Genomic DNA, 144,179 nt, shown 5'->3' on the forward strand with positions numbered 1-144,179 from the left:
AGGCAACACAGACTAGAGATGCATGGAGCAGAGGTGGACAAAAGTGTGATGGGCAGCAAAGTTGTGATGGCAAATCCACACTATTTGAGAGCCAGGGATCCAGAATTGCTGACAATCTCAAATCAGGTCTTCCAGAATTCATACAACACAGGGTAGCAATGGATGTCTGTAATTATGTTAATAACTTTGATGACAATGGCCTTTAGGTTTTGCTATGTTAAAATATCAGTGAAGATAGCTATTCATATTCATGTGTAACAATGATAAATAGCCAATGACTTTCACAAATTAAGTTTAATGTCCTAAAAGACATTTAAGGAGAACAATTTTCATATACCTGAACAAATACTAATAACAAAAGACTAATAGGTATTTTGAGAACAGAAGAATTAAAATAACAGGCATTTCATTTCAAATATCTTTTATTAGCTCATTCTATGTCCTGCCACACAACCTAATTGCATTGTTGTGTATTTTCCAGTCAATACGAGCAATATTTTTAAAATTATTTATGAGTATTAAAAAAACCCTCAGCAGCCTAATATTTTCATGAGTTTGACTCCCCCCCCCCCAAAAAAAAGAAGAGTAAATGCATTCACAAAGGGGTAGGATCTAATGAGATTAGCTATTTAAAAATAAAGGACCATGATTTTCTGCTCTTTTAATTAAGTCATTTTATTTCTCTCTACCTGAGTCCCCCAAAATAGTTTGTTACAGTTACCTAATCTTTTACAGATGTACAGATTTTAAAGTGCATCATAATTTTGAAGAGTAAAGGAAATATAAAGGATAATATGTTTCCAATTTCTTTAGATTCTTTTAGGAGCTTAGTAATTTTAAAAAAATATATTTTCCTCATCTATCTATCTAGTTAATTCTATTAAATTTTTGTTTACACATATCTTCTTACAAATGTTCACATTATTTTTGTGGCCCTAAAATAATATTTGTTTTTTCATCTTTACACATATACGTACAAACATAAGGCATAAGGTTGGATAAACAAAGATTTGTAGTTACGTTATTTACTATGCTTTATTAGTCTTTCCATCCTCTGTCCCAACCAGTGCCTAACTGTCTTTCCCATAGGAAATTTCCAACAAATGTATGCAATGAATGACAAATGACACATAATAATTTATATAACAATTTAAATATGACAGCTATAAACTGATTACGATATTCATTTCAATAATTTTTAGAGTAGTTTTAGGTGAAATGTCTAAGCCTATTAAACTAATGTGATGATTCATCCAGTGGTAGGGTTTTCCAATGCTAATAGGAATTTTGCCTGTTAACTTCTACAAACTACTCTGGGGAAAAAATGTTTTTGGACAAATGCATCTATTTTCTTGTTGTTAGATATGGCATTCTTTTGGAATTAATAACTTTATTAGCCTGGAAGTTATTGTCCTGCATTAAAACATCTACTTTAAGGCTCCTGAAGCAATTAGCATCTTAGGGCTCCTTTTGTGTACAAGTAATGACTGAGACTTGATATCCAATTGGAATACCCACTTATCATATTTCTTTTTTTTTTTTTTTTAAATTTTTGACAGGCAGAGTGGACAGTAGAGGGAGACAGAAAGAAAGGTCTTCCTTTTTGCCGTTGGTTCACCCTCCAATGGCCGCCGCGGTAGGCGCACTGCGGCTGGGGCACCGCGCTGTTCCGATGGCAGGAGCCAGGTGCTTATCCTGGTCTCCCATGGGGTGCAGGGCCCAAGGACTTGGGCCATCCTCCACTGCACTCCCTGGCCACAGCAGAGAGCTGGCCTGAAAGAGGGGCAACCGGGACAGGATCGGTGCCCCGACCGGGACTAGAACCTGGTGTGCCGGCACCGCAAGGCGGAGGATTAGCCTACTGAGCCACGGTGCTGGCCCACTTATCATATTTCTATGAATTTTTGAAGGATCACATTCTTGTTATAAGCAATATAAGGCCAAAGCCTTATCCATTAGGCAACTGGGGCTTCTTTACTTGCTTTTAACAATTAACTCGCTAATATATATCCTTCTTACTCATAAGTACATTTATATCTTAATAAAATTAGACTTCCTAGGGGCCCATTGTGTTTGGTCTAAATAGTCCAGCTGTTTTTTTTTTTTTAAACAGGTTGAATGTATATTTATAAATGCAGTCTCAAAATGCTCATAATACTGTGCCTTTAAGAAACATCCATGGGCAGGCATTGTGACATAAAGGGTAAAGACACTACCTGTGACGCCAGCATCCCATAATGGTGCCCTCTTGTGTCCTAGCTGCTCCACTTTGATCCGGCTCTAGGCTAGTGGCCTGGGAAAAGGAGTGGAGGATGGCACAAGTGTTTGGACCCCTGCAACCCTAGATGAATCTCCTGGTTCTTGGCTTCGGCCTGACCCAGCACTGGCAATTGTGGCCATCGAGAGAATGAACCAGCAGATGGAAACATCCAGCATTAATATTTTTAAAGATTCTATTTACTTATTTGAAAGGCAGAGTAGGGGTGTGTGTGTGGTGGGGAGAGTAGTGCTTCTATCCACTGATTCACTGCCTAAATGCCTGCAACAGCCAGGCTAGGCCAGGCTGAAGGTAGAACCCAGGAACTCCATGTGGGTCTTCCATGTGGATGGCAGGAACCCAAGTACTTGGGCCATCATCTTGGTGTCTCCAAGTGCATTTGCAGAGATCTGGATTGGAAGCACATGCACCGAGTTGTAGAGCCTTCCAGGCCCTGCTAGGGGACGCAGACCTCTCAAAGCAGCAGCTTAACCTGCTGTGCCACAATGCCCATGCCCAGAACTAATTTTGAAGGCTGTGGAAGCATACCAGTAAATGAGGTACCACACAGAGTACAAAAATTAAATGCGTCAAATAATTGCATGTCAAAAATGAAGGCCAGATTTGCGAGAAAATTGAAAGTGAGATAGGGAGACTAGCAGAAACAGAAGAAAAAAAATTAAATGTGTTGAACCAGACAGTATACTAAATTCTTTTGAAGAAAACAAACCATAGATCACAGATTCCTCTGTCTGGAAGCTGAGCTTTGTATTATCTTGGCACTCACTTTCACTTCTCCGCCTGTGGCTGTTGCTGCAATGTTTCGGCATCTAGACTTTACGTTTTACTATCCTGTCTAAATCAGCTCATTCCTCAGGCCTAACTCAAATCCCAGCAGCTTAGCATTTCCCCCAAGTGTTTTATTCAGGGCTAAGTAGCCATAAAAGTCATTTTTAAGGGTCAATTCCACTTCATGGTAATTTAAATATCATGCTTGAAGCTTTAAATATTCCATTATCCTAAATTTCATTCTTCTTGTACGAGGCTGCATTTTTAACATTTGCTGAAAATGACCCTATCTTGAAGACTAGTGATTGTACAAGTTACTAAGATGTATGAAAAAAAAGAAAAAAAATATTTTAATTACTGTACTTTCTGATAAAACCAAAATTATGTCTACTTCCGTAGTATTGTTCCACATTCCCGCCTAGACTGAACTACTTTTCCCACTTACATCCCTATTTTAAACAGGGTCTTTTCCTCCCAAGTAGACAACTGGTAGCCAATCTTTGGTGATATTTGAAATTCTTCTTTTATGTAAAAATGGTTACTACACAAGCATGTTTTTCTTCCATTTTTTTCCACACTCCCGTGTTTTCTAAGCCTGAGAACACTCAGGCTGTTGGGCTGGGGTTTGCACTGTGACCTGCTTGGTTGAAATGACCTACCCTGGGCTGAATCCGCCCCTCTCCCGAGGGTGGTCCGAGCTTTGTTCTCCGCTGGAGCCCGGGGAGGACGGCGCCCTGGACCACCACCCCGCTCCGTCTCAGTCCCTCAGCCTCCCAGGTGAGCGTCGCCGTCCTGCTCCTGCGTGTCTCTGCACACCCCAACCAGGGTGCCGGGACTCGAAATTGCCCCGCAGCCCTGTGGTCGGGCAGGAGAGGTTTTTTTTTGTTGGTGGTGTTTTTTGTGTTTGTTTTTCAAATATACTTCGCTGGGAGAGGCTTAGGGCTTTTGAGTTGAGACAGGTTCCTAGGCGCTTTCCGGCTGCGCGGGCTCCGGAGTGACAAGACTTGAGACTTGCTGCAACTCGTCCCCACGCCCGCCCGCCCGCCCTCTCCCAGGCCCGCACCTAGTCGCCAGGAGGCGCGGTCCGGACAGGAGTCAGCTTCCCGCCGCGGCCCTGACGCGCCGCAGGTAACTCCCTCCGCGGCGGCCTCGCCCCGCCGCTTCCTGGGAGGCGAACCGTGGGCGCGGCGCGGCGCGGGACTCCGGCGGGCGCTGCTGGCTGTAAGTGGGCTGCGGGCCGGGGCCGAGGGGCTGGGGAGCTGGCGCCGGGTGGGCGCGGGCGTACGGTTCTTCTCCGTGGTTTGTACTTTTTTTGCTTCGCGTAGGCGCGAGTTGGAAGTTTCAGTTGGGAAGTTTGAAGGAAAGTCTTGGGCGGGGTGCGTTCGGATTCCCGAGGACTGGCGCCGCCCACCGAGGACGTGGGATTTGTTTCCGAGAGGGGCGGGAGGAAGCGGGAAGAGAGGGTCTGGGAAGAACCCGTCGAGGAGGAAGTAGGGCGTTGGAAGTGGGTATGTGCGTGGAGGGGAGGCGAAGAGCAAGGGTGACAGTACGTGGAAGAGACAGGGAAAAAGTGGAGGAGTTTCGGCTGCAGAGGGACGTGGTTCTTGGGGTCTGCAGTGGGGGGCAGAAACTGAAAAACAAAGTTTTTCCACCTCAAACCACTTGTTGAAACAGAATCCTGTTTCTGAGCGGCTCTGTTTCCCCCTGGCTCTTCAGGAAGTTCTGGCACGGACAACATTTTGAGAATTGGTGTCTCCCCAGGAGGCTGCTCCTGGAAAGGAACCTGGAGACTTTAAAGCCTATTGTGTGGGGTGTTTGGCGGATTTATTAGCTGCAGCAGGTGGGTGAGGAGGCAGAAGCTGTGCATGTGTTAGTGGCTGGAATCCTGGGAATGAAATGAGACAACAGTGCTTTGTAAAGGAGACTGGGAGGTTGTGGGAACACAGCATGTTGGTTATGCTTGAAGAGATGGGGTGATAGGGGATAGGGGCTCAGATCTAAAAGTGGAAATAAGAAGTAAGGCAGCCAGAACACTAGGAAGCAGACATGCTGGTGGACAGCAGTTAAGGATAGATTATAGTGTCCGACAGCTCATTTGCTCATTTCCAAATTCTCCTTGCTAAACTCCTTGCCAGGTTACTGGCAGGCACCTCCCTTCTTTCCCTTTCTCATACCAACAAGTGCAAGAGCCCCACGGAAACCTGTGAGTGAGGCTGAATCAGTGCTGACTGGCAGTAGGACAGGGATGGTGTTGAAAGGGACTTGGAAGAGAAAGCTTGTCTTTTGTTTTTTTCCAAATCACAAAAGAATGGGAATGGTGTGAGAAACAGGATGAAGGAAAAGGTGTAGGTCTTTATTTTGTTTGTCTTTACCTATCTTCTTTTACTTCCCAGAGTGGTAGACATCCCCACACCTTCTAATTGCTTTTGGGGCAAGGGCACACATGGTGTATACACCTATTAAAGGCACTGGCTGCACCCTGCAGAGCCTGCCTGAGGGGCTGGGTGGATCCCGCCTGTAAACCTGGCAGGCTGTAGCCCACAGATGGGCAGAATTTATTGTGGGAAGCCTCCCCAGTTGAACAGTTGCTGAAAGGGATTGCGTAGATGAACCACCACACCTCTGGTGCTGACTCAGTGATGTCTTTGTGATTAGGCTCTTGAGGTTATTATTTTATAACTGATTAAACTACTGAGATGAATTAATTAATTGTATTATTCTTTCCATTATATCCCCTCCTGTTACCACGTCACCTCCACAGATTATAGTGGAAATTCATTCACTGAGTATTTTTTTGACCTTGACTTTTCCAGTACATAGTTTACCTACTTGTTTCTCATTCAGTTACATCATATGGTATGGGGCTTCCAAGATATCATATTGTCATACTTCTAAATCTGCAGACTATTGTGGTAAAACTGATTTCAGTAAAGAAGGCCTCTTCTAAAACCCAAATCTACTTGGAGGAGATCTTTGGAAAAGGCCCCACTTAGTTTAACTGATTATTTATAAAATTACAAGTTGTCCTTGTTTAGCTAGTTGGGTAAGTTTGCATGTCTGTCGCTTTGCAGCTTGCAAACTCGTGTCCCACGGATGTTTCACAATTCAGTCTGTTAAACACAGTGTATCTGTTACTTCTGAAATGTGCTTTCATTTATTTAATATCTAATCTGGAAGTGAGGTATATTTTAGAACTTTGTTGGTGAATTTTTCCTTTGAAAATCAGAAAATCCCCCCTCAATGGAAACAGTTTTAAATGATTATTTGTAGCCCATAGATGAAATTTTGTATAAGTAGTTAAATTGTATTTAAATTTATATACATAAATATAAATTTATATAAGCTGTTAAATTCCATCAAGTATCAAAATCACCAACATTTCTCTGCAAAAATATGTTGGAACCTTCAGAAGGAGTTGCTTCCTATTGAGATGGGCAGAGAGGCATGGCCACCATCTTGAGGGCTCCCAGCCCACAAAGGATAAAGCAGGAATCCTAGGGCAGGTGGACACTGCCAGTCCTTGGCAGGTGCTATGGGCTGCTGAGATAGGAGCTGGGGGAAGGAGTTGGCTCCGGTGTACAGGATCTGTTTGACATGTCCAGATCTGTTTGGGATGGTGGCAGTGGCAGAAGTCACATTAGGGAGTCAGGATGCTAACATGTACAGGGCTCAGGAAGCAAATGATGTCCTCGGTAACTGTGTGCTGCTATGAGGAAGATGAACCTGGGTGGGGAGATGACACAAGGGATATTCCTGGGGCACATCTGTGTTGGGAAGTGCTTGCATCATGTGATCATGAGCGATAGAGGGAACTTTCCTTCTGAGGACATCTAATTACTCAGTTTACGTTTTGTGGGGCCAGATGTCTCCTAAAGGCACATGACATCTTTTGAGCTGTGTGTTGAATAATTTGTAGATTACCCATCCTCAGGGAAGGTAAAATGGTAATGGTCAGATCAGCCTCTCTTGAATAGGGTCATGGGCTCAGCTGTCATCACCATATCACTGTCAGGGGCCTGTATTAAAGAGTTTATGCAAAATTTCCATGGTAATGATGATATCAGTGACTACAGCTTTCACACCATCCACTCATTAAACATATGTCTATTGAACATTATCCACAAAGCAATGTGTTCTTCTCTGAGGAGAGGAAAAACTGCAAGTTACTCCTCCTAGATCTAAAGAGGCTCAGAGTTTACAAACCTAATAAAAAGCATAAATACCAACAGAATTGGAGGAATCAGACCCATTGATTTAGTATTCCCTTCGTATTCTCTGTAAGTACCTGCAGGTACTGTACAAGTTCATTTATTGTTTGTAAATTTGAACGTTAGCTGATCTGGGTTAGTCGTGATTCGGGGCAAGTACTTAAATTCTGTTGGCTTCTCAGATTTTTCACTAACTTTGTGAAAGATAAGGTCTCCCCAAAGTATCACTGAGAAGCTCGTTATTTCCACTTCTTTTGTCAAATTTTCATTTTGTAGGGTTTTAGTTCTCCATTTAAAATCAAGTTGCTTCTCTAATTGTATAAACATTATTCACTTGGGGATGAAAAGGCTGTTTTTAAAGCAACGTAGAGGCCTCTTCCACCTCCATAACAGGATCATTCAACATGGCATGTTTGGGCTATCATTTGTATACATGCACAAGCAATGATAGCTTTAATTCTTCACAGCATGTTGCTCCAAATACTTAATCTCATCTGACTCATTCAGCAGCTATTTCCTCATTTGAAAAATATTTTTCTGCCTTCAAATAAATACAACTTCTATGTTATTTGTTGGAGAAAGGTGCAACACAGCAGTTATTTTTAGAGTAACTGTTGACTGTGTTCCCCTCATGTTCTTTTTTTCCAGTCTCAGACCTTTATTTCGCTTTTCATCTTTTTTGTCCCACATTACTCTTCTTTGTCTCTTCTCTTCCATCTCTCCCTCTGCTTTTTCATGCTTCTCTTTCTTTCCTTTCCTCTATTTGTTTTCCTTTCTCTTCACTTCCTTCTTTTATCATCTCTTCTTTTCTTTTCAACCCTATTTCATCTTGTTCCTTCTCTTCCATTCCCTACCCCAGGGCAGTTTCGCCATCTGTTCACATATTTGTTTTTTATTTATAAATTTTCTATCTGTCATTTCTGATAGTGCAGTTTTCTACTTTGGTACATTATATTTCTAAAAACCTACAAAAGTGAAATTATTTGATAGTAAAATAATAAGCAGGGGCCAGCATTGCCCTGGCCACTGTGACACTGGCATTCAGTATTGAGTGCTGATTTAAGTCTTGGCTTGTTCACTGTGTGTCCAGCTGCCTGCTCATGCATCTGGGAAAGCAGTAGAGGACAATCCAAGTACCTGGGCCCCTGCCACTGATGTGGGAGGCAGAGATGGAGTTCCTGACTCTTGGCTTCAGCCTGGCCCAGCCCTGTCTGTTGTGGCCATTTCGGGGAATGAATCAGCATATGGAATCCATCTCTCTCACGCTCACTCTCTCTGTTTTGGTGTCACCCTCTCTCTCTCATTCTGACTTTTAAATAATTAAATAAATCCTTAAAAATCATAAATAGTACACTGGGGATATACATTATAAATAAAATTAGCAATTAGTTTCAATGTTGGGTAAGGTGTTTAACACTACATTTCTAGCAGTTTATACATTCAAAAAGTTGTTTCTTCACAGTGGAACAAGTGTATACAATGATCATCTGATTACAACTAAATATTTGCTTTTTCTGGTATGTCCAGTGATTTCCATCTGTGCTTCAATTATACCCAACATGAGATAAACCTCTTATCACTAAAATCAAGAATTTTATTTTTCCATTTTCAAAGTTCATTGCTTTAAAATATTCAAATACATGTGCAAATAAGACAATGAAATAATGAAAAAAGTGAAAGAAGAGTATTATCAGAATTACATGATATTCTGACAAGCCCTACTGTTCAGTAATTTGAAATATTTGATAATTGATGGGTGAAGAATATTATCAAAGGAAAGTTATTTTCAGTGTCAGTGTTGGATGCAGAGGAGTTCAAGCTGTTCAAAGGTCAAAAGAAGTAAATGGGAAACCAGTGGTGAATAGAGTTGAACTTCAAAAAAAAAAAAAACTCAATAGGAAAATGACCCTGAAGAAAGTTAAAATTATAGTGTAAGTCTACAATTTCCATATTAATGTCAGGCAGAAAATAACAGTTCCCATGCATTGAAATAATACAAAAATACTTTATTGATAAAGCACTTATTTGTGTGATATTAGTCCAATTCATGTACACTCAGATTAAATATATTCTTTGGGAAATCAGCCACTTTTGATTCCTGCTGAAAGCCATAACTCAGAGTTCTAGTAATAGAGGAACATCAAAAAATTTGAAATTCATATTTTGTTTAGAGGGTAGATTCACCCCTTTTCAACATAAGTCTTGTATATAAAAGAGTTAGATTAAGACATTTTCAAGGAAAAGAGAATAAAACCTCTCTAGAGACATTGGAAAGAAGATAATATTGCCCAGAATGTTGAGACAGGAATTCTTAAACATCTCAGGTAGGTGTGTGGGGGTATCGCACATGGATAAATGACTTGATAAAATCACTAATTATTTGAGTTAAGGAAACTAATCGTTATCTTTGATTTTAATATAGCAACATAGTGATGCTAGTCTCCCCAAAATAATTTAGTTTATTTTGTATACATTTTGTCTGAATAATATCTTGATTTATATGGAGGATAGTTAAAACTGTAGCAAAGACACGAGAGTATTGGATAATGTAATCTGTGATGATGCCATGGTCAGCTACGAGGGTCTTAATACCTGATGATTTAGGAATTGGTGAAGATAAGCTGCATCTCTTCAGGAAAATGTAAATTGAGATACTAAGAGAGGAGTTCTGCTTTAAAAATCAGAGCTTCGAGCTTCAGAGGATTGGAAAAAGCAAGATTTACAGACCTGCATGTATGTGAGTACACACACACACACACACACAAAGTCTCATGGAGGGAAGCTAGCCAGTGATAGTCACAGCACTCTGTGACCATGCTCCTTACTGTTACACCGGAGTGGGCCTTAAGGACAAATGAAAGTAAAACCATGGAGCTACCAGGTGTATTTCCGGGTTCAGGTGTGGTGTAAGCAACTGTGACACTGTTCTGTAAACATAGTTTTATGTCACCACTACCATAGCTCAGGTTAGCCTCTCTGTCAAAGGAGTTGAACACAGTTATGAAGAGAGACAACACAGAACCAAGGTTGCTGTTCAACCTCATTTTCACAAGAACTAGAGAGCCATTTATAGAAATCCAGGAGCTTTTTATATATTTCAAAGATGGGTCTCTTATTTGTCACTTACTTATTAAACTCAATATGTTCGAGTGTTGTCTAAACAAGTGAGAGGAGCCAGTCAAGAAGGTTATTTAGAAAAGGATAAAAGCATGGGCTCATTTTCTGATCAGATTTTTATTGCGAGTTCCAGGGGGAAAAATGAAAAACATGTTATTCCATTGTTAGGTAGATGTCTAGTCAGGCTTGATTAAAAATTAATCCTCTGATATGGGACATAGGTATCTTAACTGTTAGAGCAAATACTTGGCCAATGCTTTAACTTTTTATAGCTGTGCCCAACTTTTTTTTTTAAAGATTCATTTTATTTATTTGATAGAGTTACAGAGAGAGGTAGAGACAGAAAGGGGGGACTGTCTTCATCTGCCAGTCCACTCCTCAAATGTCTGCAATGGCCGGAACTGAGCCAATCCAAAGCCAGGTCTCCCATGCGAGTTCAGGAGACCAAGGAATTGGGCTATCCTCCGCTGCTTTCCCAGGTGCATCAACAGGGAGCTGGGTTGGAAGTGGAGCAGCCTGGACTTAAACCAGCACTCATATGGGATGCTGGTGCTGCAGGCTGGGGCTTTAACCTGCTGTGCCACAGCACCGGCTCCCCAACATTTTTTAGAATCTATTTTATGTGTAGTGTTTTACCTTTTGATAGATGAGATACTGCTTTTGTTAACTGTATTTGAGAAGCCATTTTAATAGTTAATAGTTCATATTGGAGCACATATTTTGTTTTAAAATAATTATTTATTTGAAAGGCAGAGAAGCAGAGACAGACACAGACAGATAGTGATAGAGATTTTCCATTCACTGGTAAACTCCACCAAATGCCCATAACAGCCTGGATGGGCCAGGCCAGAACCAGAAGCCATTAAGTCAGTCAGGGTCTCCCACATGGGTGGCAGGGACCCAAGCAGTTGAGCCATCATCTGCTGCTTCCCAGGGTCAACATTAGCAGGTAGCTGGGATAGGAAGCAGAGTTAGGACATGAAACCAGATACTCTGGTATGAGATACTTGCTGAGCCAAGCAGTGTCTTAACTATTGTGCCAAATGCCTGTGCTGGAGCATATTTATTATATTTACCTGAGTCATTCACTCTGTAAATGTCAGTGTACCAAGAATGGCTTTTATTGTCTTAAGTAGAATCAAAAGGTGCAACTAGAGTTTACATGACAAGTTCAGCGTTTTAGTCCATAGGGCTCTTGTTGCTGCCAGGGTTTTTCCTAGATATATCTTTGTTATAAATGACAGTAGATATTGATTCTGAGTTTGAAAGGCCTTGATTCCCACCTGCTATAGAATTAAGGGAATTGTGGATGGATATTGAGTGGTGAGAGGAGGAAAAGCAAGTCAAACATGTGAGGAGTAGGTTGTAGATCCCTATGTATTTTTCTTTTATAATTACATAGTGAGGGAGGAACTGAACACACTTGTACTGTGAGAGAATAGGCTTTTTCTAAGATAGCAATGCTACTAAAAATGTGGAGTCATCAATGCAATAGGGTACAAATAAACTAGAATATACCCCTACAGTGGACTGTTCTAGGGAGAAGGATGCAGACAATGGCAAGTAAAGAAATAAATGCCTTAATTATTTCATATTGTAATTTCTTGGCAGAGAGTGCTTGTTCTATTTAAAATGAGTGCTCTGGAAAAGATCTTTAAGGAGATGACATATAAGTAAGGAGTGAAAAAAGGAACATTCCAGGCGAATGGGATAATGAGTATAAGAACACTAGGGTGTAGATAAACTCAGGTTGTTAAGTGGAAAGGAAGAAACTCAGAGCTGTTACATACCAGTTGGACATGGTGTCTAGAGCTTAGGGGAACAGTCAAGTGCAGAGAGGTGTGAGTCATCCTGGTTCTAAGATTGGGCCTTATCCTGGGTGGAGCAATGAGATGGAAGATTCAAACAGAGATAAGCAGAGCACCCAAATCTAAACTCTGACAACAGGAAAACAAGTAACTGATGACATTCAGGGGCAGTTCTTAGCTTTTTCTAGAATCCAACATTCAGCATATCTCAGCAATGATTTTCATATACCATTAGTGCTAACGATGGACATTATTTAAGAATAATTTCTTCTACTATCTAGTATTTTCAAGGAGAAGAGATTTTCTTTTTTCAAAAGATTTATTTATTTATTTGAAAGGAAGAGTTAAAGAAAGGCAGAGACTGGAAGAGAGAGAGAGAGAGAGAGGGAGAGAGAGAGAAAGTCTTCCATCTGCCCTATTCACTCCCCAAATGACCACAATAGCTGGAGCTGCACCCATCTGAAATCAGGAGCTAGGAGCTTCATCCAGGTCTTCCATGCAGATACAGGAGCTCAAGCACTTGGGCCATCTTCCACTGCTTTCCCAGCCCATAGCAGAGAGCTGGATTGGAAGTGGAGCAGTCAAATCTTGAACCAGTGACTGTATGGGATGCTGGCATTGCAGATGATGGCTTTACCAACTATGGCACAGCGCAGACCCCGAGAAGAGATTTTCATGTTGCGTGTTTTGTCTTCCTTTTGAGACATATGTCTTTTTGATAACAAAATCTGTGTTCATATGTGTATGATTTATTTGACAAACAGAAGTCTCATGCTGCTCTGTTGTATCAAGTAATAAAATATAGGTTTTTCAACTTCCCAGGGGCTTCTCTGGAATAGTGTTTCCTCCATTTCTACTTTAATGATATACCAAGCATTCATAATCATGATTTGTTTAAACACCCAATTAATCATTTCTTCCCACTGAAATAAATTTCTATAAAAATGAAACTGATATCAGAAACACCAGAAAAATGAGTCATGCTTTACAGCTAATTTGTATCACTATCTGTGTTGAAAAACCCAAGAATTTAAAGTTTCATTATGATTAATTTAAATGCACAGCCAACAACAGTTTGCAAAATGACTTTAACATAATTAAATGATGAAAAATGCAAACTTTAGGAACAATCCCCAAGACGCTTGATATCATCTCTATTCTGAAAAAGTACTCATTTGAAATTAATACTTAGGTTTTTTTATATATATCTATCAGTTTATGTAATTACTTTGAGAATAATCAATGGAGTTCTAATTATTATTGGGGTCACCATTGTGACGTAGTGCATAAAGCTGCTGTCCTTAATGCCAACATCCCCTTATGGGCACAGGTTCCAGTCCCAGCTGCCACACTCCCAATCCAGCTTCTTGTTAATATGCCTTGGAAAGCAGTGGAGGATGATTCAAGTACTTAGGCCCCTGCCCCCCATATAGGAGGCCCAGATGATGCTCCTGCCTGCAGCCTGACCCTGTCCCATTCATTGTTGCCATCTGAGGAATGAATCAGCAGATGGAAAATCTGTCTCTTTCTTTCTCTCTCTTTCTCTCTATAATTCAGACTTTCAAATAAATCTTAAAAAAATATAGTTACATACTGAGCATTAAAATGGTGCTAATTAGATGCATTATTTCCTCACAGTGCTAGTAATCCAGTGGAAAGGGTAGAGAAAAATTCACTTAAATAATGTTGGAGAAGTGATAACATGTACATAGGATTGCTGTGGGAGCTCCTCGCAGTGGCTGTAGCAGTAGCTCTTCGAAATTTGGAATGATGCTGTGTCAGTGAGCTGCTTGCTGAGCCCTGATTACGTGTATTTGGTTATTTTATGATCCTGTTCTCAAACACCTTTAGTTTTTGAATATTCTGTACTTGTTCATATGTTGCTCTGTAAGAATTATTAAACTGCTTTATATGTAGGGCTTTGTGGCACCAGTTGCAATCTCTTAAGTATATGAATGAGAAGACATGAGGGAATTCTAAAGTCAAAAATAATTGTTGAATTGCTTTTTTTAACATTTCATTTTCCACATTATGAAATTATACTTATTCATTGGTAGACATCTATTACATAAAGAAAAATGAAAAGAAGTTTTAAAAAAACCATACATAGAGCTACCAAAGAAAACTAACCTTGTTGTGTGTGTTTCCTTTTGTTTTTGTGTTTTCTCATTATAATTTTACCAATTTAGTTTTATAACCTGCTTGTTATTCACATAACACCATGATAAGAATTTCCACATGCTATGAAAACCACCAGAAGAAGCTTTCTACATTCTCATTTTTTGCATTGGAACACACAGGTATATAATGTTGTCTGGTTAACTTTAAAAAAAAAAATGAAATGAGAACTACTGAGTTGGTGAACACGTTGACTTTTTGCAAGGCTGATATTCCATAGAGAGAGCTTGGAAACTCGCTATTTTCCCTATTCTGTATTCTGTGTCTTATGTGTCTTTTCTATTTGGCTGTTCCTGTGTTATATCCTGATAAAAAACCAGTAAACACATTGTGAAGCTGAGTCTAAAATGTTTTTGGAAATGAGAAGGGTCTAGAATATCTTAAGCAATGTTGAAAGAGAAGAGCAAAGTAGAGATCATGTACTACTTCAAGACCAACTATTAAGCTAACGTAATAAAAACTGTGTAGTATTTGGCATATGGGATAGATGTAGAGATCCCTGGAACAGAAGAAAGAACCAAGAATTAGACCCTCAATTATGTAGGGATGTAATGTCGAACAAAGGTATGAAGACAGTTTACGAGGGAATAGACATTTCATGTGTATGAAAAAACACTCAAATATTACCTCATCCCATACACAGAAATTAATTTGACATGAATCATATACCTTCAGTGTAAAAGCTTCAATCATAAAGGTACTTGAAGAATGTTCTATGAAAACAGAACTGTTCTGAACATGTTTGCTGCATGTCCACTGCAGAACCTCCTGAGCCTCAACTTCTTCCTCTTGTTCTTGACATTCTCTAGGAGTGTGTGAGAATATCATGGTGATTTACATTATTGGGGAATTTTTTTGTAAGGTGAAAATTTAATGTTAAATTCACTAAGTTGCTGCAAAATGTCCCAATGTGGAAAAGACCTTATCAAAATGTCTATTACTCATAGAATGAAGGACTAGTCTACAATGTGATCCCTTGGGTTCTTTATGGATCTAAATATTTTGTGAATTTATAAAACGATGGAGGAAGTTATGAATCCCATGTAAAATATTCAAGATTCAGAAGCAAATCTCTCAGAATCTTGTGTGAGGCCATAGTTTTGAGAGGGTATGGGCCTATCCAGATTGCATGGCCACTTGGGCTACCGAAAATGGGACACAGGAGAAGGGGAACAATGGGAGGAGGTGTAGCCGAGCAGCTTTGGAATTTTATTGGGGTGAACTAGTACATACTCTGACAACGGTGAGGGAACTGCACCTGCCTTAGAAACTAGGATTGTAGGAAGAATCCTAAGTGACAGTAAACAAACCTGAGTTCTTACTCAGAATGTGTCACTGTGCAATTTGAGTCCATATTCTCCCTGGGCATCCAGCTTCCTCATCTATAAATTGAGGGATCTAAATTGATCAATAATTTTTTTTTTTTTTTGCTTTTGTTAAGCTTCACATCTTACTTGCTTGATTAAATAGATTTTAATGAATGAAGGCAAATGTTGAAGGCTACCTCAGAGGAAGGGACAGTGAGTAGTTTCTGTCACACCAGTGCAGGAAACACTTGACTAAACCTAACCTCCCAGCAATGTTCCCACACATCATAGATCCTTTCAGAGGGCAAAGTTAAGTATCACTGTAGAATTTCAAAGCTAAGAGTATTCAGCTTGTTACCCTATAGGACACCATCCAAAAATTCTGTCTACTTAATACGTACATAAAGAGGAAGCTTGGTGAAACTAGTTTAAACATTTTTATTTTTAAATAAAATCTCATCCCATGTTGCTAACAATAATTTTCAGCAGTTTTTGTAACAAATACAGACTTGGCAGCTTTCATGTTATTTAGACGTCAGAGAAATCTTTTGAGGTTGCTGCTGTTATTTTATTTGTTTTCCTGGTGACAAACAATGATTTTAGAGCCCTTACCTAATGTGACTGAGGTCTTATAACCTGTAACTGGTAGAGCCAAAGTGAAAACCTGAGCCACCGTACCCTCTAAGCAGTGAGCCAAGCTGAGAGTTGACACTTAGTCCTTAGAATTATTTGACTTCCCTGCTTCCTGTAATTGAAGACTACTGTGCATCTTCTTTAGTGTTCTTCCTGGATTGAATATTTTTGATTTTTCAGCTATTCTTCATGACATGGTAGTCATCAAATCCTGCCCAATTCTGTACTTCAAAATAAACTCACACCTCTGAATTTATTGAAGTTGAACTTAATATTACTCATCGTGATTTATTACTTCACTACTCTTACATAATTTTGAATGTTCTGGCACATAATGTATATACATATGCTCAGTTCTGCAGATTGTGTCAATGTTTCTATTCATTTATCTAAATGATTGTTGCACATCCTTATCAGAGCCAAACCAAGAATAGCACATCTTCATCAGGACAGCCAAGCTCCATGCATTGGAGCTTCTGGGTTGCTAATATAGTGGTAGGAAGCATTTCAGCAATGTCTAGGTGTTGGCAAGAGAGTAACTTACCTTGATTTCACTTAGAATTTAAACCATTCTTGGAGTAATTCTCTAGAATCTGACCATTCAGTAGTTGTTCTCTCAGTAAATGCTTTGTTTTTCTCATGAATTTCTCTATAGGAATTACTCAATACATGCTTGCAAATGACAGTGCATCTAAATGTTCTCATATCATTAACATATATTGGAAACCTTTCTCTTTTTTTCCTGATATCTGAAATTACTGTTCTTCAGATTGGTGCTGAAAAATATATTGAACAGCAGTTCCAACAAACCCTGGAATTATATTGGTGTGAAAATTATATCATTTCCCCCACCTTCCAGTGTAAATAGATTAAGGAAATTAAAAAATTATTAAGTACAGAGCAAATGGATTTTCCATTTAAGATTTACAAAAATGAATGGCAGTTATTTAGGCTTGTCCCTTTCATGAGTTTGATAACATGAGTGATTCTACTGGCAGTCCACATATGGAGCTGTTTGTACCCAGCACCCTGTGACTAAGCCATTTGTTCATGTGTTACTTGGCCTGCTGGAAGTCATACTGTGTGAATGACTGTAATCTGTGCTAGTGAGCCATTCTGTCAAAAGTGTTATTAAGAAGCACATTAGAATGTTTTAATGAGTCAACTATCAAATTGCACTTGACAGCTTGAGTATTATAGTTAGTTTTTAATTTAATAGTGGCTTCTTTAATTGTCACCTTAAATTTCTGGTAATCAAATTAGAAGAGAAACAATACTGGCAGCCAAAAATTTGGAGGAGGGGGATATCCATGATTTTTCTACTGCTTTGGTCATAGATTATGATTTTATTAGACAAATATTTTCAAATTGTTTTTATGAAACATTCCCTAAGATTCTGAGTAGACATTTCAGTATATATTTTGCAATAATTCAAATATTGAGACAAAATTCTCAAATCAGTGTTTCTTTTAAATTAATTGTATGCATATCAAAATGTGTATCCAAAGAATGTGAGGAAATGTCTCATAAAGGATAGTTTGAAAATATCTGTCTGATAAAATGACAGTGTATGAACAAAGCAGTTGAAAAATCATAGATATCCCCCTCCTCCAAATTCTTAGCTGCCAATATTGTTTCCCTTCTAATTTGACTACCAGAAACTTAAGATGACAATTTGATATGCATATAGTTAACTTAAGAAAAAGATTATATTGATAATTTTGTACCAGTATTGAAAATATACATTTAAGTCATATCAGAAAACTAGTTTTATGATATTATATAAAGTAGAAAAAACATTTGAATATTTTCCAGATGATTGATTACTTATTTATTTATTAAGTTCCTTTATTTACAATATTTAAGGTTTAAAAATACTAATAATTTTTGCATGCAATTATATTAGCTTTGCACTGCTGCTGTAACAAAATACTGCAAAATTTGCCTTAAAACAAAAAGAAAATGTTCACAGTCTGAAGGCCAGAAGTCTGCACTCAGATTATCAGCAGATCCATATCTTTGAAGTGCTCTGGTGAGGGGACTGGGGAGGGGAGAATCTCTCCCATGCCTTTCTGTTATCTCTGGTGTTGCTGGCAGGACAGCATTCCAGTCTCCCTAGTTCCTTGGAGCTCTCCTGTATGTGTCTGTGTCTCTTCTCTTGTTATAAAGACAGTCATGTTGGATAAGACCTACCTCCAACCATTTTAACTTGATTACATCTAAAAAGATCCTATTTCCAAATAAGCTCATCTTTGTGTTAGTGAAGGTTAGAACTTCAACATATCTGGTGGAGGACAAAGCGGAATCTGTAGCAGTATTTAGTAGTTGAAAAGAACCAGCCTTAGATAAGGGTTAGGAAGGGAACCATAGGGATATTAACACCTTTGATCTTTTTGCATTTCTTTCAAAGTCTTAATTTTGGGTCATCTACTCACATTCTAGGTAATTATAGCCTCAGATTATCTGTGATTTTAAAAAATTGTAATTTCTCTTTGAAATATTTTCATGATTTCAGAAATCTTTTCAGTGAGTTTGTTCAGATCAGAAACAGTAAACAAATTGCAACTAGGTTTAGTTGTTAGTTTTATATTGTACGTGATGAAATAGTTACAAATTGTGTGACATTGCTAATGGTAAGACTAAAGGCATTCCTGTTTTGTGAATATTAAATAAATTGTTATGACCAAATTTATTTTTATAGTAATCATACTAACAGATTGTGAAAATGTCGTTATAATATAATAAACATAATGGTAAAAACTAAGTATTCGAAGTGCAGTTCCCTACTTTCCTTAGAATATCACAATTAGGTAAAGACTGTTGCTACCCTTCTTTCTACACATGCGCAAACTTAGGCTTGTAGGCACTGGTGGCTTGTGCAGGAGGCTCATGGTCACTGATGAAGCAGGATTTTTCTTTGCAGTTTGATTCTACAGATGAGTTCTAGCATTCTGCGTTTTATATATGTGTATGTGTGTGTGTATATATATATACATTTGTTGTGATATACATATATGAGTATATGTATATATTTGTTATTTGTTTTTCTATCTAAGGCTCATGAAGCTGCTCATCAATGTGATTTTTAGTTAAATTTTTATTTTGAGATAATTGTAGAATCACATACAGATGAGAGAAGTAATACAGAAAAATTCTGTTTAGTCCTTACCCAGATTTTCCCAGTGTTACCATTTTGCAAAACTATAGTACTATATCACAATCAGCATATTGATGTCAATGCTAACAAGATACAGAAAATTTCAATCACCATAAGAATCCTTCTTATTGTCCTTTTATAGCCATGTCTACCTTTACCTCCACCTGAGCTCCCCATATAACTTTCTTCTCCCTGGTAACCACTAATCTGAACCCCATATCTATAATTTTATTATTTAATGAATGAAGCATACACCACCTAACATTAAGGGTTCCTGTGTCTTCACTTAGAATAATTCCCTCAGATTCAGTCAGGTTGTTCCATATGTCATTTATCCATTCATTCTAGCACTGAATAATGTGCCCAGTCTTGGTGCACAGAGTTGAATATTCTCTTGCTGAGGGGCATTTGCTCTGTTTCCAGTTTGGGATTGTTAGGAATAAAGATGCTATGAGCATTCAAGTGCTTTTTTTTTTTTTTTTTTTCACTTTTTGGAAAAATCCTGTCTTCAGTTGCTGTATCATGTTAGTTTGTGTTTACTTTTTTTTTGAACCCTTTTTATTTTAAGATTTATTTATTTATTTGAAAGAATTACAGAAAGGCAGAGGCAGAGAGAGAGAGAGAGAGGTCTTCCATCCACTGGTTCACTCCCCAGATGGCAGCAACGGCCAGGGCTGCACCAATCCAAAGCCAGGAGCCAGGAGCTTCTTCCGGGGCTCCTATGCTGGTATAGGGGCCCAAGGATTGGGCCATCTTCTACTGCTTCCCCAGACCAAAGCAGAGAGCTGGATCGGAAGTGAAGCAGACGGGACTTTAGTAGGTGCCCATATGGGAGGCCGGCACTACAGGCAGCAGTTTTACCCATTATGCCACAGCAGCGGTCCCGGGTGTTTAATTTCATAAATTAAACTGCCAGACTGTTTTCCAGAGTAGGGCATGAATTGAAATACATTTTTCTATGCTTTATTTTATATACTTTGCCTTTATAAAGATTACATTTGGAATTATCACCAGCCAGTAATGACCCTAAATATTCAATACCAAAAGCAAATTGTGATATCTGGAATGAGTCACTTAACTGATAGGTAAGCATAGTGGTCTGCTCAACTTTTAAGTCATGATGAGAATCTTTTTTTCTCTCTACTTATTAACTCTACTGTGTGTATTAAAAGAATATATGCTTGCCAGAAGTGTTCTGCAGTTTTTAATAAAAATGATACCTGTTTTTTATATGTTGAAAGGCATACCTAAATATTTTATCTCTAATAAAACCTTCCAAATTTTCAGTGAGGATCTTGGGGGTGCAATACTAAGTCTGGAACTAAATGCAGATGCTGTTGTATTGTAGTAAGCATCTATGCAACTGACTTTACTTTGCGGATCTCTGTTAAAAGTTGTAGATGTTTGCTTCACAAGCATCCCTTTGTACATTGGTTGTGTGATAAATGAATTGTCAGTAGTTGGTAGCTAGAAGAAAATTTCTCCCACAAGGCAATATCAAATGTTATTTCTTATCCTAACTCTTTCCATAATATCTTAACTCATTGCTTATGGCTGTTCTATTATTCCTATAACATGTTTTTTCTGCATGGCAGCTAACATTGACTATTTGAATAGTCCTATGTCATTTCACTTTTTTCTCATTTGCAGCTGTTTTTCCATAATTAATTTTTGTCAGTATCATTTTGGTTTTATTTTGCTTTCAGGGATGGGCATTAGGTATAGTGATAAAGATGTTACTTGGGATACCTGCATAGCATATTGAAGTACCAGGATTTCAGTCCTGGCTCTACTCCTGATCCAAGCTTCCTGCTAATGTGCACTCTGGGAATGTAGCAGGTGATTGCTCAAATACTTGGGTGCCTGCTCCACATGTAGGAGACCTGGATTGAATCCTTGGCTCCTGGCTTCAGACTGGCTCAGCCCCAGATATTGCAGGCATTAGGGGATTGAATCAGCGGATGGGAATTCTATTTCTTTCTATCTGTCTCTTACTCTGTGTCTTTGCCTTTCAAATAAATAAATACAGAGTCTTTAAAAATGAATTATTTTACATTGGCTGAATGTTTTATTTGCAAAGATAAATATCCAATGTAACATTTAAAGGACTTTAACTTCAAAATGGGTCACAGACATTCACTATTGCATGTCCTAGGAATTAAAAAGTTAAATTTAAAAAATTAAAGAAATTAGTCTTTTTAATTAACAACCAGTTTAACAATTATGAATAATAGATGTGATTTCTTGTGTAACCACGGATCTTCTCCATTTGTGGACTAGAAATAGCAAATCAAAACCACACATCTCTTAAACCTAGGAAATTATGTTTAAGTAAATTGATTGATTCAAGTGAATACAAACCGTTTCTTTGTTAAAAATGAGCATTGTCACAAAAGATACCTTTGATGAATGTTGAAAAACGATCAATTAATAGTATGATACCTTACCATCCTAGTCCATTTTCTGTTGTTATCACAAAGTACTTGAAGCCGTGTAATTTAAAGATTTTTATTTAGCTAAGAATTCTGAAGGCTCAAGGGCATGGCGCTGGCATCTACTCAGCATTTGATGGTGGCTTTATATTGTATGAGCTCACAGCAGAATAGCAGAAACTGGAAATGGTTGTGTGCAGAAGGAGCACATGTGAGAAAGAGAAAAGAGAGGTTGAGCATCTTTATGAAAATGCACTCTTGGTAATCAGTCCAGTTGAGCTACACCTGACTCACTCCCAGGAGACCTTATCCAGTCTTGAGAGAACTAACCCAGTCTCCTGATAAAGGCATTAACCCTTTCATGACAGTGGCTCTTCTGTAACCTCATCTTCCACTGATTCCAACTTATAAAGGTCTTGTCCTCTCTCAATGTTATTACATTTCATACCAAGCATTTATCAAAGGAACCTTTGAGGTGAAACCATATATAAACCATAGCACATGTATATGCAATGAATGACTTGAAGATTTCTCAATTGTAACATTATTGACATTTTGGGCCAAATAATTCCTGAATGTGTGTGTTATAATACATTTAGCAGCATCCCTGGTCTTTCTACCCATGAGATGACAATAATAGTACCCATTCCAGAAAGTGGTTACATTTTAAAAATCATAAGATCTGGTCACCTGGATGACAGATCTCTCCTGTTGTTAACCACTGATCTTGAATAGAATGTTATTGGGAAAAAATGGCACCTTCTATAATGAAAGAGAAATTTATGGAAGCTTCAGCTTGTTTCTCTGGTACAGGTCAATAGATGAAGTTGATTTTAGTTAGATAATAAAGGCATTTTTCCCCCTCACTATAGGCTTCACTGTGGCAGACAAGAGTTCCTTCTTTTGTCCTTTGAGGAGAGCATTTTTGTGCAAAGTCCCACTGTTTAGGTCAGGAAGATTGCTTCATCCAGATCCCAGATGCTGCACTGCAGGGCTCAGGATCCAGGGATGGTTCTAGTTGCCTAGGGTTTTTATCAAGCTGTGACTCAAGCTGTGGGCCCTACAGGTGACAGAAAAGAACACATTTTGCTCTTGTTCTTGTATCAGATTTAATCTTTAGACTTTCTATACTGTTAGAATGTTTCTGTAAAAATTCTGAGTCCAGAGGTGGAGACTGATTGTCTCTGCTAAAATGATACAGTGAACCACCCTTTGGTTTCCATTCTCTATAGTTCTGTCTCATCAGATCCTGATTTTCTGATTCTTACTCCTCAGTAAAACTTACGACTCTGTTATGCATTCCTTCATGACCATGATATATTAATAACTACTGACTCTTTTTACATATTTTGAGCTCAGGAGTTAACAAATGGGAGTGGCTTTCTGGGTTACACTCCCAAATTAGATGTGATTGTTGAAAGGTCTGAGGCTGAAAAATCTGAATTAAGTGGAAAATTGTTTTAAAAATATTTCTCTTATTTATTTGAGGTAGAATGACAGATAGACAGAGGGAGAGACAGAGAGACAGGTCTTCTATCCACTGGTTTACTCCCCAAAAAGCTGCTAGCGGCCAGAGTTGGGCCAGTCCGAAGCCAAGAGCCAGGAGCTTCCTCTGGGTCTCCCATGTGGCTGCAGGGGCCCAAGCACTTGGGCCATCTTCCACTACTTTCCAGGCCATAGGCAAAGAGCTGGACAAAGAGCCAGGACACAAACCAGCACCCATTCTGGATATTGGCACTGCAGGCAGAAGCTTAGCCTTACCATGCCACAGGCTGTTTCCCTCGAGTGGAAATTTTAAATCAGGCCAGGACCATGGATAAAGATGTTTTTTGGTCAAATTAGCTTTTTAGTGCTTTAGATGCCTCAGAGAGTTGCATTTTGTGTGAATCTACACAAAGGTGATGAGGACTTCAAAAGACCAGGAATTCTGTTATCTGATTAGATAAATTCCAGCCTAGTGTCTCCCATAGGGAAGGAGAAAGTCAATGCTTGAATGAGTAACATTTGGTGGTCATTGTGAACTTGGATTGATAGATTTCCATCTGATGTCTTAAATGTCTTTGTCATCTACAGTCAAGTCCCCAAATCTCAGATGTTCTTTCTTTGAACTACCCCTTGATGGTTCTTATCACCTTCCCCGCTGGGTTTTTAAACACTGAAAGACTTTCCTTTAAGCTACTTGTGTGTCCTCTAGTTCCCTGCTGCTGCCAAACTAATTGTCTTAGACACAAATTTTCCTGAATCACAAAAATCTCCTGGTCCCTTTACCTGGCTCCATTTGTTCAACTTTATCTCCCACTCAGCAAAAGGACCCTGTTTCCCAGCATACCAAGATCTACTTTTGCTAATTCTGTGCTTTGGTTTATATTATTCCCTTGCTTGGAGTGTGCACACTTCTTTTTGTCATCTTCTTAGGTTCGTACTTATAGCAACAGGTTCACCTGGAGCCAACTCCAGCACAGGAGTTTCCATAACTCATTTATTCCTCAATGACCCCTACTTGCTTCTGTCCTTAAAGCACTGCATACAGACATTAACTAATGAGTATGGATATATAATACTCATTTTGTCCGTTAACAGTAAATGTCTTGGTTCAAAGAGGCAACTAATAGCTTTGTGTATATTTTTTCTTTCAATTAATAAATTTCTAGAATAGTGTGGTTTTGTGCCACTTACATTTCATCCAGCACATTAATATATGCATAATAATTACTCAGTAGCGACTTGTATTAATGGCTGAGCAGGCATTGATTGTAGTCTAATTCTAATTTAAAACCAAACCAAAAAGACTTCCAGAAACTGAAACCAGTATGTATAGTCCCAGATTAAACTTAAGAAACTCTGGATGTCCTAGAGAAAGGTATGTTGTTTTGAGTGGGAAAATGGAAGTAGAGATATTTTGGCAAAGGAAATTCAGACAGCGGTCTGTGAATGAAATCTGTTTAGCTTATTTGTGATAGATATGTGGTCTATGGCTCTATCACTGTCATTTTGTATATGAAATACATGCCATTTTGAGCTTTTACTAATAGAAATGAGTACATATAAAATTAATAGTTGACATTTGTGATAAAGCATTTGATTACAGAGTTATAACTGTTGTTGATTTCTTTCTTTTTAAACACCCAGCTACCTCTCACCACTGCATGAATGGACATTTGAAAGTGCCGTCGTAAAATGCTTGCAAGCATGGAGACCTCATCGATGCTGTCCTCCTTGAATGATGACTGCAAATCTGACAACTACATTGAACCTCATTACAAGGAATGGTATCGAGTAGCCATCGATACACTGATTGAACATGGGTTAGAAGCGTACCAAGAATTTCTTGCCAAAGAACGAGTTTCAGACTTTCTAGCTGAAGAAGAAGTTAATTATATTTTGAAAAATGTCCAGAAGGTTGCACAGAATACAGCGCATGGTACTGATAACTCCTGCGATGATACCTCATCATCAGGGACTTACTGGCCTATTGAGTCTGATGTGGAAGCTCCGAATCTTGACCTGGGTTGGCCATATGTGATGCCTGGAATCTTAGGGGGTACCCATATAGAACTCCTCTTTCATCCACCAAGAGCACACCTACTTACAATAAAGGAAACTATTCGGAAGATGATAAAGGAAGCAAGAAAGGTAATAACATTTCTATTTTGAAAATTAAAAATTTGCAATAAGTGGAAAAGTACAGCGAGTAGTATAACAGATATACATGTTAGTAAAAAAGATCTCTGTATGTGTCAGCATGCCTATTTTCATGAAATATACTTATGGATATATGGGAAGGCTGTTAATTCCCATTGTTTGCATTTATCTGAGTGGGTGGCAGTAGGTCCCCGGGAAAAGTGGAGATTTCCTTCTCTTTATTACATACCCAAGAAACCCATCTTGAAAGGCTAAGAAGTATGGACTGGGAATAAGATGACTAGACACTTTCCTAAGTTTAAAGCAATTATTTTTTCTTCTTAATCTCTGAAAGGAAATATGAGTATCTTCAGGGATCTGGTAAAATTTTGTCTTTTCTCAACAGGCCAAAGTAATAATTCTTGCTGTGGATATAATTTACACTATTAAATAAATGTTCATTTTACTTGTTTCCTAAGTTGTATGGAAGCAGTATAAAATTAACATGATAAAGTAAAAATCTGAAGTAAGGTCTTAAAGTACTTAGGCGTTAGTTATAGGGCGTTAGTGCTCTGTATCTGAAATTGATAGTGGTGTATAAACCTCACAGATCTATTTTAGAGCTTAGGTGAAATTATAGAAATGTTATCAATCATTTAGTAAAAGTTATTGGGGATTTTTAAATTTATATGCTCAGGTCCATGGTAGGCATTCTGGAAAATACAACAGAATTTCCCAAGTTCAACTTAGAGTTTTAAAATATGTGATTTTTAACTATTAATTGTCTGTTTTTTAGTTACAGGAGTTATCTGATATAGAAGTTCAGGAAATCTATATGGTATATAAAGTGGACTTCATGATGCACACATATATGACATTGCTTTCTTCCACATCAGTAAGACAAACAAATGCTTTAAAAAGCATGTTTTTATGAAGTACAGATATATCAGACCCTTGAACTTTGTAGTAACATGGTCATTTACAAGACAAAAATCCTAACTAAAATCCTAACAATCATCTACTGGAGAAACAGTGTTCTGAGGCTAGTGTTGAATGCAGCCATTGTGAAAGTAAGGTGATTTTCCCCAAACCTTTTAGACTGCAATGATCTGATATTTTAGCTCTAATTTCATTAGCAGGATATTGTTGAAGGAAGTACTGCTCTATTCCAGTTTTTTAAAAAAATTATGGTGCAGCAGGTAGAGCCACTGCTTGGAACTCCCACATTTCTTATTGGAGTGCCTGGTTCAAGTCCTGTATACTCTGCTTCTGATTCAGCTTTACACTGGTGGGTATAGTGGGAAGAAAAAGATGATGGCTCAATTACTTGAATTCCTGCCACCCATATGAGAGAACTGGATGAAGTTCCAGGGCTCCTAACTTCGATCTGGTCCAGCATTTGGGGAAGGAACCAATAGATGGAAGACCTTTCCCTCCCTCTCTCTCTTGCTCTTGCCCTGGCTATTTCTGCCTTTCAAATAAAAACAAATAAATAAACATTTAGAAAGGTGCAAAGTTAGATACAGAATCAGGAACACAGTAGGCAACTAAACTTACTGAATGAGCTGAACTGTCAGTTCAGGATTTGAACTGAATATTCAAATTTTCTGAATATGAGTATTCAAAAAAATTGAGTATTCAACTTTTCTAAATTTCAGTCCTCCAAAAGCTCAATAGAATTTTCTGAAATGAGCATTTGAAATTATACTATCCTGTTCTCTGAGCAATTTTAATGCTGTATAAAACAACAAAACAAAATTCAAGAATATGTATGAGTCCTTGTAAAGGCAACAAATATATTAACATTTTGCTAATTTCTGGTTGGGGACTTAGTATGCTGTTGGATACGGTGTTAAAGGAAAATTTAAAAATGCATTTGTGAAGATTAGGGTTGCTATTGTGGTGACTCAATAGTTACATAATCATCAGCCTACACCATAGCTAGATTGCATTTCTATGATACAAAATAGATATAATTCAGGAGATATCATAAATTTGGGGCCTGACACTCGCTGGCAACTGAACATTAATTTTATCCCTTGGTGTATTTTTCTTCCTAATATGACAGCTAGGTATCTAATGAGACAAAGTAATATACTCTTCCTGGTCATTGTTGGCTGGAAACTCCCACCTAAATTAACATTCTGAGGAAATTAAAGTCCAAACTATAAAACAATATTATGTCCTGTTTCCCCTCCATAAAATCAAAGTGGTATACAGTAAGAAATACAGTTTTTCCCTTATGCAAGTTGAACTCAAACAGAGTGTTATTTGATCTTATAAAACTGAGTGAATTACAGTTGAGTATAAATCATAGCAGATAACTTTGTTGCCGTTATTTCGAAACCATTGGGAGTGTTCTAAGTTTTACCCAGGTGCAATAAGTATTGACATCAAATTGGCTATATGTGCATGAAATGTGTATTTAATAAATATTTTGTAAGTTTCTTCATATGTCAGTGTATCTAAAGATTTTTGCAAGATTCAGGAAAAAGCTTATTGACTTCATTTTAAAAAATAGAATTATTTATCCTGTAATTGGCCAAGGTCCTGTGAAAAGTTTTAAAAGAATAAGAGCAAATGTTATGAAATAAAAGCCTGTCAGAACACATTGCATTTTAAAGATTAAGTGTAGTTTTCACAACTATCATTTTCTCAAAAGCTAAGTCACTTTCTTATTCTGCACAGTCAGTAGAAGCCTATTCGTCATCAGGATAAACTTTCTGTTTTATAAAGTGTTTTAGAGGCTAAACCCTCTTAATTGGTAACTCAGTGAATTGTCATGGTATTTAAAGGGAGTGATCTCTTTTACCATAAAATGTTTGGTAATGGATCTTTTAGTGGATAACATAAAGTTTCTTGTCTCCAAATTTCTCAGGGACATGCTTTTGGTAATCAACATTGTAAAACTTTGTGCAGATATGAAGCCAAACAGGCAGGGCTAGGAACCAGAAAAGCAGGACCCAGAAGGTTTCTCATAAGTGAATTTAAATCTAGTTCACTGTTCTGTTTGCAAATTAGATACAGTACTTAGGAAAATAAATGCCATATTATTGAAAAAAATCATAAATTAATGAAAAGAATCTAAACACAATCTGCTTGGAGTTCCACGTATTTAGTCTGATCATAATACCAAGCTAACCTTGGAGTCCCTTGAGAAAAGAATTTAAAATGATACTATATCACATCTGTCTTTCCTATAAAATTTTGAAATATTTTTAACTTTACTATTACATGCTTTTGTTTATAGTTTAAGTTATAAAATCTCTGAGTCATTTTGCTTTGTTAGGCAGAATAAGATTTTTATAGTATTTTAAAAATCTAGATTTTTCTTTGCATTTTTGTTTGAGAATTTTTCTTTGGTAAAATCCAATTTTAGATTATACTTTTCGTAAGCCCTAAAGGGACATATTTTAATTTACTGGCTCTTTTTCTAACCTCTTCTGTTTTTCACTATGTAGTTGACATAATTACATCTGGGTCAAGTTTGTAAAGTGTGATAGTATCTGACAAGACTTTTCCCAGGTAATTATTTGTCTCTCAACAAGTGTTCCCAAGATGATATATGTGTATTTTCCTAATTACTGTGGACTCCTCTTATGAAAATATCTCCTTTAATTACTTAAAAAAAACCTTACATTTCATTAAAATAACTTTGTTTTAACCACGCAGAGGTACACAAAGTTATAAATTCTGAAGATCTTCAATATGTACATGTTTAACCAGAACATTGTTTGCATCTCTGTTTCCTAATTCTAGGCTAGCTTCTTTTGTGAGATGTGAATCTCACTCTTGCAAAATATGGAATCAAGAAGACACATAAGCAAAAATCTATTGAGAATTAGGGCAGAGTAATTCCTATACCACATCACCACGTTCAGGTCTTGGTTCCTCCCTGAGTCATTATTTCTGGGTGTGTCTGTTATGCCTCAGGAGTTGTTAGTAATGCAGAAAAATATTAACTACTAGTTTGCCCCATGTATGTAAAAGGAGAAGGTGAACAAATGATGGGAATGCTAATATTATAAAAGTGATATTGAATTAGGGACTTGGACACCAGGACTCCACATTAACTAGTTGTGGTATTGAACAAATCATTGCTCTTCCCTGGGTGTCTTCATTTACTAGTGAAAGACATGAAGGAAAGATTATAAATATAGATCTTAATGCAGACATCCGATACTGTGTAAGAACTCAAGATTCTTTAATATGTTATGCTCCTTGATGAATTAATTCATGGCATGAATGATTTTATATTGTTTTATTATATTGACACATTGAATTGTGTAAGTTTCATCTGCATCATGGTGCAGCCATGTTCTGCTCAGATAAGTGACATTCACCAGTGGTCTCCTGAAAGTACATGGGAAATGTGTACTGTGTAAAAGTTATGAATGGATTCCAAAAATGCTTGCACCAAAATGTTGTAAGTCCATTTTCCACACACTTTGTGAGGTACTCTGTGGTGTGTTAACCAGTGCCTTTATTAGACAAGGATCATCTCTTTCCTAATCATCCAATTTTTATTAAGAATTTCATGTCTATACTGTCTCTTCCAAATTCCATCATGAGTGGTTTCACTCTTTCAATTTGAATCAAAATTAGTTTCTTGCTGAAGCAAAAAAATAAAAAAGCAAAAATATTAAAAAATACAAGTAATGTATGAGGCCTTCAAACATATTGTACACAGAATCATCAGTAACTTAAATGTTTTGCATGTTGTGCCAGGCAGTATATTATCAAGTAATATTTAAAGATCATTTATGACTTTTAATGTTAACAAATTTTCAAATTTGTTTAAAATTCAAAATTAAATTTAATATGTTAAAAATTGGCAAATTAGAATTTAGGTTTATAAAAGTTACTTACACATGACAGTAAACTTATCAGACATTCCCTTGGCAATACTGTCCTGTGTATCTATTAAGAGTGGGAAAGAGTCCGACGCCTCGGCTCAGTAGGCTAATCCTCTGCCTGTGGCGCCAGCACACAGAGTTCTAGTCCCAGTCGGGGCGCCGGATTCTATCTTGGTTGCCCCTCTTTCAGTCCAGCTCTCTGCTATGGCCCAGGAGTGCAGAGGAGGATGGCCCAGGTACTTGGGCCCTGCATGGGAGACCAGGAGGAAGTCTCTGGCTCTTGGCTTCAGATCAGCGTGGTGCGCCGACCGCAGTGTGCCAGCCGCGGCGGCCATTGGAGGGTGAACCAACGGTAAAGGAAGACCTTTCTCTCTGTCTCTCTCTCTCACTGTCCACTCTGCCTGTCCAAAAAAAAAAAAAAAAAAAAAAAATTGTGGGAAAGAAGCAATTTAAAAAATGAGTTATTTTGGGGTGCATATGATTTATCTGGTTAAGGAACATGTCTTACAACCATTTACCCTACTTCATTGCTACTATTTATTGCTCCTAAATTCTCTTCCTGCCAAAGTAGGCTGAGAAACAATTCTTGTAGAGGCTGTATATGATGTGTATAATCCTTCTATTGAACTTTGGGAGCATATTGCTTATTATAGAGCAAATATAGTATTTTGAGATCCCTGAAGGTTTATCCATATAAATTATGGATATATATTCATATATAATGTATAAATAATCATTTATATTTAACTCATTTTCTTTCCTGTTCACAGGATTAAGTAAAAGCTAAACACTTATTTAATTACTTATTGATATGTGTAATATTTTTCTAAGACACAGCTTTAGTAGTTTGTTGGAATGGCAAAGCTAATTTTCATCATAAAACATTATAAAATACTGAGTTTTCTAATGGCCAAATAAAATCAATATTTCACGTGGATAGAATTTAGCACTTTTACAAACACAGATATTGCTATGGCTAAGCCAGAAAAATAACTCAACATTGAAGGGGCAGGTAGTATCCTAACAGGGAATGAAAGGCACATGGGCTAAGAGAGAACTTGACCCTACTGTAAGCATACTTATTTAACGTAATATATAAATAGCTAACTTGGCATCTTAAGATGTATTACTTCTCTTTACCTGTCTGGCCTCTCAATGGGATGTGAAAAGTAACAGATGTTTTCTATGGGAGCAATCTTCTTTGAGATCATGAGACTGTGTATCAGACTGGCATTTTGTATTTAAAGGACTCTGCCTGTTCTTTCATATTGATAGATTTATTACATGATATATGTGTTTATATCAATATCAGTGTCTTTTAACTGGTTATTCACAAACTAACTTGAATAAATATTTGGCTTCAGGGCTTGAACTGGCATCCAGTTTTGAATATGCATCTACATGATGTCATCTAGTAACTTTAGCAGGTAATATTTATTAAGCATTTATGTATCAGGCACTGTGTTAAGCACTTTATGAGCATTACTTTAAATTAACTTTCACAGCATCTCTTTGGAATGTGCACTTTCATCCACCACATTTTACTGGAGAATCTGCTTCTTTGTGATAAGTCTAATTCATTCAGCAGAGTATACTAAAATGATCCTTGCTGGAAACTATTCATCAATGGAGCTGTTAGAAGACCTGGTTGAAAGGATCTAGAGTGGATAATATTTGTTGGAGATGTGGGAGCAGTGGTTTCTAAGCAGACCAGATAGAAGAGCATCATGGGGTTGTTATTAAAAGTAAGAAGTAACTCATCTAGAATGGACAGAAGTTAGAAGTTGATGAGGTGTGACACATCAATGAAGACCTAGTTAGGAGGTAATGAAAGGAAACTGGTTCTCTTGATTCAACTATAGGAGAAATTTAAAGAGGGAATAAGAGGATAGTCACATGATGAAGTTAACCTTTGGGCTCCACTGGATCCAGCTATAAAAGAGATCGGTCAGTCTTTGGCCAGCACAACAAGTTAGGAATATGCCAGCCCTTTCACTCATGTAGCAAATATTTATCTAGTGCTTTCTATATAGTGGGTACTATTCTAAGTTCTGGGAATATTAAGAGAGTGAAATGCCAAAGAATCTCTGCCTGCCTTTAAATAAAGCTCACATACAAATGAGGAGAGGTAAATAATAAGCATAAAAATGAAGAGTGCTATGGAAAAATAATGAAACACAAACATACTTGAATAAGGAGAATTGGGAGTGATGGTGGTGTAGTTTGCAGTTTTAAATATGGTGTTCACAGTAGGCCTTAAGGAACTGACTGCGAAAAAAAATCAAGAAAAGAGAGAATGAAGTATTTATTTATTTTTGCACTGAACAGACCAGACATAGGGGAAGCTTTTGGGTAGGCACAAGGCTCTTTTTTTGTTAGAGGAATGACAAAGTGGCCAATTGCTAGAGCCAACAGAACAAAGGAGGTAGGGGCACAGGAGTAGATGAACTCAGTAGGGTAACATGGAGGCCAGACCTTGTGGTTTCTAATGAAAAATTATAAGGAACTTGGGTTGTGTTCCTTGTAAATTGGGAATCCACTGGAGAATTTTGAGCAAAAGAGAAGCATGGTCAATTTCAGTGGTTCTGTATGTTTAAAGAATACCTATGGCTGCAGTATTAACAGTAGGGGGATAATTTAGCAAATATAAGATGCTATTAAATTATTAGATTTTGATGTGTTTTGAATATAATATAATATAGGCTATGAAATAAGCTGAAAAATACAAGACTACTGAGAATTTTTAGCCTGAGCAATTAGAATGATGACATTGTCATTTGAAGTTGGCATCAGACAGTTGGATCAGGAAGGAGGGACAGAGACCCAGTTACAGAGGCATTTAGGTTGTCACTTTCACTACAGCCTTGAGGCCATTGATTCACAGACCTAGCCATGGAGACCAAGGCTGCAGAGTAGAGTACAGAGTTAGGGTTCACATTGGAACAATGGTCCTGATCCCATGGGACAGAGTTGGAAGATACTTGGAGAAGATTTACATGCAAAGCAATGGGCAGGTGAAGAGTGGGAAATTGGAACTGGACTGATTGGACCCTGACCTAGAACCTAGTAAAACTGTAAACTATGTACCCTGCTGAGAAGCTGAACACAACATCACTTTTGCAAGCAAACTTTACAGGCAATTATTAAATAATTCTTCTAATGTTGGGTCACGTGAGTGAAAGACATACAGTAAAAAACTGAACAGGTATCACATAGGTGGTTACATTTTTAACAGGACAGTTGATGAATACTTTTCAAGAAGCAGAAGTTATGTCATAGAGATCTTGGCATTTTCTGACCACAGGGAATGTGGAAGAAGTCTACTGAGGTGGGGAGTAAGGCAAAGGCTGTTCAAAGAGGTAGATTGAGGACAGACTGTGGAGGTCTTTTTATCCAGCTTCGTGGAACTGGCCAGTGAGAAGTCATGAAATGGTTTTGATTAAGACAATGAGCTTTGATAGTCATATTTTGTTTTGATTAGTTAAATTGCAGAGAAAATGTGAAAACAATGTAAAAGGCACTGGAATAATAATTAACAAAAGCTGGAGTCAACTAAAGTTCACTTGAAGACTTAATGCCTTCTTGAAGGGAGATAGCTTCAAGTTACTGCAAGACCAAGGGAAAACATAACTACTTAATCCTATATCATAAGAAGGTCCTTGTTTTGGGGGCATTATACCTATTTTAATGTGTTTCAATTATCTGATTTTAAATTGATAAAGTTTAGTTCTATATCTGTAGGCTCAAGTGTGTGTGTGTGTGCACGTATTGTAGTTTCATTTGATACATGTTTATTGAGTGCTTGCTACATGGTAAGCACTCTGTTAAATCATCAAAATGGAAAAAAGAAACATTTCTAATGCTTACAGTCTAATACTTGAAAGACATGTAAAAGATGCATGGGTACTATATAATTAAAATTCTGTAGAAATGTAGGTATTATCTGCATACCCTATGTTTTATAAAAGGTCTGGATTTTCTTTTTAGTCTTTAAGTATCAGAAGCTGAAAGATACACATTCTCAAATTTCAAAGTAGAAAAATTATGGTACAGTTAAATACCTACAAAATTATTATTAGCAAACTTTCTAGTTAATCCAATTTACCAGCCCACAAATTGTATATATTAAAGGTCTATTATGAGAAATATAGGAAAAGGTAAAGGAAATAAAATTTAATCGTAATCTCTGAGTAGGAATAATCACTGTTGCTAATACTGGAAATGTTCTTCCCTGCCATAAATAAATGGATAAATAATATATGCTCACAAGTTTGTGTATATCTATGCATTTCAATACCTCAAATAGATTTCTGAATTACAGTGCTAATATGTGATATATTTGAGACTATATTACATATGTCATAAAATCCTACTGCCTTTTTTCATTTATAGTTTGTTTCATAACAAAGTAATTGATTTCCTCTACTGAAATGTGATGACCAAAAAGTGCGGGGGAAGTGGTGGGAGGTATCTTGTCTGTAAAAATTTAAAACAATAATGAGAATGACTAGGAGGAAGTCTGCTTTTTATTACAGCATATGCTGGAAATTGTAAACAGAATCCGTGATAATATACTCCTCCTTATCACTGCAACCTCCACCCATTGGTTACTCATCCCCACTCCTTCCTACACAAGTGCTGGAATGATGACAGCCTCATGGTAATATTCCTTTAGAAATGAAGAAAATTTTGAAACTGTTGTCACATAATTACTAGGCATTAAATAATTAGTTGCCTCTCAAAGCTTTAAAGTAGAAAAATACAGCAACTCTCCATTTTCTTTCATAAACCAAAATTTTCCTTTGGGATGTATTAATTTCTTATTAATAATCACATCTTAATCCCCCCAGGAATTAGAATACAGAGGATATATTTTTAAACAAGTAAAGGAATGTGAAAGGCAAATCATTGCTATTTGGCTGAATATCAATATAATATGTGCTATTAAAAAATCCATATTCATGAAAAAAATCAATCTTTATCATAGTGGTCATATTTAAGTCTGCTGAAATTTTGGAGCAATTACTGAAAAAGAAATAAAGAAAAAAGAATGTGAGATTTATGACCTCATAGTCTTTTTACAAATAGGCAGAGAGAAATTGTCAAAGTCCAAAAGTCCACAGTTACCCAACTGCTTGGTAACCATAGGAACTGATGGTATACATGTGTCTCAACTTGTATTCTAAGGCTCTATTATCTCTATTATACCATGTGGCTTCACTAGTGTGAACAAGAAATAAATTCTTGATTATATTAACAATATCTAGTGTTTAGTGAGTGCTACATACCTGGCAATATAGTAGACACGTTTTATGAATTAACACATTTACCTTCACAACAGTACTCTAAGGTAGGTACCTTTATTGCCCTCTTTCAATGGTGAAGAACGAAAATATTAAATAACTTATTTAGGTTTTAGAAGACGGAGACAGGAGGTCTGGTATTTGAGCTCTGGTAGTGGGCTCAGACAGAGCCTGGGTTTTAAACCATTATGATGCTTTTCTCTGATAGACCACTCCAGGCTGGCACCATGCAGTCCAACTGAATTCTCACAACAGTGCTACAATTCAGGTTCTACTACAGTTGGTTCCTGATTGTCTACCAGATAGACTCATGAGCATGACCTATACAAGGCTTTTCATTCTGAGAGTCCTTATCTTTGGGATTTCTTTTCTTCCACCTTCTACTCATTTGCACTCTAGTACTACCAAATTGCCATTCTTTGGGCTGTTCATGGCTGAAGGTATTCCTTCATGCTCCTTGGAGCATCCTTTGTCATCTTTTTACCTCTCATTTGTCTTTTGAAATCCATGGCTAAGCTTCATTCAATTCCCTTTTGAGAATTCCATCATTCGTCCTCCATAGTATTGTCACCTTTACACTTTATTTTGTTTTTAGATGATAATATATTCTCCATTCTATTTTAAGACCAGATATTCTTTAGTTTCCTTTTTTGATGGGTTATTTGTCTTTTTAAGTTGATTTGCAAGGTGGGTATTTGGCACAGTGGTTAAAATGCCTTTTGTAATGCCTGTATCCCATATTAGTTAACTTGGTTCCAGTTCTGCTTCTCTTTCTGCATCCAGCTTCCTACTAATGAGCACTGTTGGAGGCAGTAGTTATGGCTCAGGTATTTGGGTTCATTTAAAAGGCATCTTCCCCTTTTTATTTAGTTATGTTTCACTTCTTTCTGTAATATAGTATCATTTTGCATAGAGGCTTATGTATCATTTGTTTTATTTGTTTCTAATTATTTTATATTTTGGATATTATTGGAAATGCTATTTTATTTTGGTTTTTCTTTCTGTTTTGTTAATTTATATAAATATCATGTATTTTTGTAGATTGCCTTGATTCTATTGACTAGATAAATTAATTTATTCCAATAATTTTATGTGGATTATTTTGGAATTTTCTAGATATATCATAATCTATAGATAGATAGATAGATAGATAGATAATCATAATCTATATATTGTCTTTTCCAACCCATGTAACTTTTATCTTTTCATTACCATCATACATTGACTAGATGTTCCATTATAATGTTGAATGTAATATTAAATGTAAACAATTCCTTGCTATAGAGTTTTTAAAATAAATTGTCATATAAAGGAAATTCTGTTCCTATTTTAATACTTTTTAATTATTCTATCTATATAAATATAGATGAGGACCAGTGTTGTAGTGTATTGGATTAAGCCATCGGTTGCAACATTGACGTCCTATATTGTAATGCAGGTTCAAGTCTCAGCTTTTCCACTTCTGATCCAGCCAGCTGCTAATGAACCTGAGAAAGGAGTGGATGATGGTTCAAGTACTTGAGCCCCTGCCACCCTTGTGGGAGTCATACATAGAGATCTATGCTCCTGGATTTGGCCTGGCTCAGCCTTGTCCATTGTGGGCATTTGAGGGGGGAAGATGGAAAATCTCTCTTTCCCTCTCAAGTAAATATGTTAAAATAGTCTACATTTATTAATATTTTATACCTTTTATATTTATATTGAAGCAAAAATACTGGCTTATAATTTTTATTTCTTGTACTTGTCAGTTTTATTACGGTTATTTTGCCTTCATCGAGTAAAAATTTTTAAAACATTATTCTCTCTGGAAGAATTTGCCTATGTTTAATGTTATATCTACCAAGTTCCTGGAAAGATTTGCCAATAAAGTCAGTTGGGCTTGAAATATTCTCTTGCTCTCTCTCTCTCTCTTTTAAAGATTCTGTATTTATTTGAAGGCAGAGTGACAGAGAGGGAGATCTTGTCTCTTGGTTCCTTCCAGGTGGCAAGTTTACCCTCTATTCCATGGCACCAGCCCCAAATTTATTATTAAACTCACCTATTCAGTTCTTAATGGTTGTGTTTTTCAGTTTTAAGATTCCCATTAGTTTATATATTGAATTCTATGTTGAAATTTTCCTTCTTGGCATCTATTTTTTTGAATGCCTCAATAAAAAGAATGCTTATTTCAAAGCTTGTTTCTGACACCATCCAATGTTTGGATCACACAAAGGCATGTTTCTAGTGTTCTACTGTTTTCTGGTGGTTTTTGGTTATTTGGTTCTGTCCGCTCATGTGCCTAGAAAGTTTCTATTGAAAGCACTGTGGCTCAATAGGCTAATCCTCCGCCTTACGGCGCCAGCACACCGGGTTCTAGTCCAGGTTGGGGCGCTGGATTCTGTCCCGGTTGCCCCTCTTCCAGGCCAGCTCTCTGCTGTGGCCAGGGAGTGCAGTGGAGGATGGCCCAAGTGCTTGGGCCCTGCACCCCATGGGAGACCAGGAGAAGCACCTGGCTCCTGCCTTCGGATCAGTGCGGTGTGCCGGCTGCAGCGCGCCGGCTGTGGCGGCCGTTGGAGGGTGAACCAAAGGCAAAAGGAAGACCTTTCTCTCTGTCTGTCTGTCTGTCTCTCTCTTTCACTGTCCACTCTGCCTGTCAAAAAAAAAAAAAAAAAAAAAAAAAAAAAAAAAGCTGTTACGGGATTTAGTTTCCTTGGATTGGCAGTTATTCCAGGCACGATCTGAGATTTTACGTGGCTGAGATTTAGTCCTTGAATAGTAATCTGTACTTAGTTTTTGCTTACTCTTAGTGTCATCCAAGTGAGGTCTCATTTAAAAACCTAATGTCTTCATATGGCCCCTCTTTCTCAGAAGAATGTGAACTTTAGTTGTTTTTTTTTTTTTTAATCTTCCTGGTGTAATTATCATAAGCTTTCATAAGCTTTTCCTGCTCTTAAAAACTTCCTTCTTTTTGGTTTCTCATCATTTTTGCAGTTTATGATTTGGAAAATGTCTTCAGGGCCCTGGTGTGGACCTTGTGCCAGTCTGTTGTGATCCCGTTTGCTCCATGATCCAAGGTCTTCAAGTCCTTTCTGCTTTGCCAGTACTAAATGCTGGATTGTTGTTCTCTTCCTTCTACAGAGATCGATGGAAACTTTTTAATACAGCTTCAGATTTGCCCTCCAGTGAAAAAGGATCAGAAAAAAAAGTTGAGCTTACCTAAATGATGCTCCTTATCTGTCATTTTGGCCCCACAGTTTAATACGAGCTAGCGTAGTCTGAAGCAGGAGTTACTTTCATTTTAGCTTGAATGAATTAGTATAATAAAATATTATGAAAGTGCATGTGGATTTAAGAAAGAATATGTATACCTTAGAAATGTATGAAAAAAGTTTAAAATACAAAAAATGATAAGCTGTCACTATCTTAATCTTTGGAAAAATGCTTACATTTATTTTAAGTACTAAAATATAGATATTCCTCATTCAGCAGATCAGTTAAGAACTGTTTATATCTCACTCTTATTCTGAGAATTTCTAAAATTCTTAGGGCAAAAAAAAAAATCCTGCATTTTATTTTTCTTCTCCCTACATGTCTCCATGTAGGGCACATTATGAAGCTTATCATTTTAACTACTGTCTCAGTGGAATTTTGTTCGTCTAAGCTATTTCTCATTTTAAAACGGTATTAAAACAGTATGGGTGAAAACATGTGTATGTATGGCTAGCCCTCTGCATGTAAGGATAGATGCACATGTCTATGTAGAGAACATAAAGCCATCCGTGGTGTCTGTGGAGCATGTGTTCCAGAGCCTCTATAGACACCAGCACCTATGGATGCTCCATCCCTTTGACACAATGGTGTAGTGTCTGCATGTGGCCCACACTTCCTCCGGTGTGCCTCACATCACTCTCAGACTACTTACAAGTGGTCTTCAGAAAGTTCATGGAAAGTATGCACCTTGAAAAAACTGTACATTCCCTGTAAATAAACTTATCTATCTTTAATTCCATTTTCCATGGTTTTTAAATAGTCCCTAATATCATGCCTAATACACCATAAATGCTGTGTCAATAAGTATTATACAGTATTGTTTATGGAATCTTGACAAGGAAAAGCACCTATAACGTGTTTAGTGGAGGCACAACTATTTCCCCCAAACATTTTTTATTTGTTGGTTGAACTCACCGGTACAGAACTCATGGATAGGGAGGGAGGACTGTTTTATATACAAGTATTAACTTTTTGATTCCTCACCTTTCAAATTTTAGAGGAAAATACTCCCAAGTTCTTGATTTATACATATAAATGCTTAACTCTATGGAAAGCTTAATGGGGTTGAACTTATCTTGGTTTTAAAGTGTTAAATAATTAATTCTATGTGTGTGTATTATTAAAATGGTATTATAAGTACCACACAGACATATATAATTCAGTCCTAAGGTCTTTAGTTATATATGTATCTTTTATATTTTAACTATGTATGTTAAACTTAATTGTTTAAACAAAAGTACATAATGTGTAATCCATTCAAACCATGAAGATGAAAATGAACAACCATAACGGAAACCAACTACATGAATTTTATAGCATCATGATCTTTACAGCTATTCAAGAAAAAAATTTTATCCTAGAAAACAGTTTGAGAAAGTACATTAAAAATTCTTCAAGCTTGTGTTCATTGAGCCTTTTTATCATATCACTTGCCACACTGAAAGCAAAGTGTATTCACTGAGCCAAATATGCCAACCTGTTTCTCTTTCTCAGTTACACATTCAACTCTTTTTTCAGTTGTTAACTTGATTGTGGGGCTTGTTCCTAAAATAAAAGATAGCTTAATCACCTGACTATATTTGATATAAAAGTAGACCAGTCTGATTCAATCAACTGAATTTTGAAGATTTATTTACAGAATTTCCAGTAGGAAAATCCCTGGAGCCAGAGTCATAGATTTTCCAGAGCTTAGTTTTACTTTAATGTGTATGACCACAGTTTAAGAGTCAGATCAAAGAAACTGGGAACCCAATTTGTAAAATATATTACTACAGGAAATATAACCAAAAGAATTCAGTCACCAGTCACATTTGTGAAAACCCTCCCAATTTCAGAGGTAGAAAATATCCAGTATTTTTATCCTAATCACTACTGAAGAGAATATTACATCACCATAACCAGTGTATCAATGCATCCATTTTATATAATCAGTAAGAAGAAGCAAGTGATAAGAGCAGTTTAATAAATGGCAAAAGTATCCTATATTTTAACATGTGAGACTGCACTGAACGTCTTTATTCTCCTTTGCTCCAAAAAACTATGATGCTTCGTTCCTGACTGGGAATTTCCATTCAGATTCCTTTATGCTTCCCAATTTTCTTCTTTTTTTTATTTTATTTTTATTTTTTATTTTATTTTTTTGACAGACAGAGTGGACAGTGAGAGAGAGAGAAAGGTCTTCCTTTTGCCATTGGTTCACCCTCCAATGGCCGCTGCGGCCTGCGCGTTACGGCCAGCGCACGGCGCTGATCCGAAGGCGGGAGCCAGGTGCTTCTCCTGGTCTCCCATGGGGTGCAGGGCCCAAGCACTTGGGCCATCCTCCACTGCACTCCCGGGCCATAGCAGAGAGCTGGCCTGGAAGAGGGGCAACCGGGACAGAATCCAGTGCCCCGACCGGGACTAGAACCCGGTGTGCTGGCGCCGTAAGGTGGAGGAGGGCGCCGGCCCTCAATTTTTTTCTAATGCCTGAATTCAGTACCTTCTTTCTTCCAGGCTACTTTTTCAGAGAGGAGATCAAACGAAAAACAAAAATAAACTGTGTTCTTGAGCCCTTTGCCAATTCGTGACTTTACTTTTCATTCTCTTCAGGTGGCTACTTTTCCTCTGCTTTTCCACATGACCCCCTTTAGAGAGGGTGGCTTGCCTCCCTCCTGCTGTTAGCTTATGAATCCAGTCTTCATTTCTTACTGTTTACCCGTTGTATGTCTCTAAGAAGTAGTTTCTGACAAGTCTCTCCACTTCCCTGTGTGTCTTTCCTCCCAACCCTGCAGTCTGAATTTCTCCTGGATTCCTCTCCTGGCCCCTGTTGTAGGTGTGGTTAAGGCTCACCAACAGCATTTTAATATCTCTTAGTTGCATCCACTTCCTTCTATGTAGGGTCTGTCTTTAATTCTCTCACTATTGCTTTCTATGATATTTCTCTCTTCATCCTTTTCCTGTCTGTGCTACTGATGTTGCTTACTCTTTGCTAGCTCATCTCCTCAAAGTGAATGCTTCAAAGCTCTGTATCCTTAGGTCTGTTTTGTTAATGCCACTTTTACTTCCCTGTATCAGACAGGAGTGCTGTTTGCTACCATCGTGTAGCCTGTCTTCTGAATGCCAGCCTGAAATTCTAGCTGACGGTCCAACTACATTAGCTGCATTGCCAACAGCTTAGCTACTTTCCCCCTTGGGCTCTCAGGGACAGCATGTTCAAAATAGTAGAGAAGTTTAGAAAGTTCACTAAACCTTTTCACCTGCCTGCTCTTTGTGTTGAAGGCATCCTCACATTCATAGCCACCAGGGCCGGCAGACTTTGCAATCACGTGATTCATCCCTCTTTCACAACCAGTTTTGTCATCACCTCTAGGGTTTTGGACTGTTGCTATGTGCACGTACTCCTGATGCTCTCCATTGCTGTCACCCACCTTCTGCCCTCCATTCATGTTTAATTTTAAGAGTTCTCTTAACTCATCTTGCTACATAGCAGTTTTACTTTCTCCGATTCCTACAGTCACTGGCTTGAATGATCACCGACCATGCCTTCTGAAAGCCACAGAAGCACTGTCCTCATCCCACGTCTGCCTTTTTTAATCTGATATACTTTTCTGAACCTCTGAATATTTGCCTTTGGCCTTGTTCCAGGAATACTAGTCTCCACTTACTAATAGTAACTGTATATTCAATGTGACATATAATAATGTTAAGATATACCCACAATTCTTCCCTTTAACAGGTGGATCTTGTCCCCTCCTCTTTAAGTGTGGACTGGGCTAAGTGACTCCCTCCTAATGGGAAGAAAGTGGCAGAAGTGATGGCATGATTGTGTTAGAGAAAGCATCATGCTTCTTACTGGTTCTCTTTTGGATTACCAGTTGTGGGGCGACAGCAGCTCTGCCAGAGGTCACTTAGCAGCTTGCATAGAGGCCCTTGGGGTGAGGAGCTGAGATCTCCCAACAGTAACCATGAGACTACACTATCCTGGACAGATACCTCTTCCTAGCCTGCTTCAGATGATGGCAACTTTGATTCTGAGGAGACTCAGAGATGGTACCACCCAGCCAAGCTTCTCTCATATTCCTCATTCACATAAACATATAAGATATTTATTGTGTTAAACCACTCGATTTTCTGGGTAATTTTTATGCAACAATAGATAGCTAATACAGCACATTTTCTAAGTCTTATCTCCACTTGTGAGATGATATTACTCATGAGAATTATGATATATAAAACATATTCCTTATCACAGTCTGTTTGTCTTGTGGTTATTTGTTAATACATTATATAATTTGGTGTATTAGAGCAAATTTTTACATATAAACTGTTTAGTAAACAATGTAAATACACCCAAGCTTAAAATACGAGCCATTTTAATAGTTTAATTCTTTATTTTTTGAACAAACAATTTTTAAAAATTTATTTTGAAAGAGAAAGAAAGAGGGAGAGGTGAAGGGAGAAGTTCAGGGAGAGGGAGAGGGAGAAGGAGAGGATGAGGGAGAAGGAAAGGGAGAGGGGAAGGGGAAAGGTCTCCCAACCACTGGTTCACTCCAACAGCAGGGGTGAAGCCAGGAGCTAGGAACTCAGTCTGGGTCTCTTGCATGGATTGCAGGGACAAAACTACTTAGGCCATTATCTGCTGCCTCTAAGGGTGTGTGTTAGCAGAGAGCTTGAATTGTGAAAAATGCAGCTGGGTTTCCAACACAGTCACTGTGATGTGGGATGCAGGCATCTTAAGTGGTTTATTAACAACTATGGCAAACACCCACCCCTGAGCCAAATTTCTACTATAAGTTTAATATCCTAGTATTTTATGTTTTGGGATATTTCTACACACACAAATACACACACACAGATATTTACAATCTGTTTCTTTTTCAGCATCTTAAATTTCATGTATCTCATGATATATGTCCAGTAAACATGAAAAAGTTAAGGCATTAAGAATCTTCTAAATCTGGAACCAGCATTTGGCATAGTGGGTAAAGCCACCACATGAGACTCTGGCATCCTATGTGGATACTGCTTCATGTCCAGGCCATTCCACTTCCTATCCAGTGTCCTGCTAATGAACAGGAAAAAGGAGCAGAAGATGGACCAAATGTTTGAGCCCCTGCCATCCATATGGGAGACCCATGAAGTTCCTGGTTTCTACATTTGGCTTGGCCCACTGCTGACCGTTGTGGCTGTTCGGGGGGCAGGGGTGAACCAACAGATGGAAGATTTTTCTTTCTCTCTCTCTTGCCATCTCTCTGTCTCTCTCTGTGCCTCTCCTTCTCTTTCCGTAATGCTGACTTAAAAAAAAAAAAAAAGTCTTGAAATCAAGTTGCATACAGAGCCAGATTCTAAATTAAATCTAAGGTTGAATATGGATCAGCAAAGTAATATAGAGGGAAAGGGATTCTTTTTTATAGGAAACTTCTAATATTTGGCTTCAAGGAATGTCCTTTGATGGTATTTATGTGCAGAGAAATACAAAAGGGGCCTCACAGCACAGATGTGTACATGTATAAGCTTCAATATTTATCACTTATCTGTCCTCCTCCTTTCCATTTTGGAAGTGCTTTGACATTATAAATGCTTTAAGTATTGTAAGTCTTATAAAATCTTTACGTTTTATAAGTGCTAAAAGATAATTGATTTCTTCTCACTTTAATGTAAATAGTTATGTTTGATGGGGGTCAAAGAATAGTACTCTAATTGTTACAAAACTCTTTTTTTCTTTCTTTTCTTTTTTTAACTTTTATTTAATGAATATAAATTTCCAAAGTACAGCTTATAGATTACAATGGCTTCCCCTCCCAAACTTCCCTCCCACCCGCAACCCTCCCCTTTCCCGCTCCCTCTCCCCTTCCATTCACATCAAGATTCATTTTCAATTCTCTTTATATACAGAAGATCAGTTTAGTATATATGAAGTTAAGATTTCAACAGTTTGCTCCCACATAGTAACACAAAGTGAAAAATACTTTGAGTTTGAGTACTAGTTATAGCATTAAATCACAATGTACAGCACATTAAGGACAGAGATCCTACATGATTTTTTTTTTAAAAAAATTGATTAATTTTCTATGCAATTTCCAATTTAAAACCAAATTTTTTTTTTCATTTTTAATTATCTTTATAATACGGAAGATTGATTCAGTATATACTAAGTAAGGATTTCATCAGTTTCCACCCACCAGGAAACACAAAGTATAAAAATACTGTTTTAGTACTAGTTATAGCATTACTTCACATTGGACAACACATTAAGGACAGACCCCACATGAGATGAAAGTACACAGTGACTCCTGTTGTTGATTTAACAATTTGACACTCTTGTTTATGGCGTCAGTAATCTCCCTAGGCTCTAGTCATGAGTTGCCAGGGCTATGGAAGCCTTTAGAGTTCGCTGACTTTGATCTTATTCTGACAGGGTCATAGTCAAAGTGGAAGTTCTCTCCTCCCTTCAGAGAAAGGTATCTCCTTCTTTGATGGCCCCGTTCTTTCCACTGGGATCTCACTCACAGAGATCTTTCATTTAGGTCTTTTTTTTTTTTTTTTTTTTTTTTTTTTGCCAGAGTGTCTTTGGCTTTCCATGCCTACAATACTCTCATGGGCTCTTGGGCCAGATCCGAATGCCTTAAGGGCTGATTCTGAGGCCAGAGTACTATTTAGGACATCTGCTATTCTATGGGTCTGCTGTGTCTCCTGCTTCCCATGTTGTATTGTTCTCTCCCTTTTTGATTCTATCAGTTAGTATTAACAGACACTAGTCTTGTTTGTGTGATCCCTTTGACTCTTAGACCTATCAGTGTGATCAATTGTGAACTGAAGATGATCACTTGGACTAGTGAGATGCCACGTTTCTAACTCCACCATTTGGGGCAGGTCAGATTGAGCATGTCCCAAATTGTACATCTCCTCCCTCTCTTTTTCCAACTCTTATATTTAACAGGGATCACTTTTCAGTTAAAATTTAAACACCTAAGAATAATTGTGTGTTAATTACAGAGTTCAACCACCAGTACTAGAACAAAAAAATACTAAAATGGATAAAGTATTACATTGTACATCAACAGTTAGGACAAGAGCTGATCAAGTCACTGTTTCTCACAAAACTCTTTTTTTCCATTTGGTCTTTTACATTTGTCTCTAGAAAGAAAAGAGTTCTTTCCGGGCATATATCCATATTTAACAGTGTATCTTTTATGCTTTGATCACATAAATGTGTTATATATATTTTTTTTGACAGGCAGAGTGGACAGTGAGAGAGAGAGAGACAGAAAAGTCTTCCTTTGCTGTTGGTTCACCCTCCAATGGCCGCCACGGTGGGCGCACTGCGGCGGGCGCACCGCGATGATCCGAAGCCAGGAGCCAGGTGCTTCTCCTGGTCTCCCATTGGGTGCAGGGCCCAAGCGCTTGGGCCATCCTCCACTGCACTCCCTGGCCATAGCCGAGAGCTGGCATGGAAGAGAGGCAACTGGGACAGAATCCAGTGCCCCGACCAGGACTAGAACCTGGTGTACCGGCGCCACTAGGCGGAGGATTAGCCTGTTGAGCCACGGCACTGGCCTATAAATGTGTTATATTTGTGGCAATCTTTTCAGTGGCTATAATGTCTATTAATTTACATTTTCCATTTCTGAACCCAGAAATGGACTTCCTGACAGTTTGCAAACTTAAATTATTATAGGACTTTTTCTTTTTTTCATGATAGAATATACTCACATAGTGCAGGTAATCTATTTAAATTTTGATGAATCTGTTGATTTTGTTTAGAATGAGAGTCTCATATATAAGTTGGGAAGATATGATCTACTTTCTGTAATTTAACATGTATATTTTGTCTGCCAAGAAAATGCACAAGTATGTACAATGTACAAGTATAAACTAGCTTTTGCAGGTTTCTTAAATTGGAGTCAATATACTTGAATAGAGTTTAATTAAAAATATGTGTCGTCTTAAGGAACCCAAGGATCAGAACTCTACAGGGGTTTGTCACTGACCATCTGGTGTTTACATTAATATTTTCCCCCTATTTGAACTATTTGAATAGAATAAAAAGCCTTCTCCTAAAGCTTGTCATTTTGTAGATGATATGTTGAAAAGGGTATCAGGGTCTTTGAATTTAAGATTCAAATTCAGAATGCCTGTATTTGGAAAAATAAAGTATTATGAATAGTAAATCTGCTATTGTGCCTTTTCTAGAAGGAAACTTCAGAACACGCAGATGTGTGAGGGAGGGTGGGGCAGTGTTTCTGAATGTGGACTGTGGACTGTGGACTGTGGATGCAGATACCTGCCTTTGAATCTCAGCTCTCCTGCTTAGCTTTCCCTATTTAATATGCTGCTGCCTGCTGAACAGTGTATTTCACTTGATCCTTAAAACCAGCGTGGGGTAGGTGTTATTTCCCTTTTTTTTTTTTTTGACAAAGAAACCGAGGTTCCAAAAAAATTAAGTAATGTGACCAGGATCAGCAGCTGGTACATGATAGATCCGAGATTGCAACCTTAGTCTCCTTAGTCTCTGACTTCAAATCCTAGGTCTTAATTCATATATTGCCAGGGCCTTTAAAAATGCTTTATTGCATAGACTCTGTAACTCTCAGTAGATTAAGAAAGCAACAAGAATAATGTCCAAAACCTGGCGCAGTGAAGAAGAACATTATGAAGAAATATTGAGGAATTTATGAACTGTTGAGTCCAGAGAGAACAAGTGTGTGCCTTAGCTGCAGTGGCCATGTTTCGGGGACTGTGGGAGCAAAGATTCAATACCATTTCAAGGTCTCTTCAGTCCTTATCATTTCAGCCTGTAAACAATTCTATTCTCCTGCCCTGGACTCCTTGAGAATTATTCTTTTCTTTGTATAATATCTGTATCTTTTTTATATCTTCACTTAAATATGGCAATTTGGTTCTGACTTATACTACAGTTAAAAATGTTTATTTACTAAAATAAGCAATGTGTATCCCAATACAGTTGTTGTATTGGAGAGTTTTAGCACATACATATCAATGCATAATATAAATTGAAAATAAACATGGGGAGTCATGTTCATAGTTTTTTTTCTTTGTATACAAGGGATATGCTGTTTATGACTGTTTTTGAGCTTCAGCTGAAGTAGAGAAAAATGAGTTTTGAAACAAATAATCATTAGCATGGCACAGGTTAAAACGCATTGTTTCAATTAGTTCCTCAATTATTTACGTGAAAATTCTGATCCTAATATGCTGTAATTCTGTATATGGCTGCCTGGTTGTAGTATCCCTCTAGAATGTTGCAGACAACCATAAATAAATCAACCCTAGAGGAGCCGAAATGGAGAGCAAAAACTAGTGCTTATTTAGCTAGCAATTTCCTTGACCTATCCTAGAGCCCACCTACCCTTGTTTTAGACCCAATTCAAATAAGATCCCTAAGTCTTCTTTGCAAATACATAACAGATAGCAAGTATTAAATTAGAACACAAGAAGCTATGTAGACCAGAGAAGAAAGTCTATTATCCAAGAGAAAACTCTATGAAGCACACACAAAAAAATACCTTAATCGTAGAGGAATGTGGCCTAAGAAAATGGCAACTGCCACAGTCAACAACCTTCATAATTATCATTAGAGTATAGTTAAATAAAACAAAATTTAAATAATATTCTGTGTACTATTTTTGTAAAGCCAGGAAAGAATATTCTGTAGTTAACAGTGTTTCCAGTTGAAATTTACAGAAGGAAAATAACGAAGATATTTTGGTGCTTTACCATTACATTTCTAAAACTGTCAGGAAAATTGACTTTGACTTTGTACATTTTAGCCAAAATCCTTAGAAGGAACATTTTTTATAAACATCAATTATACTTGTTGAAAATTAAATTTGACTGAGTACTATAGTCAAGTCTAGATTCTTAGAGGTCATACTGAAATAGCACAGATGCAAAATGAGTGAAAATACATTTGATTCTATCCTGTTAATATTTATCCAGAAGTGATATCTGTATTTCCTTCCCTGGCCTCTTGTTTTTTTTTTTTAATTGCTGTTACCTTTGTTGTTATCACTACCACGCTCCTTTCCTTTCCCTCTCTCTGATATCCTTTAGGCTACTCAGTACTCTGATGAGTCAGGTCTAGTTTTGCCAGCCAATGCTGCTCCTTTGGTGGTATAACCCATGATGTTACTACATAAGATAAAGAATATACCATCTGGCTATTAAGGAAACCACAGATGGGAAACAGTTATGGGTACAATGATTAATTTAAAGTAATATTTATGATCATCTAACAGAATGAAAATCTTGATAGCATTGTTATTATGTATTCTTAGTAGTTTAAGTGCTACACAGAGGAAGGCTCTAAACTGAGGCTAAAATTTTCAACATTTGCTTATATATTGCTTATATATTATTTTATCCCCTACAAGTAAAATAATGAGAGAAAGGGCTCAGAAATTTTCTTGGAACTTTTGACAAACTCCTAACAATTTCTATCTGAAAGGTTCTGAGTATGTCTGGGAAAAGGGAAAACAACACAAAATCATGACTGTTAAGTTAACTGTCAAAGGTCAAAGCATTTCATCTTTTATTTGGTAGATTTAAATTATGGAATTTCCTGGTCACGTTCTGTTTGCCTGGACTAGTAGGCTAATGAGTCAATAGAAATGAAAGATAAGCGACACTAAGTTGTCTAGCACAAAGAAGAGTGAAACTAGATGTATTGGTGAGACTTTTCTTACTGTAGCTAAATATCTGAGGAAATTAATAAGGAGAAAAATTATTCAGTTGGCAGTTTAGGAGGTTGAAGTCCAAGAGTGGGCAATCTCATTGGTTTGGCCTTTTGTGGGAGTGGTGGAGCATGTGTAGAAGAGTGACCACATGGTGACCCAGGAAGCAGAAAGAGAGACAGGCTGTGTGCCACGCAGGCTTTATAGGCAACCCTCTCAGGAGAATTACCTCTGGAGGGCATGTTTCCCTTGACCTAAGGATCTCCTATAAGACCCACCTCCTACACACTGTATTTGGATTGTTTCCACCCTGTAAATACCATTAACTTATGACTTGAGAGTTTAATTATGTGCCCATGTTCAGGAGCCACATCATGTTCAAACTATAGCACTGGTTACTCACCGGTTTATAACCAGTGATGCTTTTGGCAAACAGGTAGGACTAGACAAGTATAAAATAGAGTAAGTCCCTGAACTGTTTTCTTATCAACAACCCTAAGACTTAAGGAACTTTATTGTTGTAATTATAGCATAACCAGGTGAACCAATGACTTTGTTCAAAGAGGCAACCTGGATAAATAAGGAAACTATCTAAATTATTGTTCTATTTAGTAGAATTATCAGAATTTTCAAAGGTTATGATATGATTTTTACTCTTCGGTTGTATGGAACTAACACATTTCTTCTTTCCCCAAGGCTGACCATCCTTGGAGTGGCTACCGATATACTTTTCCTCTTTTTTGTGTGTTTATCTAAAATTTTTGGTTTACATTGAGTTTCCTAAGATCCAATATAGCTTTTTGTATTTCTCTTAAAATTAATACCTGAGAGGAATAAGGACTTTCTGGCACACTTGGATCTGCCAGTCGCTGCTTTCTTTTGCTCTTTTTCCAAGTTGTCTCTAACTCAGAAAGGAATCCTCTTCTGATCCTTGTAGCTCTAAGGGAATAATCAGATTCCTGGGGAGACTCATTACTAGCTCTGTTCAGGTGTGACTGGCATAAGCAGTCTCACTTTTCTGGAACTCAGAAATGAAAGTGGCTGGTTTTAACAAGCCACTTGTCACTTGCTGAGAATTGGAACAAAGACCAGAAAGAATGGAATGCTGCCCTTTATCATGGGTTCATGACTTCTGGTTATCACTAGCTGGGTGTCTCATAGACCCAAACTTGGTGCTTACTACCTTGCCTGATCTCTGTATCTACTCAGCTTCCAAAGTGGATGCTGCATTTATATTTTCTAACAGAGATAATGCTATCACTATGTAACCATTTTTTAGAAAATAGCAAACATGAAGTAGTTTTTTTTTTTTTTTTTTTTTTTTTTTTTTTTTTTTTTTTGGACAGGCAGAGTGGACAGTGAGAGAGAGAGAGAGAAAGAGAAAGGTCTTCCTTTTTCCATTGGTTCACCTCCCAATGGCCGCTGCAGCCGGCTCGCCGCGGCAGGTGTACTGCACTGATCCAAAGCCAGGAGCCAGGTGCTTCTCCTGATCTCCCATGCGGGTGCAGGGCCCAAACAATTGGGCCATCCTCCACCACACTCCTGGGCCACAGCAGAGAGCTGGACTGGAAGAGGAGCAACCGGGACAGAACCCGGCGCCCCGACCGGGGCTAGAACCCCAGGTGCCAGCACCGCAGGCGGAGGATTAGCCTATTGAGCCATGGCTCTGGTCAGCAAACATGAAGTAGTTTTTTAAAATTCTCTTTTCTTCCCATACCTTCCTCTGATCCCATCCACATTTTTTTTTTCAAAACTTGTTGAGTCTAAAGTAACATGTATTTGCTTGCTTCTATCTTCTCTGTCCCCAGCATCATATGCTCTGCATCAAGCTTGCATGACCTCAGCTCTGCTCTGATTGAGGAAACTGTTAACTTACCTGTTGTTCTCTTGCAATGTCCTGTTGTTTACTTCTTAAATTTTAAGTGAAATTTCTTTTCCTTTAAGCATTGCCAGTCTTCTCATGTAGTTCTGTGTTACCTACCATGATGCTATTCATATTATCTGTAGCACTTAATCATGCAGTGATTCTAATCTCTGACTTTGAGGAACTTTTTGTGTCTTAAAATCCCTAGCACATAGTAAATATATAGGATAGTTCTTAAATAAAATAAGGAATAGGAAAGTGGCTTCTGATTTGTTGTAAAATCCAAAATCAGTGGTATTAATTCAATAAAATGGAATTGAGAAACCTTTATTATTCTTTTCAAAAGAGATGTTTCTGTAACACCTTGTGAATAGGAAAATAGATTCAAGACTTTCCCAAACTTTTAGTTGTTTGAAAAATCTCAAGCAAGGGTTAATTTTAGGATTCTTGAGTTGTTGTAAATGTGGCAGCAACTCTATGCCTTACACAAAATGCACAGTTTATCTTTTATCTAGGCTTTTCCTCATGACCTAGTCACCACCCAAATTCCCTATGTCCTGCTACCATCACTTTAAAGGCTAGGAATTCAACATGTATATCAGGAGTAATGTGACCATAGCGGTCAAAGGATTTTGTGTTTTGTTTTTTTCCAATAGCTAGTGAGAGTGGACCATACTGAATGATGTTCAGTTGTTTATCCTTGGATTTTAGTGACTGAAGGTTAAGGTGAGTTCTGGATTCAAATCATTCAGAACATAGTGGTTTTTTTAAAAGATTTATTTTATTTATTTGAAAGAGTTACAGAGAGAGGTAGAGTCAGAGAGAGGGAAAGAGGTCTTCCATTCCATTGGTTCATTCCTCAAGTGACTCCCCAAGTGAGCTGATCTGAATCCGGGAATCCAGGAGCCAGGAGCTTCCTCTGGGTCTCTCACGCAGGTGCAGGGGCCCAAGGACTTGCATCATCTTGCGCTGCTTTCTCAGGCCATAGCAAAGACCTGGTTTGTAAGTGGAACAGCTGGGACTCGAACTGCACCCATGTGGGATGCTGGCACTGCAGGCTGGAGCTTTAACCCACTGCATTACAGCCCTGGCCCCAGAAAGGGATCTTAATGATCATAAAATTTAGATATTCAGGTTAAAATATGAAACCTAATATATATATATATATATATATATATATATAAGTTTATATATATATTATATATATATAAGTTTAAATAACTTGATATATAGTTTGTATGTGATTAGAAAACAAAGTATTGCATTCAGAATGTCAAAATGGATATTTGGCATTCAAAATATAGTTTTGTGTGTGGAGTGATTGTTATAATCATTATTATAGCACATTTAAATTTGATAGTAGAACTTCACAGTATCTTCTTATAAGTACAAGGCACATGGTGAAAGCAAGAACAAAGAGCCAATCTATTCTTAGATCATTGCCTTTAAGTGGAATGGAGTGATGAGAAAAGAATGAAGCAGTCCCAGCCTCATCCTACCCCCTGCTAGCATGCCAGAATCCCTGGGGGGGGGGGGTCTTTGGTCTTTTCATACTATGCATTCTCCTTGGCCCCAGTAGGAAATACCAGGTGTAATGAGAGGTCTTACTTGATGGCACTGTGCTATTCCTGAAGAATACTGAGGCAGAAAAGATGAGAGCATTGTGGAAGACAGAAACCAATAGTTAACCTGATTTCTATTTCATATCTGAAAAATAGAAAAAAAATAAAATGATGTATTTTAAAAAACTCAAAATGTTGCCAACAATTATGCTGTTGCTATCAATCAAACAAGTTTTGATGACTCAGTGTAAAAAAGGAAGACCAGAGGTAGTTGTAAGTATGTGAAAGTGACAACATAGATTTATGTGAGTATATACCAAGTGTACATAGAAAACCCAGTTCTTCACTTAGGAAGGCTGAACTGATACCGCATCTGTCAGCTATGAGATAGTGTATCTCAAATAAGTTCCTCTAACAAGAAAGTGAAGAATATCACAACCTATGGGTGTAATAGACTACCTCATTCTGGTAATAAAGGTTAGGACATACAGAGATAGAACTACAAGAGCAATAGCTGTATGTGAAACCAGTAAGTAGTAGGTGGCATTGGTGTGCTCGAAATTCAAAGCAACTCTCAGACATTCAAGAGTGACCATAGGTCAAAATTAATTTTTTTTTTCAGTAGAACATGACTGCTGTTGAGACTGTAAACCTTTGCAGAGATGCTAGCCAAAAGAAAAGCTGTTGTTGACACAACACATATGTTGAAATAGCTAGAAATCTGTCCTTTATTTAGCCAGACCAGAATTCTTGAGTAGTCTGAAAGATGCTCTTGGAGCCATCTCAGTCTACAGTTTATATTGTTACTAATCTTCAGGCTGTCATCCCTGAGGACTGCTGCCCACTCCTTTTTAAGATTTATTTATTTGAAAGGCACAATCACAGAGAGAAAGAGAGAGAGAGATCTTCCATCCACTAATTCACTCTCCAAATGGCTGCAATGGCCAGGGCTGAGCCAGTCTGAAGCCAGGAGCCAGGAGCCAGGAGCTTTTTCCAGGTCTCCCACGTGTGTGCAGGGACCCAAAGACTTGGAACATCTTCCACTGCTTTCTCAGGCACATTAGCAGAGACCTGGATCAGAAATGGAGCAGCCAGGACTCAAACTGATGCCCAAATAGGATGCTGGCGCTGCAGGAGGGAGCTTAACCCAGTATGCCACAACTCCGGCCCCTGTTGCCCTATCCAACATGCATTCTTACACTGTATGCACTAATGGGAAATTTGATAAATGTCTAAGTATAGATTATCAGTAAGTAAAATTGTATCAAGTATATACTGCTTTTTATGTTTATAAAAATTTTTATATTGTTATCTTCTTGTATAAGTGTAGTAACAACCTGTTACAATAAGGCAAATAGAGGTGTTACTGTCATCCACTGAAACCACTCTTAAATATTTCATTCCCTGTCACATGAAAGATGATGTAACATATCACATATTTACTGAGACTTTTTAAAAATTCTGGTTTAACAACATTGCTATGACATCCAAATTTAACAAAAGCAATTTAAGTGGCGCCGCGGCTCAATAGGCTAATCCTCCGCCTGCGGCACCAGCACACCGGGTTCTAGTCCCGGTCGGGGCGCCAGATTCTGTCCCGGTTGCTCCTCTTCCAGTGCAGCTCTCTGCTGTGGCCCGGGAGTTCAGTGGAGGATGGCCCAAGTCCTTGGGCCCTGCACCTCATGGGAGACCAGGAGAAACACCTGGCTCCTGCCTTTGGATCAGTGCGGTGTGCCAGCTGCAGCGCGCCGGCCGCGGCAGCTGTTGGAGGGTGAACCAACGGCAAAAAGGAAGACCTTTCTCTCTCTCTCTCTCTCTCACTGACCACTCTGCCTGTCAAAAAAATAAATAAATAAATAAAATCAATTTATGTAAGTTCTTATTAAAAAGAGCATTGCTTCATTTATTCATCCCTTTATTATATAAATGTAAGGAAAACAAGCAGTAATTACTGGCTGAAGTTACTCTGTCAGCCAAGATACAAAGTTCTTACTTGGGATGACCTTGTTGAGTATTTAGTATTTTACATTCAGATCATTTTATTAACTGGATTTATAAAGAAGTAATTTCAGGTAATTAGCACTTTAACTTTGACAAGTTGATGCTACTTAGTGACAGGTGTATCATTTGTGTGACAAGTTACTAATTTTAAGACTATATTCCCATCCAGTACTGACCTTCCTTGTTCTCCCTTTGAAGCCTTTAGATTTAGCCGGCTATCTTCCCAACCCTGGGTCGTTTTCATGTAGGGATCATGTAAGACTGACTTTATTTTCATTCATAATTAGCACAGTTATATGTTATTTCATCTAACGTGTAGCAGAGCTATTGAATTATTGAATCAAACATTATTTCCTACATCTCTGTGTTTTGTTTCTGACACTGACATCAAGCTGCCTGTTTTGGGATTCCAGATTGATTGTGTTCTATGATGTGAATTCCAAAAAGTAAGGTCTTGCCCCTAAATGCCCCCAAATTCCATTTCTGAGCCATTTGCAAATCTATAAATTGTCAATCCATTTTTAATCATTCTGGGTCATATTTCTATTTTTTGACTTCACCAACTCCACAGGTAGAAACTTCAGAGATTCAATATCACCTATGTGAAAATTCTTCCTGAGGATACGTTATTGCTAATTGTTCAGGACTCATAATTTCCATTTTCAATCGTACTGTGATCATGGACTTTGTAAGAGTTGTAATCAGTTCGTCTTGTTTTGGGGGGAGGCTATACATGCCTTCCTTGATTATTATATTATTTTTGTTTCATCTAATTGTCTTATTTTTATATCTAATCACATCTTTGTGTTTTCCATAAGATAAAAGACCCATAGAATTCTAGGAAAAATCTTCTTCTATATTGTATGTAGAAGAACATATTGTATATTGTCAGATTCTTCTCCTTATTTTATTTTGAGCACTCCTTTAATAATGCCCAACATTTTATGTACATGTAACCTGTAACTCACTCAGACATAAGAAAGTCTTATTAAGATAGAATTTTTAAAGAAATACAGATTATTGTGTTTGTGGTCAATTTGGACAAAAATATTGAGGGGTTCTTTAAAGAAATTCATGAATAAGAAAAAATGAAATTTTCAGAATGACAGCCCCTGATGTGTAACATGAGAGTTACAGTTTGTTACATCCTATCAGCAAATTCACAAGAGAATTTTGTATAACTCTTTCCTTTCCTTCTCTCTTCTTATTAGTGGCCATACTTATTTTGTCCTTGATCAGTTCAATAAGAAAAGCTGAATTAGATTTTTTATTAAACTGCTTCACATGTAAATTATTGGATAAATTTCCCTTTCCTATGACTACCTGGATGTTTCATTGCCCATCTGATATAATTTTCTTTGGCAATTTGTGTGTTTTCAAAAGTAAAGTCTCAAGAAACCTAATTAATACATCTTTAAATTGTCTTGAAAAGATTTCTGTTACCCATACTGAAATTCCAACTTGAATTTTGCTTGCTATAATGGAAGTACCTTTTAAATTCTGTTTCCTTTGTATGAAAAATGAGATTATTCAGTTTTAGAAATACCTGAAACTTGGGCCAGTGCTGTGGCATAGCAGGTTAAGCCACCACCTGCAATACCAGCATCCCACGTAGGCGCTGGTTTGATTCTCTACTGCTCCACTTCTGCTAATGTGCCTGGGAAAGCAATGGGAAATGGCCCAAGCACTTGGGTCCCTGTACCCATATGGGAGACCCAAAAGAAGCCTTTGGCTTCTGGTTTTGGCCTGGCCCAACTCTGACTATTGCGGTCATTTGGAGAGTGAACCAGATAATGGAAGATTCTCTTTCTCTCTCTCTTTCTGTAACTCTGCCTTTCAAATAAAATACATGAATATTTTTTAAAAAGTCTTTAAATCTAGGTACGTTTTACATTTTGATACAATCAACTAAATCAATGTACTACTCTAAGACAATGTTTTAAAGATTTATATATTTATTATTTAAAATGCAGACTTAAAGAAAGGAAGGGGAGGAGGAAAGGAGGGAGGGAGGGAGGGAGGGAGGAAGGGAGAGGTGGAGAGAAGAGCTTCCATTAGTTGGTTCATTCTCCAAAAGGGTGCAGCTGGTGGGTTTGGGTCAGGCTGAAACCAGGAGCCCAGAATGTCATCTGTGTCTCCCATTTGGGTGGCAGAGGTCCAAGCACTTGGGCCGCCTTCTGTTGCTTTCCCAGGTGGATTAGCAGGGAGCTGGATTGGTACTCTAAAACAGTAGGGACTCTAACCAGTTCTCATATAGGATGTCAGCATTGCAGTAGGTGGCTTAGCCCACCGCTCCACAGTGCTAGCCCCTCCTAAAGAATGTTTAAGGGCACAAATAAACTTTTAAAAATGTTTATTTATTTATTTCAAAACGTTTATATATTCATTTGAAAAGCAGAATGACAGAGAGGAAGAGACACAGAGAGAAAGAATTCTTCCATCTGGCTGATTCTTTTCCCAAATGCTATGCTGGCCTATATTTATTTATTATATTCAATATTTATTAGAGAGAGATGGGGGTAAGAGAGAGAGGATCTTCTGTTTCTGTGGTTTACTCTCCAAATGCTTGCAGTAGGTGGGACTAGGCCAGGCTGAAGCCACAAAACCAGAACTCAGTCCTGTCTCTCATGTGAATGGCAAGGATCCAACTATTTGAGCCATCATCCACTCTCCCTGGGTGTGCTTTAGCAGGAAGCTGGAAGAGGAAGCAGAGCTGAGTGAGACACTAACCCAGGTGCAACAGTATGGGAGGCAGGTGTCCCGATTGGTATCTTTGCTACTGGGCCAAATGCCTGCCCCTTCATGAGAGTTGTCTGTGGCTTTTCTCCTCCATTGTCTCCTCCTCTTAATGTCTTCCTCTTCTTTAATCATAAACTTTCCATTTTGCTGTATTTATAGCTTAACTTTCTGCTTGAAGGTGTATTTTTATGGAACTTATTTTTTCAAATGACATATCTACTCAGAACATCAATCATGGGTGATACATAAGGACATGAAAGTTACTTAATTTTACACATAAAATGATTTAGTTTAATATAATGAGAATGTCTGGAATACATATGGCTATTTGAGCTTTTCAAATAGGTAATTAAAATTTAGATAAAGTATCAATTTTTTGACATAAAATGTGTCATAAATAGAAACAGCCTTTCAATCCAGAACATTTCCATTTCTTTTTATGAACTTGCTTTAGGAAAGTAAATAAATTCTATTTTATATTTTCCCAGCAGAAAAAAAATGATTTTAACAATGATATTTTAAACAGATTTTGAAGACTAAGCTGCTAATAAGATATAAAATCTGTATCTTTTAGCCTAACTGAAAAACGTGTGTTATGTTTTATGTCTGTGCTATGTTTATATGCACAGCATGACTGTACTAGGGGTTAAAAACACCTGAGAAACCTGAAGTGTGTGTTTCGAGGGAGGGGATTGTTCAGTTAGTATTCTAAGTAACATGTTTAAATTTGTTCAACTTTGCTAGAGGGTCCCTGAAAATTATTGCCCATATTTCTTAGCTTTCAGGACAGTTGTTTCTTACTGCCCTCTTTCAACTTAAATTCTTCAATGTAAAAAGTAGGGACAAGCACTGTGGTATAGCAGATAAAACTGCCGCCTGCGGTGTGAGCATCCCATATGGGTGCCAGTGCAATTCCCAGCTGCTCCACTTCCAATCCAGCTCCCTGCTAATGCACCTGAGAAAGCAGCAGAAGATGACCCAAGTGCTTGGGCCTCTGCACTGACGTGGAAGACCTGGAAGAAGCTCCTGTCTCCTGGCTTTAGATCAACCTTGCTCCGGCAATTGCAGCCTTTTGGGGAGTGAACCAGCAGATGGAAGATATCTCTCCCTCCCTGTCTTTCTCTCTCTCTCTCTCTTTAACTCTGCCTTTAAAAAATTAAAACAACAACAACAAAGTAAAAAATCGTACACAATTTATCGAAGCTAATGGTGTGAAAATAATCCAAGAAGAGAAACAGGCGTAGCCTAATGAAATAAAGGATTAAGTACATATGAACTGACTCTTGGGTATAGACACCAGAACATATTATATTAAGTATAAAACTTCCACTTTAATATTTACAAGTTTAATGTAAGCCCTTTATTTTTAAGTTCCTTGTTAAAATAGAAATTACTACAGAATGAATAGAACTCTTATTTTTTCCATGTGGCATATCAATTTCTTTTATGCTGGGTTAAATTATTTATAGTTGTCAAAGTAAAGCAACTATCATCCAAGTGAGGATGCACACTCTTAATATCAAAATAGGAAGTTCTCTTTTGTTATATTTCTTGTTTGGTTAAGACCACCATCTTTTTTTTTTTTTTTTCTTTTAACAATAGTGACTTGAGGAATGTGAACACTTTACTCATGTCTTTGCTTCTGAGGATATGAAGTTCTGGTCAAATGTAACAAAAGTACTCTTCAAGATATGTTATTATCAATAATTTCATTAATAATATAAAATATTTAATGCTCCCTTACCACGTGCCAAACAAGATCTAACAACTTGATCTTGATCATCTCCATCTTCCCAAAAATCCCATGTGCTGGGATTTGGTACTGATTTTATAGAAAAGGAAACTGAAGATTTAAGATACTTGTCAGTTCACCCATCCATGTAGTGGCAGTCCAGGATTCATGATGCAGAAAAAGGCAAGTGTAAAAGAACAAGAAACACTGAAATGTGACAGAAAGAATGAGGATAAAAATAGAGAGGGAAAATGTAGAAACGTTATGTGAATTAAAAAGAGATGACGATAGAAAAAAAATGAAAAGGAATAAGGTGGATGGAGTGAAAGTATAAAAAGGTATTTTGATGATTATTACCTTGTTATAGAAGTTTTCAAGCATGTTAAAGGAAGAGAGACTAACATAGTGTACTCTCTTCTATGACTTATCCAGTTTCAGTAATTAGAAATGTGTCAATTTTGTTTCCTCTTTATCCTTCAAACTTGCTCAAATATGTTAAAGCCAATTTTATGTATCAAATAATTACATGTCAACAAAATTGTTTCAATACAATTGTCTTTAAGATGTAAGGACTTTTTTGAAAAAAAATCACTGACAACAAAAATTAATATTATCAAATAACCAGTCAGTGTTGAAATTTTCCTGATTGTTACAGAACTTGTTATTATGGTTGTTTCATTGATATCTGAACATCAGGTCCTGATATTGCAGTTGGTTGGTGTGTTTCTTATTTTTCTTTTAGTCTGTTTCTCCCATTTTTTGGTAGTATAGTATACTTATTTATTGAACATTATGTATGTTGAAACAAGAGAAACCAATTGATGTGTTCCTATTAATTTTAACAAAGTAATGTTATAATTAGTATTTATTGATGTAGTGTGAGTTTTCTATTACTGCTGTTGGAAGGGACAAAACCTTAAGTTTATTTTACGTATCAGAAAGACCAAGTCACATAACATACTAACAATAACTAGTTTATTTATATATTCAACCCAGCATTTACTTTCTGTATCATTTGTAAAGATCACATTTCATTAAACCACCTGGAGTTGATTTTTGCCTTTTTGCTGATTCTTGCCTTCTCTGTGTTCTTCTGATCAACCCATCAGTCTCTTTGGGTGACGCAACCCAACTCCCTAGCAGCCTAAAGAACCCCTTCTGCTGCATCAACCCCACCATCTGCTTCCTTTTCTATGACTCCAAGCTTGTTGAGCATTTCTGGAAAATGTCTCAAAAACTGGTTAACATGTCAACTTCGAGTTACATTTTTTAACCTCAATTAAGCTGTAAGTGTTAACTGCCGAATTCTTAATTTGTTATGAAGTTGTTAGTGTATTCCTCAGAGCAACTATTCTGAATCATTTCATTCCCATGCAGCTTCACTCTCTGAACCCCCACTGACTATGCACCCGGAAGGATACTTCATCTGCAACCATAAAGTAGAAGTTGAGAGCATCAAAGAATAACACCTTAATCTGTTTCCTTTTCCTTATTTCGCTGTATCTTAAACACCACCAAAAGGTTTCTTCCCATTATCACCCTTTCTACTCTTACCTGTAGTTTTAGCATATTTGTATGTAAGTCTGAAGCAAACTCTACCTCCTGTGCTTATTCGTATCTCATTTGACATCACTGAATTCTTTTTTTTTTTTTTAAGAAAGCTTTTATTTAATGAATCAAATTTCATAGGTACAGCTTTAGGAATATAGTGGTTCTTTTCCCCATTAACTGGATCACCTCTTTTTCCATTTTTTTCTTTTTACACACCTTTTCCTGCATGCCTAAAAATCCTTAAATTTCAATAGTTAAAAAGGGACATAGATAGATGACTGGCTGGGAGGGTGCGTGGAAAGACAGGTAAACAGGAAGAAGAAACAAAGAACACTTTTTATCAATGTTTGGAATTAGTCTGATGACTTTCCTTAAAAACAAAGTATTCCTTCTGAATTTTAAGATTTCTTGTGCTGGAACAGTAATATTCCATGTAATTGTCTCTAAACGCTGCAGATCCCTGTCTGTCCTTTGTCTGTGTTCCCCCACAGTTAGCCAGTGAAGCTTGTCAAATTGTTCATTACGCTTTACCTCCTTCTCTTATATTCCTGCTACCACCATCCATATCGGGATTTTTTGATAAAGACTGAAACATCCTCCATCCTCCATCTGCTGGCATAGATTTACGTTTTAGGGCTCCTCTCTACAGTCTGAACCAAATTTACCATTGTCATCGTTTGCAGTGCTGCTGTGCCTCTGTGTCTTTCCATTCCTTCAGGTCCTATTGCCTCTCCTCTTGTCCTGTTCATGCATTATTCCCCTAACATCTGGATTCTCACTTTGATCCTCTTTCTTCCTCCTTCGGACTTCAGTGTCCTTTCTTCATAACAGACGCTGCTTTGAACTACAGTTCAAACAAGATAATAGCTATCCATGCGTACATAGGATTATGTTATCAAGAAATGACCAACTTCCAACCACTGTCAGAAGAAAACAAGGTCCCTTCCTCAGTTCGACAAGATCTGGGTTCTGGAGCCTAGGCTTCTAAATTAAAAGCCTGATCCATAAACTTGCATTGAATAAGCTTGGGACACTTTTGTCTGACAGCTAGATGCCATTTTACAGTCCCAGTTGTGAGGCTCAGTGTTCTAACAGGTTTGAATTGTCTGGCTAGGTCATTCTCTTTACAGCAATGTACACAGTAAGACCCCATATACTTAAAGGCCATAAAAGAAAAACTAGAGACGCTCATGTTTAAAATGCATTTGACTCAGATGCCATTTTTTTTATTTTTTATTTTTTATTTTTTATTTTTGACAGGCAGAGTGGACAGTGAGAGAGAGAGAGACAGAGAGAAAGGTCTTCCTTTGCCATTGGTTCACCCTCCAATGGCCACCACGGCTGGCATGCTGCGGCCAGCGCACTGCGCTGATCCGAAGGCAGGAGCCAGGTGCTTCTCCTGGTCTCCCATGCAGGTGCAGGGCCCAAGGACTTGGGCCATCCTCCACTGCACTCCCGGGCCACAGCAGAGAGCTGGCCTGGAAGAGGGGCAACTGGGACAGAATCCGGCGCCCCGACCGGGACTAGAACCCGGTGTGCTGGCGCCGCAAGGCGGAGGATTAGCCTGTTGAGCCACGGCGCCGGCCTCAGATGCCATTTTTAAGCCAAGTGTACCCACCAATCTCACAGAAAGATCCAGTTCATGCCTTTGGACACCCACCTTCCCTTTTGGACAGTACTAAGAAGAATGTGGACAGTGTTTTGTGCCTGTGACTTCTCTTCATTTCGGTGGCTTACCAATCAACAACCATATTCTTCTACTAATATATCTACTTTTGTATGTGATACCATCATTCATCTGGCAATGGTCATGGCTTGCAGGCCTCTCTCTGCTATGAGAATTCGTGTGCCAGGGCTTCAATCCACTGTCTATTGATATTTAATTCTTAGATGTCAGTCTCATTTCCCTTATTAACAAAGTCAAAGATGATGTCTCATTCCCTGTAGGCTCCAGGTGCTGATGACACATAATTCTTAGTCAGAAGCAATTGTTCTCTTACAGTAGTTTAACGATGATTTTTTTATGACAAGCACCACAATGAGTTATAGTGCTATGAGGGAATCTCTAACAAAAAGAGTATTGACATTAAGAAACATGTAGAAACTGCCTTCCAACAAAAATTTATTTGACCCTTGATATATGTCAGCTATACCCACCTTGGAATCAGGTATAATAGAGGAAATACACTCAAGTTATATGAATTAGATAATGGAAATATGTAACCCAGTAATTGGAAAACCCAAATTCAGAAAGGTCAAATATTTTATAGTCTAACACAGAGGTTTTACATAGAACTAAAGTCTACAAATTACTTTAAAAATGATTTTTTAAAAATGTCTACTCTACTACAACAACAACAAAAAATGTCTACTCTACATATTTCCTTCCCAATGACTCTTTCCCATGTTTTAATTATTCTTTAATCATTTCTCATTTTAATGCCATGCTTGTTTTCATGATTAATGAAAATTAAAAATCCAGAGAAAATTTAAAAAACAGTGATGATCTACCTTTTGTCATATTTTTACCTCCTTGATCAGAAATTTAAGTATATTTCCTTGGTTCAAACAAAGGATTTTAAAAATATTTCATTATTTATAAATTAATTCATTTTCTCCAAAGTAAGTTTTCTTTTAAATAGCACCAGGGTAAAAAACCAATTACACATACAATTATAATGCAAATTTGCAATGTTAACAGTAAGCTATTAAGAAATGAAGTAGAAGAGTGGGTGCTTGACTAGGCAGTTAACAAATTTCATGCCCCATATCTGAATGTCTGGGTCTGATAACTGGCTCTGGCTCCAGACTGCAGCTTCCAGCTAACCATGGGAAGCAGTGGTGCTGGCTCAGGCAACTGAATTCTTGCCGCCAATGTGGGAGACCTGGGTTGACTTCCTGACTCCAGGCTTCAGCCTGGCCAAGGTTTGGCCATTGTGGGCATTTGGGGAGTGAACCAATAGATGTGGTCTCTCTGTCTTTCTCTCTTCTGTCAATTTAAAAAAGAATTAAAAATAAAAATGGAATTAAATAGAGAAATGTTTGTAACGTTTTATTTTGACCTCTGGAAAAAAATCTTTTTGTTTTAGCAAGATGCATTATACACGCTCATATTATGCTTTGATTTTTTGTATCATTTTGAAAATTTTAATAATGAAATTGAAAAAAAATTGAAAAACTCATACATAATTATAACGTTTTGTCACTCAAATTCATTCATGGTGAGGTAATGCTACAATATGCCTATCTACTTTACACCTACCTACCCTCACATTTTAAAGTACTATAGCTGGTTCTTTGAAAAATTATGAATGCCTCATAGTTTCCTAGAAAATTCTAGGATTACTTTGAATATGTAAAGTTAACTTTCTCTTTCAGTTTTACAGTTTTTGCCAGAATATGTCTAAAACATGGCCCTGGATCTTCAATATTAACAATTTTAAATAGATTAGCATTTATGGTTCTGATATGATACAACATAAATCTTTGTTTCAAAGAGCATCCCTCTGACACATCTTGGATCAGGCTCTGCACAGGGTTTAGGGGCAACATAGCTGTTTACTGGTTGAATAGAATCTGCTTTGGTTCTCCTTCCTGTGTCTTCCAATCCTTCAAACAGTGTAGCTCTCACAGAGTTTGTGTTATCACATTCTGCATATATACTAGTCTGGGAGAGGTGGGAGATCTTGCGTTCATTTGGGAGATCCTGTGCTAGGGACACACACCGAGTTTCAGAAAAAGTCACTTTCAGGGAAGTCTTGGGGAAGTGGGAACATGTGATGGGATGGACTCCCTGAATTCAGCAGGAGGACAATGGCTCTTCTTTGCAGTTCTTTCAGGCCTGCGCTTCGTTCTTTCTTTCCATCCTATTTCTGTTTTGATTCTTCACTAGAGAAAAGTTACTAGGTAGGTATTTGGCCTAGTGGTTAAGAGTACAGTTAAAACTCCCACATCCTGTATTGGAATACTCGAGTTCAGTTCTAGGCTGTGGCTCTCAATTCCAGCTTCCTGCCTGTGCAGACCCTTTGAGGCAGAAGTTGCTGGCTCCAAAAGTTGGGTCCCTGACATCCATCTGGGAGGACGGATAAAATTTCTTTTTCTCAGGTTCAGTCCATGCAAGACTGGTTGTGGGCATTTGAGAAATCAATCAGTGGTTGTGAGCTCTCTCTAACTCTTTGTTTCTCTCTCTCCGTCTCTCAGTTGCCCTTCCTCTTAAATAAAGAAAAAGCAAATAAATAAAAGAAAATATCTTTTTCTAAAAAAGCAAAAATGACTACTTGCACAGAATTGAGACGAAGATTTGCTTAAGTGGGAAAATGTAAAAGCATAATTCATTTTTGTGATATTTTCAGTCATATTGTCATGCAAGGTATACAAAGAAAAATTATTGTAATTTCTCTGTTGAATTGTCATACATAATTAATTCTAAATTAATACTGTTGCCAAATAGAGCCCAAACATTTCCCTTTATATTACCTATTGGGCTTTATTGTAAGACAGTAATTTTTTTCCACTTCCATCAAGTTGTGGTTGGCCAAATTTTTTTTTTTTTGCTGTGTACAACATACCTTTAATCTAGTTGAACACTCATGTGATATGGTTACTTGTATATCCTAGATAATTTGAATTATAGGTATCAAATCTGATGTACCTCTCTAGTAACAAAAGCTCCCAATATGCATGATATGACTTAGTTATCTTGTTTTATTAAGTAAGAATGAAGCTCCTTGGCATTCTTTTATGATAGAGGTTAAAATCCATATCTATTAATATTATTCTAGCCTTTATCAAGAGTGAATGAGTGGTTAGTGCCACAAAGAATTTTAGGACTCAGTACCTGCAAAAGGTTCTGTGGTTTAGTTTACTTATATTTATTATATGAGGAATCATTTGAGTAACTTCCCCAAGATCACTTAATTTGTGGCAGACCAAGCCAACTGATACATAGATATAGCTGTTAGTTCTTACTTAGGCTGAAGAAAGATTAGTATCAAAGACACGTATTCTTCATGTCAGCTTTTTTTTTAAAATCCATTTAGCACATTGCTTTTGACAGATTTAATGGCCTTAGAAATATATACCCTGTAAGTGATCATTTCCCTTTATTTCTATTACTCAATTCTTAAAAGTTTTCCAGTTGTGCTGAATTTTATTATAAATGCAGTTATTATAGAGCTCCATTAATCTTTTTTCTCAAATTTGGGCATTTTATTAGTTTTTCTGTTGGAAAAAATAAATCCTCCTGTCTGAACTCAGGCAATTACCAAGGAAGTCTGAATCCCTTCCGGTGAAGCATAAAAGGTATAATATACCATTTTGAGAGTAATATTGACAGTTGTTTGACTGTATAACATTAACCCAAGGTACACCCATATTTCATTAGGTATCTAGGTCATACAAAAGCATATTGTTAGTAGCTTTGTATCCTGATAGATTACAAATAGAAAAACAATGGGGTTCAAAATAAGATACTGAAGACAGTGAAGCATATTTCTAAGGAATTTCAAGTATTCACTCCATATTGTGTTGCACATTTTCTAGCAAATCTGTCATCAGGCTTCAGTTCCTTGCTCTTCATTTGTCTTATTACTGGTTTCTACTGAACTTTTTTGGTGTTTCAGTGAATTTATAAATATGAACAGTACAATAAAAGTTGTTTCACAATCCTCTTCAATAATATGAGCCAGTAGAATTAAACCTACATTCAGAATGCATAGTACTATCAGATATATTTTCTCAAGACTGTTTGACCAAATATTTTCATTTTTAGAATTTATTTTATTCTCAAGATCAAATAAAAACATGTATCATAGTCTCAGGATCCTTCCTAATCTATATAAATTTATCTAAGTAAATTTATTCCATATTTGTAAGCATAGTGACTCTTATGTTTAATTCAATAAACATTTGTTAAAATATTACTATCATTTACATGCTCATCTTGGCCTCTGAGTCTTGCAATATTCATCATCCAGCTTTGACAGCTAAATAATATTTTTATTATTATTATTTAGGGCTTATCCCATGAGCTCCCAGTATCTATTGCATTCTGTGTACTGACCTCTAACAACTATATACATACAGTGTGATTTTTCTTTCTTTCTCTGAATTCTTTTACAGATTACTTAATACCTGAATGTGTGCTCCTCTTAATGTCCTCATTTGTCCTTTATCCTTTTTAGTATTTGTTGTTGTTGTTGTTGTTCTAGTACTATTGGTTGAACTCAGTAATTAACACACAATTATTCTTAGGTGTTTAAATTTTAACTGAAAAGTGATCCCTGTTAAATCTAAGAGTGGAAAAAGAGAGGGAGGAGATGAACAATTTGGAACATGCTCAATCGGACTGGCCGCAAATGGTGGAGTTAGAAATGTGTCAGGGGATTCCAACACAATCCCATCAAGATGGCATGTACCAATGCCATCACACTAGTCCAAGTGATCAATTTCAGCTCACAATTGATAGCTCTGATAGCTCTAAGAGTCAAAGAGATCACACAAACAAGACAAGTATCTGCTAATACTAACTGATAGAATCAAAAAGGGAGAGAAAGATCCAGCATGGGAAGTGGGATACACAGCAGACTCATAGGATGGCAGATGTCCTAAACAACACTCTGGCCTCAGAATCAGCCCTCAAGGCATTCAGATCTGGCTGAAGAGCCCATGAGAGTATAGCAGGCATGGAAAGCCAAGATATGATGGAAAAAAAAAAAAAAAAGACCTAAATGAATGATCTCTGTGAGTGAGATCCCAGTGGAAAGAACGAGGCCATCAAAGAAGGAGGTACCCTTCTCCGAAGGGAGGAGAGAACTTCCACTTTGACTATGACCCTATCGGAATAAGATCAAAGTCAGTGAACTCTAAAGGCTTCCATAGCCCTGGCAACTCATGACTAGAGCCTAGCGAGATTACTGACGCCATGAACAGGAGTGTCAAATTGTTAAATCAGCAACAGGAGTCACTGTGTACTTACACCCCATGTGGGATCTGTCCCTAATGTGTCGTCTAAAGCGAAGTGATGCTATAACTAGTACTGAAACAGTATTTTTATACTTTGCGTTTCTGTGTGGGCACAAACTGATGAGGTCTTTACTAATTATATACTGAAGTGATCTTCTGTATATAAAGAGAATTGGAAATGAAAAAAAAAAAAAAACAACCTGGTGTTAAAATGGAAATGGCATAGAAAATTAATTAATTTGAAAAAAAAATTATGTAGGATCTCTGTCTTTAATGTGCTGTACATTGCTATTTAATGCTATAATTAGTAATCCAATGTAGTTTTTTCACTTTGTGTTGCTATATGGGCAAAATGTTGAAATCTTTACCTAATATATACTAAACTGATCTTCTGTATACAAAGAGAATTGAAAATGAATCTTTACATGAATGGAAGGGGAAAGGGAGCGGGAAAGGGGAGGGTTGCGGGCGGGAGGGAAGTTAAGGGAGGGGGGAAGCCATTGTAACCCATAAGCTATACTTTGGAAATTTATATTCATTAAATAAAAGTTTAATAAAAAAAAGTCCTCATTTGTATCTTTTATTTTTATTTTTAAAGATTTATTTATTTATTTGAAAGTCAGTTACACAGAGAGAGAAGGAGAGGCAGAGAGAGAAAGGTCTTCCATCTGCTGGTTCACTCCCCAATTGGCCACAACAGCTGGAATTGTGCCTGTCCGAAGCCAGGAGCCAGGAGCTTCTTCCAGGTCTCCCACACGGGTGCAGGGGCCCAAGGACTTGAGCCATCTTCTACTGCTTTCCCATACCATAACAGAGAGCTGGATTGGAAGTGGAGCAACTGGGACTCAAATTGGTGCCCACATGGGATGTTGGCACTGCAGGCAGCAGCTTTACCTGCTATGCACCAGTCGCATAATTGTATGCTTTAAAAAAAGATATATTTAAGGACTGGCGCTATGACATAGTAGATTAAGCCTTATGCGTCAGCACCCCATATGGACAATGGTTCATGTCTGGCTGCTGCACTTCCAATTCAGCTCTTTGCTGATAGCCTGGGAAAGCAGTGGATCACAGCTCAAGTGCTTGGGCCCCTGCACCCTCATGGGAGACCAAGAAGAAGCTCCTGCCTCCTGGTTTCTGACTGGCCAAGCTCCAGCAGTAGCAGCCATTCGGGGAATGAACCAGTGGATAGAAGACCTTTCTCTGTCTCCTCCTCCCGCCCCCCGTGACTCTGCCTCTGAAATAAATAAATACATCTTTTTTTATATGTATTATATGTATACATCTTTTTTAAGATGTATTTATTTATTTGAGAGGCAGAGTTAGAGAGAAAGAGAAAGATCTTCCGTCCGTTGTTTCACTCCCCAGGTGGCCACCAATGGCCAGGACTAAGTCAGGCTGAAGCCAGGAGCCAGGAGCTTCATCAGGTTTCCCACCTGGATACAGTGTCTCAAACACTTGGGCCATCTTCTGCTGCCTTTCCAGGCCATTAGCAGGGAGCTGGATTGGAAGTAGAGCAGCCAGACGTGAACTAGCATCCATATTGGTGCCAGTGTCACAGGTGGCGGCCTTACCTGCTATGTTACAATGCCACTTAAATTGTATCTTGCATATGAATTTATCAATGTCCATCTGTGGTATTTATATAGTTTTAATTCAGCATAATCTCCAATGTCTAGGCCAGTTTATGAAAATTTAGTAGTGTACCACAGGAAAGATAAATGAAGACCAATGTCCTTGAGTAGTTCTTTGAAACTATCAAGATGTATGAGCTTTCACTCAAATCTTAAAAAGGACCTGGGGAGTCTTCTTAATTTTTTTCTGTGTCTCAAGTATCTGATGTATGTATTTATTTATTGACTTTTTTAGTTTATAATGCAAAAATGTAAAAATAATGAAGACTTAGGGGAAGAATATAAACAGTATATACTATCATGGCAGTTTAAAGAATGCCATTTAATGTAACTAGTATCTGTATTAACATATAATCAATTTGCATACTTTTGAAAGGCTGCATACTAATCAGTATGTGACTTTTCTTTGATTACATATCTCCATTATTGTCATTTCTGGAGAATGGTGGGATTTAATAAGTAACTGGACATGTGATAATTTTATCTCAAGTTTTACCTACCTCCTTTCTAATTATTTCTTTCCTGGAATGTATGTAACCATCCATTAAAAATAAAAAAGGGTTCATTTTGCCTTTCTTGGCCCAGCTGAAATTTTCTGTATGTTTTATGTGATTTCAACACATTGGGTGAGGGTCCAGGGAAATGGAAGCTGTGAGAAGCAAACTGACTTGGTTGACATCGGTTAAGCTTGTCTGAGATATTTAGTGACATGCTTCCTGATGTAGCGTTTTGTTTCGTTATTCATGCAAGAAAGACTGTCATCTGCTCTACCTTTGCTTTGATAGAATCATTCATTGGCTGAATGACTTCAATTACTTTTTGCAAACAAAAACTTTTATGTATCCTGATAATGTGTGTTTGTTCATTTACAGCGTCCAAAATAATTTGTTACATGAAACCGTCACCATGTTGTGTAATGTGTATTTTAAAAATCATTTCTAGCTTAAAAAATAAATACCAGGCTGCACCAGACATTTATTTTTAGTAATTATTTTGTAAAATAAATTTATAAAATCGATAATGTATTTCCTTTATCGTAGTATCCATATATCATTACATCAGTCATTAATACATGGTGCATGCATTCAGTTAATGATTGTGGATACTTTTTCACATATTCGATGTTATGAGGAATATTTTCAAGGCACGAGCGAGGATATTAACAGCTTCTCTCTTATACTGGCACTTCATGACATTTATAAATTAGAAAAGGAATGTGTTAGGTCACTAGAATGATTTATTATTCCTACAGATGGTTTTTAAATTTTATTTATTAAGAAATGTATATAAAGGGAGAAATTTTTATATATTTCATATACACAGTTTTAAGAGCATAATGATACTTCCCAGCCTACCCTCCATCCTTTTCTCCCTCCTCCCTTTCTTATTTTTGTTTCAATTTTTAATGACATGCATCCAGTTGACTTTATAATCATATTTAACCCTTCGCTAAATAAAGAATTCAACAAGTGGTAAGTAGAAAAACCGCTGTTCCTCAGGAATATAGATAAGGCCTATAAACACTAATCAAATCTCAAAGTGTCCATTTCACTCATACACATTACTTTTTTTGTACTCTGTATATTACTTACCACAAATGAGGGACTCTTTCTGGGACTGGTTTATTTCATTTAGCATAATGGTGTCCAGGTCATCTATTTTGTTGCAAAAGACAGGATTTCATTTTTTTTTATTTTATTCTTTTTCATTATATTTTTCCATCATATATTTCTTTAGTCAGCAGTTGATGGATGTCTGGTTTGATTGTATATCTTAAATATTGTAAGTTGAACGACTGTACATGTGGGGATGCAGTTTTAATTTCCTTTGGGTAAATTCCCAGGAGTGGAATGGCTGGGTCATATGGTAGATCTATTTTCAAATTTCTGAGGAATCTCCATACTGACTTCCATAATGGTTGTACTAGTTTACAATCCCACCTACAGCGTATTATGGTACCTTTTTCATCACATCCTTGCCAGCATTTGTTATTTTTTTTTTTTTTTTGGATGATAGACATTCTGACTGGAATGAAGTGAAATCTCATTGCAATTTTCATTTGCATTTCCCTAATGGCTAGTGATCCTGAGCATCTTTTCAGGTAACTGTTGGCCATTTGTGTTTCATCCTTTGTAAAATACCTGTTCACGTCCTTAGCACATTTCTTAACTAGATTGTTTGTTTTACTGTGGAGTTTCTTGGGCCCATTATATATCCTGGGTATCAATCCTTTATCAGATATATGGTTTGTGAATATTTTTCTTCTATTCTGTCAATTGCATCTTTATTTTTTGAGTGTTTCCTTCATTATGGAGAAAGCTTTTTGGCTTGATATAACCCGTTTGACTATTTTTGCCAATATTGCCTGGGATTCTGGGGTCTTATACAAGAAATCTTTGCCTATATTAATATCTTGCAGTGTTTCCCCTCCTTTCCTCCAGTATTTTGATGGTTCAGGTCTTACGTTTAGATCCCTGATCCATTGTGAGTTCCTTTGTTTCACAGGTGGTTTTAAGAATGTCATCAACTGGTTTTATTTGAGCATATTCATCTATTTTGTTTAAACTTCATGTTAAATACAAATTTCATATATTATCCAAGACTTTGCCCATCTTCTAATTTATTTGTACTGTATGCATTACATTATCCTAATGTTTTTTTCAGATGCTTCTTCTGAGGTCATTCTATTCCCACTTTATCTCTGTACAATTTCTATTTATTTATTTATTGGAAAGGCAGTGTTACAGAGAGAGAGAGAGAGAGAGTGTGTGTGTGTGTGTGCCTGTGTGTGTGTGTGAGAGAGAGAGAGAAAAAGAGAGAGAGAGAGAGAGAGAGAGATCTTCCATATTACAATTTACTCCCCAGATGGCCACAATGGCTAGGGCTGGGCCAGGCCTAAGCCAGGAGCCAGGAGCTTTTTCCAGGTCTCCCCATGGGTACAAGGACTCAAGCACTTGGACTATCCTCTTCTGCTTTCCCCAGTTCATCAGCAGGGGGCTGGATGGGAAGTGGAGTAGCTGGGATGCCAGCATTGCAGGCAGTGGCTTTACTGCTATCCCTCAGTGCCAGTCCCATAAACTTAAAAATTTAGCAACAGTTCTCTAATATCTATCATTTAATCCCAGCAGGACCTCATTTCACTTCCTCTCACATTCATGACAGCCTCTCTCCTCTATATAGCTTAAAACCGAGTGACCCAACATTTCAGCCTCTCCTCCTTACATATACCCTCAATTCCCCTGCTCTCTCTCTCAGGATGCTAAACTTTGGTGTCAGAACTACAACCAAGGGGCCAGTCCTGTATTGCAGCAAGTTAAAGTCCTGGCCTGAAGCACCGGCATCCCATATGGGCGCCGGTTCTAGTCCTGGTTGCACCTCTTCCAATCCAGCTCTCTGCTATGGCCTGGGAAAGCAGTAGAAGATGGCCCAGGTCCTTGGGCCCCTGCACCCACATGGGAGACCCGGAAGAAGCTCCTGGCACCTGGCTTCAGATCAGCTCAGCTCTGGCCATTGTGGCCATCTGGGGAGTGAACCAGCTGATGAAAAACCTCGCTCTCTGTCTCTCTCTCTCTAACTCTTTCAAATAAATAAAATAAATTTTAAAAAAAGAACTACAACCATGTTTAAATACAGTTGTCAGCCTACTCCATGCCTGCACCTCTAAAGCTGAACTAGGTTGATGAAAAATTCACAACCATATTAGCTGGTCCAATATTAAATTTATAATATGGCAATAATGAATAAATAAGTGTATAACCTGGTGATGTCTAAATGCTAAACAGCAATCATGCTTGTTTCTTTAGTTTATTTCCTTTCCTGCCTTTCTATGTAACTATGTAATACCGCTTTCCTCAAATCTCTAAAATGTCTTCCTGATATTCAGTCTCAGTTGAAGATTTTGCTCCCAACCACACTAAGAAAATCAAAGCATTCAGAAGAGAACTTCCACAGCCATTCTAATAGCATCTACACTTCCACACATGACCTCCGATCTCATATTACAGATGGTCATTTATTGGGCTTTTCTCTCTGTGCTACAATTCCTTTATATTTGCACTACATTCTGTTCCTCTTTGTCGACTCAAAGGCATTGCTCTCCAATCCCCCCTTCTTACCTCCTACCTTCTCTTGCATCATTTTCACTTTCCACTTGAACCTTTCATTAACACAAAGATGTGTGGTTATTTCTCTCATCCAAAAACAGAACAAAAATACAGCTTCTCTTGACTTACACTGACCTACAGTCACTGCTCCACTACTCTTTGGTGTAGCCAAATTATACAAAAATAGTTTTCTGCATACCTGCCATCTGCAGTGCCTTTCCTCCCATTCTGTCCATAACACCTTCAAATAATGCTTGTGGTGTTACTACTCCACTGAAGAACTGCGCTTGGTCCAGCAGTATGATCTGATCCTTTTGAGCTTACCCTCCTCCTTGATACACTGCCTTATTTGCCTTTGGGATGCTGCCCACTTTTATTTCCTCAGTTTCCTTTGCTAGTGCTTTGTCTTCTGTTAGATCTTTCCACTTTGGAGTGTCACAACACGTGGTCTTTGGTCTTCTTTTTCCCCTCTCTCACTTGATGACTTAGATTTAATTATCATCTTTGTACCACTGATACCTGATTTAACCCCTGGCCCAGACTTTTCTACTCTGTATTCCAAGTGGACATCTAGGCCCTTTACACTCAATGTTTCTTTTTTAATATTGTACCTAAAATATACGGCAGCTGTTAACAATTCTGCCCTCCATGTAGGTGAGGCTAAACATCTTACATTCATCATCTTTTCTCCCTTTTCCTCTCAGACCTCACATTCAGTCCTTCTGCAAGCTCTTTTGGCTCACAGGTAATCAAGTAGCTATCCATTTCCCTCCATTTCTCACTTTGCCATCCTGGTCCTAGCCATTACCTGACACTTGAATTGCTGCGATAGTTCTAACCAGCCTCCCTGTTTCCCCTGTAGCTCCCATCCTTAAAGTCTGTTCTTAACACAATGGCTTGACCAATTCTTTTCAAACATAATTGGGTCATGTTAATACTTCAACTTAGAACCTTCTCACAATAGCTTGAAAAATTCCTTCCAAACATAATCGGATCATGTTAATACTTCAACTTAGAACCCTCTCATAGCTTACAGTTTTACTTAGAACAAAGACAATGAAGGCTTTATAATGCTTCCAAGGCCTTGTGACAATCCTTGCTTGCTGGTGTCTCTCCTACATTCCTTTTGCTATTTCTTCAGTGTGCCACAGCAGAACTACGGTTTACTCTACTAAGAATACTCCTCCTCAGGATATTGATGTAGTTAACTTCATTCAAGTCTTCACTCAAAGGACACTCTTGCAGACCAGTTCTAAGAAGCCCAACTCTTTATTCTCCATTTTTAAGAACTCCGATCCTCCTCTATTTTTCTCACAAATCTTAGCATCTTGTAAGTTACACACAATTTAATTTTTTTTATTATGTTTATTCTTCCTGCAGGAGAATGTAAGCTTAACAAGGGCAGGGTTTCTGGTTTCTTGTCTGATACATAAGAAGTGGTCAACAAACATGCACATAGTAGGTATTCAGTAAATTAGGCAATTTTTTCTTCTTCTGGCATTATTTCACCCTTAAGAGTCATTAATGAGCTGTTTCCAACAATTAGCGTGGATTCTTTCCATCTTAGGGACCTGTTCCTTAGCACATTTTCTCTTGCATTTCTCTTTTCAATCATACACCTTTTTCAGTCCCTTTTTGTTTCTTTTGATGATTGTGTCTTCTAAGCTGATTTTAGGCTCATAGATTTAATTTTCTCACCTTCAAGTTTCCTTGTTGCCTTTCTCCTTCTTTTGTTCTTCCCTAGATATTTCTATTTCTGCATTTGTTTTCTCCATCCCAGTTTTCCAAGACCATTTTCTCTTTAAAAGTAGTTTCAGAAACCCCACTTTCCAATGGAAAGATCTCCCGAGAAAAAAATGGCACGCTGATTTCCTCCCTGTCCTTTCTGTCAATCAAACAAGCAACCTTGCAAACCATAGTTTGGATAGTCTTTTTACTGAAAATCACACCGAAATGCAGATTCTCCCTAAAATAAAGCTAATCTGAAAATTTCTTAGTGTTAAAAAGTTGTATATTTGTTTGTTTTAAAAAAATTTTATAAGATTTATTTTATTTGAAAAGCAGAGTTGCAGACATAGAGGTAAAAACAGAGACAGAATTCTTCCATGCACTGGTTCACTGCCCAAATGGCCATAGTGTCCAGCGCTGGACCAGGCAGTAGTCAGACGCTTAAGACTTCATCTTGGTCTGACATGTGGCTGGCCAAAGCACTGAAGCCATCTTCTGCTGCTTTCCCAAGCACATTAGCAGGAGCTGGATCAGAAGTGGAGCAGCCAGGACTGGCACGATGAAGGTGTCATAGGTGGTGGCTTAACCTGCTGCACCAAAACACTGACCCTTTCACAATATTTTTGTCTTCTGTTTTAGAAGCCTGTAATAATATTTTTGTAAAGATTTATATTTATGTATTTATGTATTTATATTCATGTATTTAGTTTTTTTCTGTTGTGTTCAAATTTTACTGAAGTTAAGCAGTTTTTTAATCTTTCTCTCTTTAGGTATTTAAAATTATTTTATATTCTTTTAACAGGTCATTGCTTTAGTAATGGATATATTTACAGATGTGGATATTTTCAAAGAAATACTGGAGGCATCGACTCGTGGGATATCTATATACATTCTGCTTGATGAGTCCAATTTTAATCATTTTTTAAATATGACTGAAAAACAGGGATGTCAAATACAGCGTCTCAGGGTAAGAATTCTTTTTTTTTCTTCCTTTTTTTTTGTGCCATTTTTATCTCAGTCGAGGAAGATTACTGCAAAAAGAAAATGTGTAGATACACAACCTATTTTGATGATTGTTTTGTAATTGTGTTCCTTAAGTTTGAGTTAACTTTACTTCCCTTAATTTAATTGAATTGAATTTATTTTATTTTATTTATTTGGGAAACACAGAGGTAGACAGACAGATAGGACTTTCATCTTCTGGTTCACACCCCACATGTCTGCAATGGGTGAGGCCTAAGGCTGAGACAGACCAAAGCCGGGTGTCATGAACTCAATTCAGATCTCCCGTGTGTGTGGGCAGGGACCACATGTTTGAGCTGTCATCTGCTGCTTCCCAAGGTGTACATTAACAAGATGCTAGAATTGGAAGCAGAACTGGAACTGGAGCTCAGGCACTGTGATGTGGCATATGGGTAATCCAACTGAAATTTTAACCACAAAACCAAATCCCCCCTGCCTACCCATCATTCTTAATGTTCCAGTTTTGCATGCATAAGTTTGAAACCACTGACTCAGGTGATCTTGTGATATAACAGTGTTGCTTATTAAAACCAAATGACATAGTATTGATTTCAGTTCTGTTTGACTTTTCAGAAGAAAAATAGATTTTTATTTCAGATATCTTGTCATCAGGATACTGTACTCTAAAAGGATTTTTTTTATAGTGGGATCCTAAGTGACGTATGAAACCATTCTGTATAAATGTAAAATGCTAGCCTTTATTAAAATTATGTTAAAATGTATGTTAAGTAATTATTTTCATTGACATATTTGGGATAGATGCTTTTAAATTTTATTTCACTTAATTTTTTCAAGTAAAATGTATTTTTCTATAAGGTTTTGATATTAAGGTTTTATATTATATAAAACTACATATTTTTCTTCTCAAAATGCCAATTTCTATTCATAATTTTTTATGAACTCTATATTTTATGCTCTAGAATGTTCGAGTACGGACAGTGAAAGGACAAGATTATCTTTCAAAAACAGGAGCTAAATTCCATGGAAAAATGGAACAGAAATTTTTATTAGTTGACTGCCAGAAAGTAATGTATGGCTCTTACAGGTAAGATCTTAGTGTGTACATTGCCAGCCATTTAAATAACTTATTAGTTCTAAATTTTAATATAATTGATTTATCTCTTTAAAAATATTATTGATTTATTTGAAAGGCAGAATTTCAGAGAAAGTGAGAGCTTCCATCCTCTGGTTCACCTCCCAAAAGGCCACAACGGCCAGGGCTGGGCCAAGCTGAAGCCAGGATCCAGGAACTTCATCCAGGTCTCCAATGTAGGTGCAGGGTCCCAAAGACTTTAGCCATCTTTCACTGCTTTCCCAGGTGCATTAGCAGGAAGCTGGATCAGAAGTGGAGCAGCCAGGCTTCAAACTGGTGCCAACATGGGATACTAGCATTGCTGGCAGAAGCTTAACCCACTGTGCCACAATGCCCACCCTAGCTCATTTTGTTTTTTAAGATTTATTTTATTTGAAAGGCAAAGTTACAGAGAAAAAAGGAGAGAGATAAACATATCTGCAGTCTGCTTCTTCACTCCTTAAATGTCTGCAACAGCCAGGACTGGGCCAGGCTAAAGCCAGGAGCCTGGAACTCCATTTCGGTCTCCCATGTACTTGAGCCATCATCTGATGCTTTCCCAGGTATGTTAGCAGGAAGCTCGATCAGAAGCAAACAGTCAAAACTTGAATGCTCTAATACCAGATGCTGGCATACCAGACACCAACTTAAACTGCTGTTACAAAACACCAGCCCCTGCCTCCTTCTTAAAAATATGAAAAAAGAACACTTACATGCCAGCCTGGAGCCCTAGGTCTTAGTTAAGGCTCTGAGTTGGAAGAACCGTAAGACATTAAGTAAATCACGTAACTTCCTTCATTTTTGGTTCTTCATCTGGCTTTAGAATATAAAAAGTGCTTGTGCTCCTTATGAGAGCACTACATATTGTGGATTTCACAATAATTGCACATAAAAACAAAAGCTTTTTGTCACTTTGAAGAGCATGTGAAATGAATTTTTCGTATTTTATTTTTATTGAGAATCAATAAACCAGAACAGGCAGCTCAATCCAAGTCAGGCTGTTTGAGAATATAGATACTATCACCATGCTCCCTAATAACTCCCCACGTCAGTTCTAAATGAGACCCATAGTGAGACCATGTGAATAGCAGATCAAAACACCAGGAGACACCTGTGAGTGAACTGCTAGGCTCATAAGGCAGGGTGGGTTCATTATGAAAGACTGAGCGGGGAATCCAGGAAAGTTACGGATGTACTCCAAACAGTGTGAGGGGAAACCTTTATCTCTTTTCCTAACACCTGAAAATGTCCATGAGAAGGAGGTGACGCATGGTAATGGATGTCCTTGAGCAAATTACTCAATTTGGTTACACTTTAGTTTGCTCAGCTGCAAAATGAGAATAATCATAGAACCTACCTCATGGCATTATTATGAGGACTAAATGAGTTAATGCATCCCAAACCCCTAATGTTAGCTATTGCTTTAGGCCTAATTTTAACAGTTATTTTCTGTTCACTTCCTCTTTAAGCTAAGGGAGTTCTTTTTTTTTTTTTTTAAATAAAATATTGTTTGGAGTTCCAAGTGGAAACTTGTTAAGATCTGAAGTTGCAACTAGTGCTTAAAATTAATTAGTCCTTTTAAAGACTAACTTTATGTGTATGTATTGTTCAGACCCTCTTGATTTTATAGAGTTTCAATTAATATTTTAGTTAAAATTGAAACTTTAATTGGCTTACAGAACGGTGTTTCCTATTTAAGCTCATCATAATTCATGCTTTTTATTTCTGTTAGTTTTACTTTTCAGATTCTTTTTGATCATAAATATACCTAAATTTGTTTTGCTACCACTATGTATTAGTAGGTAGAATTTCTTTAATTTTAAAACATGGGGCATAGGCAGGAGGGACAGTAGGGGGAAAGTATCACTATGTTCTTAAATCTGTATATATGAAACTCATAAAGCTTTTATAACTTTAATAAAAATTTTAAAAATCTATTTATTTGAGAGATAGAAAAGATCGCTCTCAATATCTGGTTCAGAGCCAGTGTTGCGGTGTAGCGGATAGGGCCCCCGCCTGCAGTGCCAGCATCCCAGGGCGGCGCCGGTTCGGGTCCCGGCTGCTCCACCTCCATCCCACTCTCTGCTATGGCCTGGGAAAGAGTAGAAGATGCCCCAGGTCCTTGGGCCCCTGCACGCACGTGGGAGACCCAGAGGAGGCTCCTGGCTCCTGGATTCGATCGCTCAGCTTCAGCCATTGCAGCCAATTTGGGGGTGAACCAGCAGATGGAGGACTTCTTCCTTTCTCTGCCTCTCCTTCTCTCTCTGTGTAACCCTGACTTTCAAATAAATAAATAAGTCTTTAAAAAAAATATGGTTCACTCCACAAATGTCCTCAACACTAGGCCTGGCCAGGCAGAAGTTGAGAGCGGAGAACTCAATCCAGGTCTTCTATGTCAGTGGCAGGAATGCAATTAACTTTGGCCACCACCCTTGCCTCCCAGGGTCTGCATTAGCAGGAAATTAGAAATGGGGGCTTCTCTCTGTCTCTCTCTCTCTAACTTTGTCTGACAAAAAAAAATAATAATAAAAAAATAAAAAATAAAAGAAATAGGAGCTGGAGCCAAGGTATCCAGTAAGGGACTTGAGTGTCCTAACCAGTAAAATAATTCAAGTGCTTTGGTGCTATGTTTCGAGATGACTGCAATTGATTTACTTTTTTTAAGATTTATTTATTTATTTGAAAGGCAGAGTTACAGAGAGGCAGAGAGAGAGAGAGAGAGAGAGAGAGAGAAAGAGGGAGAGAGAGAGAGATGTCTTCCATCCACTGGTTTACTCCCCAGATGGCCACAATTGCTGTAGCTGAGCCAATCCAAAGCCAGGAGCCAGGAGCTTCTTCCCAGTCTCCCACATGGGTGCAGGGGCCCAAGGACTTGGGCCATCTTCTGCTGCTTTCCCAGGCCATAGCAGAGAACTGGATTGGAAGTGGAGCAGCTGGGAATAGAACTGTTGCCCATATGGGATGCCAGCACTGCAAGTGGCGGCTTTACCTGCTATACCACAGTGCCGGACTCTTGACTTACTTTTGATTCATGGAGGAGTGTGGAGGGGAAACAGCAATGACCAAAAATTTTTATCTTTCTATTATCATAAGCCAGAAGCTGAAGTAATTTATTATTTACAGAAGTGAATATGTCTCAGGCCATAGATAAATTTAAGAATCTTTTTCTGGCAACTGTGCTCTCTGTATTGTTTCAAGTTCCTTTAAAAGATCAGTGGTTGTCAATCACTTTCAGTTTTGTTTTTCTTGGTGAATTATCATGGACCTTTCCTATTTCTACCAGTATTCTTTTTTAAAAGATTTATTTATTTATTTGAAAATCAGAGTTACACAGAGAAAGGATGGGCAGAGAGAAAGAGAGGTCTTCCATCCAATGGTTCACTCCCCAATTGGCTGCAATGGCTGGAGCTACGCCAATCTGAAGCCGGGAGCCAGGAGCTTCTTCCCAGTCTCCCACACGGGTGCAGGGGTCCAACGACTTGGGACATCTTCCAATGCCTTCCTAGGCCAGGAGAGCTGGATTGGAAGAGGAGCAGCCAGGACTAGAACCGGCGCCCATATGGGATGCTTCAGGCCAGGGCGTTAACCCACTGTGCCGGCCCCGTATACCAATATTCTAATGACATCTGGTACAATAGTTATCAATTTATCTGGGTAAAAATGTATTTCCTTTGTTTAGCTATAGCTTTAGTTCTTCATTTACTAGTTTTGTCATTTTCCTCTTTGTAAAATTGAAAATGCCTTCTTTTTTAATTCAAAATTCTTTGCCATGGGATATCAGTGGGTTGTAAAGTCTCAGAATTGCTAGACAGGCCTGGAATCTGTATTCACTACACTCACATACTGTGTAACAACTCCCTCATCATTCTGACGGTTGTATAAGGAAAACACAAAAGAAATTTTGCCATAACATGAAACTACCATTGATGACATTACAAAATAACTCTTGTAAACTTTTTAATCAGTGTATCTAAATGATGTTATGAATTTGATAATCTCATCTGAAACCATTACTTGTAAGTCCAGAAGATATTTTGTAAAGTATAGCCCATTATTGGACTAAGATAATGTCATAAACTTTTATTTTTTATATCTTTTTTTCATTTATTAAACTTTTATTTAATGAATATATTTCCAAAGTACAGCTTATGGGTTACAATGGCTTCCCCCTCCCATAACTTCCCTCCCACCCGCAACCCTCCCCTTTCCCGCTCCCTCTCCCCTTCCATTCACATCAAGATTCATTTTCAATTCTCTTTATATATAGAAGATCAGTTTAGTATATGTTAGGTAAAGATTTCAACAGTTTGCCCCATATAGCAACACAAAGTGAAAAAACTACCGTTGGAGTACTAGTTATAGCATTAAATCACAATGTACAGCACATTAAAGACAGAGATCCTACATAATATTTTTTTAAAATTAATTAATTTTCTATGCCATTTCCAATTTAACACCAGGTTGTTTTTTTTCATTTCCAATTATCTTTATATACAGAAGATCAATTCAGTATATAATTAGTAAAGACCTCATCAGTTTGTACCCACGCAAAAACACAAAGTATAAAAATACTGTTTTTTTTTATATCTTATGATAACTGTAAAAGTTACTTGGAAAAACCAAGTTTCTCTCAAGTTGATTCTTCCCAGGTGCCATTTTTGATAATACACTAAGATTGTCACATTTGAGAACTGTACTATGTAGTCAGTGTACTGCCATTGGTTATGTGTTATGGTCTTTACTCCTTAACCAATCAGAAACGCAAGAGTTATTAAGTGTGTGTTTATTCAAGGTGCTAAAATAAGTTATGCAAGTAAATGCACTTATTTTTAAAATTTAAGCATTGCTTGATATACAACACAAAACATCAGTTCTTGTTCTCTGTCTCTAGCTATTCTTGTCCTGACATCCTGATGCTGTTATCCACTTTTCTTTTAGCAAGTTCTAATACTTATTACATTCACTTAAAATTGTGATCAAATGCTTATTTCACAGTTTACCATACTCAGATATTATCTCCTGGCTTTTCATATCATCATTAAGAAGTTATATTTCCTACCCATCCATATCCACTTTTCCGTCTCATCTTATTCTCCCAATTTTTTTTTTTTTTTGACAGGCAGAGTGGACAGTGAGAGAGAGAGAAAGACAGAGAAAGGTCTTCCTTTTGCCATTGGTTCACCCTCCAGTGGCAGCTGCTGCCGGCGCACCGCACCGATCCGAAGCCAGGAGCCAGGTGCTTCTCCTGGTCTCCCATGGGGTGCAGGGCCCAAGCACTTGGGCCATCCTCCACTGCACTCCCGGGCCATAGCAGAGAGCTGGCCTGGAAGAGGGGCAACCAGGGCAGAATCTGGCGCCCCAACTGGGACTAGAACCTGGTGTGCCAGCGCTGCAGGCGGAGGATTAGCCTATTGAGCCGCGGTGCCGGCCTTTTCCCAATATAATTTTATCACAAGTTTGTGTAAGTGAGAAGTCCAGATTTGCATTATTGAAACTGTGTCAGAATTCATCTTTGATGAGCCGTAGTGTGAATTATGATGCCTCCTTCTTTTTATTTTATTTTATTTTATTTTTTTATTTTTGACAGGCAGCGTGGACAGTGAGAGAGAGACAGAGAGAAAGGTCTTCTTTTGCCATTGGTTCACCCTCCAATGGCCGCCGCGGTAGGCGCGCTGCGGCCGGCGCACCGCGCTGATCCGATGGCAGGAGCCAGGTGCTTCTCCTGGTCTCCCATGGGGTGCAGGGCCCAAGGACTTGGGCCATCCTCCACTGCACTCCCTGGCCACAGCAGAGAGCTGGCCTGGAAGAGGGGCAAACGGGACAGGATCGGTGCCCCGACCGGGACTAGAACCCGGTGTGCCGGCGCCGCAAGGCGGAGGATTAGCCTGTTGAGCCAGGGCGCCGGCCGCCTCCTTTATAGTAAAGATAATAGTGGCTATTTTGGCTTTGTTTTTATTCATTGTCTTTGTTTTCTACTTAGTTATTGCTATTTTTTTCCTAGTTGACCACACAGATTTGAAGCACATGGATGACTTTCCCAAATGTTCAGTTACCACCAAAAATCTGTGATATACAATCTGGACTAGCATGTTCTAAAAGAGGGAACACAGATGGGGCCCTAGAATGTCCCAGGTTCCTGGTGATTTGACTCATTGTTTCCTAAATTCTCCTTTTCCTTGTTTCTGTTTCCAAGTTTCAGTTTTTCTCCCAGGTTTCTTAAGTTTACATTAAGCTTAAAATTTCATAGTTCTAGGTGATTTGTGTTTTAACTTGGGATGGACTTTAAGCTCAATCATTTTCCCTATGATACCTAATACTTCCCTATGGGAGATATTACCTTCTAGTGAAAATTACTATTAAGAAGGCACAGTCATTATTTACATTCTTTTTGTGTAATCATTGCTTCTTTCTGTAAAGTTACAGATAGAGAGTGAAAGACGGAGAGAGAGATCTTCCATCTGCTAGTTCATGCCCCAGATAGCCACAATGGCTAGGGCTGAGCCAGACGCCAAAAGCTTCATCTGGGTCTCCCACGTGGGTGCAGGGGCCCAAGCACTTCAGCCACCTTTACCTGCTTTTCCAGGCTCACTAGCAGGGAGCTGTATCAGAAGTAAAGCAGCTGGGACTGGAACTGGCATCCATATGAGATATATGCAGTGGCTTTACCCACTGCACCACAACACCAGCCCCACTCCTTTGTTCTTGGAAGACCATTTTGCCATCTATTAATCCTTTTCTCATAGCTCTTTAACTGTATAATCTTACTCCCTTCTGCCCAGCAAAGTTTCTGCAGTTAAAGTCACTGCTGATCTTATGGAAGCTCTCTTATATGTGACAAATCACTTTTCTTTTTATCGTTTCAACATTATTTTCCTCTAGATGGTCTTATTATCTTATTCATGGTATGGTAATTTTTAAGTTTATCCTAGCTGGAGTTATTTGAGCTTCTAGAATCTGCATATGAATTTATTTCCCAGATTTGAGAAATTTTAGGCCAGTATTCCTCAGATAGTCTTTCTGCCTCTTTCTCTCTCTTCTGTTTCTGATATCCCCATACTGCATTTAATCTATCTGCTTGGTAATCCCATGAGTTATTTAGTCTCTCTGTTTTTCTTCATTACTTTTCTTTCTTTTTTTTTTTTTTTTTTAATAGGCAGAGTGGATAGTGAGAGAGAGAGAGACAGAGAGAAAGGTCTTCCTTTTTGTCATTGGTTCACCCTCCAATGGCCACTGCAGCCGGCGCATTGAGCTGATCCGAAGCCAGGAGCAAGGTGCTTCTCCTGGTCTCCTATGCGGGTGCAGGGCCCAAAGACTTGGGCCATCCTCCACTGCCTTCCCGGGCCATAGCAGAGAGCTGGCCTGGAAGAGGGGCAACCGGGATAGAATCCGGCGCCCAGACCAGGACTAGAACCCGGTGTGCTGGCGCTACAAGGCGGAGGATTAGCCTGTTGAGCCATGGCGCCAGCCTCTTCATTACTTTTCTTATTTTTGCATCTCTGACTCGATGACTTAAAAAGACTTATTTTCAAGTTTACTGATTATTTCTTTGCCTGATCTAGTCTGAAATTGGACCTTTGTAATTAATTGCTCTGTTTGGTTATTTTTTTATTTTTTTCAGTTCTGCAAGTTACTTTTGGTTCTTTATAGTTTCTCTTTGTTGGTATTCTTATCTTGTTGATGCATCCTTTTCCTTTATTTTGTTGAGCTGTTTGTGGCATTTTTTAAAATTCTTTGAGCGTTTTCATAACTCTTATTTGAAATTTTTTATCATGCAGCTCATAGCTCTACATTTGCTGCTGAACAACACCCCAAACTAGTTGCAGGTGTTGCTATAGAATCCCCCACCCCCAAACTGGGTTTGTTCTTGCTATGCATAGAAAGCCATTCATTGATATCAGGGTGCTAGAAGAGAATAGATATTTACTGCAAAGTGGAGAATAAGGAGCCGGGAAGCTATTGCTTAATTCCTGGGCTTCCAGAAGAATTAGCGGTGAAGGTTTTTATAGATTGAAAGTAAGGCTGAGAGATGTGTGATCAGCTCATATCCAAGTTCCTAGTTGTTCATTAGTACTCCTTATCTTTCTTTTATTGGTCAGTGAAGCAGTGCTCTTTAGGGAATTTATGATGACCAGGTGGCCATCAGTTGGTCTGGGGTTACGGGAAGGTGACAGCTACATTCAGCTTGGAACTGGAATTCCCCTACACAAACTTTTCTGGATAATACTGGCTATCAAATTTCTTATCTATTGGAGAAACAAATGACTCCTGATCAGAACCTTGTAGGGTCAGCTGTATGACTCCCTCAAGTCAATGAATTCTTTTTGATAAAGGACAGGTAAGGACATCTTGGGCTATGGGAGATAGACAAGAGGCTGGTTCCTTGCTTTAACAGTATAGGGGCTCTGTTTCACATTTATTTACAACAGCTTCTGAATTTATTTTGTTAATCTCATTGTGCATACTTTCCTTGCTTCTGCATATATGTTGTAATTTTTGGCTAGTATTGAGCACTTGCAAAACAGTCATCTCTCACAGCCTTCACATGTTGTCTTCATTCAGGGGGCAGCCTTCCACCAGTCAGCCCAGTCGGAATTTCTAGGACTGCCCAAATCTCTTATTTTCTTGCTATCTTGGTGTCATCCTGTGGAAATGCAGCTCTAACATACTGAACATCTGTTTTCAGTGGTTTCCAAACTCTGATGCCAATCCTGTCAGCATTCAACCAGTCAAGACAGATGCTAGTTTCTTTTGGAGCCCTTTAGGCAAGCCAGAATGTTGGATGCATCGTCTATTTTATTTTCATCTGAAGGGAGGAGCCCTGGTGTAGAGAGGATTCTCTCCTGTTGCTCTATGCTACAGCCTATATGGATACTGTCTCCGTGATAAATTTCATTTTTAGCCACTAGAAAGAGAGCAATAAAAATATATACTAGATCCCTGGGGTGAAATGATTTTTATATTAACAGGAAAAGAAAACAAATGATTAATAAAAGGAAACCACATAAGGAAATATAATAATAAAGGGTGTTGTAGGAATCAGATTAGGAATATATGATAAAACATGTTCAGGTGGATATTTTGAAAGGAGTGGTCATAATTGTCCTCTAAAAGGATGTCCATCAGGGACTATCAGAGGGTAGCAAAATATTACAGAGGGAACAGTAAGTACAAAGATCTTTGGGCAGGTAGCTGAAGAAAAGAAAGAAGGCCAGTGTTCTAGGAGCCTATTAGGCAAAGGAAGAGCTTTCCACAGTAAAACTAACTGAAGAGCAGGCAAGAAGGAATTCTCTTAGTCCAGGTAAGGGCTTTTATTTTTATTTTAAGCAAAATGGAAAGTTCTGTGTAGGAGTATGACAATTCTCAATTTGTATTTTTAAAAGACCATACCTGCTGCTATGTTGATTGAAAAATGAGCACGTAAAAAATCTAGGTGATGATGTATCGGACTATGGTGATAAAAGGGTAGAGAGGTTTGTGAGAGGTTTTGGAATCTGAATCAACAGACCTGCTGAATCTAAGAAAGAGCATTCAGAGGAGACTCCTTATTTCCATAGTGATCACCTGAAAATGTAGTTCAGTCACTGACTTAAATAAGTAAAACCAGGGAAGGAACAGGTTAGGGGAAGGGAGTGTTGGAGGAAGTCTTGGTGTATTAGGTTTGTGAGGCCCATTAAAATTCCAAGTAGAGATTGGAATTGATTCCAGGAATAAGGAAGAGGTCAGCACTGATAATCCAGACTCAGTCTGTTGGCCTAAATCACCTGGAATGACAGAGGAGTACAATTATTTACCCCCAAGCCCCAAGGGATGTCTCCAGGCTTTCAGATTTCCTTAGTGAATATTTTATTTAGTGTCTTCCTGTCACCTGAAATTGTATTATAATATTCTGATTTACCAAAGCAGGGAATCCTTTCCAATTGTCACACATTCACCAGTTCCAGTATCTTCTGAGTTTCCTAAACTCAGTACCTGGGGGATTATTTTTATTTCATAAACTGTGAATAGCCTCTTTGAGATACAGATATTCTAATTTCTTCTTGCTACTGGATCAACAGTTTCACTCATTATCCAAATTTTTACTAAGGTTTCTCTTCTAATCTTATTCTAACTACATTATTCTTTGTAGTAAGTGTAATCCCTTATCTTTCAGATCTAACAAATAGCTACTAGAAAAATAATTTCTCAAACATATCTTTCTAGTGTAATTTACCCGAACATGTAAACAAATCCTACACAATCAAACTTTGTGATTTGTATTCACTATTCCCCACCACTATTTCATAAATCACTTATATAGCTTCTTTACTAGTGCTAAATATAACCTTTTTATCTCTGTGTTCAACAAAAACTCAGCCGTATTGCTTGCTTCCCTTTTCCATGTATTTCTTCTTCTACACAAATTATCCTCCCACATCTTTTGTGTGTGCATTTCTGAGTATCTAGTCTATGTCAAAATACTGCTAAGCTACCAGCTTCCCTGGGGATTTCCACACACTTACTAACTGACTATTTATTCCACTATTTGATGTTTCTAACATACTTTATATTTGTATCTTCAGTCAGTTTGAAATTTCTCTACTTACTCACTTTTGTAGCACCTATTTTAAGTCAGCCTAGTGGTCCATATGGGTTCACATAAAGAAAACCTAGTAACTGTTCTTCTGTATTGTGCATTCAGTGGACATACTAGATAAAACAGAACATATCCAAACAATAATAGTCTCAAATTACACACTAATGTTTGTATTTTTAAAGACTTATTTATTTGAACATCAGAGTGAAAGATGACAGAGAATTCTTCCATCCACTGGTTCACTTCCTAAATGGCTGAAACAGCTGAACTGAGGTGGGCTAAAGCCAGGAGCCAGGAACTCCATCTGGGTCTCTGACATGAGTGTCAAGAACTGAAGTACTTGAGCATCAGTGACTGCTTCCAAGTTGATTAATAGGGAACTTGATTAGAAACAGAGTAGCAGGAAATAGAACCAGCATTCCAATATGGAGTGCAGGCATCCCAAGTGGACTTAACCTACTTTGCCACAATGCCCACCAGTTCTACATATTTTATGTATTTTAAAGGATTAGTCTATAAATTATTTTAATCTTTTCACCTGCATTTACTATTGTCTCATCTGTATAAACGGGAAAGTCCTTCAATGTGTAGAGTGTGTCTCATTTTCCTCTTGTATTTATCTTCATTGTATCATAAATGTTATTGTATGGATAGCATATTAGCAGTGAATTTCTTTTTAAGTTCAGTGATTCATCATAAAAGTTTTCAAAAATAACTTTCAAATTTAATATCAAATTTCAAGATAGCTCTCACTTCTAAACTCTAGGAAAGGAATCAGAAATACCAGGAAGTACTGTAAAGTCATTGAAAACTTCAAGTTCTGGAGACTGTGTTCAATATTAAAAGACCCTGATTGGCATTTGACTGGCTTGATCTATGAGGACTATATTTATCAATCCTTTGTACTATTAAGTACAGTGAAGTCCACCCATTAGTGATTGAGGCAACTTCCCTCAAACCCTGTTCATAGTCCTTGACATACTAAATTACAGTTACTGAGTAAGCCATAGAGAGAACAGTTTGAAGGCATGGAGACTTAAAACACGTGTATTGGGCCAGCTCCGCGGCTCACTTGGCTAATCCTCTGCCTCTGGCACTGGCACTCTTGGTTCTAGTCTCTGTTGAGGTGCCGGATTCTGTCCCGGTTGCTGCTCTTCCAGTCCAGCTCTCTGCTGTGGCCTGGGAAGGCAGTGGAGGATGGCCCAAGTGTTTGGGCCCTGCACCCGCATGGGAGACCAGGAGGAAGCACCTGGCTCCTGGCTTCGGATGGGCGCAGCGTGCCGGCCGTAGCTGCCATTTGAGGGGTGAACCTACAGAAGGAAGACCTTTCTCTTTGTCTCTCTCTCTCTAACTCTGCCTGTCCAAAAAAAAAAAAAAAAAGTGTATTAGCATAGCGTTAGCTTGCATTGTAACATGTTTGAACCATAGTTTGTTTTGTTTTGTTTTGTTTTGAAGATTTTATTTATTTATTTGAGAAACAGGGTTAGAAAGATAGGGAGACTGTTGATGTACAATGTAATACTTTATCCATTTTAGTATTTTTTGTTCTGGTACTGGTGGTTGAACTCTGTAATTAACACACAATTATTCTTAGGTGTTTAAATTTTAACTGAAAAGTGATCCCTGTTAAATATAAAAGTGGAAAAAGAGAGGGAGGAGATGTACAGTTTGGGACATGCTCAATCGGACTTGCCCCAAATGGTGGAGTTAGAAATGTGCCAGGGGATTCCAATACAATCCCATCAAGGTGGCATGTACCAATGCCATCTCACTAGTCCAAGTGATCATCTTCAGTTCACAATTGATCACACTGATAGGTCTAAGAGTCAAAGGGATCACACGAACAAAACTAGTGTCTGCTAATACTAACTGATAGAATCAAAAAGGGAGAGAACAATACAACATGGGAAATGGGAGACACAGCAGACCCATAGAATAGCAGATGTCCTAAATAGCACTCTGGCCTCAGAATCAGCCCTTCAGGCATTCGGATCTGGCTGAAGAGCCCATGAGAGTATTGTAGGCATGGAAAGCCAAGACACTCTGTCAAAAAAAAAAAAAAGAAGAAGAAGAAGAAGAAGAAGACCTAAATGAAAGATCTCTGTGAGTGAGATCCCAGTGGAAAGAACGGGGCCATCAAAGAAGGAGGTACCTATCTCTAAAGGGAGGAGAGAACTTCCCTTTGACTATGACCCTGTTGGAATACGATCGAAGTTGGCAAACCCTAAAGGCTTCCATAGCCTTGGCAACTCATGACTAGAGCCTAGGGAGATTATTGACGCCATAAACAAGAGTGTCAAATTGTTAAGTCAACAACAGGAGTCACTGTGTACTTACTTCTCATGTGGGATCTGTCCTTAATGTGTTGTCCAATGTGAAGTAATGTTATAACTAGTACTGAAACAGTATTTTACACTTTGTGTTTCTGTGTGGGTGCAAACTGATGAAATCCTTACTTAGTGTATACTGAATCGATCTTCCGTATATAAAGATAATTGAAAATGAAAAAAAAAAAACCAACTTGGTTTTCAATTGGAAATTGCATAGAAAATTAATCAATTAAAAAAAAATCATGTAGAATCTCTGTCTTTAATGTGCTGTACACTCTTATTTAATGCTATAACTAGTCCTCCAACAGTATTTTTCACTTTGTGTTACTATGTGGAGGCAAACTGTTGAAATCTTTACTTAATATATACTAAACTGATCTTCTGTATATAAAGAGAATTGAAAATGAAACTTTTTTTTTTTAATTTTTTGACAGGCAGAGTGGATAGTGAAAGAGAGAGAGACAGAGAGAAAGGTCTTCCTTTGCTGTTGGTTCACCCTCCAATGGCCGCCAGGCCCGGCGCGCTGCAGCCGGCACACTGTGCTGATCCGATGGCAGGAGCCAGGTGCTTCTCCTGGTCTCCCATGGGGTGCAGGGCCCAAGGACTTGGGCCATCCTCCACTGCCTTCCCGGGCCACAGCAAAGAGCTGGCCTTGAAGAGGGGCAACCGGGACAGAATCTGGCGCCCCGACCAGGACTAGAACCTGGTGTGCCAGCGCTGCAAGGCAGATGGAAAATGAATCTTGATGTGAATGGAAGGAAAGAGGGAGCAGGAAAGGGGAGGGTTGTGGGTGGCAGGGAAGTTTGGGGGCGGGGGAAAGTCATTGTAATCCATAAGCTGTATTTTGGAAATTTATATTCATTAAATAAAAGTTTAAAAAAAAAAAGAAAGAAAGAAAGATAGGGAGACACAGAGAGAAAGGTCTTCCAAATGCTGGTGACTCCCCAGATGGACATAATGGCCAGAGGTGAGCCAATCTGAAGCCAGGAGCCAGGAACTTCTTCCAGGTCTCCCATACAGGTGCAGGTGCCCAAGCACTTGGGCTATCTTCTGCTGCTTTCCCAGGCAATAGCAGAGAGCTGGATCAAAGAGGAGCAGCTGGGACATAAACCTGTGCCCATATGGGAAGCCTGCGGCCACAGGTGGAGGCCTAGCCTACTATACCATAGCACTGACCCACCATAAGGTTTTACAGCTATTATGCTGCCCATGTCTTCAATTTAGGCAGAGGAATGTGAAGCCAAAACTCATAATCTACAGCCAGTCTCCTAACTTGTCCTCCTGCTTTCCTACTTTCCTATTCCTGGCCAGGTGGTTTATGTGAAGCATAATATCATTTTCTACTCTGTAGAATCCTCGTAAGCACAGATGGAAAATGCACTACAAGCTTTTCTTTGAACCTCTGGGAAGGACTATATGAAAGGAGGTAGATTCAAAGTCATAATTTGTTATTATTTAAAATACGAATGTGAGGATAGGGAATACATGATTATAAGCATGTAATGACAGAAAATATCTAAATTATAATATTCAAGAAAAAAATAAAGAATTTTTTCTTTCCTTGTTTGTAAATTTTATTTGTTATACAAGTTTCATGTATTTCATATATACAGATTTAGGAACACAGTGGCACTTCCCCCCACCAACCTTCCCTCCCACCCGCACTCCAACCCTTCCTCCCCCTCCCTCTCACATTTTCACACTTAATTTTATAAAGATCTGTTTTCAGTTAACTTAAGGATCATATAGTTAACATACTCTTAAGTGAAAGAGTTCAACAGATAGTATGAAGAGAAAAAAAAATGTTCCTCAACATAAGAGACAAGGGCTATAAACAATCATTGAGTCTCAAAATGTCTGCTTCACTCCAATCCATTACTTTTCAGGTACTCTATTAATTACGGCAGATCAGGGAAAACTGATGATATCCATCCTTTTGGGCCTGGTTTATTTCACTAAGTATAATGGTGTCCAGCTACATGGTATATATATACACACTATGGAGTGCTACTCAGCAGTAAAAAAAAAAAATGAAATCCTGTCTTTTGCAATAAATATATTTTTGTACACATTAATGACATATTTTTAAGTAGAAGTATGTGTTACCACCAATCTTTTAACTTTGTAAAATTAAAGTTTTCCATTTTTCATTTTTTTCAGCTACATGTGGTCATTTGAAAAAGCTCATCTCAGTATGGTTCAGATAATCACAGGACAACTTGTTGAGTCTTTTGATGAAGAATTTAGAACTCTCTATGCCAGATCCTGTGTTCCCAGTTCATTTGCTCCAGACGAATCAGCAAGGGTGAAGCATGGCAAAACACTCTGGGAGAATGGCTCTTACCAGCGTTCGCTGTCCTCATTAGCTTCCGTTTCCAGCCAGCGCAACCTTTTTGGTAGGCAAGACACCATACATAAACTAGATTCTAGTTACTTGAAAAACAGAGGGATATATGCTTTAAACGAGCATGACAAGTATAACGTAAGAAATCTCGGGTACAAACCTCATTTTATTCCAAACTTTAATGGTCCAAACACAATCCGTCAGCTTCAACCCAGTCAGCTAAATGAAAATTGGAAAAGGCATAGTTATGCTGGGGAGCAGCCAGAAACAACACCGTATTTGCTGCTTAATAGGACTCTGAATCGAACCAATCATCCACCTGGTAATTGGAAAAGGCCATCAGATAGTCTCAGTGTGGCATCTTCATCACGGGGAGGCTACACAGGCCACCATAACACTCCGGCTCAAAGTTTTGCTGATCGACTTGCTCAGAGAAAAACAAATCTTCCAGAAAGAAATTCAAATGTGCGAAGGTCTTTTAATGGAACTGATAATCATATTCGGTTTTTGCAACAACGAATGCCAACCCTTGAGCATACCACAAAATCGTTCCTACGTAACTGGAGAATTGAATCTTATTTAAATGATCAATCAGAAGCTCCCCCTGATTCCAGTGGATCGGCCTTGGGTGACCGGTTTGAGGGCTATGATAGTCCTGAGAATTTGAAAGCCAATGCTCTTTACACTCATTCTCGACTTCGTTCCTCTTTTGTGTTTAAACCAACTTTACCTGAGCAACAGGAAGTTAACAGCTGTACAACTGACTCCTCAAATTCAACTATCACTGGTTCCCAGGGAAGTGATACACCTAAAAAGGTCCCAGACATCCCTACAAGTGTAGAGCATTCAACAGACAAGCCTATGCCAGAATCAATCCCCAAGCTACAGCCACAATCAGAAGCACCAAAAATGCATGCCTTGCAGATTTCTGAAAATCACTCAGCAGTTTCAAACCAAACTACAAATGGTCATACAGAGTCCAATAACTATATATATACAACCTTGTGTTTGAATAAGCAGACAGAAAATCTAAAGAATGAACACAATGAGAACCTGCTTAAAAGGCGAAGTTTCCCATCCTTCGATCACTCTAAAGCTAATTTAGCTCATGGAAATAGTAAGCATTATGTATACAGCACACTTACCAGGAATCGAGTTAGACAACCAGAAAAACCCAAAGAAGATATGTTGAAAAGTTCTAAAAGCATGCACAATGTGACCCATAATACAGAGGAAGAAGAGGAAGTAGACAGGAGAGCCCCTCCCAGTAGCACTGCTACCAAATCAATCTCCATTGCTGCTTTACTTGATGTGAATAAAGAGGAACCCAACAAAGAACTCACTTCCAAGAAGGAAGGTAAGGGTTCCCCAAGTTTTTTGAAGAAGGGATCTCAAAAATTGAGGTCCTTACTTAGCCTTACCCCCGAAAAGAAAGAGACTCTATCAAAGAATAAAGCACCTGCCTTCTACAGAATGTGTAGTAGTTCTGACACTTTAGTTTCTGAGGGTGAAGAGAATCAAAAGCCAAAGAAATCAGAACACAAAATTGATTCATCTCCTAGAAGAAAGCGTTCTTCCTCATCAAATTCTCAAGGCAGCATTCACAAAAGTAAGGAAGATGTAACAGTTAGCTCATCTCTGGGAATAAATTCTCCGTCAGATGAAAATAATAAAATAATTCCTTCTGCAGCTCCAGTTGAAAGGAAGTTCTTAGAAAGGGTAGGAGATGCTTCTGCCCCAAGGTTTAACACAGAACAGATCCAATACCGAGATCCAAAGGAGATTCATGCGGTTGTTGTTCCTGAAAGGAGGTCAACTTCTTCTCCAAGGCCAAAGCCCAGTGAGATCTTAAGAACTCATTCAACTGACCGGCGTGTTTACAGTCGTTTTGAGCCCTTCTGTAAAATTGAGAGCTCCATTAAGCCAACAAGCAACATGCCAAGTCCCAGTATAAACCGCCGAGAAATTAAACCCACAACTATGGGCAACAGTTACGGCAGGTCCAGTCCAATGCTTAATTACAACCCTGGTGTTTACCACTCATATCAACCAAATGAAAACAAGTTCCGAGGATTTATGCAAAAGTTTGGAAATTTTATAAACAAAAATAAATAAAATGCTGTAATGTCAAATGTCTAATAAAAATTAAAAAGCAGCTATAAAATTTTATTAAAAACCTGTAGTTTCTTTAACATGCCAGTAGGCTTCTGTAGGGGCAGAATTATAGTTGTGATGTATATGTTCACTAGTGTGCTAGTGTGCAGTAAAGTTATTGTTCTGACAAAGTTAATTGTACTTAATTACACTGTAGATGGACTGTCTCTGTAAAGATAGTATTTCTCAATGATAATGGCAAAAAAAATGGATCCAATTAAATTGTTTTCTTTAGACTAAAAATTTTAAGCCTTAAAATTAGTAACTTTAGTGGAGAGATTCTGTATGGATTTTAAGTATTCATTCCAAAGTCTTTCCTTTAAAGAAAAAATATACTTCTGTCAATGAGCCTTTATAATATGTCTTTATGGTGTTTTCATATCTTCAACAATGTAAGAAACTGGGACAGAACCTTGCTGTTTTTAATTAAATTTATACTTAACCAGATGTCTTATTGTATTTTATTAATGTCTTATTAATTTTCCTCTAGAGCATTTTGCAAATATTTGGGCCAAAACAATATCCTTTAAACTACATAGCTCAGCATAATTTCTATTTTGTCTAAAGGATCTGCAAATTAAGAGTCTCATGTACTACAATTACACTTGTAGGAATTTATTTTCCTGATCATCTGAAAATCCCCTGGGATGTGCTTCTGTTGATACAGGGAACATCTACTCCAATCTTTCTTTAGTTTCCCATTTTTAAAAAAAGATTTATTTTACTTATATCAAAGGCATAGTTACAGAAAAAGAAGGAGACAGAGGACTTCCTTCTGCTGGTTCACTCCCTAAATGACTGCAGTGGCCAGGGATGGACAAGGCCAAAGTCAGTAGGCTGGAACTCCATCCAGCTCTCCCATATAATGGCAGGGGCCCAAGCATTTGGACCATCTTGTATGCTCCCAGGTGTATTAGCAGGGGGCTGGACTGGAAGTGGTGCCCCTATGTGATGCCAGTGGTACAGGTGGTGGTTTAACATTAACCCTAGGTACCCATATTTTATAGTCACTTCTTAAATGTATATGGAGATAACACAAATGTAGAAAACCAGAACCATTTCTCTCTCCTTTCTAATATTGATACTTTTAGAATTGTAAATTTCAACCAACATTTTTATATTGAGATAACATTCCAATCTAAGCTGTTTTGCTTGCAAAATTTGCTGCTCTTCTTAAAGTTAGAAAATATGGTGTGACTGCATAATGTTTCCATAAGAGTACAATAGTGACAATGAGAAGTGATAATTGACCTAGTTCTTCCATGACCATATGGCCTGGTTGAAGGTTTTAAATTTCAGTGATACCCAGGTTATATAACAAGTTTTGCTTTTCTTAGAGTAATAAAAAAATCCATATCCTTCAGAGACTTTAATTTGGCTTTGCTGCATTCACAAAGAACAGAATTCAAGAAATATTGAATCATGAAAAATGTGAAATGATTTTTACACTTTAAATATATTACTTAACATCTAAACTGCTGGGAGGGGCAGTGTAGTGTTTTAAAATGCAAGATTCAGGCATATATTAATATTCATCTCATTAAAACAGGATACTGGCATTGAAATATATATGTCTTTAAAATAATTTTCCATATGAATTGTAGTAACAATCAGGAAAGAAACATGACAGGAGAAAATAGATAATAGATAAAAAGCAAACCTAACATTTATTGAATAGTTAATTCTAAGCCATAATGTTGTAATCTAGAATCTTGAGATGCCACAATTTTGTGAGTAGCATTATCTCTGCTATTTTCAAATTAAGACTGAGATGATGATCAAGACTCAGAAACATAATATCCTGTCATTTAACCAATAAGTGATGATTCTAAAATGTCTGCAATATCACATCACATTTCCTGGCACACATTGATTCACTGCATTCCTCATCCAATCTGATGAGAATTAGAGTGTTTATTTCCTGATTCAACAGCAATCAACCAGGAAAGGTTTATTGGAAGTTCATCACATAACAGGGACACATGGGGCTTAAACTAATCATAGTGGGTGAGATTAAAGGATAACATTGAGATTAGTTTCTGAATGCAATCTAGTAGCACCAGTGTTAATTGTTACCAGTCATATTGATGTCCTTCTGGTTGTCCTGTCCCAGTGAGATCAAGGAAAAGGGAACAAGAGGTGAGTTGTGACTTCTGAGCTTTTGTGGTAGAGAAAGGAGTTCATTAGCTCAAGAAGCTATGTGGGGAGTGGATCTCAATGTTAAATATATTATCTCATTAAATATTTACAATAACCTTGGGAAACAAATGCATCCTTATTACAAAAGAAAAAATCAAGCTTCAAAGGAGTTAGCTAATTTTCCAAAACTTACACAGCATTGAATTGGCAGAACTGGAGTTTGAACATAAAGCTTATATTTTTTATTTTTTATATTTTTTTATTTTTATTTTTTGACAGGCAGAGTGGACAGTGAGAGAGAGACAGAGAGAAAGGTCTTCCTTTTTGCCATTGGTTCACCCTCCAATGGCCGCCGCGGTAGACGTGCTGCTGCTGGTGCACCACGCTGATCCGATGGCAGGAGCCAGGTGCTTCTCCTGGTCTCCCATGGGGTGCAGGGCCCAAGCACCTGGGCCATCCTCCACTGCACTCCCTGGCCACAGCAGAGAGCTGGCCTGGAAGAGGGGCAACCGGGACAGGATCGGTGCCCCGACCAGGACTAGAACCCGGTGTGCCGGCACCGCTAGGCGGAGGATTAGCCTGTTGAGCCGCGGTGCCGGCCGAAAGCTTATATTTTTAATACTCATACACATCACGCCTCCTGGCTTCTCTGGTATACTTGAAGAACCATCTTTGAAAGTAGTTGTTTCTCATGCTCCCTTCTTTTACAAACTGCAGAAATATCCAAGTAACTGTGCAGCAATCACATTTTATAAATAGAAATCAATAGAATATTACTCAGTTTTACATCATTCACAAAAGGTTTTTAAACCTCTGGGTTATCACAAAGGAAATTCCCAAGTACTGCTACATGGAATTTTATTGGTTTTGGAAAGCTGAGCATGATTGATTTGAAATTTTTCACATTCCCTAATAAGTTACTAGCAAGAAAATAAAACTTTGAGGGAATATTTATTTATCACAGGAAAAGTAGGCAATTCACAGAATATTTTACTTTCAAAAAATGTAACCTTAAAAATATGTATTGCTTTATAATCAAAGAATTCAGTTGTGATACAAAACTGTTAATTATTATTGTATTAATTTTTAGAGTTATATAGACACATTGTATGATATTTTAATTCACTGCTAAATTATTTAAAAAGCACAAGAATTGGGGCTCTGTGGATAAAAGAAATTATTCATTTGACTCTTAACAAAATTCACTCCACGTTCCAAAGTCTAGAGCCCACAGTTAACTAAACTAGATTGACTTTAATATTACTCATTCTTTGTTAGCATTGTATGGGGACTATGTCAGAGTTAAGAAGATAATGAGTTAATTGTCACTAGGCAACTCTGAAATGGGAAGCCCTTAAGTGTGGTGCAATGTAACTTTAAAACTAAAATGATACAACTACTAAAAGTTATAATCATGTTTAGTTACAAGCAAAAGTCTGTTGCCTTATTTTATTTTATTTTATTTTATTTTATTTTATTTTATTTGAGAAGCATAGAGAGACAGTCAGCATTCTCCAGTGCTATGGCTCACTCCCCAAATGTCTGCAACAGGTAGAGCTCAGCCAGGCTGAAGACAAGAGCCGGGAACTCAATCCAGGTTTCCCACATGCATTTCAGAGACAAAACTAACTGCTGCCTCCATGGGTACACAGTAGCAGGAAACAAATTGGCAGTTGCACTCTAACATGGAATACAAGGGTTCCAAATGGCATCTTAACCATGGAGTCAAAGGCCTGCCCCACCAGCTATCTTTATGTACAACTTCCATAATTTCTGGAAACATGGACTGCTTATTGCAACACCGTTTAATTCGTTCTTGAGCTCTTCATCTTAAGTGGAATTGGTGAGTACAGATGCTTTATTTAATCTACCCCAATAGGAAATTTAGACTTTTGCGTTGCACATTCATTCTCTACTGCTTTGTTTCCTTGATCGTGTTTCTCCAGAAATACTTGTAATGTCAGAATCTATAGAGAATTTCTTTCCAAAATTTCTAAAAAATTCCAGAGGCTTAAAACGTAGGAAGCACCTAACTTTTTTTTTTTTAAAGCTAAACAGCATTTTAGTTTTAAACAGATTACCAAAGTTCATGGATGTGATAGTTTCAAGAAAATTATTTTCTCTCATTTTCTCCTCAAATTAATATTAGTGAAAAGATAGTCACTTAGGTGTACTTGGATATTAGAAGTTTCATGATGCAGTCTTACTCTCTATGCATACATTGCTTTGTAAGGAAAATAAATGTGATTTCAAAGTAATTTTTGGTAGATGATTTCAGAAGTATGAGTGATCTTTTGTCCTGCACACACTAATGACCTTTATTATAATGACTGGAATTAACTACAATTCTGACATGGTATGTTGAAGTGTGGGTGTACATCTGTACTCATGGAATCAAATACCTAGTTTCACTGAGATGTCTAGTATGATCTGACAGACCATGCAAAAATGGTTGAATTTTGACTTAATTCTATTTTATTTCACGATCTACCCAGTAATTAAGCTACCATTCCACAAATAATTATTTTCTGTTTGTATCTGTTGATTTCTTATGTGCCTATGAATTAGGGATACAAAGTAGACTCATTGTTTCATGTTAACCATGTTGATGGATACGTGTGATAATATGTAACAGACATTTTATTATATTATTTAGTTGTAGAGTATTTAAAAAAGGATCAAATGAAAAATCAAAACTTCAATTTCTTAACTTTTATATACATATTACAAATATGTGTATATATTTTAAAGAAATATTCTTCCAAATTAACTCTTATTTTAGGTTAACAAATTAATATTAAATAATTTTTTACAAACATCAATAAATTATAAATTTTTCAAAATCTTCATTCTGTAGATTTCTCCATTTAAAAGTCAATCTTCTGTTTAATTATCATAATAATTTAAGATTATTACAAATTTTGGGGGCTGGCATTGTGGATAGTGGTTTAAGGCTCTGCCTGCAATGCCAACATTACTTATGAGCACTGGTTGCTCCACTTCTGATTCAGCTCCCTGCTAATGCACCTGGGGAGGCAGCAGAAGATGTCCCAAGTGCTTTGGACCTTTGCCACCCACATGGGAGATCAGGATGGTGCTCCAGGTTTCTGGGTTTGATCTGGCCCAGCCCTAGCTGTTGTGGCTATTTGGAAAGTGAACCAGCAGATGGAAGAGTTCTCTCTCTCGCTCTCCCTTTGTAACACTGATAGACAGACAATTGCACATTTAAAAATATTTTCATGAAATTTGAACTCAAAACAGTTGTTTTGATTTGCATTACATGTCATCTAATAATGTACCCATATTTGATATTCAATAATAAATCTTCTCCCTTAATATCATGAACATTCACATACTGCTTGAAGACTAACATATATATGACAGTGATCCCATAAGGTTTCAATAAATTCCTATGAGTAGCTTTGCTCTTCTTTCCTATGTTTGGGTATACGTGAATATTCAGCTACTGACCATTGTTTTACAGTTGCCTATAGCAGTCAATATAGTAACAAGTATGATAGGTCTATAGTCTAGGAGCAATCAGTTATAGCAGATGGCCTAGGTGTGTAGAAGCTATACCATTTGGGCTTGCATAAATGCACTCTTTGATGTTCACACAACAATGAAATTGCCTGACGGCATTCCTCAGAATATATCCCTGTCATTAAGCAGTACATGACTATACCTACATTCTCTTTAATTATATCTCTATTGAATTATAGTAGTTATTTAAAATAATTTCTATAGAATATTCCTTTGCAGAACATGGTAGTGTTTGATTTTGAGTAAAATATTCTAAAGATAAATCTGTATTAATGATCTTAAGTAACCCACCATTTGAAAGTTATTTGAAGTCCTTGGGGCCAGGGGATATCACTGATTATGAAGTAGCTGAAATTGTGTTAGCATTTAAAAATTGTGTCTTTTTAAGGTTAAATGTGATTTTGACTAGTTAAGTATAATAATACAGAAAATTAATCATAAATGCTAGTGTTTAAGAAAAAAAAAATCTGAGATCCAATGTGGCATAGCAGATAAAGCAGCCACCTGTGACACCAGCATCCCACATGAGCAAAGGCTTGTGTTGCAGCTGCTGCACTTTCAATTCAGCTCCCAGCTAATGGCCTAGGAAAAGCAGTAAGAGATGGCCCAAATACTTGGACCCCTGCCACCTGCAACCCGCTACCCACGTGGGAGACCTGGAAGAATCTCCTGGCTCCTGGCTTCAGCTTAGCTCAGCCGCAACCATTGCAGCTTGAGAGTAAACCAAAAGATGGAAGATATCTCACTCTTTCTCTCAGTCTCTCTCTGTCTCTCCCTCTCTCTCTAACTATGTCTTCCAAAAAAAATAAATAAATACATCTTTAAAAAAAGAAAACGAACTATGTAAACTTTCACTTTCAAAGGTGCCCTAAAGGAAATTTATGAGTGGATTCTATTGGTTTAAACAGCAAAGACCATTCCGGGGTCAGTGAATCTGAGAAAGATGGAAGGGCATTAAAAGGAACTGTGTGTATATCTTCTCTGGGAAAATGATCACAGAGGGGAAATCATCTGAGCTGATAACCATGAGAAGCAGAAGCAAAAGATATTTAGAGGAATACATTTGAGTTAACAAGGATAAGGATACTGTGTTAGGTTTGACATTTCTCCCATAAACATTTGTTTGTACAGTGTAGCTCATTTAGTTAACACTTGTACTGATAACCTGGTTCGTTTCAAGAACATAAGTTATGGTACATTTTGATGTAAGAATTAAGAGGGATGTCTGGGTAATCAGAGGCTGCCAGCAAGTTTCCATGGGTACTTTTAAAATAGCCTAACAGCAAAAGCCCATGCTACTTGAAGGCTATTTATCCTAGCTTGTGCCATTGATGTTCTGCTACAGTCTATCTAAGGGTACACATAAGAGATGTCTGATGGATATTTCATATGCGAATCCAGATATTTTCTTGGCTGCTGTTGTAAAAGATACAGTCCATTAATATCCATACACTGAGTGGACATTTCATAATTAGCTGAACAGACATTTGTGTTAAAAGTCATAGGTAGGTTAATGCAGCAGGTGTCTCAGTTTAAATGTCAACCATACTAAGCCTAGAATCTGGGCGTCAGTAAAGATCAAGCAGTTCTGTTCTTCCCAGGATAGTTCTTGTGAAGAAAAGAAAATATAATGAATTCATCCCAAAGGGAAAGGGAATAAAGCCACACAATAGGAGGGATGGGCAATTTTGTGTTGGTCATTTAGATCACCAAACACCACAAGTCTGTAGTGTGAGAATGCAAGTGAAGGATGCCTTCTCTTCAACTGACATGGTGCACAGAGATAGTCAGATGTGGGACAGACAGCAGCAAGCACCTTCCCTCTGGATTTTAAAACCCTCAGCCTCCTGCCTTCAACATTAGCATCTCTAATATTGAAACACTATGGCAAGAATTGTAGACTCTAGGGTTATATTAACATATTTGACCTCTACATTTCTTTTTTCTGGTTTTAGGCATAAAGATATCAACAGGTTGATGGGTCTTATCTCAATCTTTAAACAGATTCTCTTAGACTCAATAGCCTATATTGAAGAAACAAAGTAGTTTTTACTGCTTTGAATTTTTGTTTAGTTGTGTGTTTTATAAACTATCAAAAATTTTAGCTAAATGCTAAGCCTAAATCAGATATTAATTAAATTAAAATAAACATTCTAGTTAATGAGCATATACCAAAAAAGTTCATATTTATAAACTTTTCCATAAATGGACAACCTAAAATACTTGAAGCTTGATTTTTCATTTTTATCCTCCAAGCAAGATACAATGTTGCTTTTCTAAAGACAGAAAAAATACTTCTTTGTATTTTGCAAATTCAAATATGAAAAATATTTATTTGGCTTTGCAAAGCTGTTTTATGCTTTTTAATTTTTTTTTATTTTTGTATTGAAAGGCCGAGAGATAGAGAAATCTCCTTTCCACTTGTTCATTCCTAAATGCCTGCAATAGCCAGGGTTAGGCCAAGCTAACCTAGGAGACAAGATCTCAATCAAGTTCTCTCATCTGAGTGGTGGAGACTCAACTTCTTGAATCACCACCTTCCACAACCCAGGGTGCACATTAGCAGGAATCTGGAAGTGGGAGTGGAGCTGGTATTCAAACCCAGGCACTCTGGAAGGAATCCTGATGGCATCTTAAGTGCCATGGCAAAAGCCTTCCCTGAAAAACATTTTTTAAACATTTATTTATTCATTTACCTGAAAGACAGAGTGACAGAAAGAGAGACAGAAAGAGACACATTCCATGTGTTGGTTGACTCCCTAATGGTCTGAAACAGAGCTGGCCAGGATGACAGGTTCTAGCAACTCCCTTTGGGTCTCCCACAGGGGTGGCATTTGCTGCCTTCCAAGGAGCATTGGAAAGAATCTGGACTGGAAGTAGAACAGCTGGGACTCGACCCAGCATTCTTTTTTTTTTTTTTTAAGATTTATTTATGTATTCAAAAGTCAGAGTTTCACAGAGAGAGGAGAAGAAGAAGAAGAAGAAGAAGAAGAAGAAGAAGAAGAAGAAGAAGAAGAAGAAGAAGAAGAAGAAGAAGAAGAGGAAAGAGAGAGAGAGAGAGAGAGAGAGAGAGAGAGAGAGAGAGAATCTCTTCCATTTGATGGTTCACTCTCCAATTGGCTGCAACAGCCAGAGCTGCACAAATCTGAAGCCAGGAGCCAGAGCTTCTTCTGGTTCTCCCACGCAGGTGCAAGGGCCAAAGGACTTGGGCCATCCTCTACTGCTTTCCCAGGCCATAGCAGAGAGCTGGATCAGAAGTGGAACAGCTGGGACTTGAACGGCACCCATATGAGATGCTGGCACTGAAGGCCAGGACGTTAACCCACTGCACCACAGCGCCAGCCCCATCAACCCAGCATTCCAAAATGGGATGCCGTTGGCACAATTGACCTTGTAACCTGCTGTACCACAATGCTGGCTCACAGGAAAACATTTTTTAAAGTGTGTTTCATATAACAAAAGAATCTTTGATGTGGTGAAGGTCCTGGATGAATGTTAATTTAATCTGATTTCCAGAAGAAAAATTTGAGATATATATTTTGCATTCTAATCAGGATAAGGTAAGCAATGTTGTTTTTAAAATAAGATTAGATTAAATAGAAGAAAAAGTCCAGATGAATGGAAAGTTAAACATTTTCCTTCATGATAAACCATTTTTATGCTGAATTTTATTATGCCTGGTTTCATTCCTATTAAATATAAATATAATATTTTTTTCCACAGGAGTATACAAATATTAAAGATTTCTACCTTTCAATTTGGGTCCTCTTGGAAAAATAGAATGAAATGTTTGTTTCCTTACTACTTTCATCATCCCCTTAGTGTTGTTTTTGTCTTTTACTTAGATAAATCTACTAATAACTTTTAAATTCTTAATAGTATTCTCAGTGAAGTTTGAGGAAAAAGATGGACATATTCTGATACAGGCACCCTGTATCTAATGTCAACTAATCATAAAAATATTTTTGAGTTTGACAGACCATCAGACTCCATAGTAACACAATTCATTTTGGAAAATGCGAAGATATGGTTTTAAAACGTGATAACCAGGCTTCATAAGTACATTATAGATATTATAGTAACTAAATATGTTTCCAGGCTAGGCTTGATACTGGTTCACCCAAACTCATGCAAGTATTCTTTTCATGGCATTACTCAATATATAATCATCAAAAAAGTATATTTAGGAGTGGGCTTGTGGCCTAGTAACTAATTCACCAGGTAGGATGCCTGTTTTACACCTTAGAATAGACACCTAGAGTTGATACCTGACTCCAGCGATGGTTTGGACTCCTGATTCTAGCTTCCTGCCACTGAGGACCCTGGGAGGCAATGGCTATGACTCAAATAGTTGGAGTCCGGCCACCCACTCTGGAGACCTGTGTTGAGTTCTTGGTTCCCTGATCTGGCCTCTGGCTATTGTGTGCATTTCATGAGTCACCTCTCTCTCTCTCTCTCTCTCTCTCTCTCTCTCTCAATCCCTCTCTCTATATATCTCTCCTCTCCCTGCCTCTCAAATAAAAATCTTTTTTAAACAGCTTTTGTTCGATTTTTTAAAGTTTCTACCCAATAATTGTATTTTTTCTACACTTAGAAATGTTCTTGTCCTTATTTCTCCCTATGTAAGAGTAAAAAAAATGAAGAACTATAATAGGTTGTGGTTTTAATTTAATATGCAGACATGAAATTACCCAACATACATCAAAGTCTTCAACATTATAATGCACAGGCCTCAAAGACCATAAAATACATGTGTGGACATAATGTAAACACATAAGAACAATTACAGATGGCTAGCAATTATAAAATAATGTATAAATTTGTGTATTCATTTTAATAAGACTTCTGATTCTTAAATGTAGTAGTGTTGATGACTATTAGGTTCATAGATGTCTATATAGCTTAATAATTTCAAGAACATAAATGTATATAGTTTCTCATTATTTAATATAATATTTGATTGTTTCACATAAGTAGGAAGTTTGAAAATAAGCTTGCAGTATGTATATATTTGATAAGTTAAAATAGTTTTGAGGCACCAGCTAAGTTGAAGGTGACAATAAAACATGGTTCAATAAGAATGTATAATATTCAACTTTATCATTAAATTGTTTGCTACAGTATAAAAAGTGTTTATTATTTGTGAATATCACCCTCTTGGAGGGCCTACCTTGTGCTATAAAAAAATAAAATGACCTGGTGAATGAAAACATATTTAGAGATGCAAATGATATTCAATAAAAATTCTTGGGAAAAAATAGTAAATAAATGTACAAATAAAAGCTCAGGAGTGACTTGTGGATGCATGGAGAAATCTATGAAACTGGAAGTGTTCCTGTAATTTCAAGACTGAGGAATAACCAGAGTGCGATACTAAAAAGACCATTCAAATAAAGGCAATTGCTATTGATTATATACAGAACAGAATGTAAAAGAGAGCATTTATTTAAAAAGATTCTCCTTTTTCCATGGTTCAGTTTTTAAAAAAGGATTTAACTTAATCACCTAGAACAACATTGTTTTATTCAAAGGAATGTATTTAGTCAAGAAAACAATTTTATGATGTCAATTCTAACATTTAGAAGCACTAGATTATAGAAAAGAAGTTTCAGAGCCAAATGATAAGGTTTCATATGTACCAAACTGAAGTGTAGACTTTATCTTGGAAGAAATGAAGCATATTTGAAGGCTCCTGAATATGGAATGACCTTTAAATTAAATCTCAGGAAGTGATACGATGATGGGTTAGAAGAAAACATAGTTACTTGGAGACTAACTAGGAAGCTATTTTAGTAATCCAAGAGATTTTGATAGATGATGAACTATGTAGTAGCACTGGCAGATAAGCTGGGGGAGATGAGAAGTATTTTGGAATTAGAATGAAACCTTAACAAACCAATATACTATTTTACTGAAGAAATGGGATGAGTTTATAAATTCCGAGATTATTAGCTTAGGAAACTGCATTGTCTCCATAACTGACATATGGCTTATTAGAAGGAGGAGTAGTCTTGGTGTGTTTGTGTGGAAGCGAAGGAGGGGTCAATGAGGAGTCATTTGTGGTTGTCTCATACAGGACATCATTTGTAAGTAGCCACTAGCGTACATAACTTAATATTTGAAGGAAAAAAGGCATTGGGAACTGTTTTAAAGAAGAAGTGCAGGGGCAGGTGCTGTGTCATTGAAGGTAAAGCTGCTGCCTGCAGTGTCACCATCCCATATGGGTGCTGGTTCAAGTCCCAGCTGCTCCACTTCCAATCCAGCTCTGTGCTATGGCCTGGGAAAGCAATAGAAGATGGCCCAAGTCCTTGAGCCCCTGCACCCGTGTGGGAGACCTGGAAGAAGTTCCTGGCTCCTTGCTTTGAACTGGCGCAGCTCCAACCATTGCAGCCAACTGGGGAATGAACCAGCGGATGGAAGACCACTCTCTCTCTGTCCCTGCCTCTCCCTATTTCTCTGTGTAACTCTGACTTTCAAGTAAATAAATAAATCTTTAAAAAAAAAAAGAAGTGCTTAATTTACAGCTTGAAGGCTGTTGGATGCTTCCTAGTACACTGCTATGCCTCTCTGTCCCACTCCCTGTCAACACTACCATATTTTACCATGACACACATACCCAGTATTCTCCCACATTGTTAGAAAGAGGCCTAGCCAGTAATTCAAGTTGTGACTGAGTTTGTGTGAAAACTACCACACAGAACCGTAGAGTGGTCTTCAGCATAACCTTGCATGATGTTTGATTTTCTGTGGCAAAGAATAAAAATATAAGAATCATGTATGTTTCACTCTTCCAGAAATAAGGACTTGATTTGATAATCAAAGTAGAACAAGCCAGTATGGTAAGTCAGATAGCAAAGAATGTCATAACATTGAGCCTTAATTTGTCAATCTGGGGTTACCCTGGATAACTCTAGATATGACAAAGATCAATTTCACAAGTCAAAGTTAGAACAAACTTGAATATTTCAAAAAGCTAAGTGGAACATATATGGTATTGTAAGAGAAAAAAAAAAATTGGTCTCTAATGTAATCAAAGGAGTACAATAAGTAGAACTTGAAAATAGCTGAGAAATATATCCATGGCAAACCTCCTACTTAGTTAAGGATTCCATGCGCTTGCTCATGTGCATTTTGGCATATAGCTCAAACTTCTCCTTTTGTTATGAGCTTATTTAGACCAGAGGCCCCCAAACTGTGGTGTGTTGCTAAATTGCTTATAGAACTCATTAAAGTGTAGATCTCAAGATTTCATCTCCAGAGTCAGTGGAAACTGAGTCACCCTTCTGCTTCAGTAAGTCTTGAGCGGAGCCAAACAATATGCATTTCTCTTTTTTTATTTTATTTAAGATATAAAAGCTTCATATATTTCATATATACAGATTTAGGAACAGAGTGGGATTTCTCCTCCCACCCCCCCTCCCACCCTTGCTCTAACCCTTCATCCACCTCCCTCTCAGATTCCTTCTCTTAAATTTTGCAATGATATATTTTAAGTATACTTAGTGATTGTATGGTTAACTCTATTATAAATAAAGGAGTTCAACCTACAGCATGAAGAGAAGAAAACAAACAAAACATAACACTGTTCCTCAATGGAAGAGACAAGGGCTATAAACAATCATCTATTCTCAAAATGTCTATTTCATTCCAATACATCACATTTCAAGTATTCTATTAATTATATTGGATCAGGGAAAACTTATGATATATATCTTTTTGGGACTGGCTTATTTCACTAAGTATAATGGTTTCCAGGTGCTACCATCTTGTTGCAAAATACAGGATATCATTTTTTTTATAGCTGAGTAGTATTCCATAGCATATATATAGCATAATTTCTTTATCCAGTCAACAGCAGATGGACATCTAGGTTGATCCCATATCTTTACTATTGTGAATTGTGCTTCAATAAACATGAGAATACAGCTCACTCTTTCATATACTGATTTCTTTTGGTTTGGGTAAACTCCCAGGAGTGGGATGGCTGGATCATATAGTAGGTCTATATTCAGATTTCTGAGGTATCCCCATACTGTCTTCCACAGTGGCTGCACCAGTTTACATTTCCACCAACAGTTGATCAGTGTACATTTTCCCCTACATCCTCACCAGTGTTTGTCATTTGATGATTTCTGTAGGCAAGCCATTCTAACTAGAGTGAGGTGAAACCTCCTTGTGGTTTTGATACCACAATGTCATGGTGGAAATGTAAACTGATGCAGCTACTGTGGAAGATAGTATGGAGATTTAGTCAAAACAAAAGTACTCAGTATATGAAAGAGTGGGCTGTACCCTCATGTTCATTGCAGCACAATTCACAATAGCAAAGATACAGGATCAACCCAGATGTTTGTCAACCTTTGACTGGACAAAGAAATTATGTATACACTATTGATTTTCCTGGTGGCTAGTGATCCTGAGCATTTTCTCAAGTGCCTGATTGTTTTCTGGAGTTTCTAGTCTGTTCCATCGGTCTACAAGTCTGTTTCTGTGCCAGTTCCATGTTGTTTTGATTATAAATGCCCTGTAGTATGTCTTGAAATCAGGTATTGTGATGCCCCGATTTTGTTTTTGTTGTATAAGATTGCTTTATCTATTTGAGATCTCTTGTGTTTACATATGAATTTGAGCATAGTTTTCTTGACATCCTTGGTTAAATTTATTCCAAGGTATATGATTGTTTTTGGAGCTATTGTGAATGGGACTGATCTTAAAAGCTCTTTCTCAGCTGTGACTTGGTGTAGACAAAGGCTATTGACTTTTCTGTGTTGATTATATTTCCTGCCCCTTTACCAAACTCTTATAAGATCCAATAGTCTTTTGGATCCTCTATATATAGGATCTTGTCATCTGCAAATAGGGATGGATTGATTTCCTCTTTTCCAATTTGTATCACTTAAATTTCTTTTTCTTGACTAATAGCTCTGACGAAAACTTCCAAGATTATATTAAATAGTAAAGGTGAGCATGGACATCGTTGTCTGGTTCTGGATCTTAGGGGGAATGCTTCCAGCATTTCCCCATTCAGTAGGATGCTGGCCGTGGGTTTGTCATATATTGCCTTGATTGTGTTGAGGAATGCTCCTTCTATACCTGTTTTGCTTAAGATTTTCATCATGAAAGGATGTTGTATTGCATCAAATGCTTTCTCTGCATCTATTGAGATAATCATATGGTTTTTGTTCTTCAGTTTGTTAATGTGATGTATCACATTGATTTGCAAATGTTGAATCATCCCTGCACACTGACGATAAATCCCACTTGGTCTGGGTAAATGATTTTTGTGATGTGCTGTTAGATTCAATTAGCTAATATTTTGTTAACGATTTTTTGCATCTATGTTCATCAGGGATATTGGTCTATAGTTTTCTTTGTTGCATCTTTTTCAGCTTTAGGTATTATATTAATGCAGGTTTCATAGAAAGACTTTGAGAGGATTCCCTCCATTTTGATTGTTTTGAAATCTTGAGAAGAATTGCAATTAGTTCTTCTTTAAATGTATGGTAGATCTCAGCAGTGAACCCATCCAGTCCTGCATCTTTCATTGTTAGGAGGGTCTTTATTACTGATTCAACTTCTCTCTTGGTTGTCTGTTTAGGCTTTTCTGTTATCTTCATGACTCATTTTTGGTAGATTGTATGTTTCTTGGAATCTATCCATTTCTTATAGACTTCCTAAATTATTGGCATACAGCCCTTTGTAGTAATTTCTGATGATGTTCTGTGGTATCTGTTGTTGCATTTCCTTTTTCATTTCTGATTCTATTTATTTTTAGTCCATTCTTTCTTTCTACAACTTCTGTAACTACTAAGACCCATATGTTGGGTCCTTTGGTAGTTTCCCATAGATCTCGAATACTGTTTTTAAGTTTTCTATTTTCTTCTTTTTTTTTTTTTTTTGTCTGACTGTAAGATTTCCAGATTGTCTTCTAACTCAGATATTCTTTCTTCTTCCTCACAAAGTCTGTTGTTAAGGCTTTGCACTTCGTTTTTATTTGGTCTATTGAATTATTCATTTTTAATGTTTCATTTTGATTTCTCTTTAAAATCTAAATTTAATGGAAACATTTTCATTCATGTCATGTATGGTTTTCTTTAGTTAGTGTGGATTTGTTTCTGATTGCTTTTGAGTAGTCCTAAGATTAATTTCTTGAATTCCATTTCTGGCATTTCCTCAATCTTTCCATCTTCACATTCTAATATTGAAATGCTGTGATCCTTTGGAGGAGAGGGGGTCATGATTTCTTCCTTATTCTTGGTTCTTTAATTTCTGCTGTTATTTTTAGGCATCTATGGAGCTTTTTCTTTTTCTTTTTGTTCTTCTTTGATGGCTTTTATCTTTGTACTATGCTTCTGTGGCTTCCTGGAATATCTGCAGTTTCAGTGAATAACAGAGGTGTGTGGTGGGTGTGACCAGGGAGCTCTGGTCAATGCTCCAAGGTGAGTCGAGTTTCCAGAGTAACACCCAAGTTGAGTGTGGTAGATTTCAACACCCAGCTTCACCTTGCACCTTTTTTTAAAACTTTTATTTAGTAGATATAAATTTCCAAAGTACAGTTTATGGATTACAATGGCTTTTTCCCCCCATAACTTCCCTCCCACCTGCAACCCTCCCATCTCCCGCTCCCTCTCCCATTCCATTCACATCAATTCATTTTCAATTATCTTTATATACAGAAGATCAATTTAGTATATATTAAGTAAAGATTTCATCAGTTTGCCCCCACATAGAACACAAAGTGCAAAATATTGTTTGAGTATTAGTCATAGCATTAATTCACATTGAACTACACATTAAGGACAGAGATCCTACATGAGGATTAAGTGCACAGTGACTCCAGTTGTTGACTTAACAAATTGACACTCTTGTTTAAGGCGTCAGCAATCTCCCCAGGCTCTAGTCATGAGTTGCCAAGGCCATGAAAGCCCCCTGAGCTTGCCGACTTTGATCTTATTTTGACAAGGCCATAGTCAAAGTGGGAGTTTTCTCCTTCCTTCAGAGAAAGGTACCTCCTTCTTTGATGGCCTGTTCTTTCTACTGGTCTCACTTGCAGAGATCTTTCATTTAGGTTGGCTTGGTTTTTTTGTTTGTTTGTTTTGTTTTGTTTTGTTTTTGCCAGAGTGTCTTGGCTTTCCATTCCTAAAATACTCTTGTGGGCTCTTCAGCTGGATCCAAATGCCTTTTATAAAGCCTCCTGAGTGGACAGTACTGTTTTACTGAGACCAAGTAACAAATTCAAATTCTACCCGCTTTATTTATCCATTCAAAATTGACCCATAGGATAGGAGAGCCATAGCAGAGACAGTTGCATAATAGATCAAGATTGAGGACACTGAATTAATAGGTAGTATTCACTGAGTGCTTATTATATGATAGGTATTTTAAATTCATTAGCTTCACTGATTCTCATAGGAATTTTATTGGCTTAGTCCTGCTAACATACCAATTCACTCAATGAGGAAACTGAAGCATACAGAACTCCACTAAGAATCTGATGGTCAGGGAACTGGTAAACGGAAGAATCAAAATTTGAACTGAGACAATTAGCATTCAAAGCTCTTAGAAGAACAACAACAAAAAAAAAGACTTTAAAACTGACTCATGTTTCATTGGTTTAATTAACTATATTTCAAAATACATTACATGCCCATTAGTGCCTTAACCACATAATCTGTTCAAACCAGATCTATTATCATAAATTATAATTGAATCATGTTTATCTATCTACCTCACCAAAATTAACTCAAGGCAGTTAGAATAAAAATGTAAATATAACTCCTATAAAATGCTATGCAAATATATTAAATGCATAAGAATAAGAGAGGAAAAGAGAACAGCATGCATGGATGCTGAGATAGTATCAGTAAGGAAGAAAGTTAATGTATAACAGTGTTTTTAGGCTGTGTATTAGGTACAGAGCTCCTACTATTCTATCTTACCTTTTCCTTGTTTGGAATTCCAAGCTCTTTTCAAGTCTACTCATCTTGCATTCCTTTGCAGTTCCCCTTTGTGTTTATATTTCCTATACAAAGAAAAGAAAGGATCAATCCCTTCTCTGTTACATATTTATCTTTGCAAAGAATCAACACAAATCAAACAATGTAAATGGAAAAGTTGGCTTTAGTTTAACACAAGAAACTATGTGGTGCAGATCTAATTTCCCAGAATCTCAAACAAAACCACACACCTTTCCATAGAATATTCATTTCCACAATTAAGTATTTTATTCAATTTGTTAATTTTTCTTGTTTATCATCCATAGCCAGAAATAAAAATATCTTTTTAAGATTCAGTACTTGCTTTAAAGAGTTTATGATAGATAAGGCCACGCAAAATGATTGAAGTACATAATTGCTGTAATAAAAGACCAAAAGTACAAGAGGCATGCCCATAAAATACTAAGAGGATTCAGAGGAGGGAGAAACCATACCCAGTAGTCTCATGATTTACTTACTATTTGAAAATCACTGTGGCCTGCACTGTGGCATACTGGGTGAAGCTGCCACCTGAAGTGCCAGCATCCCATATGGACACCGGTTTGAGTTCTGGCTTTTCTTCTTCCAATCCAGCTCTCTACAATGGCCTGGGAAAGCAGTAGAAGTTGGTACAAGTAATTGGGCCCCTGCACCCTTGTGGGAAAGCTAGAAGGAGCTCCTGGCTCCTGGCTTCAAATCGGCCCCACTCCAGCCATTGAGGTCATTTGGGAAGTGAACTAACAGATGGAAGAGTTTCTTTCTCTGCCTCTCTGCCTCTGCCTCTCTGTAACTCTACCTTTCAAATAAATAAATAAATCTTTTAAAAAATAAAAGAAGAAAATCACTTACTTTTGAAGTAATCTTTGTCTAGAAAATGAAGCAAAGATACTCAAAAATGTATGTAAAGAAAGGACAATATAGGCATATCCAATTTAATTTAATTTTAAGTCAGAAATTTATGTTCTGTAATTTTCTAATAAATATGTCATCTCTTATCTAAAATTAAAATTAAAAAATAGTCTTACTATATTTTACTTTTTCTACTTAAAGTAAATATTAGTCTAACAAAAGCAGTGTTCTTCCAAACTGTGCCATTTTTCTTTACTGCCAAGTTATAAAAATAGATATTCTAGCATCCAACATAGCAATAATTGGAGGTAAAGCCTTCCATAATAGGGATCTATATAAAATGCAGATCAAGTGTTTCAATCTAAAGATCTTAATACTGTTGACAAAATAGATAGCATACAATACTAAGTCACAAATTTGCTACTTCATATGTCAGTGTATAATCACAAAACTAATTATTGCCACTGTGTGCCAATCTATGCATCCCTGTTAAGTTAAAAATAGATGTCTCTTAATTTTTCATGTTCTTGTTAGTGTGGTCTAATATACTACAAGTAGTATCACTGAATATTAGCCCTAGATTATTGTACTATAATATTGATACTGTAGAGAAAATGAAAAAAAAAAGACTGTATAACTATTTCAACCATTATACCTAGAATTTAAAAATTGCCAAGTTTCAAATTAATATAATGTAATGCATTTTAAAGTGAATCTTAAAATGAATATTAGTTTCTAAAATGTTATTTTATGAGAGGGATTTTGACATTGCAATTGTTTTCCATTCATTTAATGGACTGAATCTTGCTGCCACTATTTCTGGCTTCTGAAACCAGAAAGGGATTTTTTTTTTCTTTTTACTGGCAATTAACTGAATGTATAATTTTGAATAATCATTTGTAATTATTTCTTGGAAATGGTTCCCATACCTTTCATCCAATTCCAAAAGCCTAGCATATGTGCTGTGCTTTTGAAGTTAGGTTAGAAATGGAAGTGTTTATAATATGGAGATTGGCAACCATTCCACTTGAAATAGAACCAGAGTTTCACTTTGCCATACAGATGTCAGCAAAACTGAATGCTCTCCTTCTAAGTTCAGCAGCACATCATTTTGTAGAAGTGCCAGCAGTCATCTTTGGTGAAATATTTCTGCAGCAGGCAAGATAGAAAATATGGCTAAAGAGTTGATAAAATGTAACTTCTTTTCTATGCTTGAGATTCAATGATTTCTTAACAGATTGTAGCAATGGTTAATATTATTAAAATATAATTTATTATTTCAAAAAGAATTAGGTTTCATTCAGTTCACCATTTATTTGGGCGTAAAGTTGGGTAAGTTAAAGAACTCTCTGAGTTTTTGCATCATTATCTATAAATACAGTTATCAAAATTTTCCATGCAGGATCAGATGGTAATTATTGTAGACCATAAAAATCTCTATTGTAACTTCTCAGCTGTGTCTTGTAGAGCAAAGCCATCCATAGATAATATGTAAACTAATGCATGTGGTCATATTCTCATAACAAACTTCATTCCTGGATATTGAAATTTGGCTTTCAGATAATTTTCACATGTCACAAAATATTATTCCCCTTTGATTTTGTTTCAACCACTTACATATATAAAAACCATTCTTGAGTTCTGGACCACACAAAAGCAGGTGGCAGTCCAGACTCAAGAGCCATAGTCTGCCAAATGTTGTTCATAATAGTATAACACACTTAGGCAGTTCTGATGGGAAGTAATGATAGGTAAAGTTCTTAGCATTGCTTTTAACATTACAACCGTAATTATGATTTAGACATATGTAGTTTTAAAATTTTTCATTATTTATTTATTTTTGCACTGATCATCCTGAACATCAATATATACTTGTCAATCACGTTGTTATTCAGAACAATTTTGTGTACCTCTTTGGGAAGTGACTTAAGAGACTGCATTAACCCCTCCTTCTTGCTAGGAACTTGGCAGCATCAGCCAGCAATGAGAAGAAAGCAAGAATGTAGGTGAAATCATGACTTAGCTTAGCAGCCAGCTTCTTGGTGCCACAGGACTCAGGTAATTCAAAGTTTAAGACAGGCCCACACAATGGGGAAGGAAATCCAATATAGGGGTTGAACAAGGCATCACAGGTCACTCACAGCAAGAGATGTTTAAGTCACTAAGCCATCAATACAAGCTATCCTTTTGATGAATGCATTCAGAATTAGACAAGTTATTGCATATTTACATCAAGGATTTAATCCACTGGGGATCTAACATGCTAAATAAAAAAAATACAACATCAGAGAGAGCAGAAATTGATGTTGGCTGCAGCTCGGTGCATATTGAATTTCCAGTGCTTAGCAAGCACCTTGTCTGCTTATAGCAATACAATATGGTGGGGAATATTTGTCTTCATTAGTCTAGGGGAGACTGTAGAAATTTAACATTAAACATGTTTAGACCAAGCACTGTACTGTCAATTGCTCATATAATACTTCATTTATTCTCTAGCCACTCCACATTATGCATTAATTCAAATTATAAAGAATAGTTAAGTGGTAGAGCCAGGTATGGTTTATGTGGATCCAAATCCCACTCTATAACATTAAGGAGAAATCTCTCTCTCTCTCTTTCTGTCTCTCTCTCTCTCTCTCATTTCTATCTCTATCTCTACCTATCATCTCTATCTCTATCCCTATCTCTATCTCTATTTTTATCTATCCCTTTCTCTCAATTTTGATAACCTTGCAGAAAGTTGGCTAGCAGGACTGTGCTAGCTCAGTTGAATAACCCAAATGATCTAGGATAAAGACAGGGTGAGAATCAGACTTTTCCTAACAATTTATTTTTCCAGTCAGAAAACTGCCATTACTATACATCCATGGAGGTCATTTGCTATTTCCTAACTACTGCATAAATATGTAAAATATGGACATACTTCCAAAGTTCATGGGAAAAATGGAATCAAAATATAATTTTATTTGTATGCAAAAAATTTTAATCCATGTGTAATTTTTATGATATGCATATTCTAAGAACATTGTGAAGAGTCCTCATATTTAAGTCAGGGGTAGTTGAACTTTATCAGGAAGCTGGTGAAGTATGACAAGGTGTCTTCTCCATGGCGTATGTGAAAAAGTGCAAGGAGCTTGGCAAGATGTCCAGCTTGAGTATCACCCTCCGTCCATCAATAGTTGCCCTGCTGCTGAGGACTTGCCATGTGCTACCAGCTCTCCCTGGTAGTTATATGTATGTCCATTAGACTTCCTCATTCATCTGGACCCCAATTTTGATCTAAAGGAGAAAAAGCTAATTCAATGTCTTCTCCATATTTACTGTCCAGAGGTTACTAAGTCCAAGCTTTATGGTTACCTCATGCTCTGCATCCTCTTGCAATAGTCTAGTGAGGGCTGGCATAGACAGGGGTCATGGTCCAGTGAAGATATATTAAGTCAGACCATTTTCTGTAATTCCAGTTGTCTGGAGTCTTGCTTCCAGCAAGAAGTATTCTCTGAGAAGATGTGGCAGCACAGTAAGGAACTTTAATACTGAAAGAACTTTGAATCAATACTCAACTTCCCATAAGGAATGCTAGAATGGAGAATAAACATTGTATTTACATTTCTTTTTAGGAATATATTGCACCAAACATTTGACATGGAACAATGCGACTAGAAAGTATACCCACTAACTGTGGGAATTAAGATATCAGACAGGTGTATCAGTTTATTAGTAATACTGTTATTTTTCTTCATTTTGTTATGCTTGTGGTACTTGGATAGTTTTTTTTTTTTTTTTTTTTTGGACAGGCAGAGTTAGACAGTGAGAGAGAGAGAGACAGAGAGAAAGGTCTTCCTTTCATTGGTTCACCCCCAAAATGGCCGCTACAGCCAGAACACTGTGCCGATCTGAACCCAGGAGCCAGGTGCTTCCTCCCGCAGGTGGAGGATTAGCCTATGAGCCGCGGCGCCAGCCGAGTTGTATTTTTAATTTGCTGAGTTTTCTTATTCCTAAGAAATGTCAACTTTTATTGCTTAATTTTATTCCTATTTTTTGTAATATTTTCCTTAATGAGTGAGGTTTCAAAATTGAATGTTCTTTAAATACCACAAAACTTGAGTCATCCTGAGTCAAGAATAGGCAAGAATGGGTTCTTTGGAATGTGATAGCATTCAGTCCAGTCCTGTTGTTGAACAGAGAACTGGGAGGGGCAGGATTATATCTACTGTATTGCAAACTGTGCTTGATAATTTTCTACAAAAACTCTTTCTTATTCTCTGTGTTCCCAGTGATAAGTCAGAGTCATACTTTGTGAAGACACTGAATGAAGACTCTGAAAAGCACAACGCCAAGCTTGTTTATGGAGAACATTTTACTAACTATGGCCATAAGCATGGGATCTCTCAATTTCTCACTTAAAAATTATTATCTGGAGAGAATACTAAGTTCCATTCACAGACTCATGTTGAGAATTAAATAAAATCTGCAAATCAAGCACTTGGAAAATGTCATTCATGTTTATGAATAAATAATAAAAATACTTGGAGTCTGTGTTTGATGAAAAAGGATATGCTCAAATTATGATGTGTATTGTTGCTGGCTCTGAAGACAATACCACTTTTTATCAATGAGAACACTAAATACATTCAACACCTCTTGAAGTGTTTATGCTTCCAAAGTGACTATTTTTACTCCTTTCCATAAACACAATTTCAAACACAGTTGTCTAAGCTTCGTTGTGTTAATAAGTAAACCAGACTTATAACTCAGGTGGTTTTACTCAGCTCCCTTGATTAGAAGGAAGTTTTGGTATTTATTCTGGGAGACACATCTTAGTGCATAAAATAACACAATGAAAACTGCCAGCCTGACAAGTTTCTCATAAGAATAACTGCAAGTAATTTGGGGCTCCTGGAAAGAAAAGTATTTAATAAATTCAAGGCAGCCTTAAATCTGACCTCTTTTCTGAAGCTCTGTTAAAATCAGGCTGGAAATACAAAAGCGCAAAGAAGCCTATCTTCCATTTTATATGGAAGAGTCCATATTTAATTAAATTATGCTTTGCCTAAAATTAGATGTATGAGTTCACAATTAATGGTAAAAGGGGAAACAAATTCTTTGATGGTATAATAAAATACACATACTGGCATAGTACAAAATAAACAAATATCTTAATCCCAGTTATGATGTATCTATTATTTTCTTAAATGCTTTTTTCTGTAGTATGTAACAATCAGTTAAATATGGATTTCAGTGCATCAAATTCCATATTTGGAAATTAAATATCTTCTAACAGTTACATTTTTTGCCACATATTTTATCCAATGCATTAAAAATTATATGCATGCAGCATTCATATTTTAACAACATAGATAAATGCACACATATAAAATAGTCATTCGATATTGAAATACACTGAAACCATTCTATTTGTTGTATGTTCTTACATTCTATTTTGAAAAAAGCAACTAAATTCTCAAAGATAGGTAATTGTTTCTTTGAAATATGGAATAATTAAATATTATAACATTTTTATGAACTCTTCTTGTACATAGTTTGCACTTGATATTCATAATTAGGTCTCTAAAACAAATGACACTCACCTAGGACATTTTTTAAATCGAATCAACCTACATTTCTCAAACTGTAGTGTAAGTCAAAAGAGAAATCTCCTATTGCTTCTCATCTATATTAAAAAGACTTTTGTACCAACTGTTGTAGATGCCAGATTTGGGCACTTATCTATATGATTTTTTTCATTCCCTCATATTGTATTTTACAGTGCAGTAGACTACTTCTTTCCTGCATAGACTAGCATCTACATAAATCACTAATTTTATTCACATTGGTCCAATAGTGTTGGAAACACATCACAAAACAGACACACTTTTCTAAGAGACAAAATTACTTCAACAAATATGTTAAAACTCTTGTATAATGTATGTTCCATGGTATTTGGCAGTTCCTAGTATTAGACTGGTGGTCTATAAACTACTTTATTTAAAACCATACCTTTGGGACCGGCGCTGTGGCATAGCAGGTAAGGGACACCAGCATCCCATATGGGTGCCTGTTCAAGTCCTGGCTGCTCCACTTCCAATCCAGCTCTGTGCTATGGCCTGGGAAAAGAGTAGAAAATGGCCCAAGTCCTCAGGCCCCTGCACCCACTTAGGAGATCTGGAAGAAGCTCCAGGCTCCTGCCTTCAGATCAGCTGAGCTCCAGCCATTGCGGCCTTTTGGGGAATGAACCAATGCATAGAAGACCTCTCTCTGCCTCTGCCTTTCTGTAACTCTGCCTCTCAAATAAATACACAGATCCTTAAAAAAATACCTATGAAAATAAAAATATCAAAATGATTCTTTGTAAAAATGATGCATACTATTATGAGTAAAAAATGTCCTGAATGATATTAGATATACAAGGGAAATATTTGTTTTGAATCGTTTTCTTCCACTACAGTTAAAAGTGAAGATCTCATTGAAACAATTACTACAAACTTAGTACGGTGACAATGGTATCTCAAGGGAAGCACAACCAGTTATTTTCTCTCTAAATGCCAACACGCTGCTCTTATGAGCAGACTGACCTGAAGCCAAAAGACGAATCACCACGTCTACAATCCAGCCTGAGGCAGAAATCATGTGGGAAAAACACTGACCTAGTTATAGGCCAGCTAATCTTTAACAATGTAGTAAGGATTCAATATGTTCAACTCCCCAACCAGATTTCCCCAATTTCTGTGACTCCCTTTTAACCTCAATTTCTGCTGCACAACCCTATTTCCCTGCTTCTTCACAGTCTAATTTCTCTATTAGACTTAGCCATGACCTAACTGACCTCTGATGTTACCCAACTGCTATGTTCTATTTGCTATAATCAGTCGAGATTGGTCACAATAAGACACATGAACCAAATCCCCTGCATTTGGATCACCTTAAGTAACTTTGTGTTTTGGGACTGGAACTGTTGTGCCCTACGTGCCAAATCAGGCCCCTTGGGAGCCAACCTGGACAAGCCTCAGTTGCCCTAGACATTTTGCAGGCTGCAATTTTATTCTTAGGTGTTGGCTAAGAGCCAGTTCTCAGCTTAATAGTAGAGTTGAGGAAGACCTTAGCCTTTATTTCTTTCTGAGATTGCAGCATACATGAGTCATATGCACCTGAGTTAGACATCTGAACTATGTTGCTCATGTAAAAATCAGCAGAGCAATCATGGCAAATTCTTGACCTTTTTGCTTTCGCTCCCACTGGAGCCTTTGGAAAAGACTATAAATTGATCTCCTAACTCTTTGTGAGACGGATATTGTCTCTCAACTCTTAACTAAGAGTTATAACAAATTCAATAGATCAGAAGAGGAAAGAAAATCTTAAATTTTAAAAACCTATTTTCCTCATGAAGAAGCTTTTATGCAAAACACTCCTTAAGGAGGTTGTAGACCTTCCTTATACAGCCTTGAAAAATGCCACACAAATTAGAGAAGATGGAAAGGGACAGAAAACAGACTTTTAATAAAAGCAACGCAATTTAAGTTGACTAAATGATTAAAAGACCCTAAATATGAATCAGAACATCAATCTCCTTTTGAGAAAATTAAGCGATTCCCTTCTCTGAGTTTTAGCTTTATTTGATTTTTAAGAGCACAAAGCAGGGGTATATGCCAATAAAATTAAAAATATACTTATAGTCTGGCCAAAGGGATGGCCTGTCCTTTAACTAATATGTTGCTAAGGGGTATGATGACTCTGTCATAAGTTCTGCTTCTAATTTCTGCCTGAATTGGGAACTGTTCCTTGTCTTGTCAGTTCTGGGCCTGATGCTTGTAACATTATTGTGGTACTAGAAGTTAGAATACAGAGAATGGAGAGTTGAGTTTGCATCTTTTTGGTTTGCAGATACCAGCTGTGGGGCAAGTAGTGCTTCTCCAAAACAAAGCACATTTTAACTTCTTCTATGATGCTCATTGGGAAGATTTTGTGAATTTTTGGCAATTTTCAGTGAAAAAAAATCCCTTAATTTATAACATGAGAATCAAGCTACTTACTAATACTAATAAAAATATAAAAGAGAGATCATAAGAAATGAACTGTGGGGTTACATAACTCATAATTTATGTGCTGCCCATGTCCTAAAAACATTGAGACTCCTAATCTGCTGAACACCAAAATTCACAGTTTATAATTCTTTTACATTTTATAAGAGTGGAAGACAATTCATGATGAGGTCTCAGGATCCAGTGAGATTTTTATGAAAATCTGCTGTCACAGATGTCTTTCTTCATAATTCTTTTTCCTTTTGGATAATCTCTTTACTTACTTTGCTCCATTCCGATTCTCGCTAATTTCTGATTTTCAGAATTATTAATTTGTACCTAATTGAAAAGAAGAGAGAAGTGATAGGTGGGTGGATGGATAGATAGACAGACAGACAGATCGATGTCGTCCGTCTGCTGGTTCACTGCCCAAATGCCCACAACATCTACAGTTGGATCAAGATGAACTTAGGGGTCCAGAAATCCATCTGAGTCTCCCATGTATGTGGCAGAGGCACAAGCAATTGGGCCATCATCTACTGCATCAAACGGTGCATGTGCAGGAAGCTGTATTGAAAGTAGAGTTTCCAGGACTCAAAACAGGCATTCTAATAAAGTAGGCAGTTATCACCATAGCAGCTTAACTCATTATGCCACAATGCCTGCCCCAGAAACTTCTGTTTTAAGTAAAGTCCCTAAGGTAATACAGAAATGCTCTCTAGTACATTAGCTTTTGGTAATGTTTAGGAAATCAAGTCTTCAGGGACCAGGCAAGTAACTTCAGTCACTGAGAGATGCCAGAAAACACATCATGAACCTAAAGACTATCTAAAGGTAAAATATCTTGCCAACAACTGCATATCAGGTGTTTATTATATATGTTACTACAATTAATGGTGCTATCATAAACACAAAAAATATAGATGAGATAGTTCTTTTTTCAGTGAGATAATAACCTGTTTGAAGAAATAAAGCTGATCAAAAAAAAAAGAAAGAAAGAAAACTGACACAAAAATGATATACAGAAATGAAAGAAAATATCATTATTATAATATAACTGGTGTGCTGTGTTTATCCACTGGGGTAGAAAACAAATTATATTTATTTTCATAGAGTTGTTATTAAGTGACAGGAACTCCAACAAGAAATAATACTGGCTCCAGTGTTAGGCTTAGTTCTGACAGAGCAGCTCTTTTATTCATACTTGTGACCGCTAAACCTAATGCACACACCTGTGTATGCTGTGTAACATAGTTTAGCAGAAGAGATTCCAGCATCAGCCAGCAATCAGTGAAGAGAATTAAGCTTCCTCAATTGTGGTCCTGATTCAGGAGAGACAGACTTCTCAAAACAGAGCTTCCTGTTGGGGAACTGTGGTCTCATTTCATGAGGATAACATCTAGGCTACCCAACCTGTTTTAAATTCAAACACTCAAAAGGAAGGAGTGTGTAGTTCATCTCTGGTCCTTTCAGTTTTCTCCTGTATTTCTAAGCAAATTCTTAGATGCCAAGATGTACAGCAAGTGAGGCAATACATTCAGTATATACCAATATCCACTAGCACCTAAGCCAAAGTCAACTTGCCAAGGGAAAATACATATTTCCCTGGATGATTAGCTTGTTTTTTTTTGGGGGGGGGTGGAAACTTGGGCTGATATTCTGCTGAAATTTTCAACACTTAGGATTTGATATCTCTAAAACAAAAAAATTAACTGCCAATAACATTTAAAGAATTTTTCTCAGAAAAAAATTAAATTCTCATTTTTGTTTACCCCAATACTGATCAAGTAATGAGAAATTCAAGATATGTGTGTGCTTAACGTAGGATAAACATAATCAGAACATGGGGTGAGGGTGTTTAGCATAGTGAAAATGCCAGGAGAAACATCTGAATCCCACATCAAAGTCTGCACTGAAATTGTGGCTCTGTTCCCGATTCTAGCTTCCTGATAATGCACAGCCTGGGAGGCAACAAGTGATAACTAAAGTAGTTAGGTCACTGCCACACAGACAGCAGACCTAGATTAAGTTCTGAGTTCCTGGCTTTGCCTGGGATCAGTTTCAGGCATTTGAGGGAATAAACAAGCAGAGGTGAGAGTACCTCTCTTTCTGCCCATCTCTTTTGCTCTGCCTCTCAAAGTAGTTAATTCATTAGCTAAAAAAGAAAATAAAGATGTCCGTGACAACAATCTTAGAGAAGTTTGAGCAGATGTCTGGATGGTTTGCTAAGAAACAATTCAAGGGGGTTGGCATTGTGGCATAGCTGATAAAGCTGCCACCTATGTTGCTGGCATTCAATATGGGCCTTCTTCAAGACCCAGCTGCCCCACTGCTGATCCAGCTCCCTGTTAATGGTCTGGGAAATCAGTGGAAGATGGCTAAAGTCACTGGGCCCCTGCTACCCATGTGGGAGATCCAGAAGAGATCTGAGGTCCTGGCTTCTGCCTGGCCCAGCCCCAGCCATTGCAGCCATTTGGGTAATGAACCAGCAGATGGAAGCGCACTCTCTCACTTTCTCTCTCTCTCTTTCTTTCACACTGCCTTTCAAATAAATAAATGTTAAAAAAAAAGAAACAATTTAAGCATTACAACAACCCATGCCTTTGGAATTTTGCGGAATTTCTCTTCATTAAATATTGCAAAGATCAAGTCATAGGCACAGTAGAGAAACAAAAATCAAAATAATATCTTGGAAGAATAATTCAGGATTAACATTTCCCTTACAGGTGTAATGTTTGTCAGTCTGTGAATTTCAAAGAGCACCTATTTGATGCCATTTTGTTTGAATTGTACATAAATCTAACTAAGATTTCCTTTTTATATTAAATCCTCATCTCAGAAATAACAACATCAAAAAATCATGGTCTAAAATGGTCTGAACTTGAGTTCAATCATACTACTTTGTTTATAGAAAATTTCAAAAATAATCCATTTTGAAGACACAGGGAATTGTGGAATACCTGAAATTTAGAATTGGCTTTGAATAATCTTCACTGTATCAAAGTTATTAATTCTGTAATAGTGATCCTGAATGGACAAGTTTAAAAAAAATCACTACCATTAAAAGGAATGGCATTTTCTCCCAGTATGGTGCCACCAAGTCATGTGGAAGTAATGGTGTAGGACTGATTCTGCAAAAGAGATGCCTCAGGAATTAGTTCCTGTGAATTCTTCTGCAAGTGCAACACCATGCAGCACATACCTTTTAAGTGTGGGAATAAACTGAATAAATTGCAGTATAATAGAAAGGTCTAAATAATATAGCTTGACAGTGGACCAAAATGGCTTTAAAATCAAAAGCCTTTCTAAATGAATTCATATTACAGAGTGGAACACTATTTTGTATATGTGCTGCTAAAGGAATAGGGGTTGCAGAACCAAAAATATTCATAGTTCCCTGCTCCCAGATTTCCCACTTACTGTCTTCAAAATTATTTAAAGATGATTCAATCTATTACACATTCAGTGAATAGGCAACACTTAGTATGTCTTGAGAATTTATTTGATACCTTATTCTATGCATCTTATTGAGAATTTCCAAGACCACTTCAATTACCATATTTAATATGCATTTTCCCTCTTACATTTTGAGTACAGACAATAAACGGAAAATGTGTAAATAGGCTCTAGCTCCATGCTATTATTTTCTGCTTTGAAACTGTTACTACTGCTTCCGATAGTGGTTTTTATAAGCAAAATACCACAATGTTAAATTAAGAAAGAAACAGAAAGGATCATTGATCATTATCCAACAATAAGACATTTCTGCCATATCTTAACAAGATCTTTTCTTTCTGCAGTTGGCTAGGATGGTGACAACCACTTGTTTCTGCTCCCCTCGCCGTGGATGAAGTAGTTGACACCTCTGCTATATGCTATGATTGGAAAGGTGCTGAAAAATTCTTGTCTGTTGCTAGTTGCTGACTCCATAAGCTGTTACTGTGCATGATCCCATCCTATATCAACTCCTTTCCTATAAGCAAATTTCCATTCATCTGAGAAGATACTTCCAAACAATGGGAGAGCAATTCAATATTCTAATAATTGAAAGGATTAAAAAAGATGTTTGGGGTCCAGAGAGCTACCCTTTGACCATAGACATATAACAGCATAACATGTCTTACAAGGTTCAATTGTGTCATCTTAAAAAGATATGCTGGGATAGGCATTTGGTGAAGAGGTTGGGATCGTGCTTGGTGTATGCCACCTGTTATGTCAGAATGACTCAGTTCGACTTCTGCTTGTAGCTTCTTGATACTGGGCACTCTAGGAGATAGCAGTTGATGACAAAAGTACTTGTGGCCCTGCCACCAACAAGGGAAACTCAGATGGAGTTCCAAGCCGTTGACTTTGGCCTGGGACAGCTCTGGCTGTTAGGGATATTTGAGGAGTGATCAGCAGTGGGAAGATATCTCTCTCACTCTCTCAGAAATAAAGAAGTTTGTAAAAGTTAAAATTATTAAAATGAGGGCCTGACATTGTGGCACAATGTGTAAAGCCGCTGTATGCAGTGCCAGAATTCCATATGGACAACCAGGTTCATATCTGGCTGTTCCACTTCTGATCCGGCTCATGGTCTAGGAAAAGCAGCAGAGAATGGCCCCAGTACTTGGACCCCTGTTACCCTGGCTCCTGGCTTCAGCTTTACCCAGCCCCTGCCACTGCAGCCATCCAGAGAGTAACCCAGTAGTGGAAGAACTCTCTATCTCTCTCTCTGTCTTCCTGTGTGTGTGTGTCTTCCACTCTCTGTCTGAAACTCTACTCTCAAATAAATAAATAAAATCTTAAAAAAATGGTGTCTATCAATTCAATATGACTCTTCTGCTTATAGACATGAGCCACTTGGGCAGAGAGTCAGGCATGCCTGAAGGAAAATGATATAAAGACACAGTGAGAATGTTGTGTAAAGATGGAGGCAAGGGTAGACATTGTGCTGTTACAAGTCAAGGAGTAACAAGGATCTACAGTTACCACTATAACCAGAGTATAGGGCTTAGGTAGGAATGAGGCACAAGGAGGAACAGGGGCAGATAATCTGAAACAGTTTACTGGCTTGAGTTTGTTTTTCAGAGACTGTTACTGGAAGGCTTATCTCACAATTTTGTAAATCAGAGGGGAACAGACTACCAGTCACCCCATAAAATCTGAAGAGCCCAGTCTGAGTTTTCAACGTGAAATGGATGAAGATGTTGAGCAGAAATAGCCTTCTGACTCCTATATGCTGAATATATGTTCTAAGCAGAAAGCAATCACCAACTCTGTTCTCTACACCTCCAAGCCTTTTGGATAGAAGACTTGCAAATCTCTGGGTGTCAGTTCCTTAGGGGAACTATGCCATTCCACTGTCTCTTTTACTTCTCACAAGCAAATAAAGTTTTCCTTCAAGCAATTCCTGTTTTAGGCTGATTTTTCAGCTTGCTCAAACAGACTCCTGGTGTCAGCTAACTTCAACAGAAGCTAGAAAGAAGCAAGGCAGGACTCTTCCACACAGGCTTCGAAAGAGCATAGAATTGATAAGACCTTGATTTTGGACTTCATTTCCAAAACTGTCATACAATATGTTGCTACTGTTCTCCACCAGCCAATTTTTGATTTTTTGTTTCAACAGCCAAGAGAAACTAATAAGAAGGAAGAAAATGATCAGACCGAAAATGAAAAGATGTTGATAAATAAAATATTTTAAGATGATTAAAAAGAAACTTATCTTACTATTCATTGGGATCTTTATTTTTAAATACAAATGCTTTATAAAATCCATAAAATATAAATAAATTTAAAATAAATATATCAACAAAATAAAACTTTCCCTGATATTGTCACAGATTTTCTATTAAATTTTAGCTTATTCATATGTTTATTATTTAAAGTCAAAGGAAACACATATGTATATTTATAATTACATGTACACACTTATATTTGCACAATTTTAAAACTTGCTATAAGCATTTCCCTATAAAATAAACCTTTGTGAACTCAATTTTAATGCCTATGTATATTGTCTGTAGCACTATTGAATTATGATGAACTGTTCTTTCATCAGACACTTTATTGTTTCTTCCACTTAAAATGTATAAAATGTCATCCACAATTGAACATATTTTAAACAGTTCACTATACATTTGGATCAAAGGGGCAAAAATTTTAGAGTATTTGAAATATGTTTGCAAATAGTTCAATTCTAATTCTCACTGAAATCATAATGTTTATTTCAGTACAGTTGCCAGCAATAAGTACTCTCATTAAAATCCATTTCTATGTATGAATTCATCAAATGCAAAACAATTTCTCAGTTTTAAAGTGTATGTGTCAATTACTGTTGCATTTTATTTTTATGCTTATCATGTTTATTTTTGTCATTTAAATTTTCAGTTACTAAATATTTTTTCTACTTATTTTTTAGGACCTTAATATTTTTCTTGTTGATTTGTATGAACTGCACACTTGATCTTATCCAAAAGGCCGAGAAGTGATGGATGACCTCTTTTTTTGTGTTTGTTCTCAATGCCTTTTTTGTATTACTTATTATAATTTTATTCAATTATTAATTTTAATTTTTATATTTTAAACTATTATTTATTTGAGAGGTAGAGTTACAGACAGAGAGAGGAGGGATGGAGAGAAAGATCTTCCATCTACTTGTTCACTCCCCAAATATCCGAGCCAGAGCTGGGCCAACCTGAAGCCAGGAACCAAGAGTTTCTTCCGGGTCTTCTACACAGGTGCAGGGTCTGAAGCACTTGGGCCATCTTACACTGCTTTCTCAGGCCATAGGCAGAGAGCTGGATTGGAAGAAGAACAGCTAGGACATGAACTTGCACCCATATGAGATACTGGCACTGCAAGCATAGGCTTAGCCCACTACACCACAGAGCTGGCCAATCAATTATTCATTTTTATGTAGAGCAACTTTCTATTTTTAAAAAGTCACATCTAAAGCTGATTTTATTTGCAATTTCCTCGGACAATATTAAACGTAAAAAGTTGCTTCAGGATTACTTTAAATAGTTGGTTAAGCATGCACTCTAGACTACCCTATCTATGAAATGCTCAACAGAATATTTTAAAAATCTTTAACAAGGGGCTGGTCCTATGGTGCAGCGGATTAAGCCACTGCCTTCAGCACCAACATCCCATACGGCCACCAGTTTGAGTCCTGGCTATTCCACTTTTGCTCCAACTCCCTGCTAATGTGCCTGGGAAAGCAACAGAAGATGGCCCAACTGCTTGTGCCACTGCCACCCATACAGAAGACCCAGATGAAACTTCTGGCTCCTGGCTTCAGCCTGGCCCAGTCCTGGCTATTGCAGCCATTTAGGAAGTGAACTAGAGGATGGAAGATCTCTCTTACTCTCTCTTTCTCTGAAACTCTGGCTTTCAAATAAATAAGTAAACCTTAAAAAATCTGAAACAGTCCCAGAAATATAAGTCATTTCTTCATTGGATCATAAATGAATTATCGGAAGATAGCCAACTGTGAACTCAGATTTAAAAAGGGAGTCCTAACCCAACTCTATGTTAAGGATACTCCTGATGGAAAAATAGTGGGGCAGGTGTTAAGGAGGGGTATTATTTTATGTTTGGGTGTGAGGCAAGTGCTAAAGAGAAAGAGACCATAAGTCAACTAACAGGCTGGATAGATGAGGCTACTGAGAGGCAATGACTCTTCCTCTAGCTTAAGGTCAAGTAGAGGACTTGGTGATCAGGCAGGAACAGTCAGATTGGTCATGTGGGCCAGAAAATCATGGCACTTCCTTGAGATATGGAGAAGCCAAGAAGACATTGAAAATTCTTTGACCAGAAAATAATTACTGGTGAGGTTCTTCCTACAGTGTCCTGCCTCTCACCAACACGCCCAGGAAAATGAACATGCAGAGACAGATTTCCAGGCACACATGAAAAATGGCCCCATGAAACAGTGGTATGAATATCAAGGAATAGCACTACCAAGTAATGGAACAGTAACTACAAAGCACAAAGAACATGACTTCTAAAAATTGTTACCCCCAAAGGGATGAAGAGAAAATTATGCCTATAGAAAAGGGTAATACGAAATTTTGGAGGGATTGAATTTTATTGTCAAGTAAAATTCAATAGATGGAATGGATAACAGAATGGACCCAAAAGATGTGTAAATTAATGAAGTACAGAATCAAGTGAAAATATTTCCAAGGCAATCATAAAAGAAGGAGAAGTGAAATGCATGAAATTGGAAGTTAATAAACAAGGAAGAAAGACCGAGAAGTTTCAACATCTGTCTAAGGACATTTTAGCACAAACAGAATATTCAAAATAAAAAGAAGGAAACAATAATTACCAGCAGAATTGAAGAAAGGCATGCATTAATCTTGTTAACTCAGTGCTTAACAAGTTGAAAAAAGTGAAACAAGGGGAAGCTTCATACCTAGACATGCTGTGATAACATTTTAGAAAACCTGGACAGGATAAAGAGAAAAATATGAGCTTCAAGATGAAAGAAATCAGACTCTAAAGGATAAAAAGTAGTATTGATATCAGAATTCTAGTTGGCAACAAAGAATACAATGGATCAGCACCTTTCGGCCTGATCTAACATAATCTCAAGTTTAGAATTTTTTAGACAGAGATGAATAATAGGGGTGAGGACAATATAACACATTTTCAGTCATCTTGGATTCAAAAAGCTTACTCCAAAAATCCTAGTTAAAAACCAGAACAGAATAAATGTCTATGACTACAAAATGAATCCAAAAGGAAGATATGGAAAACAAGAAGCAAACATAAGAGAAGAAATTATAAAACTCATTAGGTTAAAAAATAGAGGTTAGTTCAGTTTAAAGATTGTCAGGATTGATTTTGTGAGAAAACAAAAGAAGTATTCATAAAAACCAATAATGTCTCATTACACTTTATTCAACAGAAAAAGAATTGTATACAAAAGAAGTAAGAGAAGGCAAATTTTGCTTGATTTGAAATGTAAATTGAAATAAAAAACATATGTCGTTTTGTCAATTAAATTGGAAAGATATAGAAAGTTCATGATTTAGGGAAATTTGAAGTTCCATACAGTGATGAATGCTGATGAAGCTTTCTGGTTTGTAAGCTATAAAGAATAATCAACCTTTGATCCAGTGTATTGATATACTAATAAGATTCCTTAATTGCTAGCAGGAACAACAAACTGGTTAGTAAGTATGTGTATGTATACAAAATAGCTTCAAAAAGTTGATAGAAAATTTACCTTATCTCTCAATTCATTTTTTTCCACAAACTACTTTTGAGAGAGAGAGAGAGAGAGAGAGACTGAATCTGTAAAATCATGAACACAAATTTTTACCAAATACTGAACTATTGCTCTAAGCGAAATAGAGGGTTAGGTTCACATGAACTAGTGTCACAACATTTTTGTCAACCAAAATGCTTTTTGTGTAATCTGTTTGTTTGCTAATGTTCTTGAAAAACAAGTTAGTCTCATCACCATTAAAAACTTCCCCTTTCACATAATCTGTTTTCTCTATAATAGTTGGAAAGTAAGCTTTAATTGTCTTGCTTATCAGTTTAACATTTGCCATCAGCACTGCATTGGAAACATGTGAGCCCAGCAGCACTAGCTGTGAGTTTAACATTTTCTAACGCTGAGTAATAAATTTCTTTGGCTTCCAGCTTTACAACCATACTAACCATCATACACTTTTGAAGAAATCCATAGTCAACTCATGAATTCTCACATTTAAACCCTTTGCCACCTTTTCCATTGTTCCAATATGCACTATAGATGTCACTTTATCACTTTGCATAGCTGTCTCATGTATACATTGGTGAATTTCCTCTTTATTTTTGGGATGTAAGGTACTGATTTTATTTAATTTTAGTTTTATTATTATTATCATTTGGAAAGCAGACAGATATCCCATCTCTGGTTTACTTCCTAAATGGCTACAATAGTCAGGCCTGGGCCAAGCTGCAGCCAGGAGACAGGGACTCAGTCTGAGACTCTCATGTGGGTGGCAGTGCCCTAACAACTTGAGCCATCACTTGCTGTCTCCTAAGGTACATTTTAGTAGGAAGCTGGAATCAAGAGTGAAGCCCAGACCCAAATCCAGGCACTCTGATGTGAGATGTGAGTGTCTCAAGTGGCTTCTTATCTATGTCAAAAACCCATGCCAGTTCTGTGTTGCTGATTCGTAACATTGAACCTATGGCCAGCAGCACTGTGACTCATGCCTCAATAAAGATTATCTAACACATATTTCTCCTTAAGAAACATAATCACAGTCTTTTATGCTCAGGGATACTAGACAGAACTTCAGCTGAACACCTGGATGTCACTCTGAACATAAAAATCACCAAAAAAAGGCCCATGAACAAGAAAGCATGACATTAAATAGACTGTTAAAAGGATACTTGCTTGCAATATGAGAGTATAAGAAGAGTGCAGAGTGTCACTTTAAAACAACAACAACAAAAAGATTTATTTGCTTGAAAGGCAGAATAGTAAAAGAGAGAGTGAGAGGGAAATTTTGCATCCACTTGAGGTTCACTCCCCAAATGGCACAATTCCAGGAGTGGTCCAGGTTAAATTCACCAGCCTGCAGTTCCAGCCTGGCTTCCCAAATAGGTGTCAGGGGTTCAAGCTTTTGAATCATCTTCTGCTCAACAGCCAGCACTTGAAGTAGAGCTCTGGTATGGGATGCCAGCATTGCCAGCAACAGCTTAGCTCACTGTACCACAACTCTGGCCCCGAGTGTCATCTTGTGGAACTCAACTGGGAACATGCATATTGACCATAGGCAAATTTGTAAATACGGAATTTGTGAATTACACAGATTAACTGTGTGTGTGTATGTGTATGTGTGACAGATGAGGTAGAGAGAGAGACAGAGAAAGAGTGTGTGTGTGTGTGTGTGTGAGAGAGAGAGAGAGAGAAAGAGAGAGAGAGAGAGACAGAGAGAGTTATTAGAAGGAAATGAGCTAGCACTCATGAAATCAAAGAAAAAAATGAACAATATGACCTAAGAAAGGATGTGAAGTAGGGCACGTGGGGATATAGTTAGAAGGGGAACAGAGGAATTCTCATCATACGTCACTATAAGCATATAACAGACCTATTGATTTTCAGTGCCACTCTCCTTGAGATTAAAATTCTAGGAACTGAATCTGAATGTTTTTGTTAGGTTATGTGACTCTCCAGATTAGGCAAGGGTTAATTACCTAGGATGACAGTATATCAAGACTGAAGTGTTTACAATCGATTTGCTATTGCTAAATCAAGGTGGCATGAATTACAAATTTAGACTGATGTTTATATAGAAAATGCAGGTTGAGTACACTTTATCCAAAATTGCTTGGAGCCAGAAGTTTTGGATTCCAAGATTTTTAAAAAATTTTTGGGATATCTACATATACATAGGTATCTTGAGGATAAGACCAAAGTCTGAACATGAACTTCGTTTACATTTCATACACACCTCATACACATAGCCTGAAGGTAACTCTAGACTATATTTTTACAGCTATTGAGTTTTGATCTTACTCATCACCTGAAGCCAAATGTAGAAATTTCTACTTGTGGCATTGTCATGGTGCTACTCAAAAAGTTTCAGACTCCGGAGCAGTTTGGATTTTGGATTTTTGGATTTGGGATGCTCACCCTGTAATTCAGTAAAGATATTTGTGCCAGTTTGGAAGTGTATATTTATAATTTGTTTTCTTTTTCTAGATATCTTGCCACATACAACAGCTTAAAACAACATTTATTAGTTAACTCACAGTTTTCCTGGGCAGGATCCAGGGGTGAACTGCCTGAATCCTCTTCTCAGGGCATCACAAGGCTGCAATCAAGATGTTGGCTGGGCTCCGTGCTATTCTTAGCATCCTCTTCAACACTCATGCAGTTGTTAGCAGAATTCAGTATTTTATGATTATAGGAATGAGATCCATGTTTTCCTTCTGACTTTCAGCCAGTGTTTACTTTGCAATCCCAGAGTGCACTTACACTTTCTTGCATGAGATCATTTCTTAGAACCTCTCTCAATATAACAGCTGACTTCAAGACCACAATAGAACACTTCTAGTCAAGGAAGGCAAAGTCTCTTTTATAAATGAGCCTCCTGATTGCATCATACATATGCAAAATAATAACCCTTTTAATGAATTACATTTGTAAAATACGTGCTTCTCTTATTAAAAGAAACATAATTACAGTACTAATATCTCATCATCTTTGCCATGATCTGTTGGTTAGAATCACATCACAATGGCTGCCCATATCAAGGGAAGAGGATAATATAGCACAATAAGCTTGTGGCCCATCAGGTTAAGCCACCACTTGTCAATCTGGTATCCGTTATCAGATCACCAGTTCGAGTTCTAGCTGCTCTAATTCCGATACAGCTCCCTGCTAATGTACTTGGTAAAACAGCAGAAGATGGCCCAAGCACTTGGGCTCCTGCTACCCTTGCTGGAGACCCAGATGGGGTTCCTGTCTCTTGTCTTCAGTCTGACCCAGTCCAGGCTGTTGCAGCCATTTGGGGAGTGAATTGGAAGATGGAAAATCTCTGTCTTTCTCTGTCTCCAGAACCCTCCCCAATGCTATTCTGCTTTTCAAATAAATAGCATATTTTTTTAAAGGATCCAAGGCTGAGATTATAAGGAACATCTTAGAATACTGCATATCAGGGCTGGCGCTGTGGCATAGTGGGTTAAGCCACCGCGTGCAGTCCTTGCATCTCATATGGGCACCAGTTTGAGTCCCGGCTGCTCTACTTCTGATCCAGCTCTCTGCTATGGCCTGGGAAAATGATAGAAGATGGCCCAAGTCCTAGGGCCACTACACTCACGTGGGAGACCCAGAAGCTCCTGGTCCCTGGTTTCAGATTGGCACAGCTTTGGCCATTGCAGCCAACTGGGGAGTGAACTAGCAAATGGAAGACCTCTCTCTATATATATCTGCCTCTCCTTCTCTCTCTGTTACTCTGACTTTCAAATAAATCTTTTAAAAAAATGAATACTCCATATTACTTTGAGGAATATCTAATTATTTTAAATAGCTTATATATGCATACATAGGCTATTACATATATTGACTATTTATATATTATATACATATAATATAACTTAGGACAATTCAAGGCAGCTTATACATTGTTAAAACATATTAAGTGTTGCTGGCACTGTGGCATAGCGGGTAAAGCCTCCACCTGCAGTGTCAGCATCCCATATGGGCTCTGGTTCGAGTCCTGGCTGCTCCACTTCCAATCCAGCTCTCTGCTATGGCCTGGGGAAGCAGTAGAAGATGGCCCAAGTCCTTGGACTCTTGCACCCATGTGGGAGACCTGGAAGAAGCTTCTGGCTCCTGGCTTCAGATAGGCACAGCTCTGGCTGTTGCAGCCAGTTGGAGAGTGAACCATCAGATGGAAGACCTCTCTTTCTCTCCCCCTCTCTCTCTGCCTCTCCTTCTCTGTGTGTAACTCTGACTTTCAAATAAATGAATAAATCTTAAAAAAAGATATTGTAAGTGCTAAAAAATGTAGAAATAAACTAAGTACAATATAACCAACAGTCTTCCCTGAGTTTTGTGATTAAATGTAATTTTTATTTTCTCTTCCAAACTTATTCACATATTTTAGAGTTATAGAATTTGTATTTGGATTAAGCACATAAATATTGGAAGCAGCAAAGTGACTTTTAATCCATTTCTGCAATCTACAAATTCTGTGACCAGGGTAAACTACCCATCCTGAGCTTAAGCTTTTTTTTTTTTTTTATTGATTGATTTATTTGAAAGACAGAAAGAGGCAGAGGGAGAGAGAGAGAGAGAGAGAGAGAGAGAGGTCTTCTATCCTCTGATTCATTCTCCAAATGGTTGCAATGGCTGGAGCTGGGCTGATCTAAGCCAAGAACCTGGAGCTTCTTCTGGGTCTCCTACATGGGTGCAGGTGCCCAAGGACTTGGGTCATCTTCCACTGCCTTCCCAAGCTACTAACAGAGAGCTAGATTAGAAGTGGAGCAGCTGAGACTGGAACCGGCTCCCATTTGGGATGCTAGCACCGCACGAAGCAGCTTTATAGGCTGTGCCACAGTGCCGGCCCCAATTCAGCTTTTTTCATAACAAATAATCAGACTCCATTTATTTTGTTTGTTTGCCGTTAGCTTTCAATCTTCGCTAATCCTTATTTCCTTTCTACTCCATACTTGGGAAAAGTGATAAGGGAAACTGACTGCTTCTTCTTTTGGCTCTGGTGGGAAGTTCAAATCAAGTGTTCACCAAGAACCTTCACCACAAACCACCGCCAAATCACCATAAAAGCCCAGTCCACTTTCCCTGCTCTCAAGCCGTTTGTGGCCTGCTAGGGAGCCTGTCTTCTCTTCAGAAAGCCTCATCATTTGAACAACAAACATTGAAAGACCTCTGTGCATGTATAACGGCAGCATTATCAATATATGATCTAAATTTTGAGTTGGGAAGAACCATCAACATACTCTATCTTCAGAGTGATCACAAAGCGTTAGCTGTGAAATGCAGGTTAGCAAAAAATATATGGATACACTCAATTTTTGTAAGGAGTAAATTTATTCATGCATATAAAACTACTTAAAACATATTAAAACTTACAGGTATTAACTATGGACATGTATAAAATTGATGGTGATCTTTTATTTGTATGCTATCATTGTTTTTACACAAGAACATTTTCACAAATGATATGCTTTAGCAAAAATTTTAAGGTCTTTTTAAAATGTTTGCATGCTATATATTATAAACTAATTTAGAAAGTGTATTGTATTTTCAGTGCTTACTAAATTAAAGACAATATCCAATAATTATTATGATTGAATGGCTTTTTTTAGTCTTTAACATTATAGTATGGTGTATTAAACACTCATTTATCTGGACTTTAAAACTACAGAATGCTTTTACAACTACTTCGTTCTCCTGAATAGGAAATGTAATGTTAAAAATAGGTTAGTACCAAAAATCTTTTCTTTTCACCAGCTTCCATAATTTATTTATTCATGGAGATCTGTTAGGCTTCCTATGTGTGCATCTAAAGGACTGTAGAAGGAAAAGAAAATGATGGTTTAGGGCATTATGAATTTTTATATCAGGTTTATTCACATTTGCTAAAGTCTGAGAGCAACCAAGATGTCCTTCAATAGGTGAATGGATAATGAAACTGTGGTGCACACATACAATGAAGATTATTCAATGACAAAATAAATGTTATTGAGCCACAAAAATACATGGAGGAGCCTTAAATAAACATTGCTAAGCGAAAAAAACAATGTGAGTAAGCTTCATTCAGTATGATTCCAAGTCTGTGACATTCCGGAAAAGATGAAACAACTGACAAAATGCAAAGATCTGTAGTTTCCTGGGGTCAGGGGGGATGTAGGGAAGGGTAAAGATGAACAGATGGAGCACCTGTTATTTTTAGAGCAGTGCGCTCTTCTGTGTGATATTATAACTGTGGATACAAGTCACTATCCAATGTCAAAAGCCACAGAATCTGTAACAGAAAATATACCCCAATTAAAATATGAACTTTAGTAGATAATAATGTGTCACCAGTGGCTTATTAATTGTACCAATCATACACTAGTAATGTAAGATGCTAATAACGGGGATAAGAAGGGAATAGGAGTTGAGGGGATATGGGGTACTCTTCACACTTCTCAAAATTTAAAACTAATCAACAATTATAGTCTTAATTTTAAAAAATGTTAGAATGATGGCTAATAATATTATCGATCATTGTTGCTTATATGTTATTACATATATATAACACTTTTATTATATGGATATTTTCTAAAAAATATTTTTCAGGAATGCATTTTTGGCCTAGCAGATAAGCTAATACTTTGGATACCTGCATCATACTCTGCAGTGTTTGTGTTTGAGTCCTAGCCATTCTCCCAATTCAAATTTCTGGGAGACAATGATACTGGCTTAAGTCCTTCTGTCCCTGTAAGCCAGAGTGGGAGACTCAGATTGGATTTTCAGTTCCTGGCTTCAGTCTGTCCCATCCCCAGGGGTTGTAGGCATTTGGGGAGCAAACCAATGATGGGAGCTCCTTAGCTCTCTATTTCTCTTTCCTCCTATCAAGTAAAAAATAGATTTAAAAATTACTTTGTTAATGTTAACTATGATTTCTATTACTAATTTAGAAAATGTGATCAAATAGGTAATTTAAATAATCTGGATAAATTATTCACATTTAACACCCCTTTTCCTTAAAATAAAAGATTCTCCCCAAAGCATTTTTCATATCTATATTTCTAGAACAGTTTCATAAGGTAGGTGTTAGATTTCTTTTTTTTTTGTGAGGAAGAAATAAAACAAAGATAAATTAAATAGCTTCCTAGAGTGTGGCATATAGATGGATTACAGCTCCCAGCATTCTTGCAACCAAATGTGGCCATGTGACCAGGTGATTGGGCAAAGAGATGGGAATGGAAATAATGTCTGCAACTTCTGCAGGAAATGATTTAAAAATTGCAGGTATCTGCTCTTCACCCTATTTCTTTCTCTAAGGCCAAAAAGCAGATGTGAAGCTAGGGAGGTTGGTGATGAAAAGTGTTCAACACTCTTGGGGGAGCACAGCGCACAGTACTAGTACAGTCAGGTTAAAAAAGACAGGGAATAGACAGGTGAATTGTTACCTAGCACTAGTCAACAATATGAAATTCGATGAATACACAGTAAGGAACATAGAAATAGTCTAGGGCATCAGGAAAAAGCTTTGTGGATTACAAAAATTTAATTGACCTTAAAGGAAAATAAGTTTTAGTACAGTGGGAAGAGTAGTTTTACACATGGGAGGTAGACACCATACACAAAACACTTAAGCAAACACTGAGTCTTCAATATGATGGAAATTTTGAGAAAGTGATGCAGTAGAACAAGAGAGTAGCCTGGTCAACACAGATGAAAGATAGACTTAACCAAAGACGTTAAAGATCTCTACGATGAGAATTACAAAATCTTTTTTTTTTATTAAACCTTTATTTAATGAATATAAATTTCCAAAGTACAGCTTATGGGTTACAATGGCTTCCTCCTCCCAAAACTTCCCTCCCACCCACAACCCTCCCCTTTCCCGCTCCCTCTCCCCTTCCAATCACATCATGATTCATTTTCAATTCTCTTTATATACAGAAGATCAGTTTAGTATATATTAGGTAAAGATTTCAACAGTTTGCCCCCATATAGCTACACAAAGTGAAAAAAAAAATACTGTTGGAGTACTAGTTATAGCATTAAATAAGAGTGTACAGCACATTAAAGACACAGATCCTACATAATATTTTTTTTAAAAAATTAATTAATTTTCTATGCCATTTCCAATTTAACACCAGATTTTTTTTTCATTTCCAATTATCTTTATATACAGAAGATCGATTCAGTATATTAGTAAAGATCTCATCAGTTTGTACCCACGCAGAAACACAAAGTGTAAAAATACTGTTTCAGTACTAGTTATAGCATCACTGCACATTAGACAACACATTAAGGACAGATCCCACATGGGATGTAAGTACACAGTGACTTCTGTTGCTGACTTAACAATTTGACACTCCTGTTCATGGCGTCAGTAATCTCCCTAGGCTCTAGTCATGAGTTGCCAGGGCTATGGAAGCCTTTAGAGTTCGCTGACTTTGATCTTATTCTGATAGGGTCATAGTCAAAGTGGAAGTTCTCTCCTCCCTTCAGAGAAAGGTACCTCCTTCTTTGATGGCCCCATTCTTTCCACTGGGATCTCACTCACAGAGATCTTTCATTTAGGTCTTCTTCTTTTTTTTTCTTTTCCATGGTATCTTGGCTTTCCATGCCTACAATACTCTCATGGGCTCTTCAGCCAGATCCGAATGCCGTAAGGGCTGATTCTGAGGCCAGAGTGTTGTTTAGGACGTCTGCCATTCTATGAGTCTGCTGTGTATCCTGCTTCCCATGTTGGATCTTTCTCTCCCTTTTTGATTCTATCAGTTAGCATTAGCAGACACTTGCCTTGTTTGTGGGATCCCTTTGATTCTTAGACCCATCAGAGCCATCGATTGTGAACTGAAATTGATCACTTGGACTAGTGAGATAGCATTGGTACATACCACCTTGATGGGATTGTATTGGAATCCCCTGGCACATTTCTAACTCCATCATTTGGGGCAAGTCTGATTGAGCATGTCCCAAATTGTACATCTCCTCCCTCTCTTTTTCGACTCTTAAATTTAACAGGGATCACTTTTCAGTTAAAATTTAAACACCTAGGAATAATTGTGTGTTAATTACAGAGTTCAAACACTAGTACTAGAACAACAACAACAACAAATACTAAAAAGGATAAAGTATTACATTGTACATCTAGAGTCAGGACAAGAGCTGATCAGGTCATTGTTTCTTATAGGGTCCATTTCACTTCAACAGGTGTCCCCTTTGGTGCTCAGTTGTCGCCGATCAGGGAAAACAAATAATATTTGTCTTTTTGGGACTGGTTTAATTCACTCAGCATGACGTTTTCCAGATTCCTCCATCTTGTTGCAAATGACCGGGTCTCATTGTTTCTTACAGCTGTATAGTATTCTATGGAGTACATGTCCCATAATTTCTTTATCCAGTCTACTGTTGATGGGCATTTGGGTTGGTTCCAGGTCTTAGCTATTGTGAATTGAGCTGCAATAAACATTAATGTGCACATGCCTTTTTGGTTGCCAAATTAATTTCCTTTGGGTAAATTCCAAGGAGTGGGATGGCTGGGTTGTATGGTAGGGTTATATTCAGGTTTCTGAGGAATCTTCAGACTGACTTCCATAGTGGCTTAACCAGTTTGCATTCCCACCAACAGTGGGTTAGTGTCCTTTTTCCCCACATCCTCTCCAGCATCTGTTGTTGATAGATTTCTGAATGTGAGCCATTCTTTTTTTTTTTTTAACTTTTATTTAATGAATATAAATTTCCAGTGTACAGCTTATGGATTACAATGGCTTCCCCCCCCCATAACTTCCCTCCCACCCGCAACCCTCCCCCCTCCCGCTCCCTCTCCCCTTCCATTTGCATCAAGATTCATTTTCAATTCTCTTTATATACAGAAGATCAATTTAGTATAAAGATTTCAACAGTTTGCACCCACATAGAAACACAAAGTGAAACATACTGTTTGAGTACTAGTTATAGCATTAAATCACAATGTACAGCACATTAAGGACAGAGATCCCACATGAGGAGCAAGTGCACAGTGGATCCTGTTGTTGACCCAACAAATTGACACTCTAGTTTATGGTGCCAGTAACCATCCTAGGCTGTCGTCATGAGTTGCCAAGGCTATGGAAGCCTTCCAAGTTCCCCGACTCTGATCATATTTAGACAAGGTCATAAAACACAGGATGAGGATAGTAACCAATGATCCTAAGAGTGGCATTTACCAGGTTTGAACAATTATACAGCATTAAGTGGGGAAGAGGACCATCAGTACACACAGGTTGGGAGTAGAGCCATTGGTGGTAGAGTAGAGGTTATGATTACAAAGGAATGAGGCCCAAGTGCACTAGACAGGGCCTAGAACAAAGGACAGAGTCATTATTAGAGGAGCTAAGAAAGGTGCTGTCTAAGCTACAATTAAGTTTTCTGATTGAGAGGCAAATAGAACCTGATAGAAGGGGCTTGATAATAATCTGGTGGGCTTTAGGCCTTGTAAATTCAGAGGCCCAGACCTATCTATCTCTTCACATGGGGTATATCCTAAGGGAGATGTGAACCTCCTAGGGGAAGGCACTCTGTTGACTTTCATTACTTGGCTGGCCTGGGAGGAGAGCTGGCCAGGTAAAGGCAGGGGGCATCTCTAACAAGAAATTTACAGTTCTGCCTGCCATGTTGCTGACCCTACTTGGCCGTCCCCTCAGCTGCAGTGGTCACTTTGGAAGTTGGGCTGTGTGAAGGGCTTTTCAGCTTAGAGCCAATAAGATCTGTGGCTCTGACCTGGGCATCCTTCGACTCCAGGGCAGGTCCATTTCCAGTGATCCAACTCTTGGCAGAGCTGCCAGGGCTCTTCACAAGCTGACTTCTGCTGAAGCCCAGGCTTATCACATTGAAAGCCACTGCAGTGGACTGGCCTGTTGGGTCTCCTTGAGGGCAGATCACTGTACAGATCAGCCATTAATAGGCCTGCCACCCATTGCTTCTGATGCCGAGCTTTCTTTTCCTCCTGGTTTGTGTTAAAGCAGACCAGAGGATGCAAGTCAAGGGAGTGCCCGTTTCCCATCTCTAATCTTCGGTGGCCTGAACTACAAGTCTATAGTCACAGGCATGTTCTGTAGTAGTTTTTCTAAGGTAGACAGTGCCCATGAGGAAAATTATATTCTCACTTTAAAACTTTCTTTCCCTTTGGTCTGAAAGGGAGGTTTTTTCTACTTACTGTATACTTCGCTGATGGCGAAGTGAATCTAGCTATGAGATTATTATTTGAGTTCTTATTTTGGCTATGCTATTGCAGAAAAATGTTAGCCATCTCTTTTATAAGGTCTAAAGATTAAATTGTGCATCCTACACATTCCTTCATAATAGAATTAGTTTCCTACCTTGAAGAGAATAGAGAAATGAAAGAACAAGTTGGGCTTAGAATAGAGAAATGAGGGAGCAAGTCCTAGATCGCTTGCTGACAATAGCAATATCACATGAATACTTAGCAAACCGTTTCAACCATTAGATAACAACTTAAGAAAACATTTACCAGAAGGTCCAATGCCTTCTATAAATTTTAACTGAGAGAAAGTATGGTTAACTGAGGTTACTAAAAAGAAAAAGCAATTCAAATCAATCGGCAATCTACAAAAAGAGTTAAAGATTTTAAAAGCTATTATTAAAATTGATATATTGGTCTATTATGCTATATTATATGTGTGTACATATTGTATGTCCACAAGGGGAAATTTTATTAAGAGTTTTATTTTAAATGGCTTATAGATAAGATTGTCCATAAATTTAAGCTGCTAAAATCAATCAAAGATACATTTTAATTTGTGGGACCTGAATCTGTGTATCATATGTTTTAGACTTGTTGGTAGAAAGAAACTAAAAACATTTTAGATGGTTGTGCTTAAGTTTACTGGCTAAACAAACTACACCATGTTAGATATTTAAGAGGTGTTTTCAAATACATGATCCTTAAAATTTATAGAAGGCATTGGACCTTCTGGTAAATGTTTATAGAATGTGAGCCATTCTAAGTGGGGTGAGGTGAAACCTCATTGTGGTTTTGATTTGCATTTCTCTGATTGCTAGTGATCTTGAACATTTTTTCATGTGTCTGTTGGCCATTTGGATTTCCTCTTTCGAAAAATGTCTATTGAGGTCCTTGGCCCATGTCTTAAGTGGGTTGTTTGTTTTGTTGTTGTGGATTTTCTTGATTTCTTTGTAGATACTGGTTATCAACCCTTTATCTGTAGTATAGTTTTCAAATATTTTTTCCCATTCTGTCGGTTGCCTCTTCACTCTCCTGACTGTTTCTTTTGAAGTACAGAAACTTCTCAATTTGATGCAATCCCAAATGTTAATTTTGGTTTTGACTGCCTGTGCTCCTGGGGTCTTTTCCAAGAAGTCTTTGCCTGTACCTATATCTTGCAGGGTTTCTCCAAAGCTCTCTAATAATTTGAGGGTTTCAGGTCATAGATTTAAGTCTTAAATCCATGTTGAGTCAATTTTTGTGTAAGGTGAAAGGTAGGGGTCTTGCTTCAAGCTTCTGCACGTGGAAATACAATTTTCCCAGCACCATTTATTGAATAGGCTGTCCTTATTCCAGGGATTAGTTTTGGATCTTTGATCAAATATAAGTTGGCTGTAGATGTTTGGATTGATTTCTGGTGTTTCTATGAAATCTGGTATTGTGATGCCTCCGGCTTTGTTTTTGTTGTACAAGATGGCTTTGGCTATTCGAGGTCTTCTGTGTCTCCATATGAATTTCAGCTTCATTTTTTCCAGATCTGAGAAGAAGGTCTTCGGTATCTTGATCGGTATTGCATTCAATGTATAAATTGCTTTTGGGAGAATAGACATTTTGATGATATTGATTCTTCCAATCCATGAGCATGGAAGATTTCTCCACTTTATGGTATCCTCTTCTATTTCTTTCTTTAAGGTTTTGTAGTTTTCATCATAGAGATCTTTCATGTCCTTGGTTAAGTTTATTCCAAGGTATTTGATTTTTTTTTTGTAGCTATTGTTTATGGGATTGATCTTAGAAGTTCTTCCTCAGCCGTGGCATTGCCTGTGTATACAAAGGCTGTTGGTTTTTGTGCATTGATTTTATATCCTGCTACTTTGCCAAACTCTTCCATGAGATCCAGCAGTCTCTTAGTAGAGTTCTTTGGGTCCTCTAAATAAAGAATCATATCATCTGCAAAGAGGGATAGTTTGAGTTCTTCCTTCCCAATTTGTATCCCTTTAATTTCTTTTTCTTGCTTAATAGCTCTGGCTAAAACTTCCAGAACTGTATTGAATAGCAGTGGTGAGAGTGGGCATCCCTATCTGGTACCAGATCTCAGCGAAAATGCTTCCAACTTTTCCCCATTCAATAGGATGTTGGCCGTGGGTTTTTCATATATTGCTTTGATTGTGTTGAGGAATGTTTCTTCCATACCCAGTTTGCTTAGAGTTTTCATCATGAAAGGGTGTTGTATTTTATCAAATGCTTTCTCTGCATCTATTGAGAGAATCATATGGTTTTTCTTCTGCA

At 37.6% G+C, this 144,179-nt stretch overlaps 1 protein-coding gene across 1 annotated transcript; it reads left to right on the plus strand.

Moving 5' to 3' along the window:
- Positions 1 to 4,218: 4,218 nt before the first annotated feature.
- On the plus strand, positions 4,219 to 95,207 carry FAM83B (family with sequence similarity 83 member B). Its single transcript, XM_062187554.1, has 5 exons — positions 4,219 to 4,267; positions 25,016 to 25,519; positions 76,268 to 76,432; positions 77,409 to 77,533; positions 92,624 to 95,207. Exons 2-5 carry the CDS (start codon positions 25,064 to 25,066, stop codon positions 94,920 to 94,922), a joined length of 3,045 nt encoding a protein of 1,014 aa, XP_062043538.1. The 5' UTR covers positions 4,219 to 4,267; positions 25,016 to 25,063; the 3' UTR covers positions 94,923 to 95,207.
- Positions 95,208 to 144,179: the final 48,972 nt, after the last annotated feature.

Source organism: Lepus europaeus, chromosome 3 (assembly GCF_033115175.1).
Source record: "Lepus europaeus isolate LE1 chromosome 3, mLepTim1.pri, whole genome shotgun sequence".
Taxonomy (NCBI): Eukaryota; Metazoa; Chordata; class Mammalia; order Lagomorpha; family Leporidae; genus Lepus; species Lepus europaeus.

Excerpts from the sequence above, each read along its gene's own strand:
- FAM83B (XM_062187554.1), top strand. The coding sequence starts at position 25,064 with ATGCTTGCAAGCATGGAGACCTCATCGATGCTGTCCTCCTTGAATGAT. Across the intron at positions 76,433-77,408 it reads GTCAAATACAGCGTCTCAGG|AATGTTCGAGTACGGACAGT; the intron begins GTAAGAATTCTT and ends TTTATGCTCTAG. Across the intron at positions 77,534-92,623 it reads GTAATGTATGGCTCTTACAG|CTACATGTGGTCATTTGAAA; the intron begins GTAAGATCTTAG and ends CATTTTTTTCAG.